The sequence below is a fragment of the Glycine max genome, chromosome 16 (assembly GCF_000004515.6).
Source record: "Glycine max cultivar Williams 82 chromosome 16, Glycine_max_v4.0, whole genome shotgun sequence".
NCBI classification, from domain to species: domain Eukaryota; kingdom Viridiplantae; phylum Streptophyta; class Magnoliopsida; order Fabales; family Fabaceae; genus Glycine; species Glycine max.
In genome coordinates this window covers 36651737-36795169 of record NC_038252.2, presented here as the reverse complement: position 1 = coordinate 36795169, position 143433 = coordinate 36651737, and the positions used below count along the sequence as shown (strand labels likewise).

The following is a 143433-nucleotide window of genomic DNA, read 5'->3' as shown; positions in this document are numbered from 1 at the left end:
TAAGTTTACCGTATTGTGGACTAGTAGACTTCATATCTTTCTGAAATCTCTGCGTCTAACACTGTCACAATCAATTATATGGTAATTTCATGCCTAATTGTATTAAAGTATAGTTTGGTTGACCTTACGACATATGGTTGAATTTAGTTTAAGTTTAACTTAAACTCAAAATTTATCCCATTAAGTTAATTGAGATTGTGCAAGCCTTCATAAATTCTATTTAAATCATATCTATACTTGATAAGGAATCTCAAAAGATCATTTTAGATAATTTATGTTACTTCAATCCTCCAACTATTAAGAATATTACTAATTTAATTATTAATACATATAAACTTGATATTAATTTTATATTTAATCAGAAAAATATATTATTTCGAACCTCGAGTCTTATGATATGTACAAAAAATAATATGCTTTGATTTTTTAAGGAACGTGTGGTTGTAAAAAATAAAGTAAAAGTAGTAAGTTAAATAAGTTGTTTAAATGATAAAGGGAAGAGAGTAAATAATTATGAATCATTTGAAGGTATATGTATAGATTGCTAATTCCATTGCAATAATTTCAAATTTGATTTAAACTGTAAGGAGGTTTGAACTGACTATAAACCAAATTAACCCAACTCAATTTATGAAAAAAAAATCGACTTCGCAGTCAGTTCATCGTTACAGTTTGAATTGGGAAATATCAAGCTTGATCTATTTGGATTATCAGGTAGAAATTCAAACATAACCCCAATATATTCTTATTTTCTCAAAATGTTTTTTTTTCAATTTTAAAAATTTGTTAAATATAATTTATCTTAAAATATAAATAAAGCATACCAAACAAAATATTTTAATTAGTCCGGATATCTACATGCAATTTTCACATTATGAAATGCTCTTTTGGCTGAAATATGGCAAAACAGAAAGATCCAAATAAAAAGAAAAACCTAACAGCGTAAACAGAAATGCCTAGAACTAGAAGAATAGGTGTACTCACGTGATCCACAACTTAATTTCTTTCTATAAGCAAATCAACTTTAAAACAATCCTTTTTTTTAGATCAAAAAATATAAAATAAAACTTGAAGACTTTATCAAACAAAATACACCTAATATATATATATAAATGTCTATTTTCTGGTGGCTCAAGTCACAAGGCTTACCCTCCATTTTCGTTGTCCTCTTTCTATCAACACGTGTATAGCATTGTTATGATTGCCTTGCCCTAAAAAACAAGGAATAATATGTGCTTACATCATTACATAAAAATGTTTCTACGACGTCTAACACATTAGAGGACCCCTTGAGTATGGGGCAGGTATAGGGCTAGTTGGTATGTAACAAGCAAAACCATAGATCTTAAAACCCACGGTCAAGATTTTGATAGGAGATGAATTGATTAATGTGTAATCATTGTTGCACAGTCCACGTTTTGATCGGAGAAGAATTGATTAAGGTGTAATCATTGTCATCATCACAATCTCAAATTTTCAAGTCTACCAAAATACTACCAAAGGTTAATGTTTATATGGTTAATTAGCTGATTGGCATCAAAAAGACAAGAGGAGGAGGGAATATCAACTGTGTCTGAGATCACCTCCCAAATATTCCTTGTGAGATTAAGGTTTACACTTTTTGTGAGAATAAGAGTGTAATTGGAAATCAGAATATTAAATCACCTAATCCAAGATAGTAAAAGCGAAAGCACTAGCTATATCAATCTTTGGTGTGGAGGATACGAATCTTGTTAATTTTTTACAAAATCTTATCATATGAAAATTTTACATTTACCTTTTTTTATATATATAAATAAGGTTCTACCTATTAAATTTTGTATTTATCTATCTTTTCCCGTGAAAATTCATTAGAAGAAGATTTTTAATCCTTGTTGGAGTTTAATTTTTATGCATTATTAATGTATGTTTTTATATTAATAACCAATAAGATAAAAATCACATGTGGTAGATTTAATTTTTTAAATAATTATTATAAAAATTAACAAATTTATTATACATAATAATTTATGATTGAATAATAATATAAAATTCTTTTACATTGTTTATTATTTTCTCCTTTTTAAATTTTTACCTCCTCTTTGATCTCTATTAATTTTTCTTTTGGGTTTTGGAAGCAAAGGGAAGCTTGTTTGGTCACACTCCCACAAGCATTAGATAGATGGTAAGGTAAGAGCTCTTTCTTCAGCTATTAATGAATTTATAAGCTATGCAAAAAAAATCAATAAAATCATGATAGCAATGAAGGATTAAGAGACAAAATGCAAGCCCATAACACAAATTATCAGGTCACAAAAATGTATCTTCAATTCTAAAACAAGGGGAGTTATGCTTAGTGGGAAGAAAAACGAGAGACATTAAAAAGAAAGATTAATCATGGGGGAACATTGAAAGTGTCAAGATTCTTGTAAAAAGATGGTCTTGTCCTATGCCAATCATAGCATCCTCCTCTCCTATACAAGAAGAACCAGACTGAATGAAAAATGAAATTATACCATACATCAAGCAAAAAGGGAAAAAAATATATAAATTAAAAAGAAAAAGAGAAAGAAAAAAAAAAGGATCTTTTCCTTTTAGTTGGTCAGCAGTCAGAATTGCTTGCCAATGGCCGACATAATCCCACTGTCACTACACCAAATTGAGTAGAAAGATAAAATCAGTTCTGAAGAAATCAGCAATATTACAACACCCTATATACACTACTAATGAGTTCAGTCAGCCCACATAACTTTTTCACTTACAACGTTGTTTGACTTTTTGCCATTCATTAAGGAGCTACAGAAACTTTCATTATTTCTTTGCCTTGAGGTGGGTGGAGATACTTAAAACACATCAATCAAAATTACCAATATGCTCAATAGTAAACTCAACATCACATATAGTAATAGAGTGCATAGTTAAATATACTGTATAAAATAAGTTAAAATTGTTGAGTGGTACTCCATAATATGTAAGAGAATTGCTTCATAATGAGAAAGGTGAAGAAAAGTTAGAAGATAAAGGGGTGGCTATCTTGATGCTAGTTTCAAACTGTTGTACGTGCTGTAAAGGACATATTGTGGCATGATTTATTATGGAATGTAGTACTAGAGTCCTCAATCAAGTAGCAGCAGTATCTACGAACATAACCAATCAGAAGTTTAAAATAACTTCAATACAAATTTTTCTGTGGTTGCTATTATCGTTTTAATGCATCTTCATCTTTTAACTTACTATGCATATAATTCTTTACCAATACATGATTTTCTTTTCAAATTATATATATGAACAAAAAAACAAATTACACCTATATAATTTACATCAATCACAGACAATAACTTATATAAAATATAACTTTTTTATGGATCCAATATTTAAATTATAATTACATATTAATAACATTATTAGGTTAAATTTTATCAAAATTGAATAACAATCAAATTATTCTTATTTTAGTATATTTTAAAAATATATATTATATTAATTTTGATTTATCTAAATAAGGTATTAAATAATTTTAGAATAATATAAAATTTTGTATATAAGATCTATATTAAAAGAAATTTGAGTTTAATGGTAGTTTTGAGATAAAATTATCTAACTAGAAGTTACTGAATTATAATAATAGTAAGAGTTACAATAATGTATATATATAATCATGTATTAGCAAGAAATTGCTTTAGTACTAAAAGGCCTACTATAGGAAAATTGTTTAACAGCCAATTTCTTTATTTCCTAGATGGATTGGAGCCCCTTTGATTTAATTTACACTAAGAACAAGAATTAATACCTCGCATTGTACAAACGTTTTATTATAAAATCTAATCATTCTAATCTATAGTGGTTCAAAATCAACTACTATATCAAAACCAATTCTATTACAATAAATTTTACCCAACAAAGAAAAAGAATCCAAGCACTTAGATGTCAGAATTCAGTGATATTCAGAAGTTCTATATTTGCACGGAATAGAGAGGCAGAAGTAGTAGTATTAATTATTGACTACGAAACTCCTGTGCTTGCATCAGGTCGATAGTATCTCAGAATTCAGTTACATAATTTTATGAAATTTATAGATGTATGACAACAACAGAAGGGTGTCATGCGCATATGACTGACGAGAAAGGTGAAAAATGATATGAAAATTCATCACCACCAGAACCCTTTTAACCTGTTCATGGTTCCAATAATCCCATGAAACATTGAGGCTGCATATTTCAATAACCCTCTCAACCATATCATGTACCTTCTCATACCGACAGGCCTCACCCTTTTCCTTTTCTTTGAGGCTACACTCCTTGTTTCAACTTTTTTCCAAGCCTTTTTAGCAATCATGGCAAGTTAAACGGTTAAATTCCGCAAAATTCCAATTTTCAACATTGAGATAAACATGGCACACAAGGCCCCATTAACAAATAAATTATCACAAAAATAAATGTTTCAAACGAAAGTTACCAAAGCTTGTGGGACATTAGCTAAACAAAAACAATAATAACATTGACATGTATATATATAGAGAGAGACTGCGTGTTGTGTGGATTGATGTGAAAGAAGGCCACTCATACCTCACTCTCCTTTGACCATGACACCCCTTGGCATGGATATCCACTCTCCATTGTGGGCCTAATCATGTTGTAGTAACAAACACACCAGGAGATATACCAGATTATCTATGAGAAATGCTTCTTCGGATACAAAGATACTTATCTTCTTCCGAGGTTGACTCACGTCAAAACCATGTTGGGTTGGCCACCCCACCCTACTACTACTGCTTCAGGCCATTCCATTCCAACTCTGCATCAAAAAGTGACATTCAACTTTTGGGAGCCTCCCATTTTTGTGTCACATTTGTATAGTAACTTAACACCCTATTCATGAGAGCATGATCAAGTGGCAGGAGTACAACCAGATCATTTGAGATTGCCTCCGCCTTGAAGTAGTATCATCAATTTCATCAGATTTATTTTTTTTATTGGATATGGTTTTCAGGTATAGTGTTCCCATTTTTGTGATGACTAATCATGTGGTCTCTAGTTGTGGTGAAACATGACTAGGATCAGGTGTAGATAGCCACAGCTATGTTTTTTCCTTTCTAGTTTTGAAACATGACTTCTGACAAATTAGTGAACAGTTAAAACAGAAGACGCCAAAACTTGAATCAATTTTCAAAGGTGAGGCCAAAAAACGGCCAGATTTATGTTTCCACTTTCATCTAAAGGCACTCACATGCATCAATAGCCCTATGAAAGAGAGAGACCAAGGAGCAACATATAACATATACCGTTAGAATAGAAATGCTATCCTTACAGCTTGGAAGTTGAAATTTACTTGAAAGTGGACTTATGCTCAGTTACTGGGCTCACTAGTTTGTAATAGCATGAAGGATCTTAATAGTTAATAGTTAATACCAATTGAATTGATAAGAGTGAAAATTTTCATTAGATGACAAGTAATAGAGAATTCTCTTATTTCTTTGTTACTAGAACACAAAATAAGAATAATGGGGATAAGTCCAACAACTATATGGCCCATGCATGAGTGGTTTTTAAAAATCAGGAAACATGAAGAGAAACTCTTCATCTTGCTAGTCCCTACTAGAACTGAGATTTCTACATCAGGCAGTTTGCAGAAAGCAGTGATACACCTTTTGTTCTTTGGTCAACTCACTCAGTTTAGAACCAAGCGGGAGCATTAAAGTCTTTGGATGTGATGGAAATCAGGTGGTCAAACAGTGCTAATTCATCCTATTCTATTCAATCACACAAATTAGAGTGGCAAGCAGAATCTTTAGACTGTGTATTATGTTATGGCATATCAAGACATAATGTCAATCGAGATATGTGATCAAAATTCCATGGACCATCTGTGTCGTCCTTTTCCTCCCTTCAGAAGAAATCATGTTAACGACACACCATGATGTCATTTAAACGTATTTATCGGTGAGATAAGAAAAACTTTGCTCCAGACATAAGCTTTCCACTTGTTTATTTAATAATTTTTCATACAGACCATAAAATTCAGTTTGCTTGATTTTTAAATATTTTACATGAGTGTTTTATGGCTTTATATCGTATCAATGTCAATAGCTAAAAAAAGTGAAGAGAACCTTAAACTAAATTAATCAAATCCTGAAAGCTATTTTCACGAGCATGTATACGGTTTATAGAGTCCAGTATTTTTTACTTGGTACAAAATTGGAGCAGAAGAACAAGTAGAAGATGAATTAGAAATTGAAGTTTTTAGACGAGGACATTATTAAACGTGTCGTTGCTTATTAAGGCAAATTTTACCTATCCAGTGAAAGCATTCTTTTTAAGTTGTAGATTGGTATTAGAATTAGGACTCAATAATCATTCTCATTGCAAACTCACTCTAGCAAAAAAAAAAAAATTTGACATCCTTCTTGCTCCTTTTCCTGGATTGTTGTTATGGCTGATAAAAGTGCAACGGTTCCTCCTTTACAAACCCTAAAAGTACAAAATAATTACCGGAAAAAAGATTGATGATGATTCATTAGGATCAAAGTAGAGAACACAATAACTAACAACATGCTTTCTTTGGTCCCTTCCAATATTCCTTCTGTTCCAACCCCAAAGTCATGAAAAAACTTCCACCAGATGTAATGAGGGAATAATAGAAGACTTCTGGAAAGAATATGATAAATACTAAAATTACACAATTCCGTAAGAGTTGACAAAAAAGCACATTACACTAAGGGAGCATCAGCATAAACCTCAAGCATGTCATCCTCACTATTGGACATGACAAACAGCTCTGCGTCCTTCTCTTCTCCGTTAGAAAAGTCTCTCCTTTCAAGTTTGGCATGAGCTGCAATATATATTATTTTCTGAGCCCTCTCCAAGGTAACTCTTGAGTGTTTATTAGCTGAAACTTTCCTAGTGAAAGACGAGTTACTCTTAAACCCACTTGAAGTTGCATGCAGAAAAATGAGCCTAACAGCAATCTTTCCCAGGGATTTAAATTCACTCAAACATGTTTCCCAGACAAGTCTACTACTTAACGGATTAGCAACTTTCATCTTTCCGGTTACTGGATCCTTTTGCTTCATCTGAACAGCCTGTGCATAGAGCGGATCAAGCCCCTCTGACCTCCACTTCATTAGCTCCATCAACACAACATGAGCCTCTTCCCGGGAAGCCAGCCTCGTCAGTAACTTATCTACATCCTTCTCCTGTTCGCGCGTCAAACACTTATACGGAGGAAGATACTTCCCACTAGCATCCTTAACCAAGTAAAGTGGATCAAGTATAAACGCTGCTGCCCAAGCAGGGTGATAATTCTTCCTAAACCGCTTTTCAACTATCTTCTCCGCATGTCCTTCCACAATGTTGTACTTCCCACACCACTCTTTCACCTTGCTCCTCAGCTCCTCCCAAAGAGACAAACACCTACCAATTAAGGGCCTCTCTGTCTCAACATCCTGCACCATCCCTTTAACGAGCCTCACAAGCGAATAAACAGCCTCCAACTCATTCCAAAACCCCTCATTTTGCACCATCCCCGCGACCTCCCTCGCCAGTGGATCCTCCATACACATCACCTTAAACCCATCCTCCATCACCACCCTCTGTATCACTCTAGCACAGCTCAACGTATCCTCCAACGTAGGAAACGCCACTCCAAAGTTCTTCAACGGATCACATTTCGGCGAAGGCACGCGAATCAACCCACCACAGTCCATCTCCTGCATCCTGTACTTGAGGAAAACACTCCTCACATGCAACTCATTGTCTATAAAATTAGCAACCTTCAAACAATTCTCAATCACAACCCTGAAAAGCGGCAGCTCACAGTTAAAATCCTTGATCAAGCTAGTCAACCCCTGAAGCTGGCAAGCTGTGTTGACCATCCAATGGTGCTGCACCTCCAAGTTCCTCAACGCCTTCGCCTTAAACTTGTCCGCCACAATACCCACACACCTCTGGACCACACTCCCGGTAACCTCCGTAACCATCTCCCATAACCTCCTCAGCGTACTTGGAATTCTCCACTCCCCCATTAAACACGGCCTTCTGAAACACACTACTCCCATTGGGGAGATTCACCACAAACTTAACCAAACTCTCCCCGCCGCCTACACCACCACAATCACCACCGCAACAAAAGTCCAAGTTAAACCAATCCCCACACTTCCACCCGTCGCTGGCCAACTGAAAAAACATGGCATCCCTTATCCTAGCCTCGGACTCAGCCTTGGCCTCCACGAACCTAGCATCAAGCCTCTCCCCAGAAATCTCCCTCCCCAACTTGTTGGGCAAGCCAACCTGGCTCAAAAAGGCCTGAAACTTTCGGTGCTCGATCATGGACAAAGACACGGAGTTTTCATAGAACCAGTCGAAGAGCAAGTCCAAAGCAGAATTCACCTGGTCCTTGCTCAAAGCAGGACCAGGAGAAGTCTTGGGACTTTTTAGCTTCTTCACACTGTCCTCAAACATTGCAAGAGCACACAAGTCATCTTTCCCACCAGACAACATTAAATGCTGGTGGTGGTGGTGGTGATTATGCGAGTGTGCAGTATTGGCGTGAGAGATTTGGAAGTGGGAAGAGTGGAGAATGGGCAAGGAGTGATTTTGATAGGAAGGAGGTGAGGTGGCGGGGGAGGGACGCTTGCGGGGAGCGGGGGTGATGGAGGAAATAGGGAGTGGAGAAGGGGGTCTGAGAGAGGAGGTGAAGTTGGAGCATGTACCACGTTTAAAGTGTTCGGAAGCGGTTCGTGAGGGGTTGGAGGAGGAGAAGAGGGAGTCGCAGAGGGAGCATTTGAGTTTCACGGATTTGGGGAGGCCGGTGTCGGGGTGGGGAACCAGAATGGGCTCCAGGTGGGCCCAGTACCAGGCTCCTTTGCCCTTCATGGCCTTTGTGCGGACGGTCAGGAGGCCCTCGAAGCGTTTGTTGATGGCGCGGAGGGCGCCGGCGTCGGAGGAGAAGGGGAGGGGGTCGGTGGAGGTGGAGGTGGTGGTGGAGGTCATTGCTTGGAGCTGGAGGGTTAGAACGGGATGCTGGGAGGAGGAGGAGGTGGTGACGGTGGCTTCACCGTTTTGGTGGGAGTGGGTGTCGTTTTGGGGCATTTAGCCATAAAGGGGTTGGACGACACTGATAGGAGAGTGGAAGAAGAATGGTGATGTGAGAGAGTGGGAGGTGCATATAGATTATAGAGTGGAGCTACACTGAACAGGAAGAAACAGTGTATAGAGACTATAAGAGAAGGAGGCCTGAGTCAACCAAAAGGGTAGCGTCTTAAAAGAACAACTTGTTTTATTATACATCCACATGAATATAAAGTACTAGCTCAGTATCCCGTGTGCATAGTTGTGAAGTTGGACCTATGCCCGCGTGGACACAGAGATGAGTTGAAAAAATTATATGTGTAGTATAATACTATATATTTAATTGTAATTTTGTAAAATTTATTAGATGAGAATTAAAATTATATTGAAGAACAATTGTGATAATTATTAACATATTTAAATGCATTTGTGATAATTATATTGAAGAACAATTATAAAATTAATTTGAAGCATAAGCTTAACAACATCATATGATAAATGATTTAATAAAAATATAAAAATAAATCAAAGTATTTTTTTAATTTAGAAAACAAAATTAAACCCAAAAAATAAAAAAAATATTTAGTCTTATGTTTATATATAATCATTTTTAAAAAAAATATATAAATGATGATTAAGATAAGCGTGACAATGGAATATCACGAGATTGTGTGTTATTTTTTATTTTTGTTCCCCGACATTATTCTCCATCTCCGGGGTCTCTGTTTCTCGATGATGATAATAAACAAATATAAAAGAGAAAGAATGAATATTAATAACAATATTAGTAGTTGGTCATGAGCACAAGCATGAGAAATCAGTAAGCATACTTTCTCAACATCAGCCATAGAAATTATTATGTTCAACAATTATGTTATTACTTTGTTAGTGCAATTATGTTAAACCACTTTAATAATAAATCAGAATAGTTTTTCATGAAGGATTAAGTCATGCCAAACAAAACTTTGTTCGATAGGAGACAATCTGGATGAGCTTCTTCATGAAGTGTTGAGTCATATCAAACACGATTTTGTCTAATAGGAAACAATCTAGATGAATTTTTCATGAAGTGTTGAGTCATATCAATAGTGTATCAAACTTTTTTAAAACAATTTTTATTAAAAATAAATTTTGCAACATCGGACTTTGTCGCATTAAGATATTGAGTCTAATACTTAAAAATAGTACAAGATGTGAAATGAACTATAAGATAATTGTTACACATAGATCGTTTTTGGTACAAGTGAAATATCAAAATAATATTGTTTTCATATAAAAAATATACTTATATTTCTATTTTAAAAAAACATTGTTTATTATCAAACTTAGGTGTTGTGGAGTTTATAACAACTAACACACATTATTTAAATAATTGATTTAAATTTCTTCTTGTTGAATTTAAATATAGTTAATAATATAAAATTTTAAATAACTTTTCTGTTACTAATAGATGTTAAAATAATTAAATAATATTGAATTTAATATTATACTTAAATTTTATCTTCTTTTTTTTTTGTTAAACCATCTTGTAATAATTATATATTATTTCTTTTAAAAAGTTACTAAATTAATCTTATTTTTATCTACTTTTATTATTTTTTTAATCATAAATCTCATATTCCTATTTACGTACATCCACTTCATTTTTTTAGTCGCTTACAATTTATATATTATGTAGATCTATATAACATGACCAATATTATGTATTATTCTTGTTTTACATTTTACCTTTTTTTTTGTGTAGTTATTTATTATAAAAATTGATTTAAGAAATAAAACTAAAGAAAATATAAAATAATTTAATTTATTTGATCAAGAATATATTGAATAAGATAATATATTTTTAATTAATTTAGATATGAATTTTATTTTAAATTGTCGTCTCTTTCGTATACAACTACACATTATTTAATCAATTTTTAATATATCAAGTTATATATATGATTAAAAAAATAATACATTTTAATTTAAACATCTTGATCAAATTAAATTTAAATTATTTTTTCCACAACTCATATCAACTCTACTACGTAGATATTAAATAATAAATTTTTTATTTTCAAAATTATAATAACAATACTTTTCTAATAAAAATTTTATGTTATAATTCACCAATATTTATGTTTAATTTGAATTGTTTACACAAATCACATAACAAAAAAAAAAGATGAGGGATTAGGTCCAATAAGTGTAATTTGACAGTAATTATAAGGTTTAATCACAACTTCAATAATTTTAATAGTAAATCAAGGTAGTTTCATTACATATCATTCATTCTTTCCATGACACACACATAGTCCTCTCCTCTAGCATGTCCTGATTAGGAGATTAAGTTTTAATGAAGTGTTTAGTTATGTCAACCAAGACCTTACCCTGGTAGGGGAGAGGCAATCTAGCATGAAGTATTGAGACATTTCAATATTAAAAATAAATTTGCAACATCAATAATATAAAATTTTAAATAATATTACTAATAGATGTTAAAATAATTAAATAATATTAAATTTTATATTATACTTAAATTTTATCTTCTTTTTCTTAAATCATCTTGTAAAAATTATATATTATTTCTTTTAAGAAGTTATTAAATTAATCTTATTTTTATCTACTTTTATTATTTTTTTTTATCATAAACCTCATATTTCTTTTTGCATACATCCACTTCATTTTTTTAATTGCATACAACCACTCTCTTATGCACATCTATATAACATTACCAATATTATATACTATTTGTTTTTTATTTTACCTTTTTTTTGTGCAGTTAATCATTATAAAAATTGATTTCAGAAATAAAACTAAAGAAAAAATAAAAGAGGTTAATTTATTTGATGAAGAATATAGTGAATAACATAATCTATTTTTAATTAATTTAAATATAAATTTTATTTTAAATTATCGTTTCTTTCATACATAACTGCATATTATTTAATAAATTTTTAATGTATCAAGTTATAGATGTGATAAAAAAATTTAATATATCATGTTTATAATTTTTAATAAATATTTGTTGTATAAATTTTAAATTACTGCTGATTTTCATTTTACAATTTTAAATTTTTTACAACAACTATTATTTTCACTTAAAAAAATATTAACACAATTTATAATATTATTTTCGCCAAAAGAATAATTATTCTATATATTAGAATAAATATACTTTTAAATTGAAAATTCACTTTTTATTTCAACAAAAAGTACAAACAAATGGCTCGAACGTTTTCATCATAAATGAAGAATTAACAAAAATCCAAAAAAGAGCAAGAGGTTGATGGCATTGATATGTTGATTTTGATTGGTTTTAAAAATGAAGGAGGCCTTAATCTCCGTTTCAATAGGATCCTCGGGTAATGTCGGAAGAAGATTTTATGGTTGATAGCTTTTCTCAAATCACTTTCTCCCTAAGAAAAAGAAAAAAAAAAAAGCTCTTAAAATTTTGAGGGTTAACTTCAATTATTAAGGTACTTGTTTACTTTTGTCGTCTTTTTATCTGATTTATTCCTCGATTACCCTATAATTGCGTTCGATCCACTATCAACTACTTATTAAACTTTTGCATAAACGGTCACAAAATTTTGTTTCAATTAAAAGATCACTTTTCTCACCCCTATTTTAATCGAGTTTAGAATACAATAATAATGTTTCACAAAAATATATAAATAACATGAAAGTTATGGCCTTTTTATATTAAAAATGTTTATTTTAATCTGATTAGATTTTGATAATCTAATGTTTTTAAATGAATTAATCACGTTTTTAACAAAATACAAAAGCATAGTTAGCTATACATAATAGTTATACCTATTGATTTACTAAGTTAGACTGCATTTGTTACTTTTCGTTAGCTTTTTTAATAAAAAAATATTATCCGACAAAAGTAAACAGAAATCAAGTGTGCTTTACAACTATTATAAATAAATTATATGTACTATTAAGAAAGGAAATATATTTTTTTTAGTGGTAGAAGAATTTTAGATAATTTTATCTTTTATCAATTTTTAATTTTTTATTACTCTCTCCTAATAACTATTTTTTAATTTAAAATATGTAAAGAGACATAGAATGTCTCTCTTCTCCTAATTAAAATAACTTAAGTGACTATTACTATTACAAAAATGCATATAAAATATAAGACATAAACTATTTTTTGATAGATCACATGTATTTTTTATTATTGAGAGTAATTTTCTCTCTACAAGTATTAAATAAGTAACTCCATATCCGGTATTCAAATCCAAGTATTTAAGACACTAGCTATGGCTATACTCCACAACCGAATTAAAATAACTATATTTATATTGTTGTCATAATTAACTAAAAAAATGTTGTTATCTATGTAAAATACTAGTTCATTGAGCCATGCCGCGTGGGAAGATTTTTTATTTATTATTATATGATTTTATAATTATATATATATATATATATATATATATATATATATATATATATATATATATATATATATACTGCAAATTGAATTCTAAAAATATAAGTGTATTAAAATTATAATAAGACAGAGATTTTATAATAACTTATATGTCAATGTACTTCAGGAAAAAATATTCATCTTCCTGTATTATGTTGTTTGGATTTTTATTTTAATTAATTTATATATAGATTTTAATGTGTAAAACTAAACAAAAAATTACCCACAATTTTTAAAAATTTAAACTTTAAATATTATGTGGAAAGATAAAAGCAAATTCACATTTAATATTAATGTTATAAAATATTTAGTCTTCTTATAATATGTTTTTATTACGTAATTTGATAATAAATTTATTCTCGTGTATAATTTAGATATTGATAAATTTCATGTAAAATTTTAATCTTTGATTGATATTCTTTTTTGGTTTATCATATTTTTATTCATAATTACTTGCGCGACTTACATATTTATGATTTCACATAAAATTTAATATAATAATGCAAACACATACATTAGCCCAGTAAAAAAAAAAAAAATTGTGAACATGAAGATGACACCATAAACTTTTTAGTCTATACAAGAATTGACATAACATGTTAAGAATCAAAACATAATGGTCCACAGTCACAAGGCCAAAACATCATAATATTTGTGTTAACAATATAAAAAAAATGCAGATATTTGAGTATTGTTTTGGCCTGCATGATATTTATCTTATCGATCACTGTTAATCGAAATACGTATTGTTATTTTCACCCTGCCAAAATTGAACAAAAGCATGTCACCACCAAATGAAAGATTGACGATATCTCAACAACTAATTAAGAGTCTATTGTTTTTATAATCAATCAATTCCTCACGTGTAATATTAATTTGTTCTAAGCCTAAAAGAAATTTTTTACTGGATCTTTTTACTGACATGTAGTCTTCTTATTAATATATGAAACTTTTTTTACTTTATAAATATTAATAGTAAATATTTTTTTATTAATGGACCTAAAACTTTTGTTTTACTCTTGAGTTAGACCCTGAATTTGATTACACATTTTAATCACATTAAAATCATCTTTATTATACTATTTTTTTAGTTTAATAGGTATATTATCAATGGAATTTTTTTTTACATTAATTAAAACTAATTACAAATAATTTTTAAAATACTTTTAAGGAATATTTATTTAAAAGTCAATAAAACCTATCATATATATGGTGACGTGTGATTATATGATTATTAATTTATTCATCTTTGTTTTCATATAATGAGATCAACTACATGAAATATATATACAAGGTTTAATAAAATCTTGTCATGTATAAATTATGCTACTATTTATATCTAATCTCACCTAATAGTTTGCTATAATTTTTTTTTACCTCCATCTATATATAACTATTAGAGTACCCTCCTTACTCGTGATGGAAAAAAATAAACAAATGAATTTCCATTACGAGTTTTCGATAATTTTGTAGCACGTGTTTATCAACTAATAATAATACATAGTCTTCAAGATAAGTTAATTATTTATCTTTTTTATCATTACTGCAATATTGTATCGTGATCGATGGAATATGAGAAACAAGGATATAGCTATCACCTTCTTGCCATTGATCATTAAACATCCAACTAAAGCATTTTCTTTTTATTTACTTCAATGGACAATCAATTTTCTTCCTGATCGATGGGGTAATTTATACCCTTTTTTATTACTAATTACTAATCTACGATCATCTTAATACGTGTATCACGTCTTTTGTCAGTTAAGTTTAAATCTACTTCTGCTGTGCTACATGTGAGGTTTTTAATTTGTATTAACTGATAACATCTTCTTCTTCTTTTTTTTTTTTTTGAAAGATATTATGTTTTTTTTCCACATTATATAATCAGTAAAAACACCCTACAAATTGGATGTAACCCCCCATATATAAATCATGATTTGGTGATAATTAATACAAAAGTATATGATACATAAAAGAAAGAGGGGAAGGGAGAGAGAGAAAGAGAGGGAGATCAAACAGCAATATATGATTGGGACGAAAAGTCAAATCTATACATATATACTTGGTTTTGGTGAGGAAGAGGGTGATGAAATAATTTCACCTAAAGCATGTGGTTGTTAAGCATAGACTTTACATGTATTATAAGGTGTTATGTCTTATTCACCTTTTAAAAGAGGAAAAAAAAGGGGGTACCAACACATTGTAATTGATTCTCTTATGTGAACTTTTTTTGTAAACATGAACAGTATTTTATGTCATATAATGGCTGATCTTTTGCAAATTATGCACAGATATTTGCACTCAGAGAAGCAACCAAGACAATTGGGTGCGTTTTCATTTTATTTTTTCCTTCAGTTAGAGATGGCATCCCCCCCTTTCGTCACTTATTATTAATTAGTCGACTAGAACTTAAGACTCGTGCTATAATTTTCCCAAGACGATGCTATAAAATAATTTCTTCAGTTAGAGGTATCATATGAGGTTTATTAAGAAACGTGTAAAGAAACTAGTATAAAATTATTTTAGTTTAATTTCAGAGGTTTTAAATTCAAATCTTATTAGATAAATATGTAGTATTTAAATGAAGAATTTTATGGCTCCTAATAATCTTATGATATTTGAATATAATTATATAATCTAGAAAAAAAAATGTTTTGAGAGGTGTTGATAATGTTTACTTTTGTGTGTTTTATTTATAGTTTTATTGTTGTTTTCAAGAAATAAAAAATATGTTAAAAAAATTATATTAAATAGTATATCGACACTTTTCATATATTAAAGCAGATTAGAAACGCAAACATTTTTATTTTCATCATTACATGATGGATAAAGTTACTGCCTTGTGCGAATTTTGGGCTAGCTATTTTTGGGAGATAGCTAAAGTTTTACCAAACGCAAACATTTTTGAAAATCATATTTCAACTTTTCGGCTTTATACTGAGGCAGATCAAATAAACAACATCCATTCATGCATCCATGTGACAACAAAAGGTAAACCTCTCTTTTTCTAGAGCGTATTATATGGAGCTATCATTAATTATCATTATGATTAATCATTACATAATAAATATTACCACATGTGTCTTTTAAATATTGGCCTTATATTTGTTATCAACAAGTAGGGTACAGAAAAAGTTCAAACACACGATCAATAATCTCTCTTTTCTTTCTTGTCAGTATATTCGGCTTTGCAATGTAATAATCAGTGTCTTTGATTCTACGATAGCCCTAGCAGCTTACTTATCAACGGCCAAAAACATATAGCCTCCATACCAATAATGACATTTAATTTGTAACATGTATTAAAATTTTCCAGATAATATCGCTTCATATCATATTTCGTCATAAATTTTGTAGAAATATACTATCACATTTAAAGGTTTTTAGTGATAATTCCCACCCCCACCCCCATATGAAGATGCATGTAGGTCATGTATAGTATCTTTAGCTAACTTTAAAATTTATATGATGGCCTTTATTTCAAATTATGTTTGTTGTTTGAAAATTAACCTACTAGAGTCGGAAGTGCAATTGAGAATTATTTCACCGTTATTATTCCTATCATGGCCTTCACTATCGTTTTTTTTCCAATGAATTAGCAAGTTCACAGGGAGAGAGGATGTGGAATCTAGTAAGATAAAAATTACATCTTGCAATAAATGAAAATGACACAACAACTCGTTGAAATTAGACACCAGATACTATAAAATTTGCTATTATAAAATAGAATTATTTTAGTTCGTAATACAGTAGTATAAAATCACATCATGATGGTCAATGAAAATAGTTGAAATTAGACCATATGTTAGCTTACTAGATGCATGAGAAATACTATATATATATATATATATAATTAAAAGAATTTAAATACTTTTTTCATTTATATAATTTAAAGTTTTTTCATTTTCGTCTATAAAAAAAATTTAATCCTTGTAAAATATGTTGTTTTGATTTTTGTCTTTAAAGTTTTAGATAATACTTTTTATTGTTCAAAATATATTTTTTACTGTTCAAAATGTTATTAGAGTGTTTTAAGGACAAAATAAAATAAACATATTTTGTAAGAAATGAAACAAAAAAAATTACAAGGACAAAAATAAAAAAAAATATTAAGTTACAAGAACGTATTTAAGCCATTAAAAATTAATTGTAATTCTTTTTTTACATGATTAATTAATTATTTTCAATTGTTAAATACTGGTTATGGACTTAATGATGGTTAAATATTTCCGTTTATTAATTGAGTAATACATTACTAGATAATTAATAGCCTTATGAAAAAAAAAAATCAAAATGATAGTTAATGATGAAATCTAATCTAATATAATTAGAAACTCTATATTCGCAAACTTGCATTTAGAGTCATTTGTAAATATAATAACTTATAAAATCAGAGTTGACAAATTCTGACATGAGGGTAACCATGAAAAAAAATAAAATACGTTGAAGTCTCACATTAAATAAAAATAATGTTAAAATAAATTATATAATTGAAAAATAATTTTCACAAAATTGACTTGTAAAGTAAAGATTATTCTTTAAAAAAAAAAATCACATGTTGATAATGAAGAACATAAGACTGAATTACTATCCCTTAATCACTTATACTACCCCGAGCATCTAACTGCATTTTTCAACTGAAATGAAATATTACTACCGCAGGAAATTTTATTAGTCACCAGAGTACTATGTATAATGAAGGTATCTTATTATAATTGTTATCTGAAAATTGAAATTAATAATAGTAAAAAGAAATAAAACGAAGAATTAATTTAATTATGCCACACATGATAAGCTGAATTCTAATTATAAAAACTTTATGGTTATTTCTTGAAGATTCGATAATAAACTTTATCCGACTTAGGACGTTATGAATTTAAATTCTCAAGTCCCCCTCTCTAGTTTCCTTTTATTGGTTGTGACAGGTTTTAGTTGGTGAATTAAAAAATTGCGTTATCCCCTCATGGCAGCAATAAGGCTAATACTCAAGACAAGACCTACTTCCATTTACGAAAGAAATTTGGCAAGTTAAAGATTCAACGAATCTTTCTTTAATCATATTCATTTAATTTATACGAAATCCACTCCTTGTAGAATACGTCTTCTAATGCCTTATTAAATAATATATGCACTGCTAACGTTTGCGAAGCGTGGAGTCAATGGAAACTATTATCATAAATACAAAGAGTTTGAATCACGTGTTTGTAATAATGGATATCATTTGTGGCCACTTTAAAATGAGTATGAGAATAGAGAGGAGTTGTTTTTTAGTTCTTACACAAAATTTAAATAACATATACAATAACTAACCAGTCAATTACTGAACCCACCAAAATTCAGTCATAGTTAAATATTTGTGAGGAAAAGTCCTATAATTATCAAGGACAAAGCTAATATCATTAGTGTAATTATGTTTATAAGACAAAAGATAAAAATATCGATCATTAGTGTAAAATGTACATACCATTTGTGTAGAAGAAAAAAGTTCGATATCTCCCACATATTCAAGGAGTACAATACAAACTTTGAAGGAAGAGTTAATCTTGAGATAATTGTATAGTTTAATTGAAAAGGAAGAAAAAAATGAATATTGTTCGAAAATATTACATTCTTTGTCTTAGAGAAGTTCACGCCTATGATACATGTCACCCCATTTTTTTTTAAAAAGAATTAAAATTATAATAAAATAAGTATTTTTAAATGTGTAAATTATACTAAAATTAAAATTCATACTAAATAAATATTCTTAAACATAAAAAATAAATTGTCTGATTAAAAATAATCTTATATCCTTGACACTTTTTTAAAAAATTGAAATAATTCAATTTAAAGATAGAGATAAAAGAGATTAACTGAATCGGATAGACATTTAAAAATGTTAAGTAAGCATATAAAGATAAAAGAATAGTAGTTTGGTATTTTGTAAATAAAAAACAGTAGTTTGATATGGTTTTTGGCTAGTTGTACGAGTAATATGTAAAATGTAATATTCAAAAGAGAAAAAATATAAAATATTAAGAATATCTAATTGAGAGAAAGTAAGGGATCGAGACATAAACTCTCACTCTCCTAATTAATGTATATTCTAATTAACTTATATAATATCTACAGGAGTATCATTTTATTGTTCTCCTTTAGTTATTTTTTTTAATTGAAACAGATAAATTTCATTTAAAAATAAATGGACACATTTATCTCCTTGTATGAAATTATAATAATTAGTAAATAAAAAAGAATAGTAAATTGCATTCCTCTTCCATGAAAGATACTTATATTATATACTCTCCTCTTTTATTTTAAAATATACATATTAGAGATCAATATGTGTTACATTGCGTTTTTAATGGTGGCGTTTTTCTTATAAAGAATCACTTATGCAGAACATTCTTTTCACTGCCTGGATATACTCGTGGGAGGTGATGTTTTGTAGGGGCTGCTTATTAGGTATTTAATGGAGGTATTTCATTTAATACATGGTAACCAATTGGAGGATAAAAAATTTATATACTTTTGCTGATAAAAATTAAAGGAAAAATCATGCATAACAGAGATAACACACATATATATCATAAGGGCATTCCATGCCATTGTTCTATTTATTGCAGCCATCAAACATGCCTAATCAGTGACAGATCTATGTGTAAGTGAGGGTGTACACTTGTATTTCTATTTTTTAAAATTTATTAAATTTGTAAATAAAATTTTATATTTTATTTTATTTATATTTATACAATTGAACTCATTAATTTTATTTTTTATAATTTGTATCTACTAACTTAAGATATTGAATTCGTCAGTGGGCAACCAACATTGTTCTTATAACATTGTTCTTATGCCACATAGCAGCTTCTGGTCATGTTGAGCCATATCAAGGTGCATCACACAAAAAGAAGCATATGGGACATGTAACAATTCCTTGTTTGTTGCGCCCGTCAAATATACACAACAACTCTCAATTGTGGCACTTTAGGAAAATGCCTCACATCACGTGTAACACTTTCAAATAGCACAAACGAAGTAAATCCTACGTGTCAAAACTCCTAGGCTCTGTTCAGAAGGGATGAAAAAAAGAATACGTATAACAAGGATGTTTCTTTCATTATTTGGTGGAAGAGAATGAAAAGAAACAGAAGAGAATAATTAATTTTTAAAAATTTAAAATTTAAAATTTCTTTTATTTTCTTTTTCGTTTGTCAAACATAAGATTATGATCTGTTTGCTTGCTAAGAGAGAAAGGTAGAAGAAAGAAAATAAAAAAGAAAGAAATATGACTTTGTTTAATTGAAGAGAAAATGAAAGGAAAATTACTTTTAGAAACAAAAATTTAAATTTTTCAACCCTTTCATTTTCTTTCTAATTCAAATTTTAAACTTTCCCTTCTATATGATGAAACGAACTATTATTATATATAATATATAAAGAGAGAGGAAAAAAAAGATTAAATTAGATCGATATAATTTTGACGATGGTTATAATATTTTATAATTTTCACTTATATAATATTTTGTTAAAAATTATTATTGGATTGAAAATTTCTCACATAAATAACATAAGTAAAATTTAAATTATTTGTTATCTCATTCATATAAATTAAAATTAAGATAATATAAATATTTTAAAATCATTTTATCCCAATATAATTATCAACACCATTTCAATTCATTAACATTTCAGTTTTCTTATTAATATTTGTGATATTAGAATATATAAATGTGTCTCATTCTTCACGCGAAGGCAAGGCCTCTTGCCGCAAGATCCGTCGCGACCAGATCTGCACCATCCAAACTCCGTGGGTATCAAAGAGGAAAGGGTTTCTTAGATGAAAAGGAATGATGACTTCCTTCACAGCTCCCACAATGCCTTCCCGTGTTTTTTTTTTCTTTTACTTTTTATAACCAAGTAATAATAATAATAATAATAATAATAAATTATATCTCTTTTTTATCCATCAAATTAACTTTAATTTAAATATTTATCTTCATTTCTCACATATTTCTCTTATTTTATTTTCTCACCTATCTATTTTCCTTCCCTCTGATTCTTTTCTCCCTTTATAGAGATGTGTAATCTCTCTATATATAAAATCTTTCCGGCCTCCATTTTTACCACTAACATGCGGGCCCATTGTTTCTCTTTCTGTTTGATTTTTCTTCACCGTGCATGGCACGAGGTTTTTTTTTCTAATGTTGAACACTGATGACGAAGTGCATCCCCATCAGATACATCTTGTCCAGAGCAGGGATCTTCTTCATTTCCCTTTGGAAATCAAGATCTCCAATTTGTGCTTCACACGTGAATTAAATGATTTCAACGGAGTAAAAGCTATTTCAATTATGCGTTAAGATAAATACGCAAACATCCTAATAACAACATGCTTATCCCCAACTCATTTGATAGTGTTAAACCTGCCATATGATCGTAAATTACATACTAATACAATAAAAATAAGCTTTGTTAATTGCACCAGAACTTTGCTTGCCACTTGAAAGTCCTGAACACAGCTAAACCACGAAAGTCTTGAAATATTTGTATCTTTGTGTGTTGGCTAATGATTTTCCGATTAACATAAGCCCCAACAGCAGTTTTCACCTGATAACCACTTGTTTTAAGAGACATATCCAACAACAATCAGCTTTATACTAGCATATGCTATAGCCGGTTGTCTAAAGCTAATCCAACACCATCCATCATCGTAGTTAAGACTGTTATAGGTCCATGTGGTACTTTGCCTTGTTTTCTTGGGGGCAAAGCATGACGCAGGAATTGAAAATTGCGATAAGGAGAGGTTGAATTGGCTTGGTGAATTGCTAAGCATTCGGGCAAAGTACAAAATTTGGAACAATCTTGATATATGATAGAATGATCTTCTTACTTATTAGGTAAGCTCTGTCTGCCAAATCGAAAAAGAAAATGTGTGCTGAAATAGGGGAACAAAAATATTACAAATAAAGAATGAGGTTTTGAAATTAAATCATGTAGAAGTCGAAAGCATCTTGACACCAAACACAAAAAAAAAAAAAAAAGCATTTTACCCACTCATTTAATGGTAAAGTTTAAGCAAAAAAGAGTCATAGGGCTATTTTAATTTTGAGTCATTAAAAAAAAGTACGAAAAAATTGAAATAGAGAAATAATTGGTGGTAGATTTTAAATAGAATAACGCCTCGACGAATATACCATTGCCAACAGCGAGGATGATAGAACTAAAACTAAAAAGCCAGATTTCAAATAAGTTAGGCGTCAATTGATGACAAACATAAACTTCAAAGGAGGAACGAGCAGAGCTTAGATCACCACATGATCGACAGCATAGGCCTTCGATTTCACAATTAGTAATTTGCAGGAAAATCAATTTAGACGTAATTCATCCAAAATTTGTACTACACATGATAATTGTTATAACAAGCCAAACCATAGACACATTTATTGGCTACTGCCCTATTTTCTCGCTTCAAAATTCCACGCTCGAAAAACCTATGTTCTCTTGATAGTAGTCAAGTTTAATTTTCGCAAAAAATACATGCGCCATGCAGTCATCAATAGAATCTTATTCAAATGTTGCTTAATGATCTTGGGCTAAACAATCAATAGGGTTCCACTGGGGCTCTGAATTTGGCACCAGCATAGACAGCCGCAGAACCCAGTTCCTCCTCAATCCTCAGAAGCTGCAACACAGACCAAAGGGTAAGCGACAACGGTCCAACTTATACCCATATAAGCAATGTACATCAATATTTAATTTTACACGGTTTTTTTATTGGTCCTGCGGCATCTAATATAGAATGGGAGAGAACAAAAAATATAATTAATATACAGAGGTTCTAAATCAAAGGCTTTACAAAATCCGGTTTTCTAAGGTATTTTAGTATACAGCTCGTGTAAAAACACAATGATAAGCTTGACGATTTTTACCTGGTTGTACTTGGCAAGCCTTTCAGATCGGCAGGGAGCTCCAGTCTTGATCTGGCCCTGTTAAATAATGACATAACATGATCAAATTATATCAGCTTAAGGTAAAAAAAAGAATCGTTATTCAAAATTTAGACAAAATTTGGCCCATAAGACACCACGGGAAGAATGAAAAAGAACATGATACGATTAGGAAAAGAGCTTCTGATTTTGACAACTTACAGTTGCTAATCCAACTGATAGGTCAGCAATGAAGGTATCCTCAGTTTCACCACTACAATAAGCAAGATGAAACACATTAGTGTGCACATACAAAGAATAATAGTATGTCACAAAATAGAACAAATGGATACAAAGGGAAGAATAATGAAACATTCAGTACCTCCTGTGGCTAGCCATGACACCCCAACCAGCTTGTTTAGACATTCTCACAGCTTCAATACTTTCAGTTACACTACCAATTTGATTCACCTAAAAATGATAAAAAAAAAAAAAAAAACTTTCCTGGTTAGAGTTGATAGAGAATTTTTCAGATTTAAAAAATAGCTAATAAACAGGGAACTTCAAACTCTTGATCCTCTAGCAGGAAGGCAAAGGTTAATTTACCTTCAACAGAAGGGCATTGCAAGCCTTCTCCTTGATTGCTTTCTCCACACGCTACAGAGTTAATAATAGACAGAACATTGTCAATGATACATATTTGCAGAACATATCTCAGATTTAAAGTTAATATAGCATACCTTCGGGTTGGTGACGAGGAGATCATCACCAACAATCTGCACTTGCTGGCCAACTTCAGCTGTTAATTTCGCATAGTGCTCCCAGTCATCCTGATCAAATGGATCCTCAATGGACACAATTGGATAATCTGTCACATATGATTTGTACACATTCTTTAAGCTGTCTCCTGAGATTTTCTGTGATCCATCATTATTCTGCAATAAGGTAGTCAGTTATCTAGTTAAAGCATCTGACAAAGAAATATATCTCAACTGAGAAAAATGAAAATTCAAAAGAAAAAAGGGAAAATGTTTCTAATTTGTCAACCTCTTCCTTAAAATTCAAGTCATAGGTTTTATCCTTGTTATCGTAAAATTCTGAAGCAGCAACATCCATCCCAATTACAACCTGTAAGAATAGAAACTAATCAGCCATATGTTATAAGATACTAAATTAGATTCAGTAGACAAAGATTCAACCTTTCCAGTGTAACCAGCTTTAGCAATGGCAGTCTTCAGAAGTTCAAGACCTTCTTTGTTTTCCTATAAATTAAACAGCAAACATATAACTGTATTGAACCAGCAGACAGTAACAGCAGTAAGAAAAATAATTTTTTATACAAATTTGGATTATTACATTACAAGAAGATATTCATATACACAGATAAATAATCCGGCTAAATGCAAGAAAGAAAATCATAGATTACTTTTAAATAATGCTTAGATCACTAAAGCCAAGAGTAGCTGGTAAGGACCTGGATATTAGGAGCAAAGCCACCTTCATCACCAACGTTAGTAGCATCCTGTCCGTATTTCTTTTTAATCACAGCCTGTAAGATAAACACATCAACATCTCAATTTATGACCACTAATAATAATGATTTTTCCTTTTGTCTATTTTGTTTTTGTTTTTTTATTTTGTAAAAGAGTAAGTTATGCGAAAAGAACTATAACCTTTAGATGATGGTATACTTCTACGCCCATTTTCATGGCTTCTTTGAAGGAAGATGCCCCAACAGGGAGAATCATAAATTCCTATAGAGGAGGACCCAGGGTAAGTATTTCAATAAAAAATTGTCCTATTCAATTGCTATATTAAACAGACATTACCTGCATTGCTAGCTTATTTCCTGCATGTGAGCCTCCATTGATAACATTGAATGAAGGCACAGGTAGTACCAAAGTCTTGTTTCCAGCCAGATTAGCAATGTGCTGAAAAAATAAAACAATTCAAAAGCAGAACATGAGAACACAAGATTCACAGATAAGAACTATTACTACTGAAAAACCTCACATACCTTGTACAGAGGAATTTTCTTCACTGCAGCACCAGCCTTACAGACAGCAAGTGACACTGCCAAAATAGCATTAGCTCCAAGCTGAAAATTTCAATATTGTGAAAACCCGATTAGCTTAAAATGGATGGCCAACACGGCTACAAAAGATGCAGTCACCAAACTCAACAAGACAAACAAAAAACATAGTGATACCTTCTGCTTACACCATCCCCATTCATTAACAGTTCCATCAAGCTGCTGTACCATAAAATTGTCAATTTCAGTCTGCTTGGTTGGGTCCTGTAAAAGCAGAAAACACAATAACAGACGAAATCAATCATCCACCACTAACATGTTTCAAACAATACGCCATAATCCAATTTTGCAGCTGCATAATACCTTGCCAAGCAGAGCAGGTGCTATAATTGAATTAACATTCTCCACAGCCTAATCCAAGGCAAATATGAAATCTTGTCATCAGCTCCAACACATCACAAAAAAATCGAAAACAAAAAAAAACTAAAATGGTAAAGGGAACATCAAGCACCTTAAGAACACCTTTCCCGAGGTAGTCTGAGCCTCCATCCCTCAATTCCAAAGCCTCATAAACACCTTTATAGAAAGTAAAACGAGTAAGGACACGCCACTTTCAGAACTACCAACCCATGCCATAACCAGATGCAATGAAACTTTGAAGCCAATAAACATCAATACAACATCAATATAAACTACGCATTCCACATTTCCACTTACACTACCACACTTCAAACACGACAATCTGTTTTGCATGATAATGACGCTTCACTCAGCATAACACAAACAACGCACTACAACAATGAAAATAAAAACACATTTTCTTTTCTCTATGAAACAAACAGCGATCATTTACCTGTTGAAGCGCCGCTAGGGACAGCAGCTCTGTGGAAGGTTCCATCGCTGAGAATAACGTCAACCTGACAGCAACAAACCGCATTCAGAATCGAGAAATCATAGCTTCGCATAAACCAGTTCCATAAAAACAATAGAATCAAACGAACCAACATTTTCTACCAAAAACCAAAACTAGAACGTGATTCCATTTTCCTCTAATTTTCTCAACGTCCAAACAGTAACAAACCGCATTCAGAATAGATAAATCATAGCTTCGCATAAACAAGTTCCGTAATAAAAATAGAACCAAGCGATTCAAAGTTTTCTATCTAATACTGAAAAATAGAACGTGCAAACATTTTTCTCTCATTTTCCCGCACTTGTTCTCCACGTCCAAACAGTAGCAAACCGCATTCAGAATAGAGAAATCACAGCTTCACATAAACCAGTTCCGTAAAAAAAAAAAATAGAATCAAACGAAACAACATTTTCCATCTAACATCGAAAATAGTACGCGAACTCATTTTTTTCATCTCGTTTTCACGCACATTTTCTCAGTGTCCAAACAGAAAACGAAAGAGGAAACGGTGAAAGAGAGATTAGAGAGTGAGACTCACTTCAACGGTTGGATTTCCACGGCTGTCGAAGATCTGGCGAGCTTTCACGGCCTTGATCGTTGCCATTGTTCGCAGCGGTTTTTACTTTTTTCAGAGTTTCGAGTTTTTCAGAGCGTCGCTGTGAGGAGAAAGTGAAAATGCGCGAGTTCGATTGGTTATTATATATAAAAGGGTTTGGTACGTGGCCATCACGGAAGGTTGATGAATCTGGACCGTTGGTGGTGGAAGGAAAGGTGACGTGGACGGGCAAGATGCGGGTGGACCCACTAAGCACGCAGAGAAGAATATGCTGAATGCTTATGCTCTCTTTCTAGGTGCCGCGCCTCTCGAAACCACCCTTGAACTTGAGTCAATGAAAAAACAAAGTAGCAACTTGCCTATGAAAACTTGAAATATGTACATTTAATTTAATACTTCTCAACAAAAAGAATGTTAAATTTTGTTAGGTCATATTTTAAAGAATGGATAGTAAAAAGATTTTTTTATCAAAAATTATTTAAAAAATTATAATAAGCTGCATTGATATTGATAATATTTTTTAATAACTTCTTATTTTAATTCTTGATCAATACTTTATTAAACTTGTTTAACTTTTGGAAAAAAAATGTGTTCAATTTCAAGATGCTTTTGCTAGTAAGTTATAAATTATCAACTTCCCTTTCAAACACGTTGAAATTACATTATACTATATAAAAAATAATAATATTTATATACTTATGCAATATCTTCATATTTCTTTCATTTCATTTTTTATCTCTATTTTTCTATTATATTATTTTTCTTATGTTCTTTTTCTCTCTTTCTTCATTTCACTCTTAAGTGACAATGATTTTTCTTAAAACTTTTTTAATGAAAGTTGTTTATAAATAAGTAACTATTAGATAATAAATTACAAGATTAAAATGGTTAATATAAAAGAGAGAATTATATTATTTATATAAATAATTCATAATTTATGTGTGTGAGAGAAAATTTAAATGATTCTTCACTTGTTATAGGAATAAAGATATTCTTATATATATATATATATATATATATATATATATATATATATATATATATTTAAATTCGTTGTAGTCAAATGACACATTTATATTAAGAATTTAATTCATTTGATCGAAGAGTATGTATAATTATTACGAATCCTCTTATATTCTGATATGTATTCGATTTTCATGAATTAAAAAAAATACATTTCATTGTTATATAGCAAGAAGCTAGGAACTCTCTCACTCTCATTTCTTAAAATGCATAATGCATAGTTATAGAAACACATAAATCTTCTTTCGTTTAACCTTTTTATGCCACAGAAGCTTCTTATATACATCTATCCTTAATTTCCTCAATTCCACACCAATATAGATCACAATATATTGTTCTGTCTTGTCTTACCAGCAAAAAAATACATATATGAAAAGGAGTGATTTGAGAGCACCTAGTTACGATAAAGAGCTATTTGTTTTTTTTAAAAAAAACAGTTAATTGTTTTGTCACTAAAAAGGTTTGGTTGATGGTTTTCTCACATAGACTAGGTTGATTTGTAAGTTTCAAGATCATCGGCAATTGTAGTTGTAGCCAACAGTTTTACGTTCTGATTTCTAAAGCTTTGGGTTGTATTTGAATTTTATTTGTTTTCAAAACATTTATTGGTTAGAAATCATTAATTAACGTGAACGAATTAAGCATCAGCCAATAATAATGTTACCACTACAGAAATTAACGTTACGCATCTCAAGTAAAATATTACAAATTTCAAAGTTGTCTTAACGTTCATATATTTTTTGCATGGATTATATACATAACTTTCATTATTTATTGAGAAAAATATAAAAACTGCACATAGATTTTTATTTTCCGTGTTAGTATCAAAATTATAAAACATGTGATATGCGTTATGTATTAAGAAATATTCAATTTGCATACAAAAGTCTCACAATAATTAAAAATTATTGAGGCAACTTATTTTGTAGAGAACTTTTTATTGTACCAAAGGCACAGTATCATGTTCTTGATAGAAATTAAATGGGAATCTTCAAATTCATCATAGACCATTAAAAGAGAACATTAAGTAGACAATTTAGTGCTCATATCATATTCTATAAATGGCTGGTTGATGGTGTGGATTTGTTCTTTAATCTTGGGTCTATCTAATTCCTTCCACTTTTGTTTTCTTCTTTCTTTGTCTTTGTTTGATATCACTGGTCACTCCTATTTATATCTGAATGTCATTGACTTTTGAGACCCTTTAATATTACCAATAAGAAGGAAGATTTTCACACTTTCATATCTCAAGATACATGCTAATTATATAAATTGGCACTGCACATTGTTATATTTATCATTGTATATGGCTTTCAGCTACTGTTAATATGGATCAGATTCAAGGAAAAAGAAAAAGTGATTGGGAGAATGTGCTCATGTTAGATCTGGCATGGAACCTGATTTTTTTTTTTTTTTTTGTTTTCTAAATGCATGCCCCTTGTTTTTTCAAGCCTCCCCAACTTGAAGGTTTAATGAAGTTTTTAATGGGCCTAGAGTATTGGTATAGATTTATAGTCTAATGACTCAGGCTAGGCCCAATAGAATATAGAATCATCACTGTTATCCTATGCCGAGGCACATAAATCTCTTGGCTAGGGGAAGTGAGTCTGTTTCTTTTCTTTATAGGTTTAGGGAAGCAAATCAAAGTGTGGATGCTTTTGCAAAGCATGGTCTTTCTCTGGATTTGGATTTTAATCAGGTTTTTTATTTTATAACTGAATTTGGATCTCTGATGATGCTTTTGGGTGTCCCTTTTTTATAGAGGTTTATAACTTGGGCGTTTTGCCCTTAAGCTCAAAAAAAAAAAAAAACAAAAAAAATAAAGATAGAACTTGTTTAGGTGCTTGAGAAATGTAAATAAACTAAACTTTTGCACTATATGCTCTAAACATTTTGAAATCGATGCTTAAAAAATTCCTATATATATATTATCCCCAACAATCACTGATGCATGGAACTTGTGTTAGAAATAAATAAATAAAAACGTGTTAAGTCTCAAATTTGAAGTTCAAACAGAAGGAAAGAATTATTTTTCAACTTTTTCTTATGTATAAAATCTCCTACCCAATTACACCTGTAGTGGCGTTATTCCTTAAATATATCCCCAAGGGAAATGCTTTATTCCTTGATTATGTTATTAGGCATATGACCTCGTCATAATGGGATAGGAGTTACCTACAGAGAGGGAGATTATTGCTTCCTGTACTTTTTATGATGTTTCTTGTACTTATTTTTACTTTTTGGAATGTTTATTTTAAAATATAAAATTACATTTTGAAATGTATTTTTTTTATTATCAGAATAATCCATTCCCAAAATTTAAAAAGCATTTCAGAAAAAGTACAGAAAGAAAGCAACATGGAACTGCAGGAAGTAATAGCCCTACAGGAAATAGATACTCATGTGCTTAAGGAACGTGAAGAGAAATTTCACTCTTTTTTCGTATCGTTAAATTATATTTAGCTTTATGTGAATGCTATATATTGACATTTTTTTTATCTATAGGTTATTTTATAACTTAAAGTAGTATTTATTTAACTTATTTAATGCTTATTTCTTAAAGAAGAAAATAACTTAAATTAAACTTGGAAAATAGTGTTTTAAAAAAGTATTTCTTAATTGAATAAAACTAAAAAATAAAAATAAAAGCTAATTTTAAGAGTGTTTGTCTTCTATTTTCCTTCTCTTTTGAATTTAAAATCTCAAAATTCAAGAAACACAGAAAATTTTAAATTACATTAAACACATATCTGAAAAGGAGTGTGGGCGTCATTTGTATTATTGAGGTAAATAATTGCTGTACCATAATCTATGTCAAACCACTATAGGAATGCATTATTTAGCGGTTGTTATAGGCTGAGTTGGATTAAGACTTGAAACTAACTTGATTCTTGGATATAGGATTTGAGATTGACATCTTTACTTGATATGATCCATTTTTTAATTGAGACTTGACAGGTCCTGAAAACTTACGTAAAAATTAACTTTGAAATAATATAAAAAAAAAACTACCTATAAATACACTAATGGACCTCAACTAATATATAAGTTGATGACCAGTTTAACCCTTTAAATAAAACAAATAATCTTAAAGCATGACATTATAATTTTAATAAAAAAATAATATAGACATAATAATAATAACAACGAAATCATAATAATAAAAATATTTTTATATTATCATTCAATTATAAATTATCATGATAAATTTATTATTTTTATAATAATTACTTTAAAATTTATATATAAAATAATTTCTGATAATTTGACGGTATAAAAATCCTTATTCTTATAATATATATAAAAATTAAACTTTCTTATTATTATTATCATTATTATTTACTTAAATAAACTGACATGTTTGGTTTGAAAAACTTTTCAAGTGACCCAATGTTTAACTATTTTTTAACTAAATAATCCTTTAAAAAATATCTTGACTTATATTTATTAAATAGTCCTAATTTAACTTAAGCCTAATGTAAGCTTGGTCATAATTCCATTTTCATCCTTAACATTGTTCCTGGTTGCTTTATACAAAATGAGTTTAAATATTTTGAACGTATGGAAACATACTTGTAAAGAAGAAAAAAAAAACTAGCAAATAACAATGATATACTAATAGAAGTGCTTTGAACAATTTTTTATAGAATAAACCATCAAAATTGAAATATATGAATAATTTTTTACTGACTCTATGCTTAATTTATATATATAAATAATTATAAGTCAACAGAAAAATATTTTAATGAACCATTGGAAAAACTATTAACGAAGAGCCAAGAGTGAGAAAGCAATCAAAAGAACACGTTTGACTCTTAAATCTAATGGAATTGAAAGTCAATCGAGTAGATAAATAATATTCCCTCCCTAAATAATTATAAGATTTTTTTTTAAAAATTATCTTTTTTTATATAACTATTTTTTAATTTTTAGATGCATTAATTATTATTTTTATATATTATTACTTAATTATTTTTTCTTTAAATATTAATAAAAATAGTTAAATAAATATAAAAAATAATTTTGAAATAATAATATAAATAATAATAAATTTAATATAATTAATTATTTTTAAATATGTAAATTATTTAAAAGAATCTTATAATAGAGTCAAAGGGAGTAATTATTGATTGGTGTGCTTCAATTATCAACTTTAAAACGGGATGACTTTACGGTTTCTGTTTTTGTAATAATAATTAGGGAAAACAGCAGGAACTTGCAGCAACTTTAATTTTTTATTTTAAGAAACTTCAATACATTAAGTTGTTCACTGAATTTCTTAGTTGACTCGTCCAATTATCTATTATAGTATACATAACATTGGAACTTTGAACTTGAACTATTTTTTCAACCCTCAACGGACCAGTAATCAGTCCACCAAAATTAATTAATTTTGAAGAGGAAAAACGCAATGAGAAAGGTAACAAGCGAGGAACATAAAATATGGAGAGAATAATGAATATAATTATTTAATAATACATGTTATTCATATTTGTTTGAATTATAAATTGTTCACGTTAGATAATACCAAAAAGAGAAGACAGATGACTTTAACTCAAAGTCAATACCAACATCTTCTAATTCGGTCTAATTATGAACTTGAGGTGAATCATGCAACTCACCTCTATTTATATATGGTGTTGTTATCCATGTGTCACGATTTCCTTGACCCTTTTGGTCATGGCTTTGTGTGTCCTCAGTTTGATCTCCCTCATACATAGTATGTGATGTGTTGTTGTGCGCCTTTGACATGTCAGTCCATAGGAATTCCTTGACTTTGCGGTGTTACTTTGTATCGTACTTTCTATTGTTTGTCCTTCTTGATTATGATATAAGTCGGGTATCACCTTGTCTTCTCGGTAGTGGTGAAATTCTTGGCTTAGTTGGTCGTTTTGATTCTTTACAGCACAAACACTCACAAGGTGTAGTCGTCTCTTTGCTAAAGCCAACAATGTACAATCCTTTAAGCATTAAGTCTAATGAAGTAAATGATTAAGAACGAATCTTCTAATGATCACATGTTGATGCTCTCAAGACATCCATCTTGGGTGTGTATAACTCTTCAAACATTGAGTCTGACGACATAAATGCTTAAGAACGAATTGTCCAATGATATGTGGGTGCTCCAGGGTATCCATCTCTGGAGTATACACAAATCATAGACATTTTTGTATATTTATCCATGGCTCAGCTGGACCATACCTTTTTGTTTAAATTTCAGCATCAAAATAAAAAAGGAATGAGGGTATCTATACTCTTTAAATAGTAAAGTACATGACAATATGCTATTACTCTTGGAGAAAGAACTTTCGGACAATTTAGATAAAGTTATAAAAAAAATATTTATAAGAAACTAAGAACTAACCAGTTAATTAAGAATGAAAACTAACCAGTTAAATTAAATTTGTGATATAAATTTCGCTCTCAGAAATTCTAGGCCCTGTTCCTTTGTTTGGGTCACATTCGATCAATAAAATATCTATTGAGAGACAAGGTATGAACATCGGGGTGACATTTTCAAAGCCTAATAAAACAACACATTTTTCTAACATTCAACAGTGTTTGGTTACAGAGAGTTAGGTCCTTGGTCATTTTCATTTAGTCATAGTCAAAAATGCCAAGATCTTCAACAACATACAAAAAAGTCTTAATCCATTTATTGTTTTTGTTTTTATTTTATTTTAGTTTACTTAATTGCCCATGTTATAAAATTAAACCCAGCAATAACAAGTGGTAGAAATTAGAGAAAATTGACAGAGAAACCAAACACACGTAAAAGTTTTTGGTTGGTGATGTCGAGTTATTACATAGGGCTGTGCCTATATGACTGGCCAAGAAAGCTCCATGTGATGCTCCTTGTATAGTACAAAAGACTTTTGATTAATCAATTAAATAAAATACACCCCACATACAGTTGGAAGAACCTTTCCACACACATTATCAATGCATGAATCAATCAATTATTATACAAATGTGTATTATATTGTTATATTCCTTAGCTTTCACATACACAATTGTATATGGTATTGTTACATTCTCATGATAGCTTTCACACCACACTTCACCAGCAACTCCTTAAAATTTTGCTACAAATAATAATGAAAGGGGCTCTTTCCACGTTTGCATCTATATCCCAAACGGGCTTTAAATAGACCTTAAAAGTCCTCAAAGTTGCATATACAGTTGCTCTCTTGTTTCCACTCTTTCACTCTTTGGCACCCTTTTGTGTGTTTATTTCCTAATTGTTCCCAGCCATGTTGGATTCTGTGTTGGACTTCATCACTCAAGCTGCTTCCAGCTCCGCATTCATTTTCTGCTTCTGCAATTTGATCATAGTCATTATCCTAGTGGACTTGAAGCCTAGCCTCAGCATTCATCAAGAAAGTGAAATCCCTCTCTCCAAGGGTGAGAATCAGAAACAAGAAGCAAAGTACTCTAAGTCTCTTGTGGAAAAAGAGACAGCATCATTGCCACAAGCTGTGGAAGTGTCACATGATCAGGAAGCAGAAACAGTTGAAAGCATTGAAATTGAAGGCAATGATGATTGCAGCAATGAAGAAGAGGATGATGATGACGACAACAACATCAACGATGAGGATGAGCTGAAGAGAAGAGTGGAAGAGTTTATAGAGAAAGTTAACAAAGGGTGGAAGGAAGAATTGTTGAGCACATCAAACTTGGTATAGGATTCAAATAATAAGGAAAGTTAGGCCTTTAACTTTGGGTTATTAAACTTACAACAACAACGCCTTATCCCACTAGGTGGTTTAACTTTGAGTTATTAAACTTAGGCTTGAAAAATTTGAGTCTTGTGTTGAATTTTGTTATATTGTACCATTCAAGAAAATAACATAGAAATAGTTGTTTATATGTGCATAGATAAAATGTCTTCGGTTCGGACTAGAAATCAATTCCTCTTGCTTTTGTGTTTTGGAGGCAATTGTTTCAACATGTCAACCTTAGTGCCTTGGTAAATTAAACCAGAAAATGAATGAAAGTTAAGTGATTGAGTGAGTCTCCCTGGAAAATAGAATAGAAGATAAGAATTTTCAATGTAGAACTTTATTCTAATTGCTCATGTCACATGGATAAGGGGAAAAGGTGATGTGCATAAAGAGCATGCTTGGAAGCAGCATATGTAGGGATTCCTTTATTCTTTCTTTTTCTTTTCTTTTCTTTTTTTTTTCTTGTAAAGAAACATTTTGTGGGAATTTCTTTATTTTATATATTCCTTTTCTTTTTGCTCATATTGGATGCACTAGGCACTAGCCACGAAAGGACCTCTATTTTTCTTTCTGGGAATTGGGATGAAACATAGCATATTTTCTTTCTGGGATTTGGGATGAAGCATAGCAAAAAGGTTGTGGAGTGTAAGACATCATCCTAAAGCCCAAGATGGATTGTAAACTAAAAGAAATGTGGCAAAATTGTAGATATGCAAAAAATAGGCTTCTGTGGCATTATTATATGGTTGTGTTTTAAAAAGTACATAAATAACTTAATAAGTGGAATACAGTTTGTGAGGAAAAAATTGAATTTAATTCTCACATAACATTTAGTAATTAAGAAGAGACGAAGTATAATTAAGTCTCACATAGAATATTAGTCTTGTAGTTGGCTTAAAACACACCAACTTGTAGGAATATCTCAAAGTGTTATGATAAGCAAAGGTTCTAATCATGTTGGCTAAAAAAATAAAAAATGATATTTTAGATTTTTCTCTAACGAATCACTTTACGCCTAATTAGCTGAAATAATTCGTGTATTTTATTTTCTCATTACATTTTACAGCACTTTCTTATATAGAAACCGGTTATTTTTGTGTAAGATCCGCACATGGGAGAGTTTCTTATATAGTAATTCAATCAATTCTTAGATAAAATTAAAAAAGTATAAAGCTTATGTATATCAGAAAAATTATATGCAAATATATTTTTCTCAAATTCACATCACAATAATTCTTGCACTTTATTTGTTGCTTGCTGATTGGCTGGCTTTGTTTTCGTTAGCCTAGTTGCTTCTTTTTTTCTTGGTACTAGAAAAATATTCAAGAAAAACGACTATGACTGTGGTTTTGAGATAAAGACATAAAGAAAAAAATAATAATTTATAGTTGTTACAATTCGAATTGTCATCAACAAACAAGAAAACAATTTTCTTTTCCATTTTTTTACATATGATCTTCGAAACAAATCAAAGTTCTTTTCCATGAATGGTCCAGACCCCATAAGTAGCAAAACTCGTCAATATTTCATATTTCGTTCGGTTATTTTTATTTAGGTCAAAATTAAAAAATATAAAATTATAAGGAAAATAAGTACAATGAATTTACATAAATACACTAAAAAATTTAAGCAAAACAGATTTAAGAAAGAAAACTTAAATTAAAAGAAATGAAAGAAACTAATTTGAGGATATAAAAAATTAGAATTTAAGATGGCAAAAGATTAACGTAAAAATTTGAAAGTCGTTAATAATTTTGAAAATTTTAAAATATGAAAGATGCTAAATAATGATGAATTTGCATTTTTTTTTAAAGGTGCGAAAAATGTCGCCCCTCAATAAAATGAAGATCCTATTTTTACCGTATATGGATAGATTATTCATAGAAAACATTTGTTGGCTAACCAAGGTTAGTTTGATGTTCTAATGTGTGTAATTATTAATTAGTACTTCAATCAGCTTGCTATTCAAGTTTGTTCATTCTCCCTTTGTAGAAAGTTGCCTTTAGCGGCACACAAAGTTTTTTTCGTAACATTATGTTAATCGTACCTGGTTTTTGTATTTCATTAGAATTTCACTTATTTTATATTTGGTTGCGAATTAAAGTAATTGTTTTGGTGTTCGTTGTTTATTGATGATCAAGACTCTCTATTTTCTAAAAGAATTAAAATTCTATGATAGGTCATGAACATAAGTCACATTGCTTGAATCATATTAAATGTGTGTATGTTCTTTTACTTTTTGGATTTTTTTTTATCTTTTTGTTTTTGTCTAAACAAGTGACATTGTCTTCATACAAATTTCAATATTGAGAAATTCAATGAATAGAATCATTTCACTTAATGAAAATTAAAGATTAGACAGGTATTGTTCATTCAAAAATAAATCCCAACCAATTAGGGCATGTTTAATTAACCATTCAAAAATAATTTCATGGTGTTAAATGTAGTTTTGAAGAATAAAATCAATTTCATGACATGTTTGATTACTCTCAATATAACGTTTGCACATTAAAATTTTGTTTGAAAACTAATTTTTTTAAAAAAAAGATTTAATTTGTATACTTAAGTTTACAAGCTTTAATTTAAACATGTACTTAATGTTACCAAAATTAGCATTTGTATGTCTTTTAGATGACTGAAAATAATATGCAAGGAAGCGACCATCTCGATAATTTTAACTGAATCATCTTAGACTTACAAGGTGTTAGAGGATATTGATGATGAAGATCAAGCTATAATTCTATTATGTTCCTGGCCAAAATCATATGAAGAATTTGTTGATACTACCATTCTTGGAGAAAATAAGATTGTGTTTGGTTTGCATTTTCATTTTCTGTTTTCATTTTCTGAAAACTATTTTCATTTTCAAAAGATTAAAATTCTGAAAATATATTTGATTTGACTTCTTGTGCGCTCTGTTTTTTGTCGAAGGAGAGAAACATGTGAAGGAAAGGAAGAAAATGTATTTTTAGATTTGTTTAAAATTACACTCCTTGTCACCGCGTTTTCATTTTAATCAAAATGAGGTTTATGTTAAACAATTGAAAACGGAATTTTATTATTTTCATTTTTTGTTCGTTTGAAAAAATATTTTTAATGAAAATGTTTTCAAAAATCCAACCAAACACATTTTCATCACCAATTTTTATTTTCAGTGAAAATAAAAATAGAAAACAACCAAATCAAACACCCTGATATATCGAATGACAATGTGAAGGAATGAAGTATGCTCTACAATATAAAGAATTGGAGACGAAGGTCTTTGGATATGAAGGCAGTGCAAATGCAGGTCATCGAATTAGGAAGTAACAACAAGGATAGTTCACAGTCTAATTTACATTATCAAAGACTATCAAATTAAGATGTTTTTACTGCAAATAGAAAAAAAATTGTACATAGAAGAGCAAACCGAAATAAAAAGGTAGGAATTGAGTAGCAAAGCTATTTTAAGTTTGACTTGGGTTTTAAGTTTGAAAATAAGTCAATTTACTGAATTTTTACTTTAAATTTGGTTACATAATATTTTTTTCAATGTTCTTTAAGTAAAAAATGATTAATCAATGTATGCTGTCATGGTAATAATAGTTTATCTAATGGTGATGTTGACATGGCCATTCAGTGGCTTAATTGGGTAAAAGGGATGCAATGAAGACAGACACCACTTCAGCATTGGTAATATTTTAATTTGGTTGATTAGTTTTTCTTTAAAAAATATATATTTGGTATCCTTTTAAATTTTAAAAATATTAATTTAATTTTTATAATTTTTTTATTAATTTGGTTACGGCAGAAATAAAACATTTTTATTAGTCTTCAATGATGAATCTATTAGACTATTTTTTAACGTGTCTATGAAGTTAATTACTTTCTTTTTCATTAAAAAGTGTAAAAAGATCGCTCAAAAAGAGACAAAAAAAATATAATTTTTGATATAAACATTGTTAATTCATTTTGGAGGTTTTTAAACGTCAGAAGTTATTTGATTCATTTGTAATCAAATTAGGTTATTAGTCACGTTAGGTTATTATATAATAGAATTATCAATAATTACCACCCAGGACTAGTAAAAATGATATTGGAACCAAATTAATACAAAACATTTTAAAAGATTACATAAGTTAAAAAATATAATTATTTTATTTTTTAACTTTCTAATATGACTTATTATTATTATTATTTCTTTATTATTTATAATGTCTGTTAAAGACTTAAAAATTAAGTAAAAAGAAGAACATGGTTAAAAAGTTAATAATTAGTATCACTTTAAACATTTAAAATAAACATATTTTTTCTTTAAAAAATAAAGAAAGAAATTAAATATTTTTTGGATTTAGCCCCTTGTTTACTTTCTTATGCTTAGCTCAAGTCACATTAACTTCTAGCATCACTACCATTCACCACCCTATGCTACCAATGACACGAATTGTTGAACCACCACAAACTCCAACACCACACCACCTTCTCAATCACCATTGATTTCCATAGTGCTACCATTCACATTTGAGTCCCTATCCTTTTACTTCTCTGCCTCTCTTTCTCCAGATAAATTGGTTGCAGCCTGTGTTCGAATTATGGTTGTGGTCACTCACTAGTTTATGTGGTTGTTGGACATAGGTGGGGACTCAATTAGAAAGAAGTTAAGAGACCAAATTAAAATTCAACAGGCCATTTAACAACGTTGTTTTTGTCTCCCCTTGTACATACAAGTCACTTTTTTATAAGTTATAACCATGACACCACCGGGTCTTTGTCCATTAATAGGGGTGACGAAAATATGAAAATAAACCTTATTGATTATCTATTCTTCATTTAGAGTAAATAGTGTATATGTTGATAGTGTAAAATTTAATTACAAACCTTTATGCATAAATTTGTTAACTTTAAAAAAAAAAAATCTAAACAGCCACACTAAAATGAGAAAACAAATAAATGCTGAAATGTAATTTCCTCCTTCACAACAAATAATATCGTTAGGTTACAGTTTAGAAAGCACCCACATGCACTCATTTCAAACATATATCCTACATCTAACTGCTACAACTCAGTAAACAATATTAGATAACACCAAAGAGAAACAAGGAAAGCCTAAAAAGTAGATTTCCTAACACTAATAACACCTAACACAAAGCGAACAATTTCTCAAGTCAAAACCAACCTGACACTCATCCATCCCACTATAAGTGTCATGTTAATTGTCAGCATCAGTCAAGCATGAGCCCAAAAGGGGTTTGACACTGTAGAACACCAAATACTTGGCAGGGAGCATGTTTAGCATGCAACTCCAGCATCTGCATGGCTGGGGTTGGACTCATTTTCAGGGAAAGAGGCTGAATCATCAGAAGCTGAGTTCCCAGAGCTTTGGCCATTGCCAAAAATGTGGTCCACTTGAAAAGCAGCTGGTGTCATGATTGGCTTTACTCCACCAAGACCAATTCTTATTTCTTCAGCAGCTGAAGTAGGGTTGACATGCATAGGGGCAGCCATTGATATTATATGCTCCACCCTTGGCTTCTTCGGTTTCTGCTGCTCCAGCTGATGACCAGGAAGAAAACTAGCCACAACAACCTGATGCAGAAGATGGCATGAGAAGTGTCCAGTAAAATGTTCCTCATACATGTAGTTTAGTTCTTTCAATGCATGTGCTCTATCTTTATTTTTCTTTTTAGTTGATATGGCACAAGAAAGTCCATCAAAACTCTTATTTGAGAAGCCTAAAATGTTTATAATTTAACACGATTGCTTTATGATGAGAGTAATTTGGACAACCATCATTTGGACCAATATTATCTTTTAACTTTACTTTCTATGCAATTTAATTACACAGTCAACCAATAAAAAACCATTGCTATAACTTTTAAGGTAATTTATTGTAAAAAGTTAACAAACTCATCATATTTGACAGTTTGTCATTAGATGACTTTAAAAATTCTTTACACCGTCAATGCATAGACTATTTAGTCTTTTCTATTTAATAAAGGTTACAAACATCTTGATAAACAATTTTACAAGATATTTCTTTTTCTTTTTTAAACCCTATCAAATATCCTCTTCTATAGCAGAAATTACCTGCACAGGACCTGCAGCTACCAGCAAACCAGCCAATCCACCCCCCATTACTCGACCATCTGGACCGGCCAAAGAGATGCTCATACCACCAGATCTGCTCTTTGTTAATCCATTCTCAGTTGTTATATATGAACCAGACAAGGAAAGAATTTCAAACCGCCCCTATAGAAGCATAAAAATAAGTGCCAGCAAATTTATTTTTATGTATTTATCTAGTGCTGTAACCAAGTGCAATATAAAGGTAGTAATGCTAGCAACAACACACTATTTGAAATTCTCTTTTTAACACTGATTTGGATAAAATCCCATACTGGACCCCACTAAATAACTTGGGTTCACAATCATTAGTGGAATCACTAAGGGATTTCATTTATGTGTAAAAAGGAGTGTTGATAGCATTTCTCTATAGAAAGATAACTGTGAAATGTTAATCAATTACATGTGATGTTAAAGTGAATTAATGCTATAAAAATGAAGACTTGGTAGCCAGATGTTAAATTTCTAATTCCATACACGAAAAAGCTTTTATTGTGACAATATAATTAGTTTCCAAAGAAGTTTGGCAAGGATTAAGATGAACGGTCAAAAAGCACAAAACAAGGTCATAATAAGACATCTATGAGGGGCAACAGTGGAAAGTGTGAAAAACAAAGGGGTATTCATTTATAGTGTTCAAAACTGAAAGATACTGAACACTATTAAAACAGAGCAATGGGGATAGTTCTCAGTTGTCATTGAGAATATTCAACACAAAATTATGAACATAAGAAAGAAAAAAAGCATGTTAGATCTTGAATTTGTGGATAAGAACCAACTTTTTCTACATGTCCGAATCAAAGGCTTAATGCATAATTATCAACATTAATATCATCTTAGTTGATGACCTAATTAATGCAACTACCAACATCTGCTGATACAGTCAGAGATAATATTGCAAGAGAAGCCAATCACATAACAGAGATAACTATTCTCACCCAATTGCAAGAATCAACTTTAAAAAAACTCTAAATGAAAACCCTTATTTTTGCTAACAGTTTAGTGTAGATGCATCCATTTTTCAATCAATACCATCTACTTGATAACATATTACAAAAACAAACACATGATTTACCAACACCTCTACCCCTCAAAAATAAAATAAAAAAACTGACATTTGATACTTAATGCCTAAAATGGTAGACTGTAGACAGATAGCGCTGAGATAAATCAGGAATTAGAAACCAGGTTAATGTTACATATACATCAGCTGATATAGAAATTTAGGACTGAAGACTGAACTAACCTCATATGTTAAAGTACCACCAGAAGAAGTTGGTTGGCGTAGTGTAACATTTGAAATTGTGCCATTTGCAGACAGAATGCAAATTGCTCGATATCCTTGTTGAGAGAAGGACATAATCTTCATAGTAACGTCCTGAAACAGGGCACAGGAAATCACAAATACATTCACAAATAAGCTTTCTTTCATCCATTCTCTTCCTCTAGACTAAGCTTCTACAACTTTTTGACTTCTCAAATTCTGAACCTGTTCAGAAATAAAGATTCCAAAAAACTAATTTCAAATTTTGTTCAATTTCCTAAGAACCACCAATCCTGAGGTTAGTACACATGGGTAATTCTCACAACTTTGAGAGTTGGGATAACATTTAGCGGTTTAGCCATTTACTTGAATCTTTGTTAACTTGTTCATCATACCCAGCTAAACTCTAGCTACACCATCTTTGTACACTCAACCCCTTGTCATTCAAATAACTTCCTACAACCAAAATTTTAAGCAACCATGCAGTAATACGGTTAATTATTAATTATTGTTATATGTAACTAATGGGATAACACACATGCATAATTAAACAAACATTTTTAGGTATTTGATTATATACAACGATATTACTTTATTAAAAGCATAAAGAGAGTGATTATCCCACCAAATAAAGAAAGTAAAGTATGATACATGTTAAAAGGAATTAAGAAATTTTAAGGGGTAAGATGCTATTACATTTAAAAGAAATGTATGGAATTTCAACAAATAGACAAAATGAATGGCCTTCACATTTCTTCTGAATAAGGCATTCACACAAGTTGACTAAATAATCTGACTATTTTCAGAATATAGACTCAAAAGGAAAGAACAGAATACCTCGCCATCATTTACTGTAAGGATGTGAGGTGTGAAATTGGCACCAACCGAGTATGCAATTCCATCACCTATAAAATAAATAGGTAGATAGATTAATTGATAGATAGAGTAACAGAAGAGAACATAAAGTTCAAAGTGAAAATTACTATTTAATTCACAAAAAAAAAAAAAAACTTTCATTCCGTTAAAAAGCAATCCATGAAATAAAAAAGGGTTATAAATAATTTAATTAGAACCACTTTTAACCAGACATGATAAACATTCAGTGAAATAAACTATATTGACCAATAGATCATTTTCAAGAGAATACAACAATGAAAGTGGTTCTGACATTGTAAGCTGCAACAGAAGCTGCATCATTTAAATCATATCCTAACTGTGCATATGTATGTGTTTGTGTGTGACAAGATCAATTGTAAAGTAAAAATCTACAAAAGTTCAGACAATTTAAACACTAATAGATATTTCACTGCACCACTTTATTTATACAGACAATGTGCTACTTAAAATATTAGGTTACACTTTTACAAATGTCTAAGAACACATTTTGTCTAGCTTTTACCAAAACCATAGTTGTAGTTCCAAAAGCTAAACCATACATGCCATAACTAGCCTAAAATTTGATATACATGAACATGATCATCATGATAAAATCACATGATTCAAGTATTCAACAACAATTTAATTGATAAAACTTGTTTTTGTAGAAAATTATTTCAAGGTGTCATTTACAAAATTTGACACTTGATGCAATTAGCACCACAACGCCTGATTCCAAATATATCATTAAACCAGATTTATCCTGCTTCATCAATCATTAATCAAATGCATAATGTAATGAAACAACTATCCTCCGCTTCATCTGTTCCAAAACTTTCAAAGGGCCTAGAGCTAATTCTCATATAAAAAAATTTATGAACCAGGAATATCTTCAGATAGAAAAGTATATATGTTAAATTCACAGCTAAATGCTAATGTAGCCTAAGCATGAGCTGCATATTAAAAAAGGGGGTTAAAATCAATTTTCACATCCATTCCAACCTCTTCATGATGTGGAAAAGTATCATGTACATTGGAGACTTAATTAAATTTGAATGGCTACATAAATTAAAACTATCACTTTATGAAGCCCCTATTAACATGCTGCATGGAAGAATTCATCTTAAAATCTTCTACAAAATTTTCCAGTCTACTTGCCCTTAACACTACCTATTTTTTAAAGATGCAACTTGAATCAACTTGTCAGATTATTCAATTTTAGGTTCCTATTTTGCAGCATGGCATGGTCCAAAGTCCAAATCAATAGTATAGACTTTAGACCATTCCAAGCCTTGTCAAAATGACACATCAGCTAATAAGTACTGGACTAAACCTATTGAATATGCTTGTGTGGTGCCATCAGTTATTCCAACTCAGTTTCTGTGGTCAGATTATGTCACCTTCCCCTCATAAAGAAAAAAAAGGAGTATCATATGCAACCTTAACTGAAAACCGACCACACCTCACTTTGACCACAAAATATCCCCTTCCACCACCACACATCTTCATTTCCAGATCTGAAGGGAATCTGAGACAAGGGTCCACTTGTACCACCATATATAAAATCAACATCAAAAACATAAATCAAATCCATGAAACAAAACACACATATTGCAAACCAAGCCTAAATCAACTACAACTCAGAAAAAAAAAATCCATATTTTAAAATTTACATAGCAAATAACAACCCTACTAAATTTGAAAAGAAAAAAAAAACTACTGTTATTTACTGCTAATCCAACAGTAAAACATAAAAACATAAAAAACATAAAAAAAGAAAAACATACAAAGCAGCAGTAACTAATAAAAGATTAAAGGCTAAAAAACGTAGGAATCAATGAGCAATCTTTTCTACCAGATCCTGCACCTCCAGCTTCATAAAACTTAAAAGTCTTCTTGATTGATTCAAGTGGCTTCCCTCTGCCCCTTTTCCAGGCTGAGAAGTCTCCGGTGAACGGAATCGACGCCGATATCGGCATCGGTGACAGCGCCACCTTGCCATCCGGTCCATACTTCCTAGGCCTGCCCCTCTTCTTCTTCCCCTCCGTACTACCTGAATTCATCACCGGAGCAATCACCGGTACCGGTGCCGGTGCTGGTGCCGGTGCCGGTGCTGGTGCTGGTGCCGGTGTCTCCACTGTGGGCCCGGAAAACTGCACGGAGTTTAGTGCCACGTGGAAGCTATGGGGGGCCTCGAGAAGATTAACAGCATGCCCAGAACTAAAAATCTCTCTTTCCTCCATTTTTTTGTGAATCAAAGAAAAACTAGGACACCCCAAAACCTTAAAACACACTTAAACCCTACCCATTGAAGATTCAAGCATTAACAAAATCATAAACAGCAGAAAAGATTGAATCTTTTTTAACTCAGTGAAGACAAATGTACTTGAATGCAGAACTGACGTACCCAGAAACAGTACAATGACGTTTAAGCACAGAAAAAGTTGTAACTGCTCAGAAACACCTCAAAAATAGAAACTTTTGTCTGAAATGACGAAAACCCAGAAGCATAATTTTGAACGGTTGAGGTTGAACTCCGAGAAAGACGCGACACAGTAACTCAAATCTCCACCATTGCAGAGAGCGGAAAGAGCTTCAAAAAAAATAAAACAAATTTTTTGAAAAAAAAATCTACAATTAAAGAGAAAAACAACAATTCTGGTTGACAAATTCTCCGGAGTGAAATATGAAATTAGGGTTTTGCAGGAAAAGGAGGAGTAAATAAATAAAGTTGAAAATTTGGGGAAAATATATTAAAATGTAAAATGATAAAGTAATTAAATAATGGGAATTTAATTATTAATTAATATTTTAATTTCAAAATTCAAAGTATGAATTTTGGTTAAGAAATTGGTTCACGTCCGTCTTGGAAATTTAATAAAGGTGATTTAATAAATGACTCTGAATCAAAAAAAATAAATGACTCTGAATACAGATACTTATTAATTTGAATGCATAAAAAAATAGGTGTTGATTTTGGAAAAGGAGAAATAAAAAGTCCTTTTTATAAAAATTGGCATTTATTTATTTACTGCCTTTTGAAAACAAAGGAAAAAAATTAATTCGAAACTGTAAAGCAAAGTTTGGAGCCATTCCATTTCCTCAACTACTGACAAGTTCTCTGTCTTTTAAGTTAAATTAAAGTTGACCAAGACACATAATAAATGGATGTTTTCACAAGCAAAAAGAAAATGAATTGAATTGAAATGCCCTATTGGTTTGGTGAATCTACCCTAAGAAGATGTCACTAGACGCATGCACTTCTCTTCTATCTTTTTTCCCATTATTTTTTATCTTCTATTCTTTATTTTTCCCTTTCTTCTCTTTCACAGCTTGTGTTGACTAAAAGGGGCCATTTCTTAAAACCTTTTCTTCTTTGAGAAGAAAAAAGGACAAAAAATTAAACAGAAAAATCTTGTAAACAGAAGGGGCTACTAGTCACTAAATACTAATATTACGGGCCAGCATCTACATTTCTGATTTAAATAGGATCTACATACACAGATACTATTAGGCCTGGAGACTTAGCAGATACAGTGCTATTTTTTGTTGCAGCATCTACCCAAACCTGGAAACTTAACTTAATGAACATTAGGGAAAGGGAACTAGTCCAAATAGAGCAATGTTCCACAACTAAATCGTGTATCAAAAAATAAACTTTTTTTTTTTGCTAGTTGTTGACTTGGCACTATAAGCTGTAGACAGTTGTCAGTAGCTACATAGCAAATAAAGAATTTTACTTTTGCTAACTAAAACAAGTTGACTTTCTTTTCGGTAGGATTAAGGTGCATGAGATCTCCCACAATCTACTGGTGAGAAACCTAAACAAACTCAGATTTGGTTGTATGTAGGTACTGCAGAGTCACACGTAATTATTACTCATAACATAATTTTTTTTCTATATTTAAACTTAAAGTGTCAAACCAGCAAGAAGAGTACAGCTGGGAAATATAGGCCAGGTAAAGGTAAAACAGTTTTGAGATGAAACTTCTATTTGTGAAAAAAATAAAATCACATTAGATTGCAAAATTTTGCATTAAGACGCTCTTTCCATTCCTGACCCCACTACGCCTTTGAAAGTGTCAATTCCTATATGAATATGTCCATGACTCCAGCTCCTGCATCAGATCTTATGGAGTCTTGGCTCAAGAGATTGAATATTCCTTTAAGGAAAGAAGGCTCGGCTTTGTGTTAGCATGATTTGTTTGTTTGGTTTTCCAGATTACATAGTTACATTGTTATAGTAGTTACCTGTAATGATGATCACAAGTCAAATGTAATTGGCTTCCCGATTATTACATAGAGAAGTGGACACGAACTATGGTGTGGAAAGAACTATGGTGTAGTGGGGTCAGGAATGGATACTGCCCTTTGGAGTTTTGTTCTCTTATCCACCACTGTGGTTGTCTTTGAAGTAGTGATGGATGGAAAATTGCTAACTACTAATGTTTTCTGCAACTTCTCATTATGTGTATCATTTGCAGCAAATGCAACATTCGCTTTCGACGATACTGTTGAAGAGATGGGACAAAAAGGTTGTCGAGTCAAAGGAGATACCACGTCAGGAACACACTTCCAGCACCGGTAGAGTATTTTCTCATAGGAACACCAGCAATATTCTCCTCTTCTAGCTATATCTCATAAGAAAAACAAAAATGAGTGTCAAGAGTTCTAAATGCATGAATGTGACAAGAAAAAGAAACATATGTATAAACCATCCATAAGCATATATGTTGTTTGTGCAGATTATATGAAACACAAACATCAAAGGAATGCTTGATATACTGGCTAGAAATTATGGGAAAATCAACCAGCTGAGATGTGGCCTTGGCTTCCACCTTCAACATCAACCGAATAAAATTGTATAACATTCCTTGGTGTACAGCCTTACCAAAAAGTCATCATGAAGAGTAGTTGGGAGAATCCGGTAGAGAATCATCTTCTAAAACAAAAGAAAAGATAAACAGGTATCCAAAAGTCTATTATGGTTGAGTTTAGATGGCAAGTTGGCACATAACTACATTGATGGAGGCCACTTATGTCATTCACTTTGAGAAGAAAATTAACAGAATGAAAAATGCTATGCTAATTGCTAATGGAATCTGAGAGTAATAAAATTTCCTGCTTCCATAAAATGAATGAAAGAAAAAGAAAGAGAAAAAAACCAAGACAGAAAATTTGGCTTTACCAATACTTGAATTTTTGTTTAGCAGGATCTGGACCTATAGAACCGACCACATTCCAAACATCCCCCTTACCATTTTAGCCCAAATTAAGGGAAGCAAATTCGTAAGGAATTTTGCATTGGTTCATGTTATTTCCTTTCAATCAAACAGGAAGGAAATCCTTACCAAATACCAAGTGAGAATTCTGCAAGCCAGAGGCACGGAAAACTGGAGAGGGGGGGGAGGGAGTAGATCTAAAAGAAGTTAACTACCTCATGATAAACATGAAACATCATCATCCAGGTTATTTAGTTGCTCATTTTGGTGTGCTTTGTCTGTCTTCCCTGTGGAGAATAACTGAGTAGATTTTGAATCAGATTTTGGGGTTTGACATCCAAGGGAGACTCTTCTACTTGCTGCCCTTTTAGTTGACAACCTAGGTGTTTTTTTTTTACACTCTGGACCTTTGAAGGACTTATACCTCCTTTTCCACTATTATTTGTCCCTGAAGTTTCTTCAGTTCCTGAAACAGAAACATAATATGTAAAGAAAAAAAGGCAAACCATCTATTTGATACAGATCAATAAAATGTTACCTGAATTTTAAAACTCAGACAAAAGTCGGGAATTTTCTTATAACTAAAAATTTGTATTGGAGAAATATATAAATGCAATAAGTGGTCCATATACCCACTGCCTACAACGCTCTTGCTCCTTCTCTTGCCGTGATAGGGAGTAGTTCTCAAGCATACAGACCAGACAGGTCTAGAAAGTCACATACAGCAAAAATTAGTTTCAAACAAACTTGATGAGCAACCAACAGACACCAAGATGGCCTCCAATGATTCCTTAGGTGAGGGTACTTACACCATCATATGTGAACTCAATGCCTTTGTCCTTTTCTGATGCTACAGTTTTTGAAGTTAAAGCATCTACCATTGCTATATGCAAACAAAAGAAAATGAAAAAGACATTCCACTATAATAAACAAACACCAAGGCACAGAAAAGCAAAGCTGTGTTACAGTTAATATCATTGACACAGTCAAGGTCCAATAACAAAACAACATCATGGATAACAAAGTAATAATCAAGATCTCTAAAAACCTGGAAGTTTTTTAACCAGGGCACAGGCTTTCTTGGCTCGCTTGAGAGTAAGATAAGAACCTCTCCCAGCATTGTATCGATTTTCGTCCTACAAGAAAGAAATGTACAATAAAATTAATAAATTGTAAAGTGTGATAGATATGGGAAGGGGAATCCAATTTATACCATTTAGGGCCCATTTATTTAGGATTTTAAGAAAAGGGATGTTAAGATGTATAAAAAGTAATTTATTTTTAGAGATTTTATAAAAAGTAGAAGTTATTTTTTATTTTATTACAATAGTTATAATTATAGCTTTTTCACAAGCTACTCAAAATAATCAGAAATCTGATTTTTTTTATTATGATTTTTTTTCAAAACCTTAAACAAGAAAATTAAAAATTTCGGAAGTGATTTTTTTTTTCAAAAATAAAATGATTTTTCATGAAAAAAAACAAATCTGAAACAAACAAGCTCTTAGTAACTTTTCTGTATGAACATTGAATTGTATGCATCCAACTGCTGAAATACACCATTCAATGTTAATAATACCAACTTGCTAAAACAGTATAATAAGTGTCCAAGACTTGAAATCTGATGTAAGTTGGTCCCCCCACCTTCATATGCATAGAGCCAAAACAGAAATGAAGAAGATAAAAAAACAAACGCTGTTGTACTCCTCAAGCCAATATTCTTCATCACATGCTGACAACCATTTCTCAACTTTTTCAAGTATTTCTTTTCTGACAAAAGCTTCCTCTTTTACTTGGGCAATCTGAAGTTCAATTTGTTCAAGCACAATAGCAGGGTCCACAGATCCTAATAAAGAAAGGAAGTGCAGACGTTAAGTTTGCTGAGGAAACAATTGCACTCATTCAGTGGTTTCTCACTAGGAACTTACCAGATTCTGTAGCTTCAACAACATATTTCACTGCACTATCAATTTCTGGAATCAAATGAGTCTTTTGACAAATCTCCTCAAGCTCTGCTCTTTTCTTCAAAACAAGCTCTTTCATTTTGCTTGATTTTAACTCTTCTAACGTATATACTTCTGCCTCACCCTGCATGAAATTATTACTTATCCAGGGAATATGAACCGCAGAAAATCAAGAAAAGTAGTCCTTACTTTCTCCAAGAAATATAACTCCCATAATTGATGAAGTTCTCAGACAAGTTTGTTGGGTTCAGTTACTTCATGTTATGAAGCAGCTATATTACAAGTAAAATTCTGAAACATCCGTTGCTCTTCCAGAGGTGTATCCATCAAATTCCAGAGCTCCAACATTGTTGAAGCTGGATCTTGGAGCTGCCAGACCATAAGCAATTTACAACTTTCAGCCAGAGAAAATAACATGAAATTGTAAACACAAAATTATGCTTCATATCTAAATTAGATCTTGAAACTTCCAGTTTTTACCCTTTGCATTCTCTGTAATTTAACTTTTTGCAGGTCTTGTATAGCAATTGGCAATTGATTAATGGTATCATTATTTACACTCCTAGGTCCCTCTGAATTTCCTAAGCTAGGATGGATTCCACTGACTATCTGCTAAGTCCAAGACAAGCACTGAACAGAGAGAATTTAAGGTAGTCAGTTGGTCGGTCTTGAAACTTCTTGAGGCGCTCACTTTGCATGGAAAGTAACAAAGAACAATACATGATGGTTTAAATTGATTTACACACACTCAGATAGAGAGAGAGGAAAATAGAAGAAGATTATTGACCTTCTCCTTTTGAAATGCAAAAAGCTGTCTGGAATTCTTCAAGCTTTCTCAATGATAAATCAGTTTCATCTACAGAAGCTGTAATACTTGGACTATAAATCTCATTTGTGATACTTTGAATCTGTTCTTGAACTTCTATAAATTGATTTCTACGCTCAGACTTCCTTTCTTGCATTTCTTCCAGCTCTGGGCAAACTCTTGCTAGCTCTTCTTTCAAGCTTACAGCTTTTTGGTCAAACTAGAAAAATATGAAAGACAAGAAATACCCAATCCTCTTCTTAGTAGATCAACTGGACAATAAACTAACCTTAGCTCATGAAAATAACAACTAAGAAAACTATACAACAACAAAATTGTTGTCAGTGACCCATGTTAGGTATATTGATGAGTTTTACGTAGGCTACTAAGGGCCCAACACATCCCTCCTCCTTTACCCAGGCATGGAACAACAAAGAAAGCTATAAGGTATATTAATTTTTACAAGAATCCATATTATCCCTCTCAACATAACAGCTACCTTTGGCACAATGTAATTCATTGAAAAAACAGTTTATTAGATAAAAATCTGTGCATGAGCTTTAATTCAACACCAACAATCTTCATTGAATACATCTTACGTAACATAATCACTTCAAATTATTTTCACAAATACAGCAATAAAGACAGTTTCATTTGCCTTAAGGTCTGTAATCCACTTTATTTAACCAGTACACATACAAGGCCTAAAACAGTAATATAAAAGTTAGTGATTCATAAAATATCCAACCTGCCTAACATGTACTGGTCGCTCTCCCATTGCTGAGCAGATACCTGCAACAGATTTAAACTCCATGAGCAATCATTCAAAAGAAGTCAGCATCCAAGAAGAATCAAGTTCCAATATAGAATTACTCATCAATTAAATGGTAGTAATTAGAAGCATGTATGCAAATGTACAAAGTACAATAAAGTAACTTTAAAATGACAGCATGCTCATATTGTGTTGAGATTCTCACTGGAAAAAAATACTATTTCTACAAGAAACCATTTAAAAGGATTTTAGTTTATGTAAAAAGAAGTCCATAGCCAATGCATGGTGGCCATTCTCATCTTGTTAAGGCTCAACTGTGTGTTTAAGTGAAAGTGTGAAACAATGAACAATATACTAGTTGCTAAATAACGAATTCCCAGACTTACATCATCTACTGTTCTCTCTATCAAACAAACACTTCTAAAACCTAAAACCCACACCTTTATCATTAGGATTAAGCCCCCAGGCTTAAAACAAACCAGCATAACAGAAGCACTGAAAATGCCACATTATTCTGCCAGTGTTGGACCTATAATCTGTTAAGACCATTTTTCCTAATCCAACACCCCCAATGAAAGAAAAAATAAATAAAGATAATCAAACACAATTGATTGAACACCCCGAGATTCAATCCAAACTGGGCATAAAAAATTTCAAAGCAAGAACATAGCTTTCTGCCACCAACACGATTTTGGAAAATGTTAGGAACACAATGCATAATTGAAAAGATAAGAACAAGAAAAAGAACCAAAACGAAAAACACCAAAAAGAGGAAAGCGATAGTATTTCAATGACCTATGATATGTAATTAAGGACACAGAACTACAACGTGAGATACTAAATTTAAGGTTAATGTTTGTTTTGTTTTGTTTTTGTTATTGAAGAATTTGTGAAACCCAGAATAGAAACTATGTCGTTACACTTTCCTCCGAAAGCGAACATGATTTAGAGGAACCCAGAAAAGCAAAGATGAGAAATTTACCAATATAGTAAACGATATGAGTATGAACGAAAGGCGAATTGCTTTGGTCTAGAAACCCCCCTGGCAAGAAAGGGGGATTGGTTTTCCCGAGAAAATGAAAATGGGTTTTTCCAGGAAAATGCAGTTTCGTGAATTTTTGAATTGGGATGAGAAATAGAATAGTAATAAGGACGAAGAAAGAACAGAGAGAGAATGTAACCGAGAGAGAATGTAACCGAGAGAGAATGTAGCCGTGAGAGGAAACCGGACCGTTTAGAGTGGTGAGAGTGGATTTTGATTTTTTTTTTTTTTATTGATTTCTACTCAAATAAATTGTTTTTTTAAGACACTCAAACAAATTGATTTTATTCTAAATTGTATTTTTTATCCTAAAATTTTATAATGTCACAAATTTCGTTCTTTAATTTTTTTTTTCGAATTTTATTTCCAAATTACGTGAATTTTGCTTCCAAATTACGTGAGTTTTGCTCCCATGTAGAAAAATTGTCACAATTAAGACATTGATGGACATTTTGATCGCATGAAACTTTACATCTAATGAGTGGGATAATTATAGTTAATTTATAGTTTTTAGTAGTTATAAAAGAAAGATTAGTTTGATAGTAAGAGATTAAACATAAAAATCAAACAATTAAATAATTTACATGTTTTTTTATAACCTTCCCTGCATCCAGATATATATTGTCTATAGTTAATTAATATATAATTTGATCAAAAAATAATAAAATTTAATTATAATTATTTTTATTAATAATCAAACTTATATATTATTCAAATAATTTAACTTTAATTTTATCATATTATTCATGTTCGATCAGTTAATTTTCATGAATTAATTTACATATGAAAAGTTTATCTAATAATAATTTATATTCAAAAACTTAAACGATGAATGACAATAATGGAAGCAATGTAAATATGTATTGCCAATATTCTCTTAGGTGGTATGTGGATAAAGATTTCAAAATTTCAAAAAATTTAAAATATAATATAAGGAAGTTTAATCACTTTAATTAAATTCATTTAATTTTTAAATACTTTATTTAGATAATTCAATTTAAATTTCCTATATTTCAATTTCTTTAGATAAAGTAATTTAATTTTCATTATGTGCACATTACCAATAATAAATATAACTTAATTTTAAAAAAATTTAAAAAAAGGTTGAATATTAAAAACTTGCAAAAAATAAAATGATTAATTTATTTTCTTCATAGATAATCAACAATTACGAATTTCAACATGTTTGCAACTATGAAAATATCGTATTATAAAAAAAATATTGATGACTTTTAAATTCATATAACAATAACTAATAATGATTGACACAAAGATAATTTATATTTCTTAATCAAGTAGTTTATGATATAATACATATTTTTTGGCACATTATTTTTCTTCTTCTCATAGATAAAAAAAATAACAAAGTGGTATTTAGAGTTTTCATTCAAGGGATACCTGAGATTGAGTGAGTCTATTCAAAATTTCTAAAACACAAACATCCTATACTAAATAAATTGAGAAGGTTCATCCATTTGTTTCAACTGTTCGATTAGAAGCCTATCTTGATGCTTGTAATCTATGTTGTTGTGAGGTTCATCCAAATATGAAATTCGATCTTATAAATACAACATATCACTCTTTTTTTTACTACCCAAGGTTTGAATATATTTTGAAATCAAGAATTTTAAGTAGAGGAGATCTAACACCCACCGTACAAATCATATATTTATTATATTTAATTATTTTTTTATTTAATTGATTAAAAAATGTTGAGTAAGAATTTCAACTTAATTAAAACTTTTGTAACAATTTTTTTAATAGCATGTCAGCATCATGTTATGATTATCATGTCATGTTAATAATTTTTATTAAAAATTTAACAACAAACTAATAATGAATAAAAATTGTTAAATTTCAAAAATATGAAAGACTGAAAGTGTAATAAAACATTATAAGGAACCAAAATTGTACAATCGATTAAAATAAATTTAAGCATGTAATAAAATGATATATATATATATATATATAATATTAGATATATAAAAACTTATTATATTCTTACCTTATTCTATTATCATCCCATCTTATTATATCTCATCTACTAAATAAAACCATAAAATAGTATCAAAGTGGAAAACTGAAATATCATTGGGCTGAAAATTCTCCTGAGATGGAGTGGGCCCTCATTCACACCCATCCAGTGAGTATAATGGTCTCCAACTGCAACTTAAAGTCCCAAAAACATAATAATAAATAAATAACTAAATAAAACAACCTCAACCATTCTCTTTTATTGATAACAGGGTGGGCTAGGGCTATGGCTTCGGAAAAGGAACGAGAAGACACAGAAACATAGACCTAACAATCAAACCAAAATGTAATTTTTTTTTATAAAAAATAAAATAAATAGAAATAATAATAATAATAATAATAATAATAATGGACCTTTGAGTCCAAATACCCTATTTTAAAACCATCGTGACACTCCAAGGTCCAATTACCTCCTCCTAGGGTTGGTTGGTTCCGAAGCCCAAATCTCTCCGTCTTTCTCTGCAAAAAAACCCAAAGATCTCACTCCGTCGGGCCCTGAAGCTCCGTTTCCGGGCTTCCTCTTCCATCACCGTTAGTTTCCACTGTAAGTAACACCTGCTAAAACCCCTTATTCTGTTATTCATTCTCTTTCTTGTTCCTCTTTTTTATTTCCCCGATTTTCAACATATTTTTTTTTGAAAATGTTGTTTTTATCCTCAGATTTTGAGTGATCTGAAACTATTATCGATCCCAGGGTTGCGATTATTAATACTAATTTGTTGTTTGTTTTCTTGTTTTTTTTTTTTTTGTGTTTGCGGTTCTACCATTGCTAACTTATTGAAGAACAGGTTAAGTAGTTATGAGGTGTGGGCTCTGTTTTAGTGCTCAACAAAAAGTAACTTGATGGGAACTTTTAAAACTTAAAACCCACTAGGGTTTCATCATCATTGCAGTCATTTACACATACAATAAAAGACAATTTTTTTAATATGTAGACAGTGTCAGGCATAATGGCACTGCCTTGTGGACTAAGACTAATGTAATATAATTGTTGGTGTTTGTCTGAATCCTTTGTATTTTGCTTTGATATCTGATGCAAGAAAGAAACATTAAAGTGTTTTTTTCTGATGTATACTATTGTATCTGTATTTCTGGAAACTGTTTCTCGATTGTAATTCACCATTAATTAATTAGTATCTTTTTTCTTCCAGGTGTTAGGCAGGATGGTTGATACCCTTGAAGAAAAGGTGACTCCTGATATGAAAAAGGATCCAATTGTTGTTGTTGTTGGTACTGATGCTCAGCCCGGCAATGATCTGGCGGAGTCTGAAATACCGCCAGAGTCTGAGCCGAGCAATTTGGAAACACGGCCTAACAAGGAACTTCCTGCTTCTGAAACACTGGCTACTAATGGTGAAGCAGTGGCGGCATTACCCAACCAATATTTGGGCAACTCTGAAGAACCTATGAATGACCATCTGGAGAATTGTGAATCACTAACCAGCAACCAGCCAGACAATGCTGAGGCCTCATGGAGCAGTCAGACAGGTGATTCCAAGGCAGTTCCCACCAATCAGTCTGCTAACTCTGAAGATTTGTCTAACAGTGGTCAGTTGGTTAGTTCTGAAGCACCTCTTGATATGAAGATGAAGGCTTCTCAACCCAGCAACCAGCAGGTGAATACTGAGGCATTGCCAAACCATAATAATGTGGGTAATTGTAATTCTGAAAAACATACGAGTAATGATGTGCTTGTATCTGAAACACAGCACAGTGATGAGGTGGTTACATCTGAAACCGTGCAAGGCAATGAAGGGATCATTTCTGAGACTCAGCAAAGCTCTGAGGTGGTCATGTCTGAGACACAGCCTGACAATGAAGCCAACATGCTCAAAACTCAGACATGCAATGATCAGGTCATCTCAGAAGCTCCGCCTGAAAATGAGTTGGCTAATCATACAAGGAATCATAACAATCTGCTCTCCCATTCTGAAACTGGTCCTGATAATCAATTCACTAATCTCTATATGATTCCTGAAGATCAGCTGCCTCAACCTGAATCACTGCCTCATTCAGAACCACTACCTTATTCTGAACCACTGACAGATACTCATCTATCAGACATCAAAGTAATGTATCATAATCATCTGAGTCATTATGAAACACTGCCCAACGATCATCCAAACCATTCAGAGGCTGTATCCCTCAATCAGCTATCGAACTCTGAAGCATTGTCCCATAATCAGCTGGCCAATTCCCAAATGCTGTCTCATTATGAGCTGGAAAATACTGAAACAATGCACCACAATCAGATAGTCAATTCTCAAGCAAACTATGAAATGACCTTTTCTGATGCCATACCCAGCTACGAGATAATAAATGCTGAGACACCCCTGAACAATGAGGATTGTATCCCAGAAGCGCAACCTATCAAGCGAAGGAAAAAGAAGTCTATAGTCTGGGAACACTTCACAATTGAAGCAGTTAGTCCTGAATGTAGAAGGGCACGCTGCAAGCAATGCGCTCAAACTTTTGCCTATAGTACAGGTTCAAAAGTTGCTGGCACCAGCCATCTCAAACGCCATGTAGCCAAGGGGACCTGCTCAGCTCTTTTGCGCAACCATAACCGTAATCAGTTGACCCCATATGCTGCACGAACTAGGAGAAGTGGGACTGGAGATGCTAGCAGTACACGGAAAAGACAATATAGATCCCCTAGTATGCCGTATGTCATTTTTGATCAAGATCAATGCCGCAATGAGATTGCTAGGATGATCATTATGCATGATTACCCCCTTCACATGGTTGAGCATTCGGGATTTGTTGCATTTGTCCAAAATCTGCAGCCCCAGTTCAAAATGGAGACCTTTAACTCTATCCAGGGAGATTGTGTTGCAACTTATCTGATGGAAAAGCAACATCTTTTGAAGTGTATTGATGGATTACCTGGACGTGTTTGTTTGACACTGGACATCTGGACATCAAGTCAATCTTTAGGTTATGTATTTATCACAGGACATTTTGTTGATCATGATTGGAAGTTGCAGAGGCGAATTCTCAATGTTGTAATGGAACCATTTCCTGATTCAGATTCTGCACTCACCCATGCTATAGCTGTTTGCCTTTCTGATTGGGGGTTGGAGGGTAGGCTGTTTTCTATCACTTGCAATCAAGCACTGAGTAATGTTGCCCTTGAACATCTCAGACCATTACTCTCTGTGAAGAATCCACTTATCCTCAATGGTCAGTTGCTAGTTGGTAATTGCATTGCCTGTACTTTAAGCAGTGTTGCAAAGGATTTATTGGGTTCAGCACAAGACTTGATCAATAAAATTCGTGATAGTGTAAAATACGTGAAGATTTCAGAATTACATGAGGAAAAATTCTTGGAGCTGAAGCGGCATCTTCAGGTTCCTAGTGAAAGGAGCCTTTTTATTGATGACCAAATTCATTGGAATAGGTCATATCAAATGCTTGTGGCAGCTTCTGAGCTAAAGGAAGTTTTTTCTTGTTTGGACACTTCTGATCCTGATTACAAGGGAGCCCCCCCATCTATGCAGGATTGGAAGCTGGTTGAGATCCTCTGTAGCTACTTGAAGCCACTTTTTGATGCAGCAAACATTCTTACTACAACAACTCATCCCACTACTATTGCCTTCTTTCACGAAGTTTGGAAGTTGCAGTTAGATGCAGCTCGTGCAGTTACGAGTGAAGATCCCTTCATTAGCAACCTTAATAAAATTATGAGTGAAAAGATTGATAAGTATTGGAGAGAGTGTAGTCTGGTTTTGGCTCTTGCAGTAGTTATGGATCCTCGTTTTAAGATGAAACTTGTGGAGTTCAGTTTCACAAAAATCTATGGTGAGGATGCTCATTTCTATATCAGGACTGTGGATGATGGAATTCAGGAGCTGTTTCATGAGTATGTAGCCCATCCCCTACCACTAAGACCGGTGTATTCTGAAAATGGAAGTGCTGAAAGCCACAGTAAGATGGAGGAATCCCCAGGAGGTGCTGTGTTGTCTGATAATGGTCTTACAGATTTTGATGCCTATATCATGGAAACCACTAGCCAACAGACGAAATCTGAGCTAGATCAGTATCTTGAAGAATCACTGTTACCACGTGTACCAGACTTTGATGTATTAGCTTGGTGGAAGCTAAACAAAATCAAGTATCCTACTCTTTCCAAGATGGCCCGGGATATATTATCCATTCCAGTTTCTACGGTTGCTCCTGATTCTGTGTTTTATTCAAAAAGCAAAGAAATTGATGAGTATCGGAGTTCCTTGCGGCCAGAGACACTGGAGGCTCTTGTATGTACCAAGGACTGGATGCTGTATGGAACAACCGCTGAATCTATTAATGCACTTCAGCACTTGTGAAAATGGTATTCTAGATTTTTTAGATGCTTATACCCTGGATTATAAATAGTAAATGATGACATTTTTATTTGAATTCACAATTCTCCATTTGGGTATATTATGTGTTAATTTGGATAGTTGGATGCAAATATGTAGTTTCTAGCGTAGCTTCAGTTTTAGACTATAATTCTAGTGACTGCCTCTTTGGTTGACACTTGATAGTTGATACCGATAATTTCTCTGTTCGTAGAGATAAATATTTATATCCAAAATTTAACCCCCAGCTATAAACATCATAATCATGCAATGTAATTGTAGCAAAATATGAAAAAACTAAAATGATTGCTGAATTTTTTGACATTTACCCCCCTCGATCATTAAGAAAACGAAGAAAAGAAAAATCATTTCTACGAATATTAATTATTAAATACACCAGGGAAAGAACCAACTACCAAGAAAGGAAAAAAGATGCTCATAATTCATTATCCGTAACTGCATGCAACTTTCACTAAATTATCTCAACCAACAAATAAGCAAGAAGTAAAGTGAGGATATAGATTCAGTTTTCATAGTCTTGGAAAAAAGGGTCTTCTCGTAGTCTTCTCCTTTTCTCTCACCCTTAATTCCTTAATCTATGACATTGTATTTACATCTCTCTCAAAACATTTTTCTGTATCTCCTCTACTCGGTTGCATGAACTATTTGGTCCGTCTGCATGTTGGGTCGACATAAGGATAAAGCATTAAAATAGTAAAATTTTCATCAACAAAAAATTATTTGTTATTAACATTTATAAAATAAAAAAGATCTTATAAATTAACAAAACAATTACTTATATTAATAAAAAATATCCAACATATTGAAAATATTATCAATGCCGGAACCTCCTTCCAATTCAACCCTTTCTATTTCTCCATGGTTCCTTCACTAGTACTACAACGCGTTCCTGCATGCATGCAACAAATTAATGCTTCCAATTCAGACTCAATTTTTTCACATGATTTTTATGTTAATTGCTCATAATGCTCTACTGACAAAAGATTCACTCTCGTTGCCAAAGTGCACCTCACAACCATTTTCTCTTAATTACTTGTCTTTCAATGTGACGATATTGAAGAGTTTGAGATATCCTTGAGTAATTCCCTGCACTGTTTGATAATAACACCAAACTCAGAAACATCAACACCATAGCAGGACATACTATATATTTGTTACTCTCTGATAGTCGAGCTCTATAATAACATTCTCCTTATTCAATTCTTTCAACCAACAAAGTGTTTTCAGTAAAGCAATGACCTCACCTTCGTGGACTTGGGGTAGGAAATTCTGTTTGCTTTAAAGAATAATTTATTGTTTTTGCATACAACAAATACAAAAGAAAGAGTTGTTTATTGTTTCAAATGTTCTACCTATGAGATCGGATAGAGAAAAATGAAAAAATCGAAATTTTTACATAATATTTTTGGTCGAAAAATCAATATGATTTTTTTCATACTTTTTCTCAATGATGAAATAGGTCAAATTCTACTTGATCAAACTTTGTGAAAATACTACTAGCATTGCAATGGAAATGTATATACACACATCACATCACATTACATTATTAACAAGGATTTATCCATAACATTGATTCTTTTTAACATGGCCAATGAATGTCTTGGATGGTAAACCTTTAGTCAATAAACATGTTATCATTAAATTTATACCAATATATTAATTTAACACTTTCTATTTTTTATCTTCTTCTTTAACAGATAAATGTATCAAAATCATGTATTTTGCTCTTTTTGAGTATTTATCATTCTTATAAAAGAACACAATTATAAAATTATCACAATAAATTCTCAATAATCTCTGACTATAGTATCAATAATACTAAACCTCAAAGTAAAGTTTTGGAATTACAATGTTTGAATTGTGTTCTCAGACAAACTTCCTTCCTTTCTAAGTGTATTTCACATCCTCAAATTAATTAGCCAAAACCTTTCTTGATTTTTTCAAATTACTCTCCTTTCATTTTTATATTTATCTCTAAATTAAATCAATATTTTTTAAAGAAACATCAATATAACCTTTTATCACAATTTTAAGTTTAATATCTATTTTTTATATTCAAAATATTTATTTATTATAAATTTAAATTATATTAAAATAAATATCTTATACAATAGACGATTGAAACTCCTAAGACTAATAATTATACATGAATCAACATTTATTCCCTCGTTCTCACTCGAATAAAATAAATTAAAATACACCTTTAGTGTTTACGTTTTTAATTATATTTAGTTTAGTTATTTACCTTTAAAAAAAATCTAATTTAGTGATTTATGTTTTTAAAATGAGAAAAAATGATTCTTTTAAAATGATGACAATTTTCAAATTTGAAATATAATTTTAAATATTTTAAACTAATTTGAGATGTGAAACTTGTTTTATTGTAAAATAAAAACTTAATTAACATTTAAACAAAAATAAGTCATAAACATAATAAAAAATCCCATGAAAAATAAGTCTTACAACCAACTAGAAAAAAAACTGATATTAAATAAGTTAAAATTTTTTTTCACGTTCTTCTCATTATGATCATGTTTCCCTTTTCTTCAAATATCAATTGAATTTTATATTTTATAATTTTTATACACGTGAATTTAATATGACAAAATTTACGTCTTGAAATTAAAATAAGTTCAAAATTCAAAGTTGACATACTACTAGTCATGTTACTAGCTAGTAATTTATAAAGGTTTATAATGGATAACACAATCTATTGTATGGCCCTTTTACCTTTCTCCAATATTTGTCAACAAAAACAACCTCTGACTCACCCTTCCCTCTCCTTGCTTGAGCATGAAAGCTTCCACTCTACCCTTTTGCCCAACCCATCTCCCCAAAACCTCTCATTTCTCTCTTCATCTCCTTCCAATGGCTTCCATTCCCACACTCTCTTCACCCCTACCCACAATCTCTGCTCACTCCTCACCCCATTCAAACCCAAACAACCACTGCACTCTCTCTCCCACCTCTCTCTTCGGCACCAGGATCACCCTCCTACGCGCCACCTCATCGTCTCGTTCCCTCCCCAACACCAATTGCCGTGCGACATCAGCCACCGTGTCGTTTAGCCTCCCCACCCCGTAAGCTTCTCTCTTCGCCAATACACGTAATAGGTCGCTCGAATTTTCTTCTGGGTCATCTCGGATTGCTGAAAGTTTCCATCTTTTTTTTTTCTTCTTCTTCCGTTTTTGCAGGAAACCCCTTTCAGATACGCCTGAGAAAACCCCAAAGTGAGTTCATTGTTTTTGTCGTTTTTCAGTGATGTAATTGGGTTGTTGTTGTTGTTGTTGTTGTTGTTGTTGTTGTGTGTGTGTGTTTTGAGGGTTGTGTGGTTTGGTTCAGGTGGTCGGCGAGGGCTATAAAGTCATATGCAATGGGGGAATTGGAAGCGAGGAAGCTCAAGTATCCAAACACGGGAACCGAGGCACTTCTCATGGGGATTTTGGTTGAAGGTTTGTTAGTTACAATTACTATTGGTGCCTTTTTAATTTAAGTAATAGCCATGACAACTAGTCCTTCTATCGTAAGAGAAAAAAAATAAGAAAAAAATGAATTAAGTTTCTCCTGTATTCTAAAATCAACGTATCCATTTCGGCTTTTATAGAAGGTAAATGAAAGAGTTTTTTTATAATGTCAAGTGCACAAGTTCATCTCAGTTTACAAGAGATGTGTAGTTTTTTCTATTTCCTAATTTCTTCTACAATAAGTGCTTATGAAGAAGTTTATGCAAACAGACTTGTCTAATCGTGTTGCATAAAAAAAAATTCAACCGGTTATGGGGGTTATATCTTATAGAAATATAAAAGTATAAAAATTTAGTATTAGAATTACAATATGAATTTATTAGAATGCATTGGCACTTGGCAGATTTCTTACTGTGTCATCCAATCATAGATTGCCATGTATGGTAAAGTTGTTGACCTTTGCAATAATTACTTTAAAAGTCACATCTAGGTGATTATTTATTAGTTGACATATGTTGGCAGGGTGTGAAAATTAAACACATAATATAAATACAATTTTTGTAATGTTCTGAGTTCTAGCTCAAGTAAGCAAAAGTATTTAAAGAAGGTACAAGTTTTAAAGGGACTGAAGTAGCAATTTGTTTCCTTTAGTAACAAGCCTACTGCAGCAAGTTTTGGTGTTTATGTTGTACTTGAAGGATATGTGAGTGTTGCATACATGTCTTCCCAATTAGTATTGGTACCGGACAGAGATTTAGAAGTACCTATGCATCATAGTCGTCCAATAGCCATTAATTGAAATATTGAATGGCAAGTTCAAATTCTTTTAGTTTCAGTAAGCACAACATGACATTCTTTGAATGGATGGAAAAAGAAAGCAGTAGTTAATCTTCCTGGTTGTTGCTGGTAAATGTTTTTGTATTTTTATTAGATATGTTATAACTGTTTTATGGTCACATTCACATCGGATTGGATGCTAGGTGTTTTTCTTTCCAACTATCAAACAGCATTCTTGAAATGTGGATGGTTTAACTTAGCAGAATGCTCCATCATAATAGAATAGTCCTATTTCTGACCTATCATTTATAGTTTTTAAGAGAATTTTGTTGCCATACTTCATGGTTTATACCCTTCCAATTGCCAATTGGATGAATGTTCCTGCTGTATTGATATGGACATAGGTCAATTGTCTTTTATAAATCCATAGGAGAGCCCTGTGGAAGCTTGAATATCTCATGGGGTTTGGTACCCTCTTTGGTTATGGCATATGGGGTACATGACATGCTAAAAGGACTTGCATTCCCAAAGCTTGAGAAATATTTCATTATTCTCAATATAAAAACATTGCTGGATCAGAAAAAGAGAGGGTTGTTTCATCCTTCTAAATGAGTTATGGGTTCAACAAGAATATTTCATGAGGTAGACACTCAAGTTTAGTTTCATTGAAGATGATCATTTTCTTGTGGTTTTTCCCTCTACCATGTGAGCCATTGTATTCATGCTCCATTCTTATTGAAAGAAAAATGTAACTGTGTATACATGGCCATGGTTGGTTCCTTTGTCACAATGTCACTGTAACTTAAGATGCAGTGACCTAAACTAAATGTGCTATTCAAAATGTGATACTAGAGTCTATTATGCTTCATTTCTTTTTCTTCTTTTTGAAATAAATTCCTTTTTAAATCTTGTTGGGAAGATCCTGCCATTTGGATTTCTAAAGGCACTTGTGCCGTTGTGCCTTTATCCTCGAGCACTTATTTAATTTAAATATTGATCTGGATTTGTGCCTTTTGTATACTCTTGAACTCTTAATCAACTTTTGTTTCCCTTTCAGGAACAAGTAAAGCTGCAAAATTCTTAAGAGCTAATGGAATTACTCTTTTCAAAGTACGTGAAGAAACAGTAGAGCTACTAGGGAAATCTGATTTGTATTTCTTCAGCCCTGAGCATCCTCCATTGACTGAACCAGCCCAGAAAGCCCTTGATTGGGCAATCGAGGAGAAATTGAAGTCAGGTATACGTGGTTTCTGCTCTGACGATTATCAACTAGTGTCACCCTGCCAAAAATTTGGCAATTGATCAGCTAGATTCATTGTTCAGTTTAGGATGTCTCCTTTCTCGAATATTTTTTCCACTTTGAGATTAACGTGATGCATGAAATGAATTTATTGGCGAGTTTGCAACATCAAGTAGAAAGAAGAGTTCAGTTGTCTTGTGCCTCTTTTGTTAAAAAGAGGCTGAAGTAGGAAAATTGATTTTTAATGACATCTGTTTCTCCCCATTACTTGAAAATTTGGTAATATGAAGACCTCATCAAATGCGATCAGTTCTAATAATAGTTTTATAACTTTTTTGCCTCAGCCATGTCTATAGTTTTGAGTTAGTCTTTGAATCAGCTTATTTTGAGTTTCTCTAACTCTTCAGAAGAAGTTGTGCTAAAGTCAAACACATTTGAACAAAAGCTCTACAAAATGAAGGTGCTTTTTGGCTAATGAAGTAAACATAAATGAGGCTTCAGGCTTGTAGCTAATTTTATGAGCTTCTCCTTCTCCTTGTCAATTCCACATCCCAAGGCCCAAAAACACATTACCAAACAATTTTTAATTTAGAAGTAACATTCAAGTTAAAAAAATTATAAAATTACTAAACAACTTTATTTTTAAAGCTCTTATTTTTTAGTTTCAATCTTTACTTTTAAGATCCTAAATATTTAGGTTAAAATGCTATACGACTTATGGCTCAGTTAGTTAACCATCTCTCTATGTAAGTAAATGCCTATCAATGCCCAAGCCATTACCTAATGTATTAGTAATGGGACCTTGTTGTGATGTTGCATTTGTACAATGTTGATTTTCATCTTGCTATCTAATAATCTTACTTTTTTTATATTTTTTGTTTTCTCTTGTGTATTTACTAAAATTATTATCATATAAAATGCAGGTGAAGGAGGAGAAATAAACGTGACACATTTACTTCTAGGAATTTGGTCACAGAAAGAATCAGCAGGTCAACAGATCTTGGATACTCTAGGTTTCAATGATGAAAAAGCCAAAGAACTTGCTAAAACAGTAAGTCTGAAGTTTTGTTGCTTTAGCTGACTGACACCTTGATGTTAATGTATAAATATGGTTTATGTCTCATGCAGATTGATGGGGATGTTGATTTGAGTTTCAAAAGGCAAGCTTAAGAAATTTCTTGCAATAATGGTTGATTGATACCTGTTGATCATTGGGGTTGCAAGTTCCTCTAGGGAAAATTAACTATACTCCCTCAAGATTATCAACAAGTGTCTGCGTTAATGTTATTTCAAATACTACACCATTTGGAGTTGATGTAATTCTTATTCTTTTTTTAATTTATACAAGTTTTGTGGAAGTCAATTTTTAAGCAGTGTGTGATGGTGGAATTGCAGTCACACACTGCATCATCTCTACGCTGTAACTTACTATCCCTTTTAAATGAGTTGTATCTATATCATTTTGCTAACCCCGAAACCTTTTTATTTTTTATATTTATATTTAGTACAAATTTCAACCACAATATATTTTATTTAAAAATATTTATTTATAATTAATTTTAGTTATATAAAATAAACTTTTTATTTTATGGAGACACCAAATAAAATACTAGTTAACTTATTAAAAATCACCTTATTTTAGTTTTTTTTTAGCCCTGGTATCATTCCACCAAAAATTAATGGCTAATATCCTTATGATACTACTGACATTTTTTTCCATGCAGAGATGATAAATCGAACTCCTGATGATATTTAAGTGATAAAAATAATTATTTCACTCATAATCTTTGAACATGACAAAAAAAGGTTATAGAATAATAATAATAATAATAATTTGTTATTCAATTATAAATTATTGTATATGTTAAATTTGTTCATCTTTTATAAAATTATTTTAAAAATTATAAAAATGATAGTGTAAAATTATCTTAACATAGTTGTATATTTATGACTCAAATCTGAAATCGAATAATATCGAGTGATAAAATTTTTCTTAAAAAACTTATTTGATACATCTTGAAGTATAAGATAAAAAAAGTAACATGGGATGATCGTGTAAGTTATAATATAATTTTTTATCTTATCCTTCATTTGATGGATGAAGTACAGTATAAACATAAAATAAATTTTACTATAATATTGTTTCTAATATAATTATTTAAATATAATCTACATTAATATTTTTTTTTGTTAAATTGGCTTCTTCTTGCTCTTGAGCATCGGGGCAATAGTGGGCCACATGATATGGTTAATGTAATAGGATTCCTCCTAACAAAATTCCAAACAGTGCTTCCTAAATAAAAAAGAAAATTACAATTGTGCTAGGGGAGTTCAATCCCTGAGAAAAACTCTTCTGAGAACCAATTCAAGAAAACCTTGTAGTGATAATATAGGTTGCTGCAATGCGGTGAAAAAGGAATACGCTGTAGATTGGTAGTTTGGGGACCGTGCATACGCACCGGCAGTTGTTTTTTTTTTTTTTCTTCTTCTTCTTATTTGGTTGTTTAAATTTTAAAAAATAGTTGGAACACATAAAAGCAAAAACAAATAAATGAATAAAACTGGAAAATAATAGAAAAGGAAAGAAATCTGGGAGAGAAAGTTGAGAGAAAGAATATGAAAATGGTCCACTTTTTCTTAGAACAAAATAAATTAATCCTGTTATCTGAATGTAGCTCTGAAAATATAGAAAACAGTACAGAAAATACTGTTACAATTGAATTATTGAGCCAAATTATTATTGACAATGTAATATTATCATAATATTGAATCATCTCCCTAACTATATCAACGTAACCATATTTAACAGCAATATTGAGTAAAAAAAAAATGAAGTTTTGTGTGGTCAATTGTTTGTGCCATCAGCATGAGAATTTTTTAAAAACAAATATGGAATAATTATTGAATTTGAGTTGTTTTGTACTATCATTTTTAACAAATCAAAACATATCTTAATTATTTTACACAATTGGATATTCAGACTTAAATATAAAATCTCTTGTTAAGTTTAAGCTGAAATAATCTTTCATAGTTGATCACGATGATAATCGATCTCTTCATTTAACACTAACTATCATAACCTTAAAAAAAAGACTAACTATCATAGGATTCATAGCCTTTAACACTCCAAAACCTCTTCACTCTTAGCTTGCTTGAGCATGAAAGCTTCCACTCTACCCGTTTACTCAACCCCTCTTCCCAAAACCTCTAATTTCTCTCTTCATCTCCTTCCAATGGCTTCCATTCCCACACTCTCTTCAACCCTACCTACACTCTCTGCTCACTCCTTATCCCATTCAAACCCCAACAACCACTGCACTCTCCCTCCCACATCTCTCTTCGGCACCAGGATCACCCTCCTACGCGCCACCTCATCGTCTCATTCCCTCCCCAACACCAATTGCCGTGCAACCTCAGCCACCGTGTCGTTTAGCCTCCCCACCCCGTAAGCTTCTCTCTTCGTCAACACACGTAATGGGTCTCTCGAATTTTCTTCTGGGTCATCTCGGATTGCTGAAAGTTTCCATCTTTTTTTTTTCTTCCGTTTTTTTGCAGGAAACCCCTTTCGGATACGCCCGAGAAAACCCCAAAGTGAGTTCATTGTTGTTGTCGTTTTTCAGTGACTTTATTGGATTGTTGTGTGAGTGTGTGTTTTGAGGGTTGTGTGGTTTGGTTCAGGTGGTCGGAGAGGGGTATAAAATCGTATGCAATGGGGGAATTGGAAGCGAGGAAGCTCAAGTATCCAAACACGGGAACCGAGGCGCTTCTCATGGGGATTTTGGTTGAAGGTTTATATTTACAATTACAATTGGTGTCTTTTTAATTTCAGTAATAGCCATGAAAACTAGTCCTTCTATCGTAAGAGAGGAAAATAAGAAGAAAAGAAAAAATAAGTTTAAATGCATAAGTTGCTTTTAGTTTGCAAGAGAAGTTCAGTTTCTTTTACTTCTTATTAGTGTTTATGAAAAAGTTTATGCAAATAGGCTTGGCTAATTGTGTTGCATGGGCACTAGTAAAGATGTAAAATAATTTTAAAATTTAATTAGAATGCATTGACAGATTTTTTACCCTGTTATCCGATCATAGATTTTAATAATTACTTTAAAAGTCATATCTAAGGTGTTCTTTTTATTAGTTGTCTGAGTAAATTTTTATGTATGTTGATAGGGTATGAAAATTAAACCCTTATAACATATAAACAACTTTTGTAATGTTGAGTTCTAACTCAAGTAAGCAAAAGTTTTTAAAGAAGGTGCAAGTTTTAAAGGTACTGAAGTAGCAATTTAACTTAGCAACCAGCTTTGGTGTCTATGTTGTACTTGAGTGATAAGTGGGTATTGCATACATGTGTTCCCAATTAGTACTGGTACCGGACAGACTTAGAAGTACCTATGAATTATAGTTGTTCAATAGCCATTAATTGAAATATTGAATGGAAAATTCATATCCTTCATGTTTCAGTAAGGACAAATGCACAATATGGCATTCTTTGAATGAATGGGAAAAATTGTAGTTGTTAAGCTTCCTGGATGCTAAATGTTTTTCTTTCTAACTAGTAAACAACATTTTTAAAATGTGAATGGGTTTAACTGAGCAGAATTGTTCAATCATAATTAGAATAATCCTATTTCTGACCCACCTTCTATTTTTATAGAGAACTTGGTTGCCATACTTTATGGTCTATACTCTGCCAATTACCAATTGGATGAATGCTCCTTGTTGTATTGATATGGACATAGGTAACTTGTCTTTTATAAATATCCATGAGAGTCCTGTGGAAGTTTGAATACCTCATGCCTTATGGGGTTTGGTGCCCTATTTGGTTGTCATATGGTGTACTGGACTTTCTAAAAATACTCGTTTTGGCCTCCAGAACTTGAGAAATATTCCATTATTCCTCAATTTAAAAACATTGCTTGATCATTAAGAGAGTGGGAAAAGGAAATTGTTACCTTCTGTTTTATCCTTTCAAATGAGTTATGGGCTCAACAATATATCATGAGGTAGATGTACTCAAGTTTTCATTGAAGGAGATAATTTACTTGTGGCTTTTCCCTCTACTATAGTACTATGTGAGCAATTGTATTCATGTTCCATTCTTATTCTTATTGAAAGAAAAAGGGTACCGTGTACATAGCCTTGGTTGGTTCCTTTGTCAGTATAACTTCAGATGCAGTAAAACCTAAACCAAATGAGCTATTCAAAATGTGGCACTAGAGTCTATTCTTCTTCATTTCATCTTGTTGAAATAAGTTCCTTTTTAAGTCTTGTTGCCTAGATCCTGCCATTTGGATTTGCATTTGTGCCTTTTGTATATTCTTGAGCACTTAATCATTTTTTGTTTTCTTTCCAGGAACAAGTAATGCTGCAAAATTCTTAAGAGCTAATGGAATTACTCTTTTGAAAGTACGTGAAGAAACAGTAGGGCTACTTGGGAAATCCGACTTGTTTTTCTTCAGCCCTGAGCATCCTCCTTTGACTGAACCAGCCCAGAAAGCCCTTGATTGGGCAATTGAGGAAAAATTGAAGTCAGGTATGCATGGTTTCCCATATGACGAGTTTCAACTAGTATCCCCCTGCCAACAATTTTTACAAATGATCAGCTAGATTCATTGCTCAGTTTTAGATGTCCCTGTTTCAAATATTTTGAGTTATTTGATGCATGAAATGAATCCATTGGTGAGTTTGCGTTGCCAACTAGAAAGAAGCTTTCAGTTATCTTGTGCCTCTTTTGTTAGAAAGAGGCTGAAGTGTGAAAATTTATTTTAAATGACATTTTTTTCTCCAATACTGAACAAAGCCTGAAAATTTGATAATATGAAGACCTCATCAAATGCAATCAGTTTTATTATGCCTTAGCCATGTCTAGTTTTGCTCAAGTTAGTGTTTGACTCAACTTATTTTGAGCTTCTCTTCTCTTTAAAAGGACAGGTTATGCCAAAGACATTTGTACAAAAACTTGACAAAATAATGGTGCTTTTTTGCTAATGAAGTAAACATAAAAGGAGGCTTGTAGCTAATTTTAGGAGCTTATCCTTCTTCGCCATTCTAAATCCCAAGACCCAAAAACGCATTGCCAAACACTTTTTAATTTAGAAGTAACTTTTAAGTTAAAATAGTTACAAAATTACAAAACTATAATTTTAAAGCTTATTTTTTAGCTTTAATCTTTAAAGTAACTTTTAAGATCCTAAAAATTTAGGTTAAACACTGTCCAAGTTATGGCTCAGTTAGTTTCCCTTCTCTCTATGAAAGTAAATGTTCATCAATGACCCATCCATTGCCTAATGTATTTGTAATCTGACCATGTTTGTGATGTGGCATTTGTACCATGTTGATCTTCATCCTGCTAGCTAATAACCTTACTTTAATATTTTTTGTTTTCTCTTGTGTATTCACTAAATTATTATCATATAAAATGCAGGTGAAGGAGGAGAAATAAACGCTACACATTTACTTCTAGGAATATGGTCTCAAAAAGAATCAGCAGGTCAACAGATCTTGGCTACTCTAGGTTTCAATGATGAAAAAGCCAAAGAACTTGCTAAAACAGTAAGAGTCTCAAGTTTTGTTGCTTTAGCTGACTGACACTTTGATGTTTAATGTATAAATATGGTTTATGTTCCTCGCAGATTGGTGGTGATGTTTGATTTGAGTTTCAAAAGGCAAGCTTAAGAATTTTCTTGCAATAATGGTTGATTGATACCTGTTGATCATTGGGGTTGCAAGTTCCTCTAGGGAAAATAAACTATCCTCCCTCAAGTTTATCAACTAGTACCTGCGTTAATGTTATTTCAAATACTGAGTTGTACACCATTTTGGAGATGATGTAATTCTTATTCCTTTTTAATTTATACAAGTTTTGTGGAAGTCAATTTTTAAGCAATGTGTGATGGTGGAATTGCAGTCACACACACACACACTGCATCATCTCTAGTCTCTACCCTGTAACTTGTTACCCTGTAATTTATCCAAGTTGTATCTGTATCATTTTGCTTAAAGCGAATCTTTTTTTATTATGAAATTAATTGTAATGGACCGTCATAAGATCTTATGGTCGGTGAAAGAAAAGATTCATTTGTTTCATGCATTAGCCAAGAAGGAAAAAAATGTGTTGCGAGGTTCTATTCGAAGTTCCTCGATACTAATACGACATATAAATGATAGAAAGAATAAAGCATGCCATACTTGTATTATCATAAATACATAGGTAAGTTATAAAATTATAATTGCTAGAGTATTATGATAGTATGATACTATGGCCAAATGTTGATACAAAAACTTACAACACTCAGTTATAAAAAAACAAAAAAACCTTACAACACTAAATTAAATAAAAACTTAGAAGAGAAGATGAAACTAAAATTAAAATTAAAAAAAAATATAATATTACCAAAATTTTATCTAATATGAATTTATTTTATATTTGGATTCTAAATTTAACTTATACTATTGTTTTTTTTTTCTTCTCAAAGTTACCCAAATTTAACAGCATTACAACAAAATTACACCATTCATGTAAAAAGCCCCAATTTTGATAGTAATGCACTATGCTTAGATCTCGTTTACAAATGAAACATCATTTTGGTATGAAACCACATGAATCTCCCTGCAGGAGATCATTTTACTTGAGTTGGTATAACTATTAGGACCACAAATTATGATTGAAATTCAAAATTATGAGTTAAGTTAGAATAATTCCGAAGAATTCAATGTACTCGTTTGATTTTACAAAGGAGACAATTATGTATGTATTTTTTTTTTGATGAAATTGTGTATTTAAATACACATATTATAATAAATTAACTTTTTATTATGATTTTTGAAAATAATTTTTATATTTTTAATAAAAAAATATGTCAATAAGAACTCATAATAAATTAATTTCAACGCACATTTTCATTCCATTTAATAATCTAAATTAATTTTACAGATATTAATTATATCTAACTCTAAATATGTAAATTTAAAATTGTTTTTCTTTCAACACATGTTAAAATTAGGGTTTTTCTATTTGTAAAATGTTTTGATTTTTTTCACCAATAATTATGAAACATTCCACTCTTCTATCACATTTAAAAATTAATAAAGAAAACATTTTATCGCATTTCAATCCACCAAATCTAATAATAATAATAATAATAATAATAATAAAATCCAATATCATTCAAATTTATTTATTTAATTTCTTCCAAACTCTTTCCACCCTTTCCCTCGCCGCTGAGACTGAACTACACTGACACATCATAGTCAGTCAGGACACACAAAAACACTGACTCCCGCCAAACCCAAACCCAAACCCTAATCTCAACTTCGAATTCGAATCTAACGTGTTTCTTCCACCATGAGTTTTGCGGCGTACAAGATGATGCAGTGCCCCACCGGCATCGACAACTGCGCCGCCGGGTTCCTCACCCACTCCCGCTCTGACTTCGTCCCTCTCCAGCCCGACGACCTCGACGCCGAGTGGCCCTCCCGCCCCCGCCACCACGTCGGCTCCCTCCCCAACCTCGTCGTCACCGCCGCCAACGTCCTCGAAGTCTACGCCGTCCGCCTCCAGGAGGACCAGCCGCCCAAGGCCGCCGCCGACTCCCGCCGCGGCGCCCTCCTCGACGGCATTGCCGGGGCCTCCCTCGAACTCGTGTGCCACTACAGGTTCCGCCTCTGTCCACTTACTCGTTCTGGAATTTGAATTGTGCTTAGATTAGCTTATTTTGAAGAAATAATAATATTTTGAGCTGTGGTAGTTGTTTGGATTTTCTGGAATTTAGAATGTGTAGTAACGATAGGGGTTGGGTCTAGCATAAGGGTTAATCTCGATAATGTGACGAACAACTAACGAGGTTCCAATTCCCGTTGAGAGAGGTGCACACATTAGTGTCTGTGCACTTGCTCTGGAATCTGGATTGTGATTAGATTAGCTTATTTTAAAGAAATAGTAAAAATAGTGGTTACTTTCTCGGAAATGATCTCAACTAGACATTTGAGCTATGTTAGGTGTGTGGATTTGCTGGAATTTAGAATGTGTAGTACCAACAAGGGTTGGGTCTTGCCTAAAGGGTTACTCCTATGAAGGTGGCAAACCAAGGTTCAATTTTCAAAAGAGAAAGATGCTCACATTTAGTGTTTGATTGTGCTTCAAACATGATTGTCTCCGTAGGAGTATACCTGTGAGAAGTTAAAAATAATAAAGTGTAGCAGAGAGTTTTTATTTTAGTTTTTTTTTAAATTCTTGTTTGCAATTGATGGTACATTGTGGATTGAGTAGTGGTCATTTAGTTAGTGATAATTGTATGTGTTTGGTTAATGGTGCTGGGATGTAGATTTGGTTGTTTTCAGCTTTGTTAGTTTGCTGAATTAACTGACAGAGTTGAGTAGAGGCTGTGTGGATTTGCTGGAATTTAAGGGTTGGGTCTTCCAGAAGGGGTTAGTTTTGACAACATAGCAAAGCAAGGTTTGAATTGCTGTTGAGAGAGGTTCTCACATTTAGTAATATGATTGTCTCTGAAGGAGTGCACCTATGAGAAATTTTAAAAAGGAATTGTCCAGTGAATACGATAATATTTTTTTTTCATTTGCAATTTATAGGTGCATTGTCGATTGAGTAGTGGCAATTTAGTTTGTGATAATTGTATGTGTTTGGTTAAAGATGCTCGGATGTAGATTTGGTTGTTTTCAGCTTTGTTAGTGCTGAATTTATTGATGGAGTTGAGTGTGGAGCATATTATGCTGCAATGTAAATCAACTGTGTTGCTACTGCTGGAGCATAAATTGTGAAATTTGTAAATGTTTTTGTTTTTTTAAATATTGATTTGCAATTGGTAGGAATATTGTGGATTGAGCTATGGAAATTTCATTAGTGATCACCAAGCTGGTTTTCTTAATGATGCTAGGATATAGATTAGATTGTTTTTAGCTTCTTTTAGCTGTTAAATTTTCTGATTGTCTATGTGAATTTAGAATGTGAAGTTTGGAAATTTTCTTGTTTTTTTCCCAATTATGTACAGTGTGGATTGATTTAAGGGAATTTAGTTAGTGATGATTACATGGGTTTCCTTGATTATAATGGGAATGTGGGACATGTCCTTGACTACGAACTTCTTTAATCTGTTGGTTTTAGTGCTTGATTTTGGCATCTTACCTCACACATGCTATTATACATATGATTCAGGTTGCATGGTAATGTTGAAACCATGGCTGTTTTGAGCATTGGAGGTGGTGATGTTTCTAGGAGGAGAGATTCTATCATGTTAACTTTTGCAGATGCAAAGATTTCAGTTCTTGAGTATGATGATTCTATTCACGGACTTCGTACTAGGTGAGTGCATATGTTTAGACTAGCATACGAACAAAATACGTTTTTGTTCTGTTAAATTATGTTCTTAATAGTTTGATATTTGGCTTTGCACTTCTGTGAACTAAAAATTAGAAGAATCATTAAAGGAAAAATAAGCCTTCAATTTTGTTGTGGAGTCTGATTAAGAATGGTTTTTATCCAACTCTTTGTTATACTTTACACATTGTATGCTTCTTCATTGATATTGAAATGATTAGCTGCTTAACTGAATTAAAAATGGTTTTTATCCAATTCTTTGTTATACTTTCTCTACACATTGTATGCTTCTTCATTGATATTGAAATGGTTAGCTACTTAACTGAACTGTAGAGAGATTCTATTCTATTTGAAATGTTATGAGTGGGGGCATTCTAGTTCAACTTGGTAGGATGGGAGACAAGGTGTATTCCTCTTATGAAGATGCTGTTGCTGTTTTAGAAAGTTGTAATTTGAACTTTTCCTTGTGGCTTGTTGAGGGAAATGACTTTTGCATTTTGATGAAAAAATTGATTAATCTTTTTTTTTATCAGCAAAAGTATATATATATATATATATATATATATATATATATATCATCAGTACAAGCGGTACTGTTGTATATACATCCTAGCATTTGCAAGGTGCAGAACTATGGTGACCTAATACATGCTAACCGGCAGGAATTGGGAAACCAAAGATCTGGCTAACTAGGTACCCAACCAGCCAAAATTCGATTCTATAAGCTATCCCCCCCCCAAAAAAAAACAAAAAACTATCCCTAATATTACTAGACCTGGAATGAAATGGCATATCAAATCCTAAGCCAGGTCCAGCAATAAAATAGAGCATCCTCCATCTCTTTATGACTGTTAAAACTTTCATTTTGGAAGACTATCATATTCCTATGATGCCAAATACACCATGTCAAAGCAATCCACCAAGTCTGCCAGTGATGAGTCTTCTATTGTCTTTTGAAGGGTTGGAATTTGGAAGATGTTCAGGGCTTGCATAGAGTGAGCTGTTGACATTTCTTTTTATTTGTTGTTTAGGGTCAGGGGTGTTGATATAACTTAAAACAGGATAGTTCATTGACTTGTAGCATGTCAGTTGAAAATGAGAAGTCATGTCATTATGCTTCAAACTCTTATCTCCTGTCTAAAGGATTTTGCTTATCTGTTGTCTTTAACTGTTTTTCTACCTTCCAGTTCTTTGCATTGTTTTGAGGGTCCTGAATGGCTTCATCTGAAAAGAGGAAGAGAACAATTTGCAAGAGGACCAGTGGTAAAGGTTGATCCTCAAGGCAGGTGTGGTGGAGTTCTTATCTATGATTTGCAAATGATAATACTAAAGGCTACTCAGGTTTATCCTCTATGCCTTGCAAATTTGAAATTCTTTGTAGTATATCACACTACTTATTTCCTTTTTAACCTGGTTACTAAAAAAAATCATTAGTCACTAGCAAGAGAAGGGACAGCCTAAGATGCCCAGCCTCTGTATATGTCTATAAAGGGAACTTCCTTGAAACATCCTTTAGTTCCATAATTGCTGGTTCATTCTTTTCATACATTTTGCTAGAAAGTAGGATTTGGGTTCAAGTTTCTATGGAGTCTAGTCATGCAGTTGCTGGTTCTGTTTTAATTTCCTCTTTTTTTTTCCAAATAGGGATAAGTCTGATTTTGTAAACCTGCTTTGGAAGTCTTAGGTTCTATCCAAGGCAATGTCTTTCATTTGAATTCTGTACTTAAAAAGATTGATACAAAAGATTTATTGTGGATTTGCAAACCACACAAAGGTTTCCCTCCAAATGATTGTGTTTTGAGCCTTGGTTTTCTGTACATCAGTGGGCTCTGATGATGTTTTGGTATCACACCTTCAATTTGCTGATGACACTGTCCTGTTCTTAGAACCAAATGCCAATTCTTTTCTTCATTCTCTTTTGATTCTTAGTTTGTTCGAAATTATTTCAGGGTTAAAGATAAACCTTTCTAGTTGTGGATTGACAGGTGTCAATGTGAATTAATCTATCTATATTCATTTTTTCCTCTTTGGTGGGATTTCAAATACTTAAATGCTGACTTACCAATCTAGGACTTCCTGTGGGTGGTAATCCCCTGGCCCACACCTTTAGGAGCCTATCATTTGAATGATTTCCTAGCGGTTTGACATATTGAAGGGTGCTTTCTTTTTGTAAATTTCTTTCACTGGTCAGGTTTCTCTATATAGTATCCCACTGTACCATGTCTCTGTTTTTATGCATACCAGTTGTTATTGCACAGTGTATAGAGAAAGTAATGAGGGGCTTCTTTGGTAAGGGGTTAATGGGTTAATTAGAGACATCTTTGTTTTGTTTTTATGTCTCTCTTTCTTTTGTTTGTTGGGAATTTTGCAATCCCCATAAAGGAGGAGGTTTGGGTCTAGGAACTTGGTATAGTTTTTGAGAATTTCTTATCCTCTTGCATATGTATCTCTCCTTTGTTCTTAAGAAGTCTTTTTAATCAAAAAAATATATGTACAGCAGTAAGACATTTATGGTGCAGACATTTTAGTTTTAAACTTTTAATTTAATTAGGGAAACTGGATTTCCAGAGAGGATTTAGGTCTTTCAGAGCAATTTCTCATGCCATTTTAGTGGTTTTGATTGGATAGGAGTTAAGACAGCAAGATCCCATTAGTGTGATATACGAGCAGTTATTTGGTGCTTTTGGTTAGAGAGGAACGTCAGAATTTTTTAGGATAGCTACCTGAACTGTTGTTTACTAATTTTCAAAAACGAAGTTATGACTCAAATTACCATAATACTAATAGACTAATAGTACATTCTCAAGAATCAAGAGATCTTAAAATCAAATACGTTACACATCCTCAATACAACTTATTGTAAGGAGTTTAATGACCCAAGCAACTTTACTGTTTTCAAAATGAAATTACATCGTATAAATTAATCATAACTGTTGCCTCTCATATTGCAAGGCATTGCATATACTCATGGAGCTATTATATAAAATTTGACCATGAAACTAAAGATCAGTGACAAAGACTTTATTGAACCATAATAATAAATTTTCTTGACTGTGCAGATCTATCACATCTTTTTTTGAATGGTCAACAACTATAGAAAAGATCTGATACATGTATGTCTAAGCTACATCATAGCCAGAATGCTCTTAACTGCAAATGTTGTAACCTAGCGTTGCATTCTGTAATCCACCTAACTTCTAAAATCTAATTGATTTTAAATCGATTGTGATTCATTTTGTTAGTATATTTACTCTTGGAAAAATTTCTTTTAAGTTTTTTATTCATGTATTTGTTGTCAGGCTGGTTCTGGTTTAGTTGGGGAGGATGATGCCTTGGGATCTTCAGGAGCAGTTGCTGCTCGTATTGAGTCATCTTATATGATAAACCTACGTGACTTGGATATGAGGCATGTAAAAGATTTTACGTTTGTTCATGGTGAGTTTAAGAGAATATTAATATTTATCATCTTGTCTCTTAAGTATGTATTTCTATAACTTTGATTTTTAATTGTGCTGAATGGTGCCGTGTTATCCATGTAACCAACCTCACCTAGTGGGATAAGGTTTTGTTATTGTTGTTTGTCTCTTAAGTATGTATTTATATATGGTAAAAAATAAAAATACTAGCTTTCATGAGATGGAATTTGGATTTAGTTTTTGATAAAAAATAGAATCATGGTTGTTGCTAGTAACATCAATATTAAAAGTTTCTTAAAAAATATGGGTATTCTTATTTCTTTTTTAATTTTGTGGTGTGTTGGAGGGGGAAGAAAATGGGGCCTAATCCAAAAGCAACAAAATGAAATAGAAACCATCTTTGGCAAACATGTCTGCATCATATCAGCAGTAATAAGCATGAATAGACTAGAAGGGACATGAAACATTAGATTCAGGAGAAAGTTGCTGGCTCCAGTTGATGAGACATCCTGCAAATTTATTTCCTCCACAGTTTGATTGACTGAAATTGTGTTCATAACTTTAATCCAGCCATAACAAATGTGACAAGAAAAAGAGACGGTCTTTTAACAGAGCCTTGCCTTAGTATATCAAAAAAATTATTCCTGTAAGTTTGAAAGGTCACAGTTGCCATTCAAAGACAGTTTGGGGTGAATTTGTATAAACAACTTAATTAAATGTTTATTTGATAAGCTTTTATCACATGATAGCTTATGTCATAAATTTAACCATGGAATTTAGTGAAATAAGCTAAAGAGAGCTTATAGGAGTCCTAAGTTATATTCATAAGCTGAAATAAGTTCCTTGTAAACTCTTCCAATCACCACCACACCACCTCATTTGTACGCAATACTTGCTGAATATTTGTTTTGTAGAGCAATGATAAATTGTAACATGGAATATCAGGATTTTATTTTTAGCACTAATGAATTTAATAATCAAATAAAAACATTTTGTTTTCTATTTGCATGTATTTGAATTCATTCATACATTTTGGAAAGAGACCAACTTTACTTTGTGATTATAATGCATGTTTCAAATCAAATGTATTATCTATAAAATTATATAAGCATTTATTGTGTTTGTGCATAAAATATTGACTGTTGGTTTGGTCAAAATGACATGTTTCTTAAATTTATTTTCCTGTTTCTTTATTTGTTACCCTTCTTTTATTAGTTGAATATAATATAATTAGTAGCGTTGTTTCTGGATCAAAAACTGAATTAACTAATGCTATATTGTATAATCATAATTAAAAAAAAGTGTATGAGATTCTGATTCTGCTGCTTTTATTGCATTGCTTGTGTATTTATTTTCTTTGCCTGAAAACATATAATATACATAAGTTTGTTTTATTTTTTATTTTACGAGTATCGGGTTAACTTGTTGTATAGGCTATATTGAACCTGTAATGGTGATTTTGCATGAACGTGAACTCACTTGGGCCGGGCGTGTCTCATGGAAGCATCATACTTGCATGATATCAGCACTTAGTATCAGCACAACTTTGAAGCAGCATCCACTTATTTGGTCAGCTGTTGTAAGTTCAATGTAGATGCATTGATGGCACTTCAATGTCATTTTGTTCAAAGTGGCAATGACAAAATGGAAGATATTTTATTCCCCCTCCTCCCTCCCCCCCCTCAATATCTAAGTTAGCTGGAGTATTTTAGGTTATGGCTGGTTTATTAATCTCCTTATTGGTGGTTGCTGTCCCTTTCTATTTTATTTAGAATTTTCTTTTCATCTTATAATTTATAGTTTTGTTTGCTCTTAACTTGTAGGCGAACAAATATAATTTGGCTGAATAGTGTCTATTAAATTTTTTAAACAATTTTTGGTTTTGTTGTCTCTTAGTTTCTAGGCAAACAAAATTGAATGTCAGCAATAGTGTCTATTATATTGACTTTTTTTATAAAAAAATACTGCCTCTTCCGCGTGAGATCTCTTTCGTAACGTGTTAATCAATGTGTGCATGGAGAGCTTATGTTTTTAATAATATTTCCTCCTGGAAATCATTTGTATCTCTCAAGTCCAGCATCTTTTAACTTCTGATTATTTCCCCCCTTTTTTTCGCTTTAAACTGTTTTTTTAAATTCGTGTCGTATTCATTTTGTCAGAATCTTCCCCATGATGCGTACAAGCTTCTTGCAGTGCCCTCGCCAATAGGTGGTGTTCTTGTAATTAGTGCTAACACTATTCATTATCACAGTCAGGTAAGCGTGTTACCTTGGCATAACCATGCAATGTCTTCTCAGTTTCTATTAAATTGAAAAGATATTTAATCGTAGTTTTGTGTGTATTCTTAGATTTTACTGTTTTTGGTTTACAAGAGATAGGGAATAAGCTAATTATATAGGTTGTTTTTGCAGTCTGCTTCTTGTGCATTGGCCTTGAACAGTTATGCTGTTACACTTGACAGTAGGTGGTGATTCTTTCTCTCTTTCATGTACTCTTCATATAAAATGAAATAATTCTAGGCATGGACTTTTACAATTATTTGACATTACCTCTCACTTTTCATGCACTGATTTGACATCCTCTTATGATGCACATTAATTAATTTCTTCATATTGTATTTGGGTGTTAACTTTTATAATCCCAATTGCCTTCTTTTTCCTATTTCCAGTCAAGAGATACCAAGATCAAGTTTCAATGTGGAGCTTGATGCTGCCAATGCAACTTGGTTGTTAAGTGATGTGGCCTTGCTGTCAACAAAAACTGGTGAACTGCTATTGCTTACGCTTGTTTATGATGGAAGGTACGTTGCTTATCCTTTTTATCTCCCTAATTCTCATTCTTTATGTTGTGCGTCATATGTTCATTTTAGCTGATTGGGAGGTAGATGTGTAGGTTGAGATTACACTCCAACTGGCATATGATAGGAATGTCTTTTACTTTAAGAAAAGAGAATCTTACTATTGTCAGTACTCCGGATAACTATTTTCAGCATTACTTCAATGTTCTGTTTCCTGTTCCTCATTTTTTGTCATTGTATCATCTCATGCTACTTTTATGGAAGTGGAAGGTGTTTCTACTCAAAGCTTTATCTGGTTTGTACACCCAACATTTCTAATTTTTTTTTCATCAAAGGAAGAACATTTAGTTTGAGTTTTTAAATTTTGATCTATAGTCGATGGGTAGATGGAAAGCAATTTTAACAATTCTGAGTAGATAGCATGATTGAAGAAGAGTAATAGTTGCAGTTTTATCCCCTCTTGAAACCATGGAAATCAATTTCGAGAATTCTATAGTATACAACATGATTGAAGAAGAGTAAGAGTTGCAGTTTTATCCCCTCTTGCAAACATTGTTGCAGTGCCATGTGCTCAAAACATAAACACTACTATTATAGAACCTCCTATATACATGAACCAACAATTTTTTATTATTTTTTTTCATTTTCAGGGTTGTACAGAGACTTGATCTTTCCAAGTCAAAAGCTTCAGTTCTGTCATCTGTAAGTTTGAAAATTTTACATTTTTGTTAATGTTGTTGTAGATTTGAATCTAACCTTTACAGATTAATTTAATTTTCATATTGACCTTAGTTTTTTTTAATATCTGCAAAATTATGTTAGGGTATTACAACAATTGGAAATTCTCTGTTTTTCCTCGCCAGTCGGTTAGGGGACAGTATGCTAGTGCAATTTTCTTGTGGATCAGGTGTTTCCATGTTGTCATCCAATCTAAAAGAAGAGGTATGTAATGGATGACTTTTAATTCTCCACTGCCTTCTTTTGATAGCTAAGTCTAAAAACGGTAGATTCAAATATGCTATTCAAGTTGAGGGTTGTTTTTTGGTTCTATAAATATTTTCAAGCAAACCCGCTACTATCTTATTGTGTTACTTCTGTGTTCTCTATCTGTGAAGTGATTTATAAAATATTCCCCTGCAATTTTATAGGTTGGTGATATTGAAGCAGATGCTCCATCAAAGAGATTGCGAAGGTCTCCTTCTGATGCTTTGCAAGATATGGTTAGTGGTGAGGAGCTCTCCTTGTATGGGTCTGCTCCAAATAGAACAGAATCAGCACAGGTAGTGTCTCGATATGGATAGAGGAAAAGTCTCAGGAGATTAAGTGGGCATTTAACATCTTTTATTTGTTTATAGACACAATCCTTCTTGAATTTTCTGTGGTATTTTCTGAAATCCTTTGACATATTAAACTTACTGAACTAGTTAAATAGTTATATTTTTGCTGCAGAAATCCTTCTCGTTTGCAGTGAGGGATTCATTGATTAATGTTGGTCCTTTGAAAGATTTCTCATATGGTTTAAGAATAAATGCTGATGCAAATGCTACAGGGATAGCCAAACAGAGTAACTATGAATTGGTCAGTATTTCTTTTTTTTCCTTGGTGTTTTAATCTGAGCACTATTACCTTACTTGGATAGGGAAACCAGGTGGGGGGAGTGAATGAAGCCGTTGTACTACCTGCTTAAATATTATTACTATTATTTCCATAATGGTCTGTTTACATTCAATATTTTTTGTTTCACATATATTGAGCTGCTATGTAGGTGTGCTGTTCTGGTCATGGAAAAAATGGTTCTCTTTGTGTTTTGCGGCAATCAATTCGCCCAGAAGTGATTACTGAGGTTTGTCCATGATTTTCATTGGCGGGACATGTTTAAATATATTTAATATGTTTAATCATGATGCTTATGTTATAAAATAATTTTTAAGTTCATCTTTACATCTATGTAAACAAATTAATGGCACTTCAATTTTTTATATTTTATCAATAACACTTCAATTTTTCATATTATTCGGTACAATTGTAAAGTAAATCCATTATTCTTAAGATACATCAAACATTTGATTGTGATATACTACTTTCAGCCATCCAGTTGTTTTTAGCAATTTGCTGAATGGTCTAAAAAGAGTCTCTTATGAGTTATGAACCAATTTCCAATTGATAAAAGGTTGCAATGGTATGCAACATTCATAATTTTTATGGTTAATGCATAATTTCAGGTTGAACTTCCTGGTTGCAAAGGAATTTGGACTGTGTATCATAAGAGCACACGCTCTCATAATGCTGATTCTTCTAAGATGGCTGATGACGATGATGAGTATCATGCTTACCTTATTATTAGTTTGGAGGCTCGTACTATGGTAATTACTATCTGTTCAGTTTTGGAAGGATAAGCTATGACTTAAAATGTCTAAAAGTTTTGATTTTACATTTAATGCTATTTGTGGGTGGACTTTCTAGTCAAATCATTTGGGGGTAAGAAATTTAAGTGTTACATCAGTGCCTAAACAAAATGGTAGCGACATAAAATCAGGCTCTAAAAATGTTTGATTGTTTTCTCTATAGCTCGCGAGGGGTATATAGTTGCCACGACATGAGTAACAGTCCCTAATAATACAGTATTTCAGAGATAATTCTATATTTGTATGTGCATACATAATCTCAAGTATTTTTATAAACTTGTATCTATTGTCTCAACTTATTTTTAAACTTCATTTGATTTTTTCATATTTTTATTATTAACTTTCTTAAATGGAAATTAAAGACTGGTACTCAGAAGCTGACTTATTATTAACTTTCATATTTTTATAAACTTGTATCTATTGTCTCAACTATGTAAGCAATGTGGCATCTAATCACAGCATCTTTCTTTTTCCCTATGTATTTTAGTCACTCACCCTCCAGGTCTTTGTCATATCCATTTTTGTCTCTGTTGGCTAAGTGCCAGATCGGCTTTCGTCATACTTTACACTTTATGCAGGACAGTGGAGGGTTTACGATTTAGCACTTGAAAATTTGGGTTTCTATTAAGTGTCGAAAGATTGGCAATTAAAAATCAACTTGTGAGTTTTTAGGAAAGATCCGTTTTCTGGCAATAGGAAAGGCATTCAATTGGTCTGCCAGTGCCAGTGAAATTTGGGTTTTGATATTTATGGTAAATTGAAGGGAAGACTCAATCACAGGCACAGCCAAATACCTTATTTTTGGGCAATAATAGAAAACTAATAAAACAATCCTATGATTGATAACATTGGCACAACAAGCTTCAACATCAAATTTAACTACAAAAGTTTGCTAGACTGAGGCTTGATTCTTGCTTAGCAGCTCCCCCCCATGTGTTATCTCTGTTCCTTTTTAATTGTCTTCATGCTTCTTTGATCGTTATCTTCTATTTTTTAATGGTTCTGTGTGGTTGATTTCTATATTTTGGCACTTCAATGGAATTTCTCACATCACAAATATTGGAAATTAAATTATGGTAATATGTTATTGTTTACTCACGAAGATACATTGACATGTTTTTTGGCCATTTGTGATTAGGTACTAGAAACTGCTGATCTTCTGAGTGAGGTTACTGAAAGTGTGGACTACTATGTTCAAGGAAAAACACTTGCTGCGGGGAATTTATTTGGAAGGTAATGTGTTGGTTATTGATGTTTCTGTAAGAATAAAATTCAATTAGATGGGTTATTATTTAACTTTCTGTATTACTTCCTGCTTGTGGATCTTTACCATTTATTTGGCTGGGATTTTAATCTGTTTCTTGTCATTTGTTGATTTTCTATTCCATGGAGCCATGGACTGTTACCAGTTGCTGGGGAAACAGAAAGTGTGTTCCATTTGTATTCTGTATCTTGATTTACCCTGTTAATTTTCATATAGTCCAATGTCACAATTTTATATTCAGCTGATTTCAAATTAAAATTGTAGAACTTGTTAAGATTACATATTATTCTGTTATTTATGATTAGATAGTAATTAGTGATTTAGTCCATATTAGTTATTATTAGATTGATCGTATGTAATCAATACTGATCCTATTTGCGCATTATAAATAAAGGCTTAGGGTGGTCATCCTTGACACACAATATTACACAGTAAAACATTGTTATATGATATCAGAGCTTAGGAGTTTAGGTTATTCTTGATAGAGGAATAACGAAAATCGTGCTCCACTTGGGACCTACTGTCTCTGTTGGACCTTTCTGCTTTGCCTGTCTTCTGGCAAATTGTTTCCGCATTCCAGTGCTCCGGGACCTTTTCTCTTCCGGTGATCTGTTTTTGAATTTCTTGCAACTTTTCTGATCACTGCCACCAGCCACTGCTGAATCTCCGGTGACCTATTCAGCGGACGACCCACCATCAGGAGCGCCTGCAGCCCATCTACCCAACGCCGTCAACGGCGCCACCATCAGACACCAGAAGCGCCCTCATGCGCGTTTCCTAGGTGTGTCAAACAGCATCAACTTTGGAAGTTCTACTAGCATGTCTTGCCACCATTCAGGCCTCGCTTTTGGCAACTAGGTTTTCGACCACTATTGCCTATCGCCAAAGACCGTCGCGCCATCCACATGCACAACCAACTCAAAACACCACCGCACGTGACCCCATGTAGGGCCTTGGCGCATGAAGTTCAGACACACGACGCGTGATGCATCTTCGGCCAGTGCCACACTGGTCTTCTCTCTCTCTGCCTCAAGGTGTCTCTAGTGAATCTTTTTGGTTTTTTTCATGGGTTAACAATGGCCATCATCATCACTGAAGTTCGCCACACCGTCAACATGCGCCGCCAACTCAAAACACCGCTGCACGTGAACCCACATTTGAAGTTCATGCACACGACACGTGACGCGTCTCCAACGAATCGCCTTAAGTTTCTATGGTAACATGTCTTTAAGGAAAGAGTTACCCCGTGGGTTGTCCATTCTTTATTTCAGGTATTCACCCTAAAATCATTGAATTGAAACAGGTGGTTTGACCACATTTGTAACAAGCTCGATTCATATGACATATATGCTCGAGCTTGAGAGGGAGTGTTAAGATTACATATTATTCCGTTAATTATGATTAGATAGTAATTAGTGATTTAGTCCCTATACTCATCATTAGATTGATCCTATGTAATCAATATTGATCCTATCTGTGCATTATAAATAAAGGCTAGTATGGTCATCCTTGACACACAACATTACACAGTAAAACAGTTATAGAAATATAACTAATGCAATCCTGGTTTTGTTCGTAGGTGTCGAGTTATCCAAGTCTATGAACGTGGTGCTCGAATTCTAGATGGTTCTTTTATGACCCAAGATGTAAGCTTTGGAGCTTCTAATTTGGAATCTGGTTCTGCATCTGACAGTGCTATAGCACTTTCTGTTTCTATAGCTGATCCATTTGTCTTGCTCAGGATGAGTGATGGAAGTATTCGACTTCTGATTGGAGGTAAATTTTGGTTAATTATTTTTGTTTAAAATTTACCTAAATTCTATTTATTAATTTTTAAGTTTCTCTATCGAAGTTCTCATAAACTCTGTCCCTTTGTTGATTAGATGCTTTTGAGCCTTTCCCCTCCTTTTTTGTGATGCCTTTATTTCCCTTTTTCTTTCAATTTACAGATCCTAGTACCTGCACTATCTCTGTCACTTCTCCAGCTTCATTTGAGAGCTCCAAGGGATCAGTTTCTTCATGTACACTGTACCATGATAAAGGACCTGAGCCTTGGCTGAGGAAAACTAGTACTGATGCATGGCTTTCTACTGGTGTTGGTGAGACTATTGATGGCACTGATGGTGCAGCTCAGGATCATGGGGATATTTATTGTGTTGTTTGTTTTGATAATGGTAACCTTGAAATATTTGATGTCCCCAATTTCAATTGTGTCTTTTCTGTGGAAAATTTTATGTCTGGAAAGAGCCATCTTGTTGATGCTCTGATGAAAGAGGTACTGAAAGATTCTAAACAAGGGGATAGAGATGGAGTGATCAACCAAGGGAGGAAGGAAAATATACCGGATATGAAGGTTGTAGAGTTGGCCATGCAGAGATGGTCTGGGCAGCATAGCCGTCCATTTCTTTTTGGGATTTTGAGTGATGGAACTATTCTTTGTTACCATGCTTACCTTTATGAAAGTCCAGATAGTACTTCTAAAGTTGAGGATTCAGCATCAGCCGGAGGATCCATTGGCCTTAGCAGTACCAATGTTTCCAGGCTTAGAAATTTGAGATTTGTTCGTGTGCCTTTGGATGCATATGCCAGGGAGGATACATCAAATGGACCACCTTGTCAACAAATTACTATTTTCAAGAATATTGGTAGTTATGAAGGATTCTTCCTATCAGGGTCAAGACCAGCTTGGGTTATGGTGTTGAGGGAACGACTTCGTGTTCATCCACAGGTCAGAACAAACCCACCATTATGTAATTATATCTAATAGATATTTAACTTGGTTGTGCTTGTGATATAATTTCTTTCTACTTTTGTTCTTGGGGATACCTATGAGTAACATTTTAAAATGTATACCGTTCTTTATTGTAATTAGTATGTTCAAAGAAGTTGGACCAGACAATTGCAATAAATTAGATGTTTTTTAAAGCATCATATTAGGCCATGTTTTTAACAGTGGCCATAGATAAAAAGTTGGTTATTGGGATTTTGGAGCTATCATCTAATGAAATTTATGTGTGATCTACCATGCTGTGCAATTTGTTTGGCTCAGAACACTGTTCTGAAATTGTATGTGACATTAATATGGTGGAATTCAAAGCAGAGCATCTTCTATCTGTGAGATGGTCTGCCTCTGGTGAGAGAGACCCTTACTTTTGCTCTAAAACTGTGATCTGGTTGTATGATCTCAAAAAAAAAAAAATTTCTATTATAGATAATAGTAATTTATTACATCATAAGGATATAATTGTCCATGCAAGAAATCATTTTCTTTCTCTCCTGTCAGACCTTGACTGTTAATGCAATAGTTTCTGTAATAGGCATTACTGCCAATTGCATGTTCCATTTACCAGCTGATTGGACTGCATATCATGTTTGAACCATCATGGGCCAGCCATCACATCAGATGACTGCATTTTTTTTTTCGTTTGATTTTTATACCTAAATGAACACTATGATGCATTTTGTTAATATTTTTTTATACAGAAGAAATTTGAAAAAATATCTTACTGTTGTCTTCTGTGTCAGCTATGTGATGGGTCTATTGTTGCTTTTACTGTCCTTCACAACGTGAACTGCAATCAAGGACTTATATATGTTACATCACAGGTACATGATGATACTTTGCTTTTATGGATAAATTATCATAAACTAGGCCTGTAATTGTGGCTAATTTTTTCTTTTGAATCTTCTCTATAGGGTGTTTTGAAGATATGCCAGTTGCCTTCTGGCTCAAACTATGACAGCTACTGGCCTGTACAAAAAGTGAGTTTTCTTTTTCTCAAACTATGAAATCTTGATTTTCTACCTGATTTGGTTGGACCTTTTCTAATTTGTGATATCATTCTTAGATTCCACTAAAAGCCACACCACACCAAGTAACATACTTTGCGGAGAAGAACTTATATCCACTTATTGTCTCATTTCCTGTAAGTATATATTTTTATTTTTAATTTTCTAGAAATATTCAAGAGCATGATTGTTAGGCTTACTAGGTTATAATTCTTACTTAATAATATTTACAAGCATTTCTTGTGGCTGAAGTCTTGAACATTTGTCTGTATTTGGATTATCTTATTTTTGAAGTTTTATTTTCAGCTCTTGAAAAAGCTTTTGACCCCAAAAGGTGATTATTTTGCAAAACTAGATGTCAAATATATTATCCAAGCATTTGTAATCGCTTAGGGGGCGTTTGTTTCAGGGTAAAGTTTTGCATTCCCAGGAATCACATTCTCAGGATTATTATACCTGGGAATGCTATTCCCATGAACATGTGTGTTTAGTATTTAGTAATTTTAGGAAAAAGTTAGAATTTATTTAATTTGAAAATTAAAAAAATAAAAGTGAAAGAGAAAGGGTGAAGAATGTAGGAAGAATAGGTAGTTATTGTAGACAATAACTTCCATTCCCATGGGAATATCAGATACCACCCCCTCCTCATGGGAATAAAAAATGCTTATATTGTGAGAGCAAAACTTTCCTATGAATAAAATATACCTGGGAATATATTACATAACCTCCTAACAAACATGGGAATATTCATTCTCATTCTCGTATTCTTGGGAATAAAAGAAGATAACGTGAAAAAAAATGCCCCCTTACTCGTGGTACATTATGAGTTATTTCCAACTTTTAAGCTAAGAATTAGACTGCATAAACTAGTATTCCTTATTATAGAAAAATGTATTTAGGATTTTCTTATGAAGTAACTGCTAGTCACTAGTTTGTTAATTTAGTAGCTTATTTTAACCCATCTGTGCTTTATTTCAATATTTCTGATTAAAATTTGCTTGTTCTCTATATTACTTTTTTTTGCTTGATGCTAAATATATTTTTTTTTCTTACTCCATTGGATGAATTGTCCTTTTGTTTATTACTGTAGTTTAGAAAGTTGATTGTGTTTTAGTCTTTAGTCTTATTCAGGAAGTGATGCTACATTTTAATCATTCTCATCAGGTTCTTAAGCCACTAAATCAAGTTATTTCTCTGGTTGACCAAGATATCAACCATCAAAATGAGAGTCAGAATATGAATCCTGATGAGCAAAACCGCTTTTATCCTATTGATGAATTTGAGGTTCGTATTATGGAGCCAGAAAAGTCTGGTGGCCCTTGGCAAACTAAGGCAACAATACCTATGCAAAGTTCTGAAAATGCCCTTACTGTGAGGATGGTTACTTTAGTGGTAATGTTTGTTCCTTTGGTTTACAAATTGAGGTTGCTGATTGTTGCTGAACCTTATAAATTTCTCAGAAATTTATCTTTATTGCAGAATACAACCTCAAAAGAAAATGAAACACTTTTAGCCATTGGTACTGCTTATGTGCAAGGAGAGGATGTTGCTGCAAGAGGACGTATCCTATTGTTCTCTTTGGGGAAAAATACTGATAATCCACAAACTCTGGTATCCTTATGAATGTTTTCTTTTTAAGTGACCAAAATTGTGTCCCTTTACTCTAAATTTGGGTGATGCCTTTATTTGGACATTATCGTAAACATCCTTCTTCTTTACAGGTTTCAGAGGTGTACTCTAAGGAATTAAAAGGTGCTATATCTGCCTTGGCCTCTCTTCAAGGCCATCTATTAATAGCATCTGGTCCAAAAATTATTCTGCACAAGTGGAATGGCACTGAGTTGAATGGTATTGCATTTTTTGATGCACCACCATTACATGTTGTGAGCTTAAATATTGTAAGTGACAGTTCCTTAAATCTTCTATTATGATGAATACAAGGCCATTGAAACAACTTGCTTAATTTAGTTAGTTTAGTTACTTGCTTCTTCAACCTTCTGAAGTTTCTCTTGTTGAATTAAAATTGGTTGGTAGGGTCAAATTGGAAATGTGTCCTGGTTGTTATCAAATGATTAATTGTGCCCCCACCTCCACCTCTTGATTAGTAGATGTCATCATTTTTGTAGGTAAAGAACTTCATCCTTATTGGCGATATCCATAAAAGCATATACTTTCTTAGTTGGAAAGAGCAGGGTGCTCAATTGAGCTTATTAGCCAAGGATTTTGGCTCTCTCGATTGTTTTGCGACAGAATTCTTGATTGATGGAAGTACTCTCAGTCTCATGGTTTCAGATGATAATAGAAACATCCAGGTTTGTCTTAAGATTACATGGTATTATATATTCCATTTTTTTTTTTGTTTTTGCTCAGCAAAATTAATATATTATAAATGAGTACCAGAGGTACTAAATAATACAGTTTTAGAGACATATCATATGTAGTTTGGGTACAGACATTGATAACACAAGCTGAAAGATCCCACACTACTTTAATTGAACATGGAAATAGATTATATTCCATTTGTTTGTTGTGATGTGCATTTGCACTCTTTAAAAGATAACAGGTAAAAAAAAGTTTTTTTAATTGAAAGTTTGTGTTCCATTCTTTCTTCTTTCTTTAAAGTTCCCAGTTCATATTCTACTAATTTTTTTTCTAATTTTTTTTATTTTTCTATTAGTTTCACCATCATCTTTCATTTTTTGTCTTCATTGCTTTGTTTTTATTGCTCCCAGATTGATGGGGATTGTGTGTAAAATGTGACTTATTATTTAGTATTTATGTGTATTATAAAGTATTTAGTTTGAATTATAATATTTAATAGTGCCGTTCCCACTTTTACTATCCCTCTATAGTGTTTTCTGGGCTAGCCACTATGCGTCACTGTTCGGGTTTGATAACTATGCTTGAATCACTTTCCTTCCTGGTTTTACTAGATTATATGGTGATTATTTGTAATTTATAAGAAAAGGAGATTGATAGAAACCTGGTATCTTATTAAGAAGAAATAGGGGTAAACCCCAATTACAAAGATGGGAACACCATAGAACTTCAAGGGTCTGCACCTCCTGATGCCCTAAGGCTCCAATTCTCTCACTAATTATAAGATATTTGTCTCTCTCAACCCTTTTCTTATTTATAGCGTGTCTTATTTCATAAGCCTCTAACCTACCTAACTGCCTAACTTCTCACTAACAGACCCTAACACTAACAGGCATAAAACCATGCTCTCCCTCCAAAAGTAGCACAAGTTTGCTGTATAGGTTTTGCATTATGTATCTGCAATACAAATCTTCTGTCTCTGATAAACAAATTTTCCAGTTGAAATATAAATCTGCAAAATCAACGCTGATTATATGCAGTTTGTGAAAGCCCAGTCTCCAACATTGATATGGTTGGACTGTATTTGATCTTAGCAACAGCTATAATTGAGTCAGTGTACCCCTATAGGCTGCTGGCAATGTTGGCCAAGGTAGTCGTGTTTCTTGATGTCCCATTTAGGAAAAAAGTTCACTAAGGATAGCTTGACCTGAACATATTCCTTCCCCTCAGTTCTTTCTATATTTATAATTGTGTTTATTTTTATTTTATTATCTTGTCCTTTTCGTCAAGACATAACCTTCTAAATGTCTGGTGAGCAGATTTTTTACTATGCCCCAAAGATGTCTGAGAGTTGGAAAGGACAGAAGCTTCTTTCAAGAGCTGAATTTCATGTTGGTGCCCATGTGACTAAATTCTTAAGGTTGCAAATGTTATCCACTTCGGATCGAGCTGGTGCTGTACCAGGCTCAGATAAAACCAATCGTTTTGCCTTATTATTTGGTACCTTGGATGGAAGTATTGGTTGCATTGCGCCTCTTGATGAAATCACATTTCGCAGACTGCAGTCTTTGCAGAGAAAACTTGTTGATGCTGTACCCCATGTCGCTGGCCTGAACCCCAGAGCTTTTAGACTATTTCGGTCAAATGGAAAGGCCCATCGGCCTGGCCCTGACAGTATAGTTGATTGTGAGCTGCTATGCCAGTAAGTTTTATCTTCAGCCTGTATTACTGTATGTGGTATTGAGAAATGGATATCAAACTGAGAGTCTTATGAAAAAATCAAAAGAAAAATGTAGTTATTCAATATATGTTGAAGAATTGTTTGTTTTTTTGCTACAAAAAATTAATGGCCATATAAAATGCATGAAACTTGCGTAGTTCAAAACAGAAATGGAATAATAAGTGGTTAATGAACAAATTATAACTCTGCAAGAAAATCTAGGTGAATTTTTTCCACTTGCTTAAACATTCTAGAATAGCCAATCAGGGGAAAAACTATACCTTATGCTTACATACCTTACCTGTCTATTCACAATTTTCTCTTATATTTCACTAATAATATGCGAGTTCCTTGTTTTGAAACGTAAAATCTGCCTGGTCTTCTTTATTACAGTTATGAAATGCTTCCATTGGAGGAACAGCTTGAAATTGCTCACCAGGTTGGAACAACTCGATCACAAATTCTGTCAAATCTAAGTGATCTGTCTCTTGGAACAAGCTTCTTGTGAACATTCATCTTTTGTAGATCATGGAACAGTGCTGCCCATGTTTCCCAAGCTCTTGGCAGTTGTTTATTTTGATTCACAGTTAAATGCTCTACTAAGTTGAAGGCTTGGGTAACTGATTAGATCGTAGCCTTACTCTCTTACTGCCCTTGGAAACAGTGAATGCAGACAGACCCTGATATATGTTTCATGTTCGGTACACCAAAGGTCAAGTTGTCATTTCCTTCAACCTATAGTCGAGTTGGGAGTAGGGGAGTCTGTTTAATGCCTTAATGGACGAGGTGGATGTAACATGAATTTTGTTCATCAAAAGAAACAAGTAGGAAACTTAACCCCACTAGAAAGCCCGGATATTCTTTTCTGTATGTCAGCATTTAGAGTTCTCTGTAACTTGTAATTATTATTATTTATACTTTTGTTCGCACCATAATATGATGGTTTAGTTTCAAGTGGTACTTAAATTTGTCATGGGTGTCTGCTGCGGGTGGCGGCCATTGATACACGTGTGTGCTCAATTTAAGAGTTTTCAATTGAAAATGAAAATTAGAAAGACGCTCAACGATACACGTGTGAATCCATTATATATTGATTGGTACAGTTAAGTTAAATAATATACTCCCATGCAAGGTTTAAAGTTTTATTTACATTCATAATTATGGTCTTAAGGTTGCAATCTTATACACCTTCACAATCGTAATCGTAATTGTATTTGTCTGCAATGATAAATTAGCATTGATTTCATGCTATAAGAGGAATACATAAATCAGTTGATACATCTGATGAGGTTACTCCTATGGCAATTCTCAAGAAATAGCACTCGCACCCTTTCCACGATGCTCCTCCCCTGACAGGAAAAAAACAAAAAAAAAAGGTGATTGGATGCCACCAATTATGTCCATTATTATGAAGATCGAATATTCAATCTCTTTGGAGGCCTAAATTACAAAATCACATAATTGAATGTTTTGGGCAATGATTCAATGGTCCTGTTGGCGAACTGATACTATACCTGACAATGTAGTAAGAGTTACATTATCTTTATAACATTTTCTTACAATTCTTTCATAACCTTTTTTTTTTTTTCCTCTTCGTTATACCCGACAATGTAGTAAGAGTTACATCACTCATTTCATTACACACTTTTCAACATTTTCTCATATCTATAGTAACCATGGACATTGAAGTATCACCATTTTTTTTTTGTTTATTTTAATGTCTAATTAAATTAAAACTTAAAAAAATTAATATTACAGCTAGATTATAGTTAGCCCTTTGCATGAATTTCGCGCCACACTGTTGCAAGTTGATTGTATTTGTAGGCACTGCATAATTTTTAGCCACCTGTTTCATTTGCATCTATTGTCAATTTAAAGATTTTTACACTGTTAATTGGTTCTTACATTGGCAATCAGATATCCAATACCTATGATTTGGTTCCATTCCAAGAATAACTAGTAATCCATTTACAACTGCACGTTTAAAACACACATACACAACACGCATGTAAAACACTTAAACCTGCCCTACCAATACACTGTTTTAGATATGTTGAAGCCGTTGGCCTTATTAAAGTCGAAAGTGAAAGAGTGAGGAAAAGTTGGCTCCACATGTGTTTTATTTAATTAAATGAACGTGATGATGCATCTGCCGCAGTTCAACTCAATGACAGAATTCTCTTCCAATTTGTTAGTATTTATTAACTTTTTTAGTATTGCGGCTATTTCCACACACGATTACTTCAACAAAGAAATCAGAAATCATTATGATAGTTAGGCAGGTTAGGAATTAGTATTGCAATCGAATAAATCCATGAGAATTTGTTAGTCATTCTACAGACTCACATCATTATATTTTTTAGCAAATTATTCTAACATTATGTGATTTTTGAGATTGTACATGATATTCCTATGCTTCTAACCCTTTTAATTATTTGAAATTATTATACTAGCATCTCTTATCACTTTTTATATAGATTATACACAATATTTATTTTTTCTAAACCTCCCCCCCTCCCCCTCCCAATTAATTATTTAAAATATATTACATTGACACTTTCTATTATACAAAGAATATATTACTCCGTGTATTTTGTAAAGAAAAACAACGTTAAGAATATAGAAATATTGTGTGCAATCTTAAGAATTACAGGAAAATTACAGTGATTTACTTTTTTTTTAAGTTAAAAAATATTTGTAATTATAGATACAATTTTTATAATAATTTTCACTGCTTTGCACATGACAAATAATAATGTGTGAGCCTATGAACACCATGTCTAAAGAAAAGATACAAAATAAATAATTTTTTGTCTAAAAGGAAATGACATTATAGTATAAATATTGTAAATTTATGGAGACGATATGATGCATCAATGATATACATTTCCTTGCCAACTCAATTGTCATAGTTGCTATACATTCATCCATTTGTATAAGAAATTGATGAATATATTAGTGTATCTTACTCTTAGCTTAATGAACACATAATATCAATATTATCATATTAATTTCTGTTATATAATATTATCTTCGGTCTAATATATAAAGAACATAGTACAAATCATCCAGATCAATTTAAATTTTATTTCAAAAATATCCTTAAATGATAGTCTTATTTAATATTAATATTCATAACTCAATGAGTGAGTATTTAGTAAATAAAATTAGTAATAAATTAAGGATATAAAAGACTTTTCACTTTAAATAAGACCGGAGACAATACTAACTTCTAGGAGAAACCTAACAACAATTAATAGCATTTTCCTTTGGTGGGGTGGGGTAACGATACCCATGGTTTGGTTATTTAAATAATCATAACAATAATTAACATATAACTAGGATATAAATGGTTATAATAATTATGGCTAGTTTTATATATCTGGTTATAATTTAATATAATTAATTATTATTTTTAAAAACTGGTTATATAACCGTTTATATATATAACTACTTATATAACAAGTTATATTTAAAACTAGTTATATAATAGAATATGAATGAACGAAAATAAGTTATTTAAAATAATTATTTCTATAAAATTGGTGATAATTTTATAATTACTTTTATATAATTGGTTATTATATAATTAGTTATTGTCACTGTTATCTTTTTTATAAAAAAACAAGTTTTTTTTTTAATTAGCACCCGAGTGGGGGTACGACAACGGACATTTTATTAGAGAGAATTACCAAGTGAATTCATAACTATTATTATCGTTTAATATATTGGTGAATGAACTAACTAATTTAAATCAACAACGAAATGTATTTCAGAGTATACGTTTGGCGCAAGCTAGTTTCAGATGTCTAGTCTAATGTTATTGGTTTAATGATTAAGGTTTCATGGTTCTGGTTAACTAGTCTATCACTTCCACTTGGGACGTGAGGAAGATGGATTCTAAGGTTGTCCTAATGTGTATGGAGTGTTGTGGGAAACGTGATGGAAAAGAAAAGAATACTCGAGTTCTGAACTCGATCTAAAGATGTAAGCGTCTTAAATTAATTGGGAGAAAAAAAAATTCAATTTGGTTACTTCATAAATTAAATAACAATCATTTTCATGGGGTCATATTGATGTAGTGGTGGCTGCCTGTGGATGGTGTCTCCCTAGGTTTTGTGCCAACCTTCTCACTTTTCTTTCTTTCCTTTCAATCCTTTCTGGATTACAAAAACTTTCACAGATTAATTAGACGTTTAGCTAGACAAAGCTTTTCATCTTTCTAAACCTATAGTTTTGGTACAAGCATTCAAAATCTAACCAATTTTAGTTAAAACTAAATGAGACATCCAAAATCAAATAGATTATTATAAATTAGAAAGATTAAAGACGTTGAAAAGCATTATGAAAAGGACACATCATAGACAATAGGCCAATAACACAATAATTAACGTGGCTCAACACATTTTTTATACATTTAAAGAATTATTTTAAAATTATTTCATTATCTTAATACAAGAATTGTAATTCACTCTAAATTCTTGATTACTTTCCCTTAAGAGTTACAAGTGACGATAACCCTATAAGAATTCTCACACAAGCTAATCACATTCACATCCAGATAGACATACTTTACTTCACATGACCTCTTTTTATATAATAAAGAGGTTCAAGACTCCATTCATCAATGTGACTTAGTGAACTCTAAAGCAAAATAATTGAGAACAATAATAACTTAGGTGCACACCATAAAATTAAAGGATCAACCCTAGCAGTAATATAAAATTGAAGCCAACGATAAAAAAATGAAAATCAATTGAGTTATTATTATTATACCTTCAATTTTTCTTTTATCTCACTTTCATCCTATTTGTCATCCCATACACTGATACACCCCAAAAATAGAATGTACGTTTGAGCATTTTTCCAAATCAATTAGCATTCTCAACATCACATCCATATCTCCTTTGTTTGAAGATTTCATCTTCTACTGCAGTACTTCTCGCCTCAGGCACCAACATCCTTAATGAGGTTGCTTTAATTAGTTCGTGCAATAGTCTTCATGTTTGTATTGAACACAGTTTTCCTAATGTTTATGCTTTATCCTCTTCGTTAAGAACTTGATATCCACCTCTATCTACCCGTGCTTTCTTGACCCGTTTTTTCTCGCATGATTATTTCTGCATGATATCATTATCATTGTTAATGTCTTGAAATTGGGAGTTAACTGTTTCTGATAACATTCATAATCAAATTTAATCTTCTCATGATGGTGAGGTATGGAGCACTTATTTTGATAGTCATCCTCATCCATAAAATTCATATTGACATGTATGATGTATGATTAAGCCTACAAGATGCAAAAGTTTTATGACTAGTATAAAGTTTAAAATATGACATTTGATTAGACTTTATTATATATTTTATGTGTTTTTTTTAAAGAGGTATGAAATTAAAAATAATTTATTTTAATTTTACGACTAAGAGGTTGATCAATAAAAACACACATATATATTACTTTCTTTTCATATCTTTTAATATTTTAGTTTTTTATTTTTTTCTAAAGTATTTGATGTTTCAGAATTTAAAAGTTTGTTTTTTTAAATATACTCTTATTTAACACCTATGCAAATATAAAAATCAAAATATTAAATAAATTCATTGTAGTTTAAATATAACTAGTTAATTCCATTAAATATTTTTTAAAACATAAAAAGATATAAAAAAGAGATGGTATATAATAAAATCAAATGCTCCATTACCTGAAATATTCATCGACATTCTACATTTGTTAAAAAATGTAACATTGAAAGAGATTAGTGCGTGTTAATTAGCCGCTATGTTTAGTGTGAAAGTACAAATCAAATTCTTCTCAAAAGAATTGAATATCTTTAACTACCACATTAAGTATTTATATTTGTTCATACCAGTAACCCCACTTTGAGGATTTGATACCACAATGATCAGGACGTTCAGAAGCGTCTCTACATATAACTAGATCATGATAAGGTTTTGATTGTGATGATTATTATAGTTATTTTACGTGTCCTGTTAATTAAACATATTAGTTGGATCTTATTTAATGTATTTTATCAAATATTTTAATTATTTTAAAATAAGTATTAAATAAATTTAATATTGTTTAATAGAATAAGTACTTTTTTTATTAATCTATATTCTAAAAAATCATTATTTATTTTCTTATTTTATTTTGTCTTAAATTTGTATCAGCTAATTTAAGCTCATATATATATGAAACTTGATGTATCTCAAATTTGAACTATTTTACTGGAACTGCGACCTCCACTCTCGAACTCTTTTCAGAAATTATTTATACCCTTCCCTACTTGTCTAAAAGAATATTTAGATTTCTGGAAATATACCAAATCATATCAGAAGGGAAATAAAATGCCGCAAAAAAAAAATAAAATTGATTCCGTTCTGCGTCAAACTATTTAACCATTCAAGAAACAATCATTTTCACCATTACAAGATCGAGGGAATGATAATCTTAATGAATATTTAATGAAAGATAAAGTGAATGAGCTCTTTTCAACATACCAATATATACATTTGATAATTGAAACTTAGCGTAGAAAAGCCTTTTGCATTTTTATTACATATCCTAGCACGTATATAAGTTAGAGTAGCCTTTATACACCGCATATATATGATGATAATTGTTTAAAAATGATATCTTTATCATGCAAACATAACCATAACCATGTAATGTCGATGCACCATATTTAAAAAGAGTAATTATATATAAATATTCTTAATAATATAAATTCATTATTTCTCTTTTAACTATTTCTTTTTATCACATCCTTTTTCATACTTATCTCTTTCTTTTGCAAAGTGTCTATTAGCATGCATGTCAGTGTCTCTAGATCACTTTCCTATTTATAATGGAAAAAATATTCAAAATAATTATATATAAATATTCTTAATAATATAAATTCATTATTTCTCTTTTAACTATTTCTTTTTATCACATCCTTTTCATACTTATCTCTTTCTTTTGCAAAGTGTCTATTAGCATGCATGTCAGTGTCTCTAGATCACTTTCCTATTTATAATGGAAAAAATATTCAAAATAACAAGAGTAATTTTCTAAAGATCTCTTCAAAGCTGTGATCAATTACCAACACTATTAGTATTTATTTTTTCGTGTCTTTGTCCAATGCTATACCATAAGATAAACCATCAACTACTACTTAAATCACACATATATGTATGCCCATTTTCTTCAAACCTCTAGAAAAAGAAAAAAGAAACACTTTTCAATGTGCGACACCAAACATTGTTTATCGAATATTTATCACTGTCACTGAAAATCTATATATTAACATCAGATAATATAGATTGTTATTATCCAAACCTCTATATATGATCATAAAGACACTTAAGCCCAACGATAAAAGGACAGCATAACCCAAAACCGTTCTATTTTAATAAATTTAAATGAACAATTAAAATATCTTCAAAGGAACAACCTAGCAATATATAGTTAAGCTATCCAATTACCATTGTCCCGCGTGTGGGTTCATGCACGTGGGTCTGATTGAATAATTTGGTCTACCACGTATATCCAATGATGATGGCACACGTGCGCAATATAGTTCATCAGTGGGGACAAAGGAGAAACAAAAAGGAAAAGAGATAGATATTGAAGAATTGGATGAGAATCATGTATCTCATTTGCTATGTTTAATTTCTTCATTCAATCTTTTTTCTTATTGATTTTTATTTTAAATTGTGGACCATTTTCTCAAAGGAGAATGTCTACCCAAAGTGGAACAGAACTCCTTCAATTCTGATAAAATGAGAGGCCATAATTCATAACAGGTTTCTCAAATGGCCATGCGTATCCTCTATTATATCCATCCCTAAACAAAACAGACCAATAATAAAATAAATATAGTCCATTTTCATTCTTTTGTTTTTATTATTTTATAAAAAATTTCTCACGACATAACATAATGCTTTGGTCATTTTTAACCTAAACTTCTAAAAGCATGTTTACATAGTGGGATCTCAATAAGGCACACTTAGGTCACCATCACACACGCATATATATGTAGAGAGAGAGAGAGAGAGGGCAAAATGAGTATTTGGTTTGACATGAAAAGAGAGCCTTTCATTTCTTCAAAACACCTTTGAAATGCTTTTATCATATGGGTCCAGTCTAAAGTCATTGCGGCCAGTGGATTCCAATTTTACTTCTCTAAAATGGTAGGTTTCAATTTGACCCATAAATCGAAGTTAAAAGTATCATCATATGCTTTCTTTAATTTATTTTTCAGAATTTTAATAGTAACCTACTGAAGCAGATATGAACAAGAATACAGTTCCCGTATGCTTTTTATAAGATTCCTTTAATACTCCAAGCATTAGCTAATTGTACACTTTTCTTAATTATTCCTGTATAAATAACAATCATTAATCAATGTGATATGATTACTAGATGATCATTCTTCTTTATGTGAATAGGAGTTCAAATTTTAGATTCATGTGTATATAATTATATCGTCGATTAGTCTTTTAAATGAATTTTAATTCTTCAATGAATTATTCTCTAGTTCTCAAAACTAAGGATACAAGACATCCAAAAAAGAATAACAGGCTTTTGAATATATTTGTACGGAATTAAGGAATTGATACAACTAAATATTGTAAGGTCATCTTCAATACTATAAAATGTCGATCGATATCTCATTATCAATATATAATCAATATAATAATCATAAATAAAAGATGCAGGAATCACATGTACATATAATGTGAACACATAAGAGCACGACTATTATTAGGGTTAGAAAAACAATTTACATAGGTCAACAATATATGAGTTCCAAATACTTTTTATAGTTTGGTAGAAATTTTAAGATTTTGTATACTCTTCATATATCCTTGGTCTTAAACAAAATTGACATGCTTAATCAATGTATGAATAGCACTTAATTGTTCGAAATTAGTATTTAAAATAAGCTGAAAAAGATCGAACAATTTCAAGTGCTTTTTTATATTATTATAGTTATAGTACTACGGGAAAAGTTGTATGAAATCCGCACGAATGAAGAATAAGAATTCTTTGTAAATGTAACCGACTCACTTTCTTATCATCGTCGTTCAAATATACTTTGAAGAATTTACTTGATATTAAATAACATCCTTGAAGAATAATATTTTACTAGCTACTGGGATTGAACAATTATTGAAGAACATGCTAAAAAGTAGTTGATTGGTAAATTAATATATTATATATAGTTCCCAACCAACTATATAATGATAATGGTTAATTAATAAACCAATTTTGTTCTGTAGCACGAAGGGACACTAATCGGTGAGAATTCATTGTGCCGAAAGCGTGGTTGAAATGCCTAAAAACCTTCCTGCTAGGAATTCTTATTTTTCCACAGTTCTCACACTGATATGAGCTTTGATTGTGTATGAATTTCTCAAACAGTGGTGTCCCCATCTCACTGACATCATCCGTTGCCCTTTTTACTTCTGGAAAAATAGAGTGATCAAGAGAATTTCTCAAATAAAGTGCCGTGTATATCATACAACATCATCCATCACCCCCTTTAATTACAGAATGTGAGCTTTTTCACATTTCTTAGGCAATAAGAAAAGAAATTTGTTTAGATAAATAATATAATTAATTAGACACTACTACTTAGGAATAAGTATTTATTGCAAGAGATTATTATATATTATAAATTTTAACATAAATGTTTTATTGATTAAATAAGTTAATTAAAATAAAGTTGTTTTAACAAGTTTTTTGAACTTATTAAAACAAATTTAAAAATTATAAAAAAAAAAACATTAGTTCCTCAAACTAAACAAAAACTAAATAATTTTTTTAAAATTTCAGTTGTTTCATATATGATTGACAGATTCCACTTTCAAATACTTATTTATTTATTTTTATTTCAATAACTAATATACCAATGTTATACCCTTTCAAATCCTAAAAAAGGGCAAACTCAATAAATTCCATATATAATATCCTTTGCATGACATGAATATTAGAGATTTAATTAATGTATAAACTAGTTTTACCTCATCATTTCTTGTTAAAGTAATATCAATTGGTGATCTTGGTGGCAGCATGAATGGTTGTTATAGCCCCACGCATGGAATATTGGATTAGGACGGTCGTATATATGGTACAACATAGCATCCTTTTGTGAGATTGTGAATTTGAACCGCCAGCACACACAGACCTTCCCATTTTCAAACTTTGTGTTGTGGGTGCATTCATATGCTGGTTTGGGTCACTGTTATATTGCAAAGTCTAAAAGCAAAACATAGTGTTATGCACTTATACACAGAAATTAAACCTCCAATACGCACTAAGGTGATTTCAACATCAAAATGGTCGGCATAATATTTGTATGTTACTGAAAGTTTGAATTACTCTTCAAAGTACGTTCATCAAACAACACGTATGCATACAATAATATATATCAACATTTTTAAGGCGTATCAAACGTGTAAGTCTCTCTAAATTTATATTATCCAATTACACATGGATAGTTAAGATTGAAATATAATTATTATACTTACATGATTATTTAAAAAAGTCATATATATTTATTTTTAATTATATTCAAATATGATTTAATTTGGTCATTCACATTTATTATTCTTAACTTTTTTACAGGCATATTTATCATTCTTATTTCTTATAACAACAAGTATTTTCACTTAATATATAGATAGATGGATAAAACGTAAAACGATACAATGCAAGGATATAGGGATATAAAATTCCTAAAGTGCATAGAAGAAAGTTCAAACATATCTATTGTTAATAAAATCAAAGGAAGTTATTCGACTAAAGTTGGGGTTGGTGCATTTTACTTATTTTAAATTCAAACATAATTTATAATTTTTTTCAGAATTTTCTGTGACTAAATTTTTTGCTCGTAATCGAGTATAATATTATTGAAACTATAACTAAATATACAAATTATCATTCACAACATTTTAAAAATTGCATATACAAAAAACAAAATTTGTAATATTGTGTATTTGGTCAAGAATTTGGTAAACAAAAATGGAACTCACTGAGATAAGAATTTTAATGTTGTATCTGATCAAACATGATTGGAAAATAGTTTTCCACTCTAACAAATAATTAAGGCTCACGCAATGATTGGCTTGCAATTTCATCAAAATTCAAGTATGTATAATTTGTACTACACAGCAACACCCTGCCATGCATCTTATATATGACTCAAAAAACAGTCTCTAGTCAATAAGACAGAACATGAATGTAAATGTACTCTCATTTCAAATATGGCTAAAAAATTTCGTGTTTTTTTTCTCTCCAATCAAATATATATGTGGCTAAGATTGTAACAAGTCGTTTTATTTTATTTTACTCAATGTTAGATCCCCAAAACCAGATACTAAGAATAGAACCTTACTGTATGTATTGTATATGAAATATATGAAAAAAAAAAACGTATAAGGACTGAGGAGTGTACGTCGTTGCTTACTTCCCATTCGTTGATCCCCACTCAAGAATAAATCTTCCCATTCACTTTTTGCGGGCATTGTCAGATATGGTCTGCTCATAGTTAATGTGTCATTAATTGTATATGATTGATACATGTTTATGTCATTGGTTAATTTCATCAAAATGTACTTGGGTACTTCAATTGACTGGCTAGGTCGGTAAAGAATCTAATCTTCCTAGATTTTGCAAAATGGAGTGCTGGTTCATTGCACACACACAAAAAGACAAATTTAAATCCGCCTTCTTTGTCTTTCAAACACTTGTCTTGTAGTATTCGTTATTGTTGTATTGAATGCTGATTGACTAAGTTATCTAGGTGATGATACAAACTAAAAGTTTAGGATTACAATGGGATCATATCTAAAGCCATTTCCTCACATGGCATGTGTTACATTCCACTTGCAGTCAATGAGAAATGCCAAAAGATTGATTTAATTTGGAGGCTTCTTTTTCCAAAATTTTCTTGAAGAAAACTACAGTATTTCTCTGGGATTTAGCAAAGTTAACTTTGTTGTTTCTTCATTGCATATCCCTGTGCTTCCGGCCACAGGCTACATGCCTAGAAAGAAAAAATAAAATAGATGTTGAAAATCAATACACGTAACTCACTTGGTTGGTCTTTTGCTTATAGAAAATCAGGACTTATTTTAGATTATAGAGAACAACGTGTACATTAATAGGCTATATGTAATCTTATTATAAACGTTTTTATGAAAAAAAAATTCTAACCTTGCATAGAAACGAACCTTCCCTTAATCTAAAATTTTATGTACCAAAATTAAAAGAAAAAACTAATTTGTCTACAAATAAACAAACATTTTCAATATCCCAGTTATGCATGTAAAGCTCTTTTATTTTTGCTGATATTGTTTATCTTGGTCCATGTGCAGAAATGTGAGTGAATTGGATAAAATAAAAGTACTAGCAGGCTGTCTTTCTTGGTCCAGAAGAGAAAATTTATGCACGTACTCTATATCTGTTAAAACAAAAGAGGGAGGGAATGCATGACCATATATGCATGCTTTCTCTAAAGGCATCAATATCAATGTAAAATGTGCTCATAATGCCTATTCATGCTCCGACAACTCAACTTAGAAATCCTTCACTACCCTTCCATTGGTTGGCTAAAGGCAAGGCAAAATGTTAAAAAGATAAAAACCTCTAATTTGAGAATAGCCTCTTTTCATCACCCTTCAGTGTTCCTTCACTCTAATTTTGTGAGCTTGCGCATATTGACTTTCCCTCCTAATTTAATGACCCAGATCTCCAAATTACATTAAAATAATGCATTATTATAGATAGAAAAAATCTGTTGAGCATTTGATGACCCCGAAATATTTCTATCAACCTGGCCAACCAACAACACACTCTTCCCACTATCCATGTGACGTGAATGAGTGAACTAGTGGAGGGGTTTTCTTTATATTTCTACCACAAAAAATCTGCACTATGTCTCTATGCTATTCTGAATGTATCATTCTTTTAGGGGTACGCCACTATCTGTGTTTTTATTGCTTCATGACCTTCATTAACTATTCCAAGTCAAACTTGATCGATTATGCACACTACTACTAAGAAATGCTTTCTGACAGTTGACATTACTTGTTTGCCATATAATAATTTGATCTATACAAACAGTGTTTCAAACGCAAAACATTCTAACATATAATTTTGTAGATGTCATACTTTGTTTGCCAAATTAATTAAGAAGTAGTGAAATTATAGTGGAATTTAAAGTGCATATATATTGGATATGTAATTATTTTCCATGATGATTTCATAATAATGAATAATATTATATTTGCTAAAATAGAATGAACCTTGGACTTTAATATAGATTTAGATTACAAAATATCAGTCAACGGAATTGATGAAGGACCTTTGGACCAAGACTGAAATTATTTAGCCACATACTTGAGCGCATTCTATTAATCATCACTGATATATAGTCTTACTTACGATATCACTGAACAGTCAAGTTTTCTTTTACTTTAATTTTTTCCCCGTTTTTACTTCGGTATGCTTAGTGCTGCGTCGTGCATGTGAGAGAGTCTATTGAGAAATGAAATTTTTAATTAACGCAGTTAATTAATCAAAGGAACGAAACAAACAAATCAGTAAGAACAAAAACTATACAAATTTCAAAAAAGAAAGAGCCAAATAATTACATGACCCTCTATCCTCATTAAATATATGGCAGCATCTAAGAAAAAGCGTTTCTGTGCATCCGAACATAATAGAAAAGGTCTCTTTTACCAACTAAGAAATCAATAATACACCAGCCAGAAGCTTTTCTAAACCCCAAAAGTTAAATAAATAGAAAAAATCAAAGTACATAAACCCCATTTCCCACACCCTAAACAAACACCATAACAAAACAAACAGCTTCATTCATCATGAGTGAAGCTTCTACGCGCTTTTGCAGCGACTGGATCCTAATCAGAATTGACAATAAACCAACCCTCTGACGCCACAATCTACCACACTCAGCCACTGCAAACTGCATGTGGGTCTAAACTTTAAATACTTTAACCACACTTAACTCTCACCCCTCTCTTTCTAATTACGTCTTCTTCTCACACATTCTAACATCACACTCTCCTTTATCCTCCCCTCTCTTTCTCTCTCTTAAAGACTAACATCATCACACTACTACCAATCTATTAATTATTTCTCTCTTTTCTCTTTCATGCATATTCTCAAATCCATAGTGCTCACCACCTAGCTCAACCTCAAACCACCGAAACCCACACACTCACCACGAAAAGGCTACGACCCATTTCACCAAATTCAATCTCCTCCAACCCCATTAAACCAAAATCCAAATTTTCCATGGCCCTCGAAACCTGGCTCATCAAGGTCAAAACGGCGCTGTCGCACAGCCTCACGAAGAAACCGTCGTTTTCCTCGTCGAAGCCAAAACGCGTCGCCGTTTTGTCCTTCGAGATCGCGAACGTGATGTCGAAGCTCCTCCACCTCTGGCAGTCCCTCTCCGACGCCAACGTCGTCCGCCTCCGAAACGATGCCATCTCCCTCGAAGGCGTGCGCAAGCTCATCTCAAACGACGAGTCGTTTCTCCTAAGCCTCGCCGTGGCCGAGTTCGCGGACTCGCTCCGACTCGTCGCCGACTCGGTCTCACGACTCAGCCACAACTGCCACGACCCCACTCTCCGATCCTTCTTCCGAGTCCTCACCGAGTTCGCCAACTCGGGCCTCGACCCGCACGCGTGGACCCTCACTGCCCCCAAAGACATCGAAACTAAACACAGAAAATTGCAACATTACGTGACCCTCACGGCAACGCTCCACAAAGAAATCGACGCGCTCACGCTCCTCGAGAGCGCGTTCAAAAAAGCGCATCTCAACGCTGACACCACCACCGAGCAGCACAAGAAACTCAACGATCTTCAGCAAAAGATCTTATGGCAGAAGCAAGAGGTGAAGAACCTGAAGGAACGTTCATTATGGAACAAAAACTTCGATGGGGTTGTGTTGTTGTTGGCAAGGTTCGTTTTCACCGTCTTAGCAAGGATTAAGGTTGTCTTCGGAATCGGACACAGTAGTGTTCCCTTTTTGTCGCGTAGTTTGTCTTCCGTTTATCCCTCTGATCATCAAAACCCGATTTCCAATTCTTGCTCTTCTGTATCTGGACCGTTGAAAAGATCAAAACTTGGTGAAGAAAATGAGGATTTGGGAAGTGGGTTTTTTGAGTCTAATTGCAAGGTGTTGAAGTTGAAGGGTGATGGTGATACTTTGGGTGCTTCAGCTTTGGCTTTGCACTATGCAAACTTGGTGATGGTGTTGGAGAAGATGATAAAGTCACCCCAGTTGGTTGGGGTGGAAGCTAGGGATGATTTGTATGGGATGTTGCCAAGAAGCATAAGGTCATGCTTGAGGGGAAGGTTGAGAGGGGTGGGGTTTTCAGCATGTGATGATCATGTGCTGGCTGCGGAGTGGAGGGATGCATTGGGGAGGATATTGAGGTGGTTGGGACCTTTGGCGCATAACATGATCAAGTGGCAGAGTGAGAGGAGCTATGAGCATCAGAACTTGGTGCCAAAGACCAATGTGTTGTTGTTGCAGACTTTGTTCTTTGCAAACAAGGAGAAGACAGAAGCTGCCATCACTGAGCTGCTTGTGGGGCTGAACTATGTTTGGAGGTTTGAGAGGGAAATGACAGCTAAGGCATTGTTTGAATGTACCAACTTTAATGGCTTGTTAAGCTTGCACAAGCCCAGCTAAAGGATATGGGTTTCTTCATGGATCTTTCTTTTTCTTTTCTTTTTATTTTAAACATTATGATCAAGGTTTTAAAAAATGTTCCGTGACTACAATTTCAGTTCTTGCTTCAAGGTTTTTGGGGTCACTGCAAATTTTTACAATTTCTTGCAACATCAAGGATCGGGATGGAACTATAAATGAGACTATAATTTAAAACCTTGATCAGGGTTCTAATTTTGTCTCTCTCTCTCTGGATTTTATGGTGGTTGGTTTTAGGTAGTTAAATTGAGGTAAGTTCAGATCCTTGAGGTTTGGTAATTTGCTTCTAACCCGGGTCTGTATATGAATGTAAATGTATATGAATTTTGAGTAAAAATGCATGGGCTTTCATGATTCATATACCGTTCATAATCGTGTGAAAATATTCCTACAGTTTCTGTCATAATTAATTTTATCATCAACTGCTACTTAGTGGGGTTTAATCAATTTATTAATGTTGGTTTTTGTGGCTGTACCAATAGTGCCAGATTCAGCTCATTGCGGTTCATGTGGTGAGTAATAAACTACTACTAATTATAGTTACAGTCAGTCCTCCCATATCTTGATGGCGTTAATTTCATTAAATAGTCAGAGTGGAACGGGTCCTATATTATTATTGAAATTTATAAATTTTTTTTAGGAAATTGAAATTTATACTTGAATACTTTTCTTTTTTTACATCTCATTGGGGGAATCTGCTGGAGGTGACATTTTGTCAATCTGATTGTTACCACGATTAAGAGGAGGGGTTATATAAGAACTTAATTTTATACCGTGTTATATTACTTATTGAACTATGTCAATAAGTATATTGAGTATTAAATCCTAGAAATTTTTTTAGTGGAGCCATAAGTTCAAGTTTTTATTTGTATCTTCAGCATGAGATAAAAATGTAAGCTCTTTATAAATGTTCTTTAAATGTACATTAAGGTTTTTCTTGCCATGGAGACATTATTTTCACTCACTAAAATTCTCTCTAGCAAAAAATATATTGAATATAGTATCGAAATATTCAATAGTTGAATTATTAAAATTTAATATGTATAAAGAGTTATTGAGCATGATAATTATCTCTTGAGACTACTCTATAGGTGATCACTTGTTTAAATTTTATGGATGACAAATATTTTTACACTGTTAACTAATTAAAAATATTTTAGATTAATTGTTAAATAATATTTTTTTTAAGAATTTAAATAATTATTAGAAAAGTAAGAATCTTATCATGACAATTTATAATTTGATGATAATGTAATATAAAAAAATTTATCCTATCTATATATCTTCATTAAAATTTTCACTTATTTAAGAAGATATGTTAATTATTATGGTTGATAATAGTTTCATGTTAAATTTCATTAATCTGAATATTAAATTAATAGGTTCTTATTAAATGGGAATGTTCATTAACACATGCACATTGCAATAGCTTCTTCTTCTTTTCCTTCACTTTTAAAATCAGAGGTCCAAGGATATTGAGGATTCAACTTCAAGTCAATTGGCAAAACTTGCAAGAGTCAAGTAATTATTTAAGCGGTTAAATGTACTATTTAGATTAAAATTCGCCGAGTTCTTTACTCTATGCTTACTTTTAATACTTTTTGCGGTATTTTTGGTTACCTTTAATTTTTTTTTTGTTCTTTCTTCTTTTCCTGTGCTGTAGTCAATAAAATTATGTTCGAAGTTTTCTTAGCTTTTCCTATCACACATCCAGACACAAGAGTGTTATAAGGTAGGTTGGAGAAAATTAAACCCAATCTTTTTATTAGATATATTTGAAAGTCAATACCTTTTGTATCTATGATAGTCAGCCCCCATTGTTTTCACGCTCTTAGTTTTTCGTAATTTTTAAAATTAACTAATATAAATACAAAACATATGTAACTTTCAAATAAATCTAATAAAAAAAATTGGGTTTAATTTTCTCATACGTACCTTATAACACTCTTGAAGTGGACATTCGGATGTGTGATGGGAAGTTAGGAATAGAGAGAGCGATTAATTAGAACATAATTTTATTGGCCACGAAAGAAATTCTTTTCAGAGTCCAATCAAGCCACTATGGCACTGATAGAGAGTCGAGATAAGACCTTTAGATCTATGAACAAAGTTACGAATTAAATCATAACAGGGCAATAAAAAAAAACAAGGAAATAGAAAAAACTAATGTAGCTTAATCATTCGCCTCTTTCACCCCTTTAATTTTATTTTTAGGATTTTGTGAAAACTAGTGTTTTTCCTTCTTTTGTCGCGAGTGATCTTGATCAGTATATATGTGTTCTGTATTCTTGGAAGTTGGAACATTGCTTTTGTTTTATTATAACCTAGTTGATGAAGATATACTTTTTCCTCTGCTATATATGTTGATTCTCCGAAAGATTCTAATTACTTATTTATCAAAAGAAGTTAATTGAAAAGAGAAATTATGAAGGAGCAAATGGGGTAATCACCCCCATATGCAATAATATTTTTAAGGCATTTGGGCCCTAATCAATTATTTGATTTAATTATACAAAAACATCTAAAGAGGACAAAATTCTTTTTTTTTTTCTCTCAACTTGTTCGTATCCGTTGTTATTTTTTAGTTTCCTTTGCTTTTTTTTTCTTCTTTTTCTGGATCCTCCTTTTACTAGCGCACACAGCTCACAGGCTTGCAAATTACAAGTGGTCCAATTAGTTCAAGTTTCCAATAAATGTCACCCCCTTTTTCAATATTTATAACTCTTAGGCCCTACTAAACATCATTGGCCAAGCAACTATTTTGTATTTTTTTACTCTAACTTACGTAGGAATAGATAGGAAGATTGTACCCCACCTTCTCAATTCTATCTCTTCTATATGGTTCTTTAAAAAAATCATACTCTTTCTCTTTATTTGGTCACTCTTGTGTAGTTAATCAAAATAAAGATGGCACACAACTTTATTCAAAGTTTCACCATTTTTTCTTTTTCTCTTTGTTTAATTAAGGTTTTTTTTTTCTTTTACTCTTTGTTTAATTAAGGCTTTTTTTCTTTTATTATCATGTTACATGTATGAAATATTTACTAACCCTTAATGATAGTTTATTTTTATCGAAAAATCTGTTTGATGACTTTTTAGTTAGATCAATCTTCTTAATTATACATTTTTTTTCAAAGAAACTCAAACTTAAAATATTATTTAAAAGATCATAATCTAATTTCACTTCAACCAATGCAATGTTAGTAATTAATAGCCAAAAGAAATGTTTAAGTGAAAGAAGAGAAATTGAAGACATCTTATGATTTTTATTTCTTTTGAAGGGCTAGACATGTCCTGAGATCTACGAGAAGAGGTTCTCAAGGCATTTGACCGATGTTGCACCCATGTGGTGGTGATTGGCGGATTCAAGTGGGCCAAAAAATGAATAGGTTTACATGTTTCTGTTCATTTGAAAAATGAGTATTATTAATCAAATTTTCAATTAAAGTATTTGATCATTTATAGCCATGAAATGCACAAATTGGGAAACTTGTTTTAATCAAACTATACCCTGTTTTATATTTGAAATAAACAATGCCTAATAATTTGCAACGTTTGACCAAATTAGTATTTGACCCAGTATTTTCAGCTACTACAGTTCTTGGGGGTTTTGGCTACCAGTTGTGTGATAATATGTACTTTTCAAATTTTATTTGAAACTGAACCCACTTTTGATATAGGGAAGTTGAAAGTTTATTTTTTATCAAAGGCAATGTTGGAAATCCATACAACAATGAAATTCATATCTAAATTGTTTCCCTTCCAAAGACAGATAATATGTCAATGGAACTTCAACTAGAAGAATTACAATGCTCAATAACTCTCCTAATTCGTTCAATAACAAGAGAAATCTCCTCTAATGTTATAGTGGTAAAACAAATCTAAAACCATCATGGTTCTATGCAATGGCAGGCTGACCTAGGAGTTATATTGATCTTAGTAACACTCAAAAACTATGTTTCCTCGTTACAACGTTTTAGATTTTGTATGTACCCCCTGTAACATAATAGAATCACGAGACTGTGCTGAGCCTTTTCCAAGCAGAGTCTCATTGAATTCTTTGGTCCTTAAAGAATGTTCTTTGCATAAATATGCTAAAGTCCTTTGAATTAACAATTATAACCTAGATCATGTTTACCTTTCCCTCTCTAACGTTGATGCTTACAAATTTGTGTTTTCAACTCTAAGTCTTAGTTTGTTTTCTCACTATAAATGATGTTCACCAACTTTCCTCCGCATGCAATCTTTCATTTCTTGAAATTGATATTAATGTCTGTGTTTGGCCATGTTCTCCATTCTTTGAAAGCTTGTTGCAAGTGCTCGCTAAGATTAACAAGTTGACACTATTAAGAGTGGAGAAGTGAAACAAAAACCTAGTATTCATGTTAAGAAATACTATCCTTGTATCTGAATATAAGACTTTTTTTAAAATTTATTTATCCTTTTTATAAGATTCTTTTCAAGTTATCTTTTGTATTAATTATTTTTAAACTAAAATACACTTAATTATTTTACAATAAATTGTTATGAATTAAAAGGATAAATACATTCTCTTTCTTATAAGGATTGAAGAAGAATACCAACACACATTAATTAATGAGTTAGAATGTAATTAAGGACACTTTAGGAAAAACTATACCAATTGTTAACAAATTTAATGTTACTAATTAAATTAACTAATTTTCTTAAAGGATGTAAATTTGTTTAAAAAATCTTATATTTAGAGACGGTGGTAGTACACTCCATGGTAATGTAGACAAAATGTTGTGCTAGTAAATGGTTTAAAGCATTACTTAAGAGAAAATAGGATCAAATGATGACATGATCAAATGGTATCATTTGTGTGTGTAAAACAGAAAAGAAAGTGCATAGCATGTACATGAGATTGAGTAAAAAATAAATGTTGAGCATGTAATGATTGAAAGATATGTCTGAAAACAAGGATGTGATTCAACACGAATGTAGAAAATAAAAACATATTAATCAAATGGCAAGCCAGGAAAGAAAAATCTTTGTTTAAACAACCTTTCTAATGGATTCATTAGACTTTAGATGTACTAACTATCGCAATGCATGTCTTACAGAAGCTAATTGCTTATGGTGCTCTTTCAATTTCAGTATCAGGTAATTTTGGTTTTTATAAATTACGGAAGGTGGGGAAGCTACTGCAATCTGCCCAGATGCAGTGTGTATTCTTTTATTCTAGCAAGAATGAAAACTTGTGTTTTGTTATTTCATGAGTTTTTAAGAATATTACTAATTGAATCTAGGATTCTTATATCATTCTTCTGAGTACCGTTGTGTATCCCGGTCCTTTCAAGGAGTTTTTTGTTTTTAACAAAAGCATTTGACAGATTCTATAGGATATTTGGTTAATGAGGATGGATTTGACTACATGAAAATATCATTTTTGAGAGGCATCAAAGCTCAACAAAGAAGTTTACGGTTTGTGTATAATTTTTGTTGTCTGTTTATGCTTTATGCTTGCTATTATGTATAATTTCACTGTCCTTCTTCATAAATTGACAATATGTAGAGACTATTCAAAGACCTATGCTCGGTCCAGATATTATGATGAAGCAAAACCGTGGAATGAAAGGTGTGATGTTGCATTTGCAGGTGCTTCACAGAATGAAATTGATCACTCTGATGCCATTATTGGTTTTTGGTTAATTCAGGTTGTCGTATACTAGTAGAAGGTATTGTAGGATGCAATATTGTTTATTTTTTCCTCCTTTTCTTCCTCATATATACTTATGGAAGCTACTTGTTTATTTTGAATCACAGGTTCAAACATGCCTTTTACCCCTGAGGGAGTTCAGATTCTGAGGAAAGCCAGTGTTCTCATCGCTCCTTCAATGGCTGCCGGTGCTGGAGGGATGAGGTTTTTACTTTATTTTTCCAATTTATAGTGTACACATAATCCCACCATAACCAAAACAACAGCGTCATTAATGATTGTGGTGCTGGTGGTGTACAACCACTTTCATTTCTGATACTGCCATGATGAAAATGCAGATTTTATCCACCTTAATTGATCTTCTGTTCAACTTATGGCAGATTCAATTTCAACACCAAACATTAGACGTGACATTTGGATGGACCTTTCTTTAATCTTCTGCTCTCCTTGCTTGCAGGTTGTGGCTGGAGAACTTGAACTGAATCACGAATGCAGTTTGATACACTGGTCACCAGAGGACTTTGAATGTAAATTGCAAGTAGTTTTTTTAATCGATTGCTCTAACAAATCATATAGTTTGCCTTTTAAGAATTGTAAATGGTTGCTAGGTTTATTATTATGTAGTTGTATGCCATGTTCTTATTGACTCTTCCTATTCAAATTGAATTTAACTCATTCTTACATGTTAAGACTAGAATGATATAATTTCCATAAACGAAGTTGTTTCTTGTATACAGAGAAATGCATTATAATGCGTGTTTATTTGTGATTTTGTCTCCTTTTTTATTTATTTATTTTTCTTTGGGGGGGGGTCTTAACTCTTAACTGGTGGCAGATGAAATTTGAAAGATAGCTAATGTGGAAATTGTGAGTTACTCATGTTTAATTAATAATTTTTTCTTCCACGATTCAGTAAGCATCAGCCACATACTGTTTTCAAACAACTTCTGTCTTCAAATTTGCTGTTTTTGCCCCGCTTCTATTGTAAATTTTGATTGGGATTAAAAAACAAAGCCCTTTCCTTTCTAATTATGAATTGAATATTCAATGACTAAAAAAATGGAATAAAAAAATAAAGAATTCAAAGAATGATTCTAAATTTAAGATAAGATAAGAAGGAAGGTTCTACATATTCAAAAAAAAAAAAAACTATGTAGGTAGACTTATCAGAGAGCTACCAAAGCTGCAACTTATTTTGGTTATAAAAAAGGAAAGCCCTGAGTAAGTGCTTTCTTCGGTAACATTATGTTATGGGCTGGTTAGAGGAGAAAGGAGGAAGAAGGTGAGAGTAACAGAGAGAGACGCGTTTTCCTTGATTCGAGGCCAAGGAACCTCCTGACTAAGCTATAATTCTCGAAATGTATTTCTTCTTCTTTATTCCAGTTCCGGGACAAGCTTTTATACAATGAGTTTAACAAACTCTAGCAACGATTTCGTAACTACTGCAACTAACTATCCAACGACCTAACCAACTAACCCTTGGTCCATACAAGGCATGACTCAACTTATCCATGCATGCAGCTTTACGTGAGAGATGTCTTCCTGCTGCATCTTCTTCCTAACACATTGCAACAATGATGAAAACTACTAACTTTATATGCTTTACTTTCCAAAACTATTGCTCTCCCAGTAGGCATCCTGATTGATTGGTTCTCCTCTTCTCCTCTTTCATTTTGCTGTCCTACCACAATACAAAATATATGATTTTCCTCTCTGAAAATCTCTCTTGATGTTCTGAGTATTGAGTATGCTAATTTAGAAGAATAGAATTATAGTAGTAATGAATTCATGATACCGATTCTTATGAGCAATTGCAAAGAAAATCATACTTACAAGCCACTTTAGCTACAAGATCTATCTTGACCAAGTTTATTTTTCAACGAACAAGATAGCATTTGTGAGATGCAATGTTTTTTCTAATATAAAAAGAAACTTAGAACACTTATATTAAGAATTAACCATCCTTTTTATCAACCGTTAATCCAAAAAAAAAAGTAAAATGCATTCTTGTGTTACATGTCATTGTAATGGCAACTGTAGATTCTTGTGAGTGTAGTTTCCTTGCAATGGATTTGTTTGAATGACCATTATCTAAATATTCAGCCCTAATTAATATTTGTATGCTTGTTATGTCGAAGCTCTGGTACATGGAACAATCATCTCTGCCTTTCTAACCATTGCTCAAGGCTCTATATAGAAGTTCAGGTTCATATTGCAAAGTTTTGAATGCATCCTAGTTCTGATGCTCAACCAATTAGCACTGTGGTTGGAAATCTGCATTCACTGAATAGTCCAAATCATTGCCGATGTTGCAATGCAAATTGTCAATGATAGGATGACACACTATCGCCAAAGCATATTTCCTTGTAAAATATGTAAGAAAATTTAGACTTAGAAAAGAAAAATATTTGGAGGACAAATTCTAGTTTCACAACACAATAGGCATCTTTATTATTACCAAGAAAAAGGAGAAATTGTCCTCGGTTTATTAAACCCGGTTTGATGCTTGTTCCAAACTTAAGAAATATTTGGATATTGAGATTTGAAATAAAAGGTAAGTGTTCAAATGGAATATGCTTATTGTTTTCGAAAGAGCCTGTAGAGTTTAGATATGTATTTCAAAATTTTACTCGAGACATTTTTCTATATTCAACTTAAAAAGTGAGCCAACCATGATGTTAAATACCTTATATAAAGATTCAATGTGGGTTGATTAGCTTAAAAGAATAAAAGTTTTTTTAAAAAATACTTTCATCGAAAAATAATTCCTAAAAATATTCTCGTTTATATTGAAGTCTTTACAAAAGGCATTCAATCTCGTTAAACTAGCGCCCATGGCAACAGTTACTATGAATTTTCAAATCTTCTAATCTAATTTCTACTATAATACTATACTGGTTTCAATCTTTTATGTTTTCTACCGTAATGTAAAACAAATTAAAATACTAACAGAGTAACATGTGAAAGATTTTTAAAACAAATTACTCTAAGGTACGCATTTTCACAACGTACTCAACACAAAACTCGAAACCGTGCAATCATAGCAAATAAAATTTAGCAAGTTTGTCTTCCACATCTCTTCAATCCGCGCAATCATAGCCACAGGAACAACACCTTCCACTTTTTTATTTGGCAAAGTTTTCCTTCTTTGTTTCCTTGTCATATTAATTCATGCTCGAGAATTTTTATTTATTGCTCCTCTGCACGTGTATATGCTTCAGGCTTAAAGACACCTTTCTTGATGTAACATTTTTTTTTTATAATTTACAAATTTAACAATTCTAATTGTTGAATTATATAATACTATATTAATGATTACTATTGTACATATCAAATTTTAGATGAATAAAACATTCATTGGTACATCATTATATTTTAGAAGTGTAGTATCTGTTAAAATAAAGTTTATTAATGAAGTATCAAATTTTTTTGATGAAATGAAGTATCAATTTTTAAATTATAAACTTGATGTCCCTAATGAAAACTTTCAATCTTTATATATCAAAATACAAACTTTCCATCATTATTTGGATTAATGCAATTTAATGTTTACAAAAATTTATTAAGAGATGTAAGCTTATTAAGCTTCAAGTAAATGAACCCTAACCCACAAGGTTTACAAATAAACTTGTGTAAGTAAATGTTTACAAAATTACTATACCAATTTATTTTCTCTTAATCTTATTAACTATTTTTTTATAAGTTTATTTAGTTAGTTGTAAATGTTTTATTGTATCATATTCTTTGTTATTTGTTAAAGAATAAATTAAAGACGCAATTACACCAAAATTCATTTTAAACCAAACTCTTAATTGCAAACTGAGTTTACTCTGTTGAGACTTTGCGTTACAAGAGAATATTTCTCCCGCAAAGTAATAAATTTTGGATTCCGCAAGACAACTGAACTTGATAACTAGGGATGTACACATTCCTTTCCAAAATTTCTAAACAACAACTTCTGGCTGCAACATCAGGCCTTAACTGTAAATGTCAATGAAACAATAGAACTTCAACTAGAAGAATCACAACTTTCAACAACTTTCCTAACTCGTTCAATTACCAAAGGGATCTCCTCTAATGTTATAGTGGTAAAACAAATCCTAAACCATCCTGGTTCTATGCAATGGCAGGCTGACCCAGGAGTTATATTGATCTTAGCAACACTCAAAAACTTCTCCCATAATTCAATTTCTCCTTTCTCACTATAAGGTCGGATTAATCCACTCATATCAGCCCAACAGTACATACCAGCACTGCTCTTGGCACACTTGATTCCTAGTTTACTTAAACAACCCACAAATTCATCGTGCACTTGTCGTATTCTTTTCTGGTTGGTTTCAAAGTACTCCCGAATAAATCTTTTATCTGAAAGCATTGAAGTAACTAACCTCTGGGTCGGAGCGGATATAGAGGAAAATCTACTCAACTTCTTGGCAGCAGCCAAAACACTCTCATTGAATGAACATATAACCCCGACTCTAAAGCCAGCAAGCGAAAGGTCTTTTGACAGACCATATATTATATGGACCCGGCTCTTGTCTATATAATCTGAATTAAGAATTTCAGCTATGCTCACAAACTTCTCACTTCCATACGTGGAGCCTGCAAATACTTCATCAGCAATGATATGAATATTTTTCTCTTCAGCAAAGTCTAAAAGACTGTAAAGCATGTCTTGTGTCATCATATTGCCAACAGGATTTGAAGGGTTGGAAATTAGAATTCCACGAACTTTGACTCCTCGTTTTCTTGCTTGACTAAATGCTTGTTCAAGAGCAGTGATATTTAAATCGAAATTGTCAGTACTGCGACAATGAACAGGTATTAGGTCTACCCCAGGACGCCATCTTACATCTCTGTCAAAGCTGCATAATTCCTTTTAAATTAGGTTTTAAAATTAGCACAATAAATTAGAAACACAAGCTCGAGAAAGTTCCATTGATTACCCAGGATAATATGGTGTAGGGACAAGGAATGCATTTCCATGGTCTGCCAAACAGAAGGACAATATCTCAATTGCAGGAGTTGCCCCAGCTGTTAGTACCATGTTAGATGGGTCAAATTTCACTGATCCCCCAATCACCTGATGCATAAAATCTGACAAAGCCTGCAAAACCAACGCAAAACAGAAGTTTAACAGATAAATAAAACAACAGCATGACTTGAATGAACTAAATTTGAACATATCATAGTACAGAGTATAAAAGAACAGTAGTCAACTAATGGACAAGTCCACTATCAAATATTACCAAATAAGCAACAAAGGACAACATCTAAATTTTAACCTTAAAAACAACAAATAATTCTAATTAAAACCAAAATGCTTGTTTACAGCACTATGAAAAAAGGTAATTATTTTCAAAAGCAGATAATTATCATGTGTCTAAAATAGAGAATTTTGAAATGTAATGATTCTGATGACAGTTATGTGATTTGTTGTGTGGCAGTAATGTGTGTTTAGTAACTGTAGGACAGCCATAAGGCATGTTTTATGGAAGTTATGTGTGTACTTCTTACATAGGATGAATGGTAGATTTCTGATTCATTGCAAGTTAAAAATTACTTAAGTTTGTTAGAAGGAGGAGACTCCTTGTTAGAGTTTATGCCAGAATTAGTGCTCTGTAATCTGAACTACAAATTCAGGATTAATTCCAGAATTCTTTTGATTAAATCTTCAAGTTTGTGTGTTCAAACTCTCTAACAGATACTAAAAGCTCAAGTTCTTCATTCAAAATATTGACTATTGAGTAGCAAAATACACTAAATAATAATTAAATTAAAACCTATAGGCTAACAAGCTTGTATCTTAACTGGCACCAGCTCCAAGACAGGTGTAATTTCATTAGAATATTTTCAATTTTCAATCCTTCATTATGTTAGAAATGCTTTAAGGCCATTGGTATTCCTTCATCTAACAAATTAAACTTTTGGAATGATTGGTCGTGACATAGTATTAGAGACTCTTTGAACAAGTGGTCTAGAGTTCTATCCTTATTGCTTCCATACTTCTTGAAAAAGAAGTTGAAATCGAAATCAAACATAAGTAAGCATGTGCCTTATTCAAACTCCTAGGTAAAAAGCTCTTGGGCAAGGGATTGTGTTTGAAATGCCATAAAACATTGCTAATATATTTTTTCCTCACAGTTTTAAGTTTTAACTTTTGGAATAATAGGTTCACATCACACTATACCACCTGTCTCACTCCCACTGTTCAACCTAAATGCTTGCATTTCCATTACACATAGTAAAAATAACAACGACAAATAGCGTAAAACACCAATTTGATCCTCGGAAGGTTTATGATCAGTCACATTAGTCTTTTGCTGTCAATTTAGTCTCTGAAAGGGACTAAATAGATATATTTTTCAATTTAAAAGAAAGAGTTAATAAATCTCGGTTATGTGTCACTTGGACCATGGTAGTGAAATAGTTATTTGGAGATATAAGGTTGGCTCAGTGGTTGCGGGTTTGAATCATCCCAAAGTCACCCAAATCACATTTCTAACAAAAACTAACATTTGCCGATAAAAAATAAAAATAAAATTAGACCATGATTGTCCCAAACAGAACATCACAAGAAACGGCACCAATAGCATTAATTACCACCAACACACACTACATTACACTACTAAACTAAGCAGAAAAGCTCTTACCATTTTCAATTCCATGACCCCATCAAACGTCTGATACGGCACAATCCCATTGATTCCCAGACCAACACCGCCACTGATGGACCCTTCCAAGTTCCGTGCCACCCATTCCCCTATCAAATCCAAGCACAGCTACACCCACCTCAACAAACAACAAGATCATCATTAGCAACACATACACACAAAACCACCAAGAACCAATGCTAAAAACCGAAACAAGCGAACCAACCAACCTTGTTATCCGACAAGCCCAACTGAATAATCCCATTGGGATTCTCCAACGCGTCGTAGGGATCTCGCGAAACCCTCTCCAACCCGACGTAATAGAGCGACTCGTCGGGTCTGGAAATCTGCGTGGCGAGCTTGGAGACCCGGACACGGGAAATGGAGCCACGTGTCGACAAACTGGAGCGGGAGGAGGTGCGTGGGAGGGTGGGTTCGGAGGGGGAGGGAGGGGAGAAGTTGGAACGGCGTCGTTTGAGGTAGAGCTGGAGGAAGTAGAAGAGCGCGCAGGGGACGAGAGTCCCGAGGAGAAGGCCTCCGCGTCCCTGAACCACGCCCTGGAGGGGGACGATGAGTTTCATGCCGGAGCTGGAGAACGAAGAAGAAGGGTGGTTCTGTTGGGCTTCGCGGGCTTGCGGGTTGGGCTTTCTGGGCTTTCTGCTCTGGGTCATTGACCCGGGTGGAGTGTGGAGGTGGGTTTGGTTTGTGTGGTGGTGGTGCTGCTGCTGCTGGGAGAACCCAAGAAGGAACGAACAAGGAGAAGAAGGAGAAACAAAATAAACCAACCAACGAGTGTGTGTGTGGCTTTGTTTCGGTTTTTTTGTTTTTTAATGTTTGGCGCAGTTTTTACCGTTCTGTCCTTGGCCTTGGGATCCTATTCCTCGTAGTTGTAAACACCATGTGTCAGGGATTTGTTTTACTAGTATTTTTTTTTATTTTCAACGAGGAGGAGGAAGAAACAAGGATTACATTAACGCCTTAATACCAACGCCATCTACTTGAATGGGTTCAACTGAGTGAGTGTTGTGTGACTTGTTTATAAATTTTTTGATGTTGTCTTTTATTATTATTATTATGGATAAAAAAAAATAATTTCATAATATTAAAAAATAATAATAAGCCCTTGACAGGCCTGAATTGCTTGATCTTATTCTTGGTTGATATTGGAATTTTGTTTTTTTTTTCCTGTTGTACCCTGGTATTTTAGTGTTTCTTTGCTATATTAGATCCAACAGGCTTATTTGAATTTGATCTATGATTACAATGTGTATTAGTACAAATTAAATCTGTCCTTTTTTGGTGCATTTTTATTTTTGCAGATAATTTTATTTTCAAACAATCAATTTGTTTCAATTCGAAATCATTTAATACATAGATCAATTGATATAGAATTATTTTAACTTGACAAGAAATCTGGAATTCGAATCTTATAATATAATTGTATTAAATACTCGGAAAAAGAATTTATCATCCATAATAATTTCATAAAATTCAAATAAAATTGTGTCTCATACAATAAAAAACAAAAATCTTGACAAGAAACCTCCTTATATTATATTATTAGTCAATTAGAAATCTTCCTAGATAATATAAAATCAATATTTAAAAAGGAAACGATCCATGATTATGTTTAACAAATAATGAGACGTATTAAAATATGACATAAATAAATACAATCAAAATGAAAATTGTTCAAGTTAAAAATATCATATTTCCAGATATCATCTAAAGCAGAAATTATTTTCAAGTTAAAAATGGTAACCAGAAACCTTTTAGTTGGTAGAGTATAATGTTAAATGGACAAAAGGTGAGGAGGCAAATTGCATGATCTCTTATACACGTCTCAGCACACAGGCAAAAGAGAACATTTCCAATGAATTCTAGAGAGTATAGCATTGTTACATTTTCTTCAAATTCTGCCACACGTGACACCCCTTCTTCCTTTTTAGTTCGGATGGTCATGAGAATATCTAGAGCTAGATGGTTTAACTTTTTAAGAAGAGTTTTTCATTACCAAAATGGATCAAGCTCTAATCTTGGCTCCAACCCTTTCAATTCTAGCACTTGGATGATGCTGGAGTTTATTACCTTGGTTGTCCAGATAACCATTATAACGTTCACTTTGGCCATTTCCGAGAGGGAGAGGTCTATTTGGCCTATGAGGATATGGATTTCTGGTTATGATATTGGCTGTATTCTTAATTTCCTGCTACTTATTCATCTGACACAAGGAAATGCTCAGAACCTTTCTGATATGGAACAGCAGAGAAACAATGAAGAAACCAGGTATGCTATGCACTTCAACCTTCTTTCAGTCAAATTTATTATTAGTGTATTGACAATGGATTGTTGAAGATAGGAAAATACCTTGTGTCAAGTAATCATAAAGTTATCGTGATTTTAATTTTTCCCCTTAAAAGAACTTGAAAGAATCAAATACCCTCACACACCTTTTTCACTGCGATCAGTTCGTGGCTTTTACTTCTAAAAGAGTAGAATATTTAGTTTAGTGCATTCTTTTCTATCTAGTTATGGATATAAATCATGTGAAAAATGAAAAACCTAATATATAAGTGTTACCAACTTCTTTTTTCTATTAAAATGTAATTTCAAGTTAACGAGAAACCATAATCTAATAATGAACAGTACCAAGTACGAACTGAAAAAGAGATTGTAAAATCTATTTGTATTATATTGTCTGGAATAACTTCCATAGTCATTTTACTCAATGCAACCTTTTTGTGGTTGAAATTGGGGTTTGCACTGTATTGTACAGGATGTCACACTTGATGAATAAATGGCGACTTGAGCTTTTCTTCGCCATATGGTTTGTGTTGGGCATTGTTTGGGTTTTTGAGTCACGTTTTGGATCTTTCCATGAAGCTCCAAAGCTCCACGTGGTCTGCATCATTCTCCTTGCTTGGAATGCAATGTGCTACTCATTCCATTTACTACTGTTTGTGTTGTTATGCTGCTGTGTGCCACTAATTAGCACCCTCCTCGGCTACAACATGAACATGGCTTCTTCTGATGATCAAATTTCACAACTTCCAAGTTGGAGACATAAAGAAGTGAAGAGCAGTGAAGACCCAGTAAGTGGCACCATTAATAATGCATATAGATTAAGTAATGCTACTCAATTCCATGAGACAAAAAAATGACAATTGTATTTGCTAGCCCTTCATTCGGGTATATGCTTCTAAGTTCCATTACACATTTCTATTGAATTGGTGATAGATTTGTTATGTTGTGATGTGATTACAGGAATGCTGTATCTGCTTAGCTAAGTACAAAGACAAAGAGTAAATTAGACAATTGCCCTGTTCTCATATGTTCCACCTAAAATGTGTGGATCAATGGCTAAAAATTACATCCGGTTGCCCTCTTTGCAAGCAAGGATTACAGAGGTAGAATACTGTGAGATAAGCATCTGCATCTCTGTAGGGGGAAAAATAAAAAGGCAAATAACAGATTTCTACCACTAACTCCATAGACCATAGAATCCCTTTTCAGATCGAATCCAAGCTTAGTTTATAGAGCCAGTTGTGATTTTTTACACGGTTTATATCTTCATTTGGAAGATATTGCATGCTCTCCAGGCTAGCTAGAGAACTGAAAGACTGAGTCTTCCCTTGATAAAACATAGACATTAGACAAACCTCTCCTGCATGTATATGTGATAAAAGCTATTTAACTCACCAACTTACACCAAAGAAGGAAACTGAACGAAAGTTAAAACAAGGCATGTATATATCATGCAGGAAATTGATTCATCAGCTCTAATAGTTCAAACAAAGGGCGGTTTGAATGCGATGATGAAGATGAGCACACGGAGTTCATTCAATCTTCTAAGCACATCAGCATTCCCGTCTTCCTCAATTGGCGTTCCCAGATTCAATTCACGTTCATTTCTACAACAGAAGAAAGATGAAGAAGATTTCTTGTCTAGCACTTCATTGAGAAAACTTATCTCTATATAATCTGATTGGAGCAGCTACTACATTTATAAGATTACCAATGTAGAAATGGATATAGCATTATTGGTTTTTTTTATAATTAACACTCTATCCTAAATATTGCCATTGTCTGATCACGTTACTCTCACTTGTAAAGGATCCATATCCTGAGTCACCCTCTTAACTTCTTTTTAATTTTTGTTGTGTGAAGTGAAACTGTGGTCCCCCATCTCGCCAACTTTGCTTCTTAAAGCCATGTGGACCTTTTAAGTTTTAATGCATCGTTTATCACAACATCTATATAACATTTTCAGTAAAGAAAAATGTTTGATGAATACTAATTATGCTATAAGAAAAAAAAATACAAGTATTATTGAGTTTATGACAGTGATAGGAAAAGAGAATAAAGAGAAATGAAATATGTTGGTAGAGTGTTTAAAATAAGGTGTTTTTGTATCATTGATTCTTTGGTAAATGCTACTGCTATATATGACCTTAGGTCAAGTGTGGTTGTAATGGTCACGTTGGCCATTTTGCTGATTTAGGAATGACATGCATTTCAAATACTATGCTATAAATAAGAAAAGAATGTAATTGGAAGATTAAAAATATATCAGCAAATAACTAATAGTAATAGTTCATGCATCAAACGCGCTTGGTTTCTTTTTTAAAACTACATACAAATAGCAATGCTTTGACCTTGGGCGTGAACTGTTCAATATGTATATACATCACTTCTTCCACTTTTTTAGTCTCAAACAAAACTCATTTGAATTGATGAATTCATCGAGTTACGTAACTCAGTCATATATATGTTGCTGCATACTTGATTTCCAAAATTCCTTTTACTCAATTTTCTAAGCTAACTAACTATTCAATTCACGTCTTTTACGACCCTTAAAACTCATGAACCGTATTGGCATATATATCCCAATTGATTGAACGTTTTCCCCGTCCCTAGCTTAAATCAGGTTGTCACCAGTATAAATAATGTAATAATCTTGAGATAATTTAATTATATTAATTTTAAGTAAAAAATAAAATTATTTCAAAAATATTATTCATTAGAATTTGATATCATGAAAAATAAAATTCATTTGAAAATAGAATTAAAATTAAATGAAAGGTGTTTTAGGAATAATAATATTAAATAGGACCAACTTAATTAAATTTATTTACATTTAAGTCCAATATATAAAATTATTTTTTTACCTATATATAACTTCAGATTGAATACTTAATTATTGTTGAACAAATATAGATAAATCTTACAATAAATAGAATTCATCCGAACTTGCATATGATGTGTATCACAAAAATATCATTCTTTTGTTAATTGCAAGATCTGTTATTTATTTTTATAAAAAAAAATCTCTATATATGATCCACATCTATTTATTTATATACATATCACTTTACATTTAAATTTGAATCATTTAACTATAATTGATTTTACATACTATTACTGTATTACACATTTGATTACAAAATAAAAATCATCTTTCGTATTTAGAATGAGCTGGATTGGTACCCACATGATGTTATTGTACAACGGCAAGTAGGCCTCACAAAATCTTGTTTAATTAGGGGGAAAATAATATAATGTTTCTTCAGAATATGTACCTCTATTGTTCTTAAGTGTAACTATGAATTAGCTTCTAGTGTTTATAAATCTATGTACTTATAAGCCTTTCAAAATCAGCACCAGTGGTCTAGTGGTAGAATAGTACCCTGCCACGGTACAGACCCGGGTTCGATTCCCGGCTGGTGCATGCTTTTTGCAACCATTTTGTTTTTAAATTTATGTATGGAAATGATATCATGTACTACTCGTAACCTCGTATACTTGACTTGCTCAATCATTGATGATAATTGACATTTCATATTTGCATGCATACAAAATGGTACCTTGGCCTTGGGGGATGATATTTGTGTGGAAACGACACATTCGTACAACTGCCACACATAGTACAATCATTTTACAACCACTCAGTAGTCATCATACTCATTGTAAAATACGGTCTTTTCCTTAAACGTAGCTATCCCACACCATCAATATTGCCAAAAGTATTTTTGTGTTCAAATTAACTTATTTTAAGTTTTTCTTTTTGCACATTTTTTAAATTAGTTATTTTTAAATATGCTCTTCTCCAAATTTTAAACATTAACAAGGGAAAAAATCACATTTTATTCAATCATACACTCGCATACAAAAGTTCATTTTTTATATTATTTTTCCTTTCTTTTTTCATTATATCTCTTATTATATTTATATTTTCTTTTACTTCTTTTTCTCAGTCAAATAATATAGTGTCCTTACATTATTTATTTATTCAAGGACACTCATTGAATGTTTAAATTTAAAAATGACCGGATAACTTCATAGAGGTAAAAGTATCTTTTTTAAAAATGTTTTCTGAGATGTATCTTGAAATATCCCAAGTACTGCACATTCATATCCTCACTTGTCGAAAATGTTTGGTAATAGTTAATCAAATGCAGTTTTGATTTTCTTCTAGAGCGAATCTTGCTTTAGTAAAATTACAAGATTTTTTTTTATTATCGATTATGAAATAAGTTTGATTACTGTATCAAGACATTTGGAGTGAGGGAGTTCTTTTGCTAAGTAATGTGAGAGTGCTTGTATTGTGAACTCAGAAAAAATAAGATTTGAAAAGTTACTTAAACGAGGTCTGTAAACTATAAAAAAAAAATTTAAAAAAATTGAAGGGTTTATTGATATTAATGAAGGATGAAAGTTCAGAATTACAGAAGCAAATTGGGTGCCTGCATCTGTGGATTTTTTAAGCTGTTTGACCACCACAGGCTCTTCACAATACAGTAGTTATTGTTATGCATTTTGATCGTGATTTTGATAGTATTGATGTTAACTTGCTATATTTTTAATAAGCGATCTTCAAAGATACCACTATTTAAATAAACTGGACTAAGAACATCTTTGACAGTGAAATTCTTAACTCTTAAAGTTCTATCATGGCACAAAAAGATAGCAATCTAAAATCTGTCACGCTGAATATAAAGGAAAATATGAACTTTTAAACCATGTCCGCACAACTGAAAACTCAGCTTCAAACATATTATTGGAAGCAATGGACCTCAACCTCAAAACATATAATATTATTGATGTTGTCAATGTTTTCTCATTTTCTCTCCAACTATTCAACAGAATTGAATTATAGACTACCAATTATTCTAAAATTTCCCCTTCCTCCAATTCCTCTGGCAAAGGGAATAATTCACTAGTACCAATTAAATCAATTTCATTTTCTGCTTTATTGGCAAATTCACTATCAAAATCAAAAAGATCACCAGGATTTGTCTGATCCAATATATCAGTATAGAAATCCATCAAATCCTGATCAAAGTCAAATGCCATATCTTCAGAGAATTTTAGTTCATTGGTTTCCATCAAAGAATGCGAAAGATTACCCCCAGTAGCTCCTTCAAACAGAGACTTCTCTGAGGAATCATTTGGTGCTTTCTCAGAACTCATATTTTGGGTCATCACTTCATGCAATAAACTTGATTCCACTTGCTTCATGAGATCAAGAACCTGAGGATCTGCAGAGTTGTTGTCATCTTCTATCACTTCCTCCCTAAATGATAAACCTTGAGGGATTTGGTTGTCTTCACAATCTTTCTGCAGTGATTTATGCTTGCTGGTATTGACATCCTTAATAACTTCAAAATTGATTCTATGAGATGGCAAGAAAACAAAAACAACAGGAAACTCCAAAATGACTATATTTGCTAATTGTTGTCTGATTGGCGCTTTTATATCCAACTCTTTGAAAGGTGACTTGGGACCCTGTATTTGCATGAACAAGATAAAATTAATAACTAATATGAAATCATATCTTGATGTGTTCAGTCAACGTGATCCTACAAGTCTGCCAGCTCAGTATTATACAGAATTTCAACCATAGAAAAGGTAAAGAAAACTACCTTCGGGTATTTACGAATGAAAAGCTTTAGACAATCCAGCTGGACTTCACAGAATTGCTTTAGCTGATTCTTCCAAGGACCAGGCATGAGGTGCTTCTCTAGAATGGAGTAAAAGCTTGTATTTTCATCAACTCTGGAGAACATGAGCATAATTTAAAAATTGTATTCATTAGAGTCCAAGCATGCAATAGGAATATAAGGTGTAGTAGTATTGTATTCCAAATCAAAGGATTCATCTATGTTACTCACCCATGGTCGAGTAAAACAATATCTGTTGAGTGAAAATGTAATTCAATTGTCCAAGATATAAACTTCTTCCTGAAAGCATTGTATGAAGCAAAAGTTAGCAATCTAAAAATGAAGCATTCTTATAATCTACATCTCCATTTGGCATCAATGTGTTAAAAAGAAATCATCACAACTTGATAAAAAAAAAACTTATAATAAGAGCCCCGCATATCCTCTTTGTATATCACGAATACAGTATATACCAAAAGATCAAAATTAAACTAGGAAACAGTAATTAGCAAAGTACAAAAAGGACGTCCTCCTAATGCAACAAAAGCTAGTTATAAAATGATGAAAATACCTTTGGTCATATTGAGACCGGTTCTTCTCTCTTTTAGACATTCCATTAGGGAGAAACATCAGTTTGGTTCTCCTGCTCCCAGCAGCATTCTTTAGGCTTCTAAGGTAACGAGGTAACTTAAAATAGGCATAAATGCCCAATTTATTTCTCATTCTTTGAGCAGATTCAGCCACCCTCTTCACCTCCTCCAGCAAATTATAGTCTAACCAGGGAACATCACAAAAATAAACACATAGATTCAGACATAGATAAATTAGAAGAATCCACCAACAAAACTATCCAAGTGCAGCTGTACACATTTACAAAAAATCAGACACGATAACAACAATAAACATGATGAATGAAGAACATGCAAAATGTTGATAATTAAATCTAAGAAGAACCATGAACAAGGATGTGCATCCTCAAAGTATAAAATAATATAAAGACATAATTTTGACCAAATATAATCAATGGGCACTTCAACCAATTCTCTATTCCGAAAAAAAAAATTGTGTTTTCTCATTCATACTAACACAACCTGACAAAAGGGTCGTTTTGTTGACTCGAAGGACATTAAGTAATGTAAAAGGGTCGTTTCTTCTGCTCATGCAGAGACAGAATACGAGGTTTAAGGAGCAAAGTACCAGATAACAGGACACTGTCATCAAACTTCGAAAGAGGAAGAAACTGAGTCTGGTTCCTCTTGCCACTACACCCAGTTCGCTCTTTGTGAGACTTCACGCATGGAAGACTGCACGAGTGTAAGGAGCAACCAGGGCACGTGTATTTCGATGGGTTCGATTTGCATTCTTCACACAGTGTTGTTGGTTTTCTAGTTGAGACTTGTTCTTCGGTTTGTGACGCAGAAACAGACATGTTTGCGCTTCCAATTTCACCGTTGCGGGAAAAGTGGCGGCAATTGGCTAATAAAACGCGACTGTGCCGTCACTTTAAAGCATTACTGTTAACGGCGTTTGGGTAGCAACATCCTACGAGGGAGATCACTATTCTAAAGAATTAGGGTTTCAAGGTTAATAATGGGCCATATGGGCCCAACGTTTTTTCTTTTCTTTTTTCTGAATTAATTTGTTGGGTTTCATTTAACTCCAATTCATCTTCTCTCTTTTTTTTTCATTTTGAATATAAAAAAAAATAAAATTTTTAGTAAAATATAATAAACTTAATATTGGCAGTAATAATAAAATATAATAAATAAAAGTAATAAAGTAAAAATATAGTAAACTATTTAAAGCATCACAGATAAAATAATAAATTTAATAATAATAGTAATAATAAACTAAGCAAAGAAAGCATTTAATGTGATAAACAAAAGAATAATAATAACAATTAAACTAATCTTTAAACCAATCCTAAAATTCAAAATCGGTAACCTTCCATCTAACTTAGGCACCATATATATCTAAACAAAACCAATCAATGTTTGTATTGGAGCAAAATATGTCAAACTGGAATAATTGATTCATGGAATTGGACTGAAGTGGTTTTCATTTCAAGAAGTGTGATGTTTCACATTATGAGGCTTGAAACTCTTAATTTGAGTGGCTAATAATGTGAATCCGACATTGTTTCTCTTTTTTCTGCACTTTGTTGGCTGGTTTGGTAATTTATTGATAATTAATAAGAAAAGAAACAATTTAGTTATATTTTATTACAATTTGTAATGGGTCTTGATGACTAAAATTACATTGATTTAAAACAAAATAAATGTTTAAAAAAATAAAAAAAAATCAATGTTGATTTTAAGTGAAAATCATCTTAGAATATCATGATTCTAAAACGGTTTTTTGGTAAATTGTCTTAGAATATGAAGTTTTTAAGAAGATTTTTTAATATTAACGTGTTAAACATTTTTTAAACAAGAAATAAAATTATCTAAGACGATTTTTTTATCGAATCAATGATGAAAACCAACATACTAAGACGGTTGAAAAAACGTTATGAAAATCATGGAGGTAGTCCCTTCCCCATCACAATTTGAGGTAAATTTGTTTCATATTTAATATATGTATCAAGTTGATGTGTTGTCTATGTTGCAGGCTGAAAACACTCAAAGTAATGATCAAATTTTAAATAGTCAATCTGACAAGGCTTCAAATGAACCAATAAGTGTGGAGGGTCAAGAGGGAGGCTCCAATGTTCAAAAACCTCAAAAGAAATGTTGTAAAGCAATCAATATCTAACAGTGTTAGAGATACAAGTAAATTTTGCCTTATAGACCTAGATCTTAGGCATGGGATCATTTTACAAGAGATCCTAAAAGCAAAAAACCTAGAGCTATATAAATAATCAAAGGGAGACCCTATTAGATGGGTGGGGGTCCTAAGCCTTTACAAAATAAAAGGAAAAAAAACAAGTTAAGCCAAATCAGGCATTTCCTCCATAGGCATATCAACTTTTTTGACTAGCTCTGTTTGACAACTGACGTCCTTGTCAACATCGAAAAAGGAAGCATCGAAATCTTTGAAAAAGTAAAACAAGAGCGACAACACCTGCGTCAGGAAAAACCACGACATCACTAGCAACAACATCACCAGTGTGAATGTTGGAGACTTGGTAACTAGTGATATCATAATCGTCGTGGAGATGAACGAGATCGTAGTTTGAACTCACCCCTATTAGACAAACCTTTGACGACAACATCCTGCCACCACTAGAGTAAGCAAAATGCTCCCTAAAAAAAGACATGAAAAAGGAAGAGCATTGACAACAACGTACCTGAATGATGAAGAAATGAACGAAAAGGACGCGAGAAAAAAGAAAGGTGACTGGAGATAGGAAGGATGGCCAGAAAAGCAACAATAGAGTGGGAAGAAATTTTCCACCTTTTATAGTGTTCTGGAAGCTTTTGGTGATTGAAGGGATGTACCCGTTTAGACTGATAGGTCCTTTCCCAAAGCCACAAATTAATGCTTGGGGAGAGATGCGACCTTTGGTTGTCCTTTTGATGTTTCAAAATTCAAAGGACACAATCATTGCGCCTTTTTCAAAAACGTGTGAAATCATTAAATGTGTCTAAAATGGACATAACAGTTGATAAAATGACGATTCAAATGTCTTGTCACTCAGACTCGGCATTAATTTAAAACACCTAAATGCAACATTTAGGTATGATGTACTTCTTAAATTCAACTACAATCAGTTGAATACTTGACTAACAAATAACAAAACCAGAATACTACTAAGATAAAGTTCTTACAATCTGACTCAAAGCTTGAGGGACATATGTCCTACTCGAACTCAGCAGACCTCTGCATTCGACAACCAACCGAATATGATACTTAGATTCAGAGAATATGACAGTTTTAAATAAAGAAAAAGGGAAACTTTATTTTTATACTAAAAGATATGAGATAACCTCTAAATCCAGAAATTATCTATCATTAAAGGAAAGATAACATAAGATCATATCTTTCCGTAATTACATTATCTCCAAGGAAAAATTGAGATCTATGCATCCAATTTCACCACTATAAAAGAAAGTCACCAAAGCTTAAATATTTCCTTCTCATTCTTGATATCTGCTTATCTCTATGTTTCTAACTTAAGTATCGAAGTGTCATTGCAATTACCTCATTCTTGTTCGTGGAGGAACTCAAGAAAAATTATCGTCGTGAAAGAGTTATGCCTAATCCCATGTGAACATGTGCCATACATTTTCTTTTTCTTATCTTTGTGGTAAACATACATTTTTCCTTCTCTTACGTAAATTATATAGATGATAACTAGGCCCATTTCAATATATACTTAGGGGATTTAACTTTGTTGAGTTTTAACTGAGAATTTGGATGTATTATTTCAGAAAAAGAAAATTCTATGATTTTTTCAAGTTATATGGTCCTATTTTGACTCATTTACTAAACAGGTTTCATTCCTATGCCACCAACATCATTTAATTGTGCGCCATACCAAAATACTGGCCTATTAAACTAAACTCACTAAACTCACATACCACTAAAGTTCAAATTCATTGTTTACATAACATAACAGTATAACTTTGTTGTAAGACTTTCACACGGTATAAAAGTTCATTTTAATCTATTAGATCAACTTAATTTTAAATCAATGGCTATCATTTTTTGTTTTTCTTTTCTTTTTTTATTTTTATGTCACTTTTTCGATTTTACCCTCGTCTTTTCTCTTTCTCTCTCCCCCTTTTCTTCTTCCCCTCTACTTCATCATGCTTTCATCTTCTCTACCTCTACCGTAGGTGTTCTCTCTCTCCCTCCTAGACTCTTACCGGAAAGAAACCCAAAGCCCTCCTAGCCTTTAACAAAGCCGACGTGAACCCTTCCCTCTCATGCTTGGATTGTTTTCCTTTTAATAGCTAAAGGTGGAGATGTCAGCGACGACTCAATACCCCACAATTCTTGTAACTGGTTCATCCCCATTGTCTTGTCACTCACGTGCTCGCATTTTTCTATTTTGCCAGTGACAATGGAGTCGTTGTCGACAACGACACAATGGGAGACCCCGCTTTACTGCTCTGGAAAGTATGCTACAGTGTCGATACAGTGCATTACAACATCATGGTAGTTCCCGATGAGGAGAAAGGAGGAGGGCCATCGAAAATCACTTTTCAAAGTGGCATGCGGTGGTCGGAGTAAATGAGGATGATTAGGTAGCGGAGGAGATAAAGGGTTTGAGGTAGATGAAAGAGAAAAGGTGAAAGAGGGGGCAAAATAGATAAAAAGAAGAAACCAAATAAACAATAAAATAAAATATGAAAAAAGACAAGAACCTTGATTTTAAAATAAGTTGATCTAATATATTAAAATGAACTTTCGTATCAAGCGAAAGTCAAAAGTTTTTCACTTTCACTTTCCCACGATAGAACCCGCGTTGTTGCAATCATTAGTATTCCCAACCCCTTGCGTAATTCAATGAAAACTTGCAAACTTGAGATGATAGTGAATTATCATTCTATAGTTATTATCTTGCATGTAAATTGAGGAATAAACATTAGTATCATAAGATTTGCAGTATTAATATAGTTAAGGTGGGGGCACTACTTGGCATGTTTCTCCTGACGTAAGTTCAACTCACAAGTTATGTCTGCAGAAAACCATTCCAGTACCGCTAAAGAGAAATACTTGTACAAAATAGAGTGGAAACCTTCTATAAGCTCTATTCTCTTTACTGTCAATTAAGTCTCCACACTCTTCACCCCAACATTTGGCTTTGGCATGAATAATGGATACGTTGAACATGAAGTGCCTAGAGGCTGTTATTTGATACAACATCCTCAAAGCGAACAAACCATTGATCATTAGAGAACTGCTGAGGTTGTAGCCTATCCATTTGTAGAGGGTGGAGGTTGTTTTGTTTTCCCTTTTGAATCACAAATTGTGCATAATCAATGGTCTTTGAAGAAGGGACGAAGATATTTTTACTGGGAGGTGCTGGGAGTAGTGATGCCAAAACCCTGGCAACCTCATGCATGGTTGGCCTCTCGGAAGGATTTTTTTTCGTGCAAAGAAGAGCAAGCTGAAAGGTCTTCTTAACATGGGTCAGATCCATGCAGGTAATAGACACCTCAGGATCCACAGTCTCCATTATAGTGTTGTTATCTGCCTTGGATAATATCTGCAAGCCATGTTACAAACATTATTATTGCCAGCTTTAACAGAGGAAAAGACTTAATATCTCAAACACATGTATCAGGACTTATGCATATTGAAGATATAAATGTTTTTGGTTTAGCTTTTGAAGAAATAATCATTTATTTTTACCGGCTTCCCGAGTGAGCTTTTGAAAATTATAAGCGAGTATTTCTCTATATTTAAGTATTACCAAAGATGCACCAAGAGTTGACTTCAAAAAAAAAATGATGCACCAAGGGTTGCTGAAACAAGAGCTAACACTGATCTATATACTTAGCATTTCTTGTTCAAATATGATCATACCAAATAAACAAAACAAACCTAACAAACCACATAATTGTCTCACTAGATGAAGTTGGCTATATTATGGATCAGGATCACACGACAATATTCAGCTCGACAGAAGATCAAATCTTTAGAAATATTAACCAAAAATTGAATAATGCAGATATACTTACCAAGTGATGCAAATTGGAATCATTGTCCACTGCTTTCTTCCCAGTTAGTAGCTCAAGAAGAACAATGCCAAAGCTATACACATCGGATTTTTCATTCAGCCTAGATGTCCGGGCATACTCAGGGTCAATATAGCCTATTGTTCCAAGAACAAACGTTGACGCATGAGTTCTTGCAGTTGACAAACATTTGGCAATGCCAAAATCAGAGAGACGAGCTTCAAAGTTTTCATCTAGCAGGATGTTTGAGGACTTTATATCCCTGTGAATGATTCTAGGATTGCAGTCATGATGGAGGTAAGCAAGTCCTTCAGCAGTTCCCACGGCAATCCTCATGCGTGCCTCCCAATCAAGTTTTACCTTTTTCGAGGGACCTGTCAGATAAGACAATGATGTCATAAAAACAATCTAAGGCTACATTAATTGAATTGCCTCGAACAAAAGAATCAAATGTGTTAACAAGTTTAAGATTAAGACATCATTAATCTGAGGAAAATTCCAATTTCCGTGCACCAAATACAAGTTTTTTATTGAAGATGAGATTTCATAACACAGTGAAAATTTATAAGGAGTTGTTTCAAGGTTAGAGAATATACCATGAAGAAGATCCCACAGAGAGCCATTCTCCATATAGTCATAGAAAAGAAGATTTCCATTAGGAGTTAGAGCATAACCATGCAAAGTGACAAGATTCCTGTGTCTGATACTGCCAATAGTTTCAAGTTCTGTCTCAAACTCCCTTGAGCTGTGTGGATGCTGGTTGTATAGTCGTTTAATTGCAATTGGCCGGGAATTCTTTAAAACACACTTGTACACAGTACTAGAGGCACCATACCCTACAATATACTTCTCATTGAGATTGTCAGTAACTCTCATAATGTCATCAAAGGTATGGATGGCCAAGCCCATATGAAGAATTACAAGCTTGGGTGGCCCTGAAGAGAAGGAAGCAAAAGCAAAAACGAGTGAGAATTTGGCTCACATAATAATACTAAGCAATAAACATAAGCAGTTCTTATGTTCAACATGCCTTGCCCAGTTCCACTAGATCCTTTAATCAATTGCGTTGATTGGCTTGATCTGTAGATTGCTATAGTTACCATGGCCAATAATGTGATGGTACCAACAATGAGACAAACAATTGCAGCCCTTGAAAAAACCCCTGAACAAAAAAGTGCAGAATAAGTTTCATTAATACATTGAATTGAAATACTTTTTACCCCACACAAACCAATGTTACATATAAATATAATTGCAACTATCAAGTCATTTCAGATGGATGTTACGCACCTCTGGATTTTGGCATGTAAAGATCACATATGGATCCTAACCAATTTCCACATAATAATGGATTTCCAATGAAGCTGCAACATATCACATTAAAATCATTGATAAATGAATGTTGAAACCAAGAAATTCCTACATTTTTCCACAATACCTGTCAGCAGAAAACCGTGAGAAGTTCTTCATGAGAGGAATGACCCCAGATAAGTTATTGTATGAGACATTTCTAACACATGAAACAAAGTAGTGAGACATGAGACCCTCAATCACAACACTGAAGAAAATTAAAAGAAGACAGTGACTAGCTGTTAGGAATACACACAGGAAGTTAAGACTTAAGCAATTGGTAAGCTGATCTGGAATCTTCCCACGCAAATCATTGTTGTTCAAAATCCTATCACAGTTTCAGCAAAACAAAAAAGTCATGAACATGCTATGCTGAATATGTGTAGTGCAATAAACATCAAATGGGAAATGTATTATTGCTTGACGTACAGAGACACAAGATTCTGCAGCTGACCAATTTCCGGAGGAACGCTACCCAACAGATAGTTGAATGACATATCACTAGAGGCAGAAACAGATAGTTATGGATCCTTAAAACCACAACAGACAATTTAATTTGACTATGAATTTTAACCTTTAAAAAGAGCAACAAAACTCACATAATCTGTATGCTTCTAAGATTTCCAAATTCAGCAGGCAAGGGACCCTGAAGACTATTATGGCTCAAGTTCCTAAATACAATGCAGAAATATCACAATTGCATCAACAAGTGAAATTCAAAAATACAAGGTAGATCAAATGGTTTAATATCAGCTTTCATCTTACAAGGTCAGAAGATGCTCAAGATAACCAACTGACCCTGGAACATGCCCTGAAAAATTATTGCTAGATAGATCCCTAAAACATAACAGAAAAAACTAATTCAGCATATATAGAAAAAAATTATTACTAGATAGATCCCTGAAACTTACAGCGTGTCAAGATTTATTATATGGCCCAACTCAACAGGTATACTCCCTTTGAAGTTGTTTGCAGAAAGATTTCTGGAAATCCAACAAAACTTTTTCATCACATTAATAAGTTGGGAAGAAATTTACTAAAAAAAAATGAAACAAGTCTAAATACGGGAGATGAAACATACAAATAAGTCAAGCTCTCAAGCCTGCTAAAGCTCAAAGGAATTGAACCACTTAAATGATTTCCATGCACATTACTGCAAAAGCAAACAAATGATTGGCCAATGCTCCAAGCTATGGTATTGATAACTACAGAATGTTCAATAACATTCCACATACTCTCAGACTAGAGTTAAAAAATCTTACAACTTATTCAAGGCAGTGCATGAGCTAATGTTAAGTGGAATAGATCCTTCAAGATGATTATTGGCTAGATTCCTGGATGACAGTAATTGAAGCAAGTTAACACCACTGACACTGAAAAATGCAAAATGACCATGAGACAGAATGACTAAAACTCACAATTCAAACAAATGTTCAAGCTTCCCAAGTTCATCAGGAATTTGGCCTACTAACTGATTGTCATTCAATTGCCTGAAAAAACAAATCTTCTTAGCAACTTCATGAAGAAATCAGGAGACCATGAGGGCGCTAAAATTGGAGATTAACTCACAGGTAGCTTAGTCTTGACATATTGCCAAGTTCGGGAGGTATTGGTCCAGTAAGCATGTTTCCATGAAGGTACCTAAATGATAAAAAACAAAAGAAAAGAAACAAACTAAGACAAGTAATGATTAACAAGAGTTATTATCATTGTGTGAAATTATACTTACAGCTTTCCAGTATAAGACAAATTGCCTAGTATGGGAGGAATGGGTCCTATTAGCTCATTGTCACTCAAATCCCTTCCACAATGTGATAATACAAATAATACATGATTCATCAGTGACCCAAAATTATTTCCAGAAATGTAAAATAAAAAAAAATGTTCATGACTAGTATACTTGGTCTTACAAAATGGCAAGTGCTTGCATTAAACCAATGACTTCTGGAATCTTCCCAGTTAGTCTATTTCCTTGAAGCGACCTGGGAAGAGAAGGCAATGATTATTGCATTCTATACAATTCTAGATAACAAGATGACAAAAAAAAATCTACCAGGAAGTGATATATTTAGAAGATAATCTGATACTTCAGCAAAACATTAGAGTAGTATCAGGTCCACAGCCAAATGTACTCACAAAGTAGCTACTTGAAGAAATCCAATATTATAGGGAATCTCCCCAGAAATTTGATTGTATGAAAGATCCCTGAAATTCATTACAAAAAAGTTACAATTTGGACAAAAACCAACTACAATGCAGCTACTGAAAGCATCAGTGAAGTAGCATACAAGATTGCAAAATTTGTACAGTTTCCAATGCTGTCAGGTATGGTGCCAGTCAAATTATTGCCTCTCACGTCACTGAGAATTCAGGTTAAATAGAACAAAATAGCAAATTTAATAAACCAAGGAAGATTAAAAGGATATATAAAAAAGAAAAAAAACGAGAGAGAAACCTCATTGAAATGGTTGAAATACTCACAAATACCACAAACCAGTCAATTGACAGATATCAGAGGACAGAGTTCCACTCAACATGTTACCTCGCAACCCCCTATCACATGATTATATAAGCAACACAAAAACAGTTAAGCTTTTAACCCAAAAAATTTATAAATTACAGTTGCATAGTATAGTAAACTATAATAAGTAACATGTAATAGCGGTAAATGTAAATGATACAAACAAATTATGAAAAAAAACTCACAGGTACTGCAAGACTTCATTCCAATAGAGCAGTCTAGGAATCTCACCAGTGAGTCTATTTCGTGCAAGATCACTGAAAAGCATAATCATACGACTATTGGAACTATGATAGCAATATCCTAACTGTGACATCTCACATTGGATCGCAATTTTGTTTTCTATACCCTATTAATGGCAAAATGAGAACTTACAGAGTCTTCAAGTTTGAAATTTGGGTTAATGTTGAGGGGATAGGACCAGTCAACTGATTACTCTTTAAATTCCTGCTTTCACCAGCTCAACTCAGGACTTTTCGTAGCATGAAAAACCAAAGAAACACATTAAATGACAAGTTCGGGTTTCAAACTTACAGAAACACAAGCTGCTTTAGGTTTGATATGGAGAAAGGTATATCACCATATAGTTGATTATCAGACAAATCCCTTCCAAATTAAACAAAGAGAAACATGTGATCAGCATTTGTATCATGGGAAACTCCAGCAGGGTATGAAAAGAACGACACATAAATAAGTAAATAGAAACAAGATCATGTCATGGTTCATACAGATAAATAAGCTCAGCACAGTTTCCAATTTCATCTGGAATTTGACCAGTTAGTTTATTTCCCTGCAGGTCTCTGTCAGAAAAGCAAAATTCAGGTTAAATATAAAAATAAGAGCCAAGAGAAAAAGTGTACGATCAAATAAACCAAAAGATATAATACATACATGGATTGCAAGTTTACTAAGTCACCAATGGCTGGTGATATCTCCCCACCAAGATTCAAGCTTGACAAATTCCTTTAGAAACAAGAGGAAGCAATGTAACTTAATGTTAACAGAAAATGTAGCTAATCAAAGATATTAACACAATTTAATAGTTCAGAGAGATAGAGAACACACAGAAAAAGCACAGAAAGGCTGACATTGTCGCACAAGACTCCGCGCCAGGAACAGAAGTCATCATTATGCAAAGCATCCCAATCATGCAGAACATCTGCCACATTGCTGAATGAAGACTTAATCTTCATCAATGCTTGTCCTATATACATTTTCACGTGCATGAAAAATCAAGCATATCAAAATCTCATGGGTGTATAAAATCTATGAGCAATATTATTTGAACATAAGAAAATTGACACCTTGTATGACTCCATATACAATAACTTTATCTCTCACTTGCTTTTTATATTCTCCATATAAAATAATTTTATCTCAAAAATACATCCCAAAATCAAAAGGTACACCTTTTTGTTGACCCACATTGATGTTCACAAAATATTTTCCAAAATTTCTATATCTATATTTCTATAGATACTATATAATATAAACTATCTTACCATCCATTCTATATGTAATTCCCAACATAATACAATGTCAACTCTATAGATCAAATAGCTTATTTTTATTACATTTCTATAGATACTATATAATATAAACTATCTTACCATTCATTCTATATGTAACTATCTTATTTTTATCTATTTTAATAATCAAATGTAACAAAGCAAGGATTTGTTACATTTGATTATTCACAAAGCAAAGGGATGTTGAACGATAGATCAAATCACAGAGCACTCTCAAAAAGATTTTAAAAAGTACACAAATTACAACAAAATATACGTCCCAAATGTTTCAACCTTAAACAAACAAAACACGGTAGTTCTACTTAGCCCCCAACAAAATTTCCAATGAAACAGCGTAAAGAACAGTAAACATGAACAGTGAGAAAAAATACAAAAGTTCGTTAAAGCAATTTTTTTTTCTTTCAGTTCCAAATCACGAAAAATAACGACGCCTTAAGTCTGCCATTTTACATAATATTGAAGGGAAAAAAAGGACTTTATATTATAACAACTTCCTTTTTCTTATGTTTTGCAAAAAGAAATATTAAGGATTTCGTTTTATTTTTGTCGTTAGCTTACACAACAATCACATTAAACCGACAAATGAAATTATTCTTTCTGTAACTATTGGCAAAACAACAAATAATTAAAAAATAAATAAAAACCCAAACAACACCCCAAATTAACTGAGTTCACTCACTCCATTTCTCTGGTAAAATCCATGAAAACAACCAAGCTTACATTTTTAACCCTCCAACTTAACCAAACGTGATCATTAGAGACACCCCATGCACGAATGCAAGAGAAACTCTTGTTTTCTCAATGGGGGATGCAAAGGAAACACAATGAACATAAAGGGGTGTCTCAAAGTGAGAGTACGTGCACACACACCTTCATCACCAAGAGGTGAAACAAACGGAGAGAGGAACAGCACAAGCACCATACCCACAACAAGCAACAAAAAGTGCCTTCTCAACTTGCCTACAAAAGCCAACAACAACGCAACTTCCATTGCCACCACACGTAAAAAAAAGCTCACCTTAGAGTACAACAACAAAGAAGATAGAAGGTGAATGGGTTAAGGGCATGTTTGGTTTTTGAGTGAGTGAGTGACAGTCACAGAGCACGAGAAAGTAGAGTATAGAGAGTGCAGGCGATTGGCGTGAAGGGAAGGGAAAATCATAAATGGGGTGTTATGAAGAGAGAGAATGATAGTAGCCGTCATTCTAGTCTATGGGACTCTACACACAAACCAATAACAATATCAATATTAATGGCGATGCCAATACGTACTTCTCCTAAATCGTAACTCATAACTATGTCACACGCGCCTACATTCACTGTCTACCCATACTTTTGCTTTTGCATATCCCTTTTGTTTTCAATATTTTTAAAAGACAAATCATAGTTTATAATTTTAAAATAAAAGTTATATATATTAATATTACCCAATATATTACTTATGGTCCACTAAAATACAAAGTTAAGTATGTTTGTTTTTAATTAATGTCTCTGGGTCTATTATTTTTATAATTCTTTTATTTTGGTATATTAAATTTTAAAAAAACTATTTTAATCTTTTATATTTTAAAAATGTATTATTTTAATTTTTCATTAAAAATGTTTGTATTATGTTAACTTTTAAATTTTAAAATAATTTAATATCACTTTTGATCATTATATTTTATAATTATTTTGTTTTCGTATATTATATTTTAAAAGTTTTATTCTATTTATTTATGTTTTCAAAATATATTATTTTAGTTATTTTTTTAAAAAATTTCATAAGAAACATTAGTATTCATCAGTGTTATCAATTTTAAAATAATTAAGTTAACATAGTAATAGTTAAAAACAATCACAAATTTTTATTTAAAAATTAAAAATCACTAAATTAATGAATAAAAAATAAATTTGAAATCACGAACAACAACATTCACTCTATCATTATTATTATTATTATTATTATTCATTTAATAACGATAATAATTTCATTAACCAATTATTCTTAATTAAGAATCCCTTCTTCTTTCGTTGTTCTGCCTCTCATCCCTTACCCAAAAAAATTGTTGTTCTAGCCTTGCTTATGTCTCCGTCGCAGCCTTTCTATGCAGTCAAAATTGTCATCTCACCTAACGACAATAATTGTCTTATCGTTGTCTACGACAATCGTGCATTGATGAAGGCGAAGAAAAAGACTGACCACTCCCTACTGTGGATGAGGTTTGACCGATCAGGCCAATCATAATTATCTTCCAATGAAATGCACCATCTAGCCCTTCTTTGCGTTGCTCGTCTTTGCTCGACCGATTGTGGATGTCTGATGGGAAATCCTTTATTTGTTCAACCCTACCATATGCAATAGTGGAGATCTTGCTCGCAGACCTCATAGAGAACTACAGTGTGACTTTCTCGTTCAAATATGGACTAATTGACAAGTCAGGATCATAGTTTTCCCTTTCGACGAAGACAACTCTTTCTCTAATCTTTTTTGTTTTTATTTCCAATAGCATAATTATATGAAAGATTTTGATTTTTCGGCCAAGAGTATAAAAATGTTTGGTGGTTCCAACGAGATTAAGTATTGACACCGTTTGATCTCATATGATATTGCATTTTTTACCTTGTCAAGAAAGTAAGAAGTTGGAGAAGATGAGGATTTTTTTAGTTGTTTATTCTTTTAAAAATAAAATAAATTATTTATTATGTTTCACAACTACTTTAATTTTGTACATTAAATTTTAAAAAATTTATTATTCTTCTTTATGTTTTTGAAATATATCATTTTAATCATTTTTTAAAATTTTTAAATTAACCAGACAG

General features: G+C 32.4%; 13 protein-coding genes, 1 long non-coding RNA gene, 1 other non-coding gene and 2 pseudogenes across 21 annotated transcripts; 9 read left to right on the top strand and 8 right to left on the bottom strand.

Moving 5' to 3' along the window:
- Positions 1–6463: 6463 nt before the first annotated feature.
- On the bottom strand, positions 6464–9226 carry LOC100803744 (uncharacterized; annotated as a pseudogene).
- A 13606-nt stretch (positions 9227–22832) lies between these two features.
- Positions 22833–27217, bottom strand: LOC100787663 (enolase). Its single transcript, XM_003548198.5, has 17 exons — positions 26862–27217; positions 26264–26327; positions 25922–25986; positions 25774–25821; positions 25588–25674; positions 25396–25476; positions 25208–25309; positions 25052–25132; positions 24853–24927; positions 24578–24640; positions 24426–24506; positions 24119–24313; positions 23985–24035; positions 23761–23849; positions 23601–23652; positions 23382–23438; positions 22833–23134 (listed from the first exon to the last, which is right to left on the bottom strand). Exons 1-17 carry the CDS (start codon positions 26925–26927, stop codon positions 23054–23056), a joined length of 1338 nt encoding a protein of 445 aa, XP_003548246.1. The 5' UTR covers positions 26928–27217; the 3' UTR covers positions 22833–23053.
- Positions 27218–33972: 6755 nt separating this feature from the next.
- Positions 33973–34908, top strand: LOC102660518 (uncharacterized). Of its 2 annotated transcripts, none has more exons than XM_014768529.3 (2): positions 33973–34627; positions 34681–34908. In XM_014768529.3, exon 1 carries the CDS (start codon positions 34157–34159, stop codon positions 34586–34588), a length of 432 nt encoding a protein of 143 aa, XP_014624015.1. In that variant the 5' UTR covers positions 33973–34156; the 3' UTR covers positions 34589–34627; positions 34681–34908. The 2 variants fall into 2 exon arrangements, with proteins under 2 accessions (XP_014624015.1, XP_025981809.1); XM_026126024.2 differs by having other exon boundaries at positions 33973–34635; positions 34689–34908.
- A 4633-nt stretch (positions 34909–39541) lies between these two features.
- Positions 39542–46161, bottom strand: LOC100803208 (AT-hook motif nuclear-localized protein 7). Its single transcript, XM_026126221.2, has 5 exons — positions 44725–46161; positions 42831–42898; positions 41976–42107; positions 40694–40855; positions 39542–40192 (listed from the first exon to the last, which is right to left on the bottom strand). The coding sequence occupies exons 1-5, from the start codon at positions 45110–45112 to the stop codon at positions 39896–39898; spliced, it is 1047 nt and encodes a 348-aa protein (XP_025982006.1). The 5' UTR covers positions 45113–46161; the 3' UTR covers positions 39542–39895.
- Positions 46162–46315: 154 nt separating this feature from the next.
- Positions 46316–50185, bottom strand: LOC100802689 (65-kDa microtubule-associated protein 3). The gene is given in 8 exon segments (XM_026126223.2): positions 46316–47500; positions 48307–48512; positions 48514–48557; positions 48724–48798; positions 48901–48974; positions 49140–49227; positions 49786–49937; positions 50020–50185. Coding segments are annotated over 7 exon segments (804 nt in total). The 3' UTR covers positions 46316–47500; position 48307.
- A 59-nt stretch (positions 50186–50244) lies between these two features.
- Positions 50245–53017, bottom strand: LOC121173752 (65-kDa microtubule-associated protein 3). The gene is made up of 4 exons (XM_041010633.1): positions 52615–53017; positions 51609–51652; positions 50843–51080; positions 50245–50424 (listed from the first exon to the last, which is right to left on the bottom strand). Exons 2-4 carry the CDS (start codon positions 51636–51638, stop codon positions 50333–50335), a joined length of 360 nt encoding a protein of 119 aa, XP_040866567.1. The 5' UTR covers positions 51639–51652; positions 52615–53017; the 3' UTR covers positions 50245–50332.
- Positions 53018–54950: 1933 nt separating this feature from the next.
- LOC106796566 (zinc finger BED domain-containing protein DAYSLEEPER) lies at positions 54951–59106 on the top strand. 2 transcript variants are annotated; one of them, XM_014769075.3, is made up of 3 exons: positions 54951–55252; positions 55860–56324; positions 56418–59106. In XM_014769075.3, exons 2-3 carry the CDS (start codon positions 55872–55874, stop codon positions 59031–59033), a joined length of 3069 nt encoding a protein of 1022 aa, XP_014624561.1. In that variant the 5' UTR covers positions 54951–55252; positions 55860–55871; the 3' UTR covers positions 59034–59106. The 2 variants fall into 2 exon arrangements, with proteins under 2 accessions (XP_014624561.1, XP_014624559.1); XM_014769073.3 differs by having other exon boundaries at positions 54952–55252; positions 55860–59106.
- A 2703-nt stretch (positions 59107–61809) lies between these two features.
- LOC100786582 (ATP-dependent Clp protease ATP-binding subunit-like) lies at positions 61810–66024 on the top strand. The gene is made up of 6 exons (NM_001255558.3): positions 61810–62149; positions 62264–62299; positions 62412–62521; positions 64368–64547; positions 65474–65601; positions 65679–66024. The coding sequence occupies exons 1-6, from the start codon at positions 61863–61865 to the stop codon at positions 65718–65720; spliced, it is 783 nt and encodes a 260-aa protein (NP_001242487.2). The 5' UTR covers positions 61810–61862; the 3' UTR covers positions 65721–66024.
- A 1640-nt stretch (positions 66025–67664) lies between these two features.
- LOC100786069 (ATP-dependent Clp protease ATP-binding subunit CLPT1-like) lies at positions 67665–71640 on the top strand. The gene is made up of 6 exons (NM_001254114.2): positions 67665–67995; positions 68106–68141; positions 68229–68338; positions 69904–70083; positions 70975–71102; positions 71183–71640. Exons 1-6 carry the CDS (start codon positions 67709–67711, stop codon positions 71198–71200), a joined length of 759 nt encoding a protein of 252 aa, NP_001241043.1. The 5' UTR covers positions 67665–67708; the 3' UTR covers positions 71201–71640.
- A 1111-nt stretch (positions 71641–72751) lies between these two features.
- On the top strand, positions 72752–93553 carry LOC100785543 (cleavage and polyadenylation specificity factor subunit 1). 3 transcript variants are annotated; one of them, XM_003548194.5, is made up of 26 exons: positions 72752–73205; positions 74722–74868; positions 76071–76224; positions 78183–78318; positions 79733–79878; positions 80459–80554; positions 80711–80763; positions 80968–81099; positions 81747–81798; positions 81919–82038; positions 82245–82376; positions 82546–82674; positions 82862–82939; positions 83319–83459; positions 84640–84734; positions 86345–86541; positions 86715–87493; positions 88291–88371; positions 88462–88527; positions 88614–88691; positions 89719–89946; positions 90034–90165; positions 90276–90452; positions 90681–90866; positions 92193–92575; positions 92987–93553. In XM_003548194.5, the coding sequence occupies exons 1-26, from the start codon at positions 72895–72897 to the stop codon at positions 93099–93101; spliced, it is 4344 nt and encodes a 1447-aa protein (XP_003548242.1). In that variant the 5' UTR covers positions 72752–72894; the 3' UTR covers positions 93102–93553. The 3 variants fall into 3 exon arrangements, with proteins under 3 accessions (XP_003548242.1, XP_014624439.1, XP_040866566.1); XM_014768953.3 differs by lacking the exons at positions 72752–73205; positions 74722–74868; positions 76071–76224 and adding an exon at positions 77944–78064; XM_041010632.1 differs by lacking the exons at positions 72752–73205; positions 74722–74868; positions 76071–76224 and adding an exon at positions 77949–77996.
- A 12902-nt stretch (positions 93554–106455) lies between these two features.
- On the top strand, positions 106456–108683 carry LOC100801628 (protein PSK SIMULATOR 1). Its single transcript, XM_003549096.5, has one exon. The coding sequence runs from the start codon at positions 106902–106904 to the stop codon at positions 108309–108311; it is 1410 nt and encodes a 469-aa protein (XP_003549144.1). The 5' UTR covers positions 106456–106901; the 3' UTR covers positions 108312–108683.
- A 5047-nt stretch (positions 108684–113730) lies between these two features.
- On the top strand, positions 113731–114167 carry LOC121173751 (uncharacterized). Its single transcript, XR_005889079.1, has 3 exons — positions 113731–113774; positions 113949–114028; positions 114117–114167. It is a non-coding gene; the product is annotated as an uncharacterized lncRNA (long non-coding RNA).
- A 3631-nt stretch (positions 114168–117798) lies between these two features.
- On the bottom strand, positions 117799–121930 carry LOC100800539 (probable aminotransferase ACS12). Its single transcript, XM_003549094.5, has 4 exons — positions 120893–121930; positions 120663–120791; positions 118956–119116; positions 117799–118874 (listed from the first exon to the last, which is right to left on the bottom strand). The coding sequence occupies exons 1-4, from the start codon at positions 121331–121333 to the stop codon at positions 118019–118021; spliced, it is 1587 nt and encodes a 528-aa protein (XP_003549142.1). The 5' UTR covers positions 121334–121930; the 3' UTR covers positions 117799–118018.
- Positions 121931–122535: 605 nt separating this feature from the next.
- LOC100800010 (E3 ubiquitin-protein ligase At4g11680-like) lies at positions 122536–124147 on the top strand (annotated as a pseudogene).
- Positions 124148–126319: 2172 nt separating this feature from the next.
- On the top strand, positions 126320–126390 carry TRNAG-GCC (transfer RNA glycine (anticodon GCC)). The gene has a single exon. It is a non-coding gene; the product is annotated as a tRNA-Gly (tRNA).
- Positions 126391–127735: 1345 nt separating this feature from the next.
- Positions 127736–130168, bottom strand: LOC100785007 (box C/D snoRNA protein 1). Its single transcript, XM_003548193.5, has 5 exons — positions 129800–130168; positions 129174–129375; positions 128834–128902; positions 128585–128717; positions 127736–128447 (listed from the first exon to the last, which is right to left on the bottom strand). Exons 1-5 carry the CDS (start codon positions 130029–130031, stop codon positions 127827–127829), a joined length of 1257 nt encoding a protein of 418 aa, XP_003548241.1. The 5' UTR covers positions 130032–130168; the 3' UTR covers positions 127736–127826.
- A 3910-nt stretch (positions 130169–134078) lies between these two features.
- On the bottom strand, positions 134079–141865 carry LOC100305433 (ERECTA-like kinase). Of its 3 annotated transcripts, none has more exons than XM_006598619.4 (27): positions 141502–141865; positions 140168–140306; positions 139994–140065; positions 139831–139902; positions 139637–139708; positions 139478–139549; positions 139288–139359; positions 139063–139134; positions 138870–138941; positions 138718–138786; positions 138492–138563; positions 138311–138382; positions 138151–138222; positions 138000–138071; positions 137844–137915; positions 137663–137734; positions 137493–137564; positions 137347–137418; positions 137181–137252; positions 137011–137082; positions 136838–136909; positions 136670–136741; positions 136522–136595; positions 136262–136393; positions 135828–136166; positions 135235–135605; positions 134079–134759 (listed from the first exon to the last, which is right to left on the bottom strand). In XM_006598619.4, exons 1-27 carry the CDS (start codon positions 141620–141622, stop codon positions 134391–134393), a joined length of 2982 nt encoding a protein of 993 aa, XP_006598682.1. In that variant the 5' UTR covers positions 141623–141865; the 3' UTR covers positions 134079–134390. The 3 variants fall into 3 exon arrangements, with proteins under 3 accessions (XP_006598682.1, XP_006598683.1, NP_001235330.1); XM_006598620.4 differs by having other exon boundaries at positions 141650–141865; NM_001248401.1 differs by having other exon boundaries at positions 134391–134759; positions 136214–136393; positions 141502–141622.
- Positions 141866–143433: the final 1568 nt, after the last annotated feature.

Excerpts from the sequence above, each read along its gene's own strand:
- LOC100787663 (XM_003548198.5), bottom strand. The coding sequence starts at position 26,927 with ATGGCAACGATCAAGGCCGTGAAAGCTCGCCAGATCTTCGACAGCCGT. Across the intron at positions 24,314-24,425 it reads ACTTGAATTTTAAGGAAGAG|AATAATGATGGATCACAGAA; the intron begins GTTGACAAATTA and ends ACCTTATTGCAG. Across the intron at positions 24,036-24,118 it reads TCCTCGTCACCAACCCGAAG|CGTGTGGAGAAAGCAATCAA; the intron begins GTATGCTATATT and ends TTAACTCTGTAG.
- LOC102660518 (XM_014768529.3), top strand. The coding sequence starts at position 34,157 with ATGTTGGATTCTGTGTTGGACTTCATCACTCAAGCTGCTTCCAGCTCC.
- LOC100803208 (XM_026126221.2), bottom strand. The coding sequence starts at position 45,112 with ATGGAGGAAAGAGAGATTTTTAGTTCTGGGCATGCTGTTAATCTTCTC. Across the intron at positions 42,108-42,830 it reads TTACAGTAAATGATGGCGAG|GACGTTACTATGAAGATTAT; the intron begins GTATTCTGTTCT and ends GCCCTGTTTCAG. Across the intron at positions 40,193-40,693 it reads TAGCTGCAGGTCCTGTGCAG|GTTGTTGTGGCTAGTTTTCT; the intron begins GTAATTTCTGCT and ends CTTCTGCATCAG.
- LOC121173752 (XM_041010633.1), bottom strand. The coding sequence starts at position 51,638 with ATGGGAGAGCGACCAGTACATGTTAGGCAG. Across the intron at positions 51,081-51,608 it reads GACCAGTACATGTTAGGCAG|TTTGACCAAAAAGCTGTAAG; the intron begins GTTGGATATTTT and ends ATATTTTTCTAG. Across the intron at positions 50,425-50,842 it reads TTGCATTTCAAAAGGAGAAG|CTCCAAGATCCAGCTTCAAC; the intron begins GTCAATAATCTT and ends ATGGTCTGGCAG.
- LOC106796566 (XM_014769073.3), top strand. The coding sequence starts at position 55,872 with ATGGTTGATACCCTTGAAGAAAAGGTGACTCCTGATATGAAAAAGGAT.
- LOC100786582 (NM_001255558.3), top strand. The coding sequence starts at position 61,863 with ATGAAAGCTTCCACTCTACCCTTTTGCCCAACCCATCTCCCCAAAACC. Across the intron at positions 62,150-62,263 it reads TCGTTTAGCCTCCCCACCCC|GAAACCCCTTTCAGATACGC; the intron begins GTAAGCTTCTCT and ends CCGTTTTTGCAG. Across the intron at positions 65,602-65,678 it reads CCAAAGAACTTGCTAAAACA|ATTGATGGGGATGTTGATTT; the intron begins GTAAGTCTGAAG and ends TGTCTCATGCAG.
- LOC100786069 (NM_001254114.2), top strand. The coding sequence starts at position 67,709 with ATGAAAGCTTCCACTCTACCCGTTTACTCAACCCCTCTTCCCAAAACC. Across the intron at positions 68,339-69,903 it reads CATGGGGATTTTGGTTGAAG|GAACAAGTAATGCTGCAAAA; the intron begins GTTTATATTTAC and ends TTTTCTTTCCAG. Across the intron at positions 70,084-70,974 it reads TGAGGAAAAATTGAAGTCAG|GTGAAGGAGGAGAAATAAAC; the intron begins GTATGCATGGTT and ends TATAAAATGCAG.
- LOC100785543 (XM_003548194.5), top strand. The coding sequence starts at position 72,895 with ATGAGTTTTGCGGCGTACAAGATGATGCAGTGCCCCACCGGCATCGAC. Across the intron at positions 73,206-74,721 it reads GAACTCGTGTGCCACTACAG|GTTGCATGGTAATGTTGAAA; the intron begins GTTCCGCCTCTG and ends CATATGATTCAG. Across the intron at positions 80,764-80,967 it reads GCTGTTACACTTGACAGTAG|TCAAGAGATACCAAGATCAA; the intron begins GTGGTGATTCTT and ends TCCTATTTCCAG.
- LOC100801628 (XM_003549096.5), top strand. The coding sequence starts at position 106,902 with ATGGCCCTCGAAACCTGGCTCATCAAGGTCAAAACGGCGCTGTCGCAC.
- LOC100800539 (XM_003549094.5), bottom strand. The coding sequence starts at position 121,333 with ATGACCCAGAGCAGAAAGCCCAGAAAGCCCAACCCGCAAGCCCGCGAA. Across the intron at positions 120,792-120,892 it reads TGGGCTTGTCGGATAACAAG|CTGTGCTTGGATTTGATAGG; the intron begins GTTGGTTGGTTC and ends AGGTGGGTGTAG. Across the intron at positions 119,117-120,662 it reads GGGTCATGGAATTGAAAATG|GCTTTGTCAGATTTTATGCA; the intron begins GTAAGAGCTTTT and ends TTGGTTTTGCAG.
- LOC100785007 (XM_003548193.5), bottom strand. The coding sequence starts at position 130,031 with ATGTCTGTTTCTGCGTCACAAACCGAAGAACAAGTCTCAACTAGAAAA. Across the intron at positions 129,376-129,799 it reads TGACAGTGTCCTGTTATCTG|ACTATAATTTGCTGGAGGAG; the intron begins GTACTTTGCTCC and ends TTCCCTGGTTAG. Across the intron at positions 128,903-129,173 it reads CGGTCTCAATATGACCAAAG|GAAGAAGTTTATATCTTGGA; the intron begins GTATTTTCATCA and ends CAATGCTTTCAG.
- LOC100305433 (NM_001248401.1), bottom strand. The coding sequence starts at position 141,622 with ATGGAAGTTGCGTTGTTGTTGGCTTTTGTAGGCAAGTTGAGAAGGCAC. Across the intron at positions 139,903-139,993 it reads TTAGTAAACTTGCAATCCAT|AGACCTGCAGGGAAATAAAC; the intron begins GTATGTATTATA and ends CTTTTCTGACAG. Across the intron at positions 138,564-138,717 it reads TTTCTTCAAGTAGCTACTTT|GTCGCTTCAAGGAAATAGAC; the intron begins GTGAGTACATTT and ends TTCTCTTCCCAG.